General features: G+C 33.7%; 4 protein-coding genes and 2 long non-coding RNA genes across 9 annotated transcripts; 2 read left to right on the top strand and 4 right to left on the bottom strand.

Moving 5' to 3' along the window:
• Nucleotides 1-6,454: 6,454 nt before the first annotated feature.
• LOC134229948 (uncharacterized) lies at nt 6,455-24,121 on the bottom strand. Its single transcript, XR_009984259.1, has 3 exons — nt 24,049-24,121; nt 21,593-21,652; nt 6,455-6,956 (listed from the first exon to the last, which is right to left on the bottom strand). It is a non-coding gene; the product is annotated as an uncharacterized LOC134229948 (long non-coding RNA).
• On the top strand, nt 23,521-41,479 carry LOC134229947 (TNF receptor-associated factor 2-like). Of its 2 annotated transcripts, none has more exons than XM_062711725.1 (10): nt 23,521-23,680; nt 34,336-34,520; nt 35,334-35,415; nt 36,227-36,325; nt 36,694-36,852; nt 38,279-38,353; nt 38,701-38,766; nt 38,907-39,347; nt 39,536-39,788; nt 40,285-41,479. In XM_062711725.1, exons 2-10 carry the CDS (start codon nt 34,357-34,359, stop codon nt 40,551-40,553), a joined length of 1,608 nt encoding a protein of 535 aa, XP_062567709.1. In that variant the 5' UTR covers nt 23,521-23,680; nt 34,336-34,356; the 3' UTR covers nt 40,554-41,479. The 2 variants fall into 2 exon arrangements, with proteins under 2 accessions (XP_062567709.1, XP_062567710.1); XM_062711726.1 differs by lacking the exon at nt 23,521-23,680 and adding an exon at nt 32,370-32,479.
• Nucleotides 41,480-57,220: 15,741 nt separating this feature from the next.
• Nucleotides 57,221-82,349, top strand: LOC134229946 (GTPase-activating protein and VPS9 domain-containing protein 1-like). 3 transcript variants are annotated; one of them, XM_062711724.1, is made up of 22 exons: nt 57,221-57,301; nt 58,514-59,685; nt 60,043-60,177; nt 62,061-62,226; nt 63,893-64,156; nt 64,401-64,706; nt 64,857-64,993; nt 65,310-65,408; nt 66,198-66,270; nt 66,379-66,663; nt 71,518-72,017; nt 75,138-75,219; nt 76,386-76,448; nt 77,136-77,183; nt 77,765-77,848; nt 78,270-78,693; nt 78,812-78,946; nt 79,146-79,269; nt 79,348-79,414; nt 79,535-79,649; nt 79,890-80,028; nt 80,511-82,349. In XM_062711724.1, the coding sequence occupies exons 2-22, from the start codon at nt 58,582-58,584 to the stop codon at nt 80,784-80,786; spliced, it is 4,626 nt and encodes a 1,541-aa protein (XP_062567708.1). In that variant the 5' UTR covers nt 57,221-57,301; nt 58,514-58,581; the 3' UTR covers nt 80,787-82,349. The 3 variants fall into 3 exon arrangements, with proteins under 3 accessions (XP_062567708.1, XP_062567706.1, XP_062567707.1); XM_062711722.1 differs by having other exon boundaries at nt 66,379-67,218; XM_062711723.1 differs by lacking the exon at nt 76,386-76,448 and having other exon boundaries at nt 66,379-67,218.
• Nucleotides 82,350-82,622: 273 nt separating this feature from the next.
• On the bottom strand, nt 82,623-106,947 carry LOC134229936 (uncharacterized). Its single transcript, XM_062711718.1, has 22 exons — nt 106,912-106,947; nt 106,745-106,801; nt 105,229-105,261; nt 105,025-105,054; nt 104,882-104,908; nt 103,505-103,635; nt 102,149-102,229; nt 101,897-101,936; nt 101,355-101,393; nt 88,079-88,279; nt 87,846-87,902; nt 87,688-87,720; nt 87,407-87,436; nt 87,266-87,292; nt 86,928-87,058; nt 86,739-86,813; nt 86,302-86,341; nt 85,636-86,193; nt 85,193-85,336; nt 85,059-85,097; nt 83,321-83,480; nt 82,623-82,855 (listed from the first exon to the last, which is right to left on the bottom strand). The coding sequence occupies exons 1-22, from the start codon at nt 106,940-106,942 to the stop codon at nt 82,675-82,677; spliced, it is 2,145 nt and encodes a 714-aa protein (XP_062567702.1). The 5' UTR covers nt 106,943-106,947; the 3' UTR covers nt 82,623-82,674.
• Nucleotides 101,355-101,804, bottom strand: LOC134229945 (uncharacterized). Its single transcript, XR_009984258.1, has 3 exons — nt 101,731-101,804; nt 101,484-101,630; nt 101,355-101,393 (listed from the first exon to the last, which is right to left on the bottom strand). It is a non-coding gene; the product is annotated as an uncharacterized LOC134229945 (long non-coding RNA).
• Nucleotides 106,948-109,213: 2,266 nt separating the features above from the next.
• Nucleotides 109,214-116,618, bottom strand: LOC134229933 (nuclear receptor subfamily 2 group E member 1-like). Its single transcript, XM_062711716.1, has 7 exons — nt 116,469-116,618; nt 113,383-113,625; nt 111,803-111,929; nt 111,266-111,621; nt 110,785-111,156; nt 110,522-110,692; nt 109,214-109,604 (listed from the first exon to the last, which is right to left on the bottom strand). The coding sequence occupies exons 1-7, from the start codon at nt 116,500-116,502 to the stop codon at nt 109,366-109,368; spliced, it is 1,542 nt and encodes a 513-aa protein (XP_062567700.1). The 5' UTR covers nt 116,503-116,618; the 3' UTR covers nt 109,214-109,365.
• Between the last annotated feature and the right edge of the window lie 4,375 nt (nt 116,619-120,993).

The following is a 120,993-nucleotide window of genomic DNA, read 5'->3' as shown; positions in this document are numbered from 1 at the left end:
ACAAAAGGTCCAGGAATAATTTGTCATTATGGATGACGGATCGCTCGCGTAGATAGAAATCTTGTCACCTGTCCCAATCATAAATGTCAAAAGGGCCACGATCCGGGTGCTCTTTATTATTCTATTTTAGGCTGGAAACAATAGCGATAATGTGGGGAAGTGTCTGCGAATTCGATACAATTTAGTAACGCTTTTAAAAACGTCACTGGAATGGCCATGTGCACTCTATTGCCGGAATCATCCATTAGGGACTTCAAAATTTGAGCCCACTTAAAATCAATCTAATGAAATTAATGGAAATGGAATAATTTCAAAATTGTGTTTTCTCTCAGAAAAACGGTACAAATAAAATTAGGTTCGTTTGCCCTCTCCCAAGTCAGGAAGGGAAATTTTGGTTGGGCTTTTGTAGTAAAAAGTTTTTCCAAGTGTGTTTTTCAAGTTCATTTATTTCACTCACACCAGCATCAGTGGTACATGCGGTACAGTTTGTAAATTAGTCGTCATAATTGTAAAAAAATAATAATAATAATAATAAATATAACTTTGATACAATAGCATAAACGAGAGGCGTATACATATCTACAAAGTATACCAATAAACATACAATGAAAGAAGAAAAAAATGGTATGATAACATTTAAATTATAGAGGACAGCAAGTGTGGTTTATTTTAGATATGAATATACAAAGGTTTTTTAAAGATTTTAAATTTGTCGTTGACATAATTTCAGAAAACTTACGCATATTTGGCGTTTTACAAAATCTGGGATGTAAAAGGTGCTTTCTGAAGCTGTTCAATGTTTTACAATCTAAAATGAAATGAAATTCGTCTACTCTTTGCCCAGGTGCTACACAATTTACAAACTCTTTCATCCAGTGGAATATTTGACCATTACCAGTTTCAGTGGTGGTTTGAAGGTTCTAAATTTTATTAGAATTTTTTGGAGTTTACTACGTATATATATATTTTTATATATTTAGATATTTATATATATATATAAAGTATATTTTAAACTAAACATCCAAAATCACTCTTAAAATATTTGTAAATTTGACCTTTTGGTGAATTATTTATATCACTATGCCATTTTTGAATAAATTGGTCGCTTAATCTTTGCTTCACTGCTGCAAGTACCCAATTCCTGTTCATGGAACTTTGTTCATACCAAATGTTGGAGAACCCACAAGAGGTTCATGTATAGTTTTATTTGCTCCATGCTTTTGTTCACCACAAAAAAGAATAGTTTAACATACCAGGTATGCTTTAAGTATAAGCTTTTCAAAAAATGAGCGAAGACCCATTCATATAAAAATATGAAAGTATATGAAGAATTTTTCATTTTAGCCCTTTTTAGGTTGTGTTTCTTAGATACATGTAATATTTAGAACAACTCTTTGTGAGATTTTGGAAATTGTAGAAACTTAACGTAATAAGTATACTTTATGTTAGATGAAATGTTTTAAAGTACAATTTTGTTTTTAATATTTCATTTTTCACTTTTTTTTTTGGTCGCGCCATAGGCATTTTGCCCTCCTTCTTCGTCCATCTTCTTTATTGAAATTGAATGTGTGCATAAAATAAAAATTGTCCTTGATGGGATGAGAAAATTCCGAAATAAACTTAAATTAAAAAATAATGCGGGAAAAAGTTTAAAACAAATCAGTTTCCATGATTCAGAATTATGATTACGATAACAGACTGTTATAATCTTACTTAGTTTAATATCACTAATTTATTTCATTTAGATGTATTACCTGGCATTTTATTTTTCTTTGGGTCTACTCCAAAAGTATTTTTAAATGAGTCGCGAAGTAAGGAGTGGATCCTTACGTCGCGGGTTCGAATCCTACTGTTGGACGTGGAGACCTGTCCTGGATGAGACCGTATAAACCGAGGACCCGTGTCGCAGGTGTTGGCACGAAAAAGATCCCTCACTGCTCAAGGGCCCTAAGTGTCGAGTATAGGACAAAATTTGCAGCTCTCCTCCGGCAAGTGGTGTCGTCTCCATTTCAGTGAAAATTTCCCGAGAGGGACGTTAAACAACATATAATCAATTAAACTTAATAGTTGCAGAGTATGCGGTAATTTGTGATACCAGCGAGCAAACTTCTGTGAATGCCCCCTGACACTATTTTATTTGGATCTTATTTATTTCTGAATTATTGTATGTACGCTTTCTTATTTTTATAGTTTTGTTTGTGTAGATATATATTTTTTGATGACCGAACGTTTTCAAAGAAATAAACATTGGCACATTTTATATATTTTGTCAATTAATATCTCTTGGATTTTTTATGAAAAAAAGAAAATAAAAACTTATTTCAAAAGAATGGTATTTCTGATTTCTACCGGCTTTGTAAATGATTCCATTCAATTGGCAAAAATAGTTTGAATGCACTGAATTCCAATTATCAGCAGAGCAAGCTGACACTAATTAATAACGTTAAAATAATCTACAATCTCAGAAGGTGTCGGCAAAGTGTCATTGCAAGTAATATCGTACTTGTCACTGGCCATCGCTCATCAACATTCGGCACCCCATTATCGCCATTTTACTGGTCATGCTAATCACCCAAACTAATCAACCTCGACACTTTCTCACGCTGCTGAAACTTGGTGGCGATGAATCTATTGTAAGGAAGTGCAATAAATAGCTTGCAAATAAAGACAACACGAAGAACCCATTATATAATTGATTTACAGATTAAAAAAAAATACACAGAGGATAGTCAACTTCGTAAATTGTGTATATAGTGAAGAAACTGGTAATGTCTTGCAATCATTTTTCAGGCAGTGAGTATATATTATAGAGGGGTACGGTCACTTGGAATGGGCCCACGCAGAAATTAGCTGGTGTTAGAAATGTCACTCAGACTCATAAATCTGTAACAATATTGCTGAGAACATTCGGCGAGAAAAATTAACACGAGAGAGAGCAGCAAACAGGTGTGTGTACATAAAACTGGATTTTATTTTGACATGAAATCTGTTTGATTGCCCCCTATGAGTATACACCAGAAGAAGAGGCAGTAGTGCATAGGGTAAACATTGATAGATTAAAAGGCTTACGAAGACTGCAAGGTCTCGAAAAGTATAAGTTTTTTAAGGTTTGCAGTGTTGTTCCCTGTGTGTTTGAAGGATGGAGACTAAACGTTAAATATGAAAATTTTAAGTATTACTTAATACCAGGTATTGGTTATTAAGCAATAATTGAAAAAAATGTAATTTATCATTTTACTTTGAGAACCCATAAACAATATATATACATGTATATAACATTACAATGTACTTCATTTTGTATGTTTTTATTCAAACCAAAATAATTTTTGATCAGAGAAAATCTAGGGTTAATTGTATATCAATGTCTTAGTTATGTTAATTTTTCTCAAGTCATTTATTGGTTTGTTAATAGTTGTCCGATAAATTGAAAGTGTTTACAAAATATAAATATTATGAACACTGAAAATGAAACGATGAAGTGTGTATTTTTTCCCACTTTTTTATCAGCTGAATCGCAAGCACATAATGAACTGTCATTTTAAAATTAAATTTACCGGGTGCGTGGCAGCTAGTAAGTGCAAAATTTAAAACATGACAAATTTTTGTATTTACTGCCACCCGGTAAAATCAAAATTTACAACATGACAAAGCTATGATTACAAAAGAATACTACCTCGAAACTTTATAACATATGCATGGCTTGCTGTTGCGTAATGATTTTTTAAAAACTTTTTTTTTAAATAAATAATAGCTTTTACACCTACATGGAAATTGTTAATTATATAGATATGGCACTTATATTTGACAGTTTTAACGTTGACAAGAGAATGATGGCTATGAATCTTGTAACCAGTATTACTAAAAATTTCCATAATTGATATAAGGCACAAATACTGGGGATTAAAAGTATTACATCAAATTGTAATAAAGCGATTTTAAAATCTGATAGCATAAAATAACAGCCGATTTGCAGAGTTCACACGGAATGCAGGGCGCCTGCAAGCAGTTGTAAAATCGACCGTTGGGTCTAATTTTAAAATTTCTGGAATTGAATAAAAAATCGCTTCAAGCATGATGAAACTAACACAGATACGTGACAAAGAGCACACGAGGCAGATGTGTATCGTCGACAGGGAATGCTTACTCCTCCATGGCACCTGATCCCGCAACTGATGTTCTTAGAGGTCCGTATCACATTACCGACAATTTAACGGAGTTGCAAAAATGTTTAAGAATGCATAGATATTTTCCAGGAAAAAATAAGTACATTTTAGCAATTGCCTATAACTAGTATGCAGATCCTTGAATATTATCCTGCTTAAAATATTACTATCATGCAATCATGCAATATTACTTTCATGGTGGGAAGGGGACGAAAGACTGAGTCTGGTTAACGGAAATAGAATGAAATTATGAATATATCAAATTTAACTTTCCGCTAAAATTTAAACATACATGTACAATTTTTTATTCCGCTAAAATATCCTAAAATTGATTCCACTTAAATATCCCAGAAACGTCTTCGCTGCATTCCGCTAAAATGACCACAATTTTCCACTAAGTCGCTCATTTTTTTTTTCGCTAAACGACTCAATCGACTAAAACGTCTAGATCTTTTTAGGCATTTTCTATCCTCAAGGTTTTGCAAGATGTTAAAATGATTTTGAAAATCAAATCCAGTGCATTTGTACTAAAATGGATTGTTTAGGTTGTCCTTTAATTATTTTTAAAGAAACGATTTGTACATAGAATAACTTGTAGAAAAACACACGTAATGCGCAAAATATTTAAAACTGATGACATTTCACGACTCATTTGGTCTTGAATTAATAAATCATATTTGACAAATGATGACTGCAGATTAAGACAAAATTTTACACACAACATTTTTAAAGAAAAAAATGTGACATTTCTAAAAGCATACATACGCACTTCAGTGCATTCTAAATCATATTCTGTATTTTTTTATAACGAAGTCGTGATCAATCACCTTTCGGATCTAGAGTATCATTTTCATTTAATGCACTATTGGTATATATCTTTGGGGGTTAAAAAGTTCTTTATTATTTATGCTCAGCGAAATTTGAAATTAATAATAATAAATGGTACATTATATTTTCATCTTATATTGGTAAAAAAAATATTTCAAATTTATACGCAAACGATTGTTGAAAAAAATTAACGGTAAGTATTATAAGAAATCTATACGTGTATATGTAGTATATGTAAATTGCAATGACAGATATTTCAAATATGCAATGATCTCCAAATCAACGTGACAACAATTGTAATCTGGGTGACTTTCATCACTATACATGTGTCATTCATCGACAGATTAACTGAGAAAATTGCCTCTAATGCCATCTATATGTCAAATAATCTCTAAGAACGGAAAAGTTTCCCATACCATCGCTCAGGGGTCATGTTGAATTATCTACATTTTATTTAACTCCTCTCTTAAATATGCCTTTGTATGGAGGAACAACGAACGAGAACAATATTCCCATTTAAATTCATTGGCGAACAAGCCGCACTGTAGCTGGGAAGGCAAAGGATAGCATTTAAATGAATCTATTGGTGGCTTGGGAAATGAAATTCCGTGGGAATCCGCAAAAACTGACAAAAGTATTTAATGATTTCTAAATAAACTAAACAACAGGTAAAGATAGACTTTTTATCCCCATTATATCGCCCTGGTAATCTCGAGGAGTTATTACAAGCAAAAGATACACGGGGTTACCAACCTCTCAGTGTATTAAACAATGATGACTTCATTGAGAGAATAGAACATTATAAGGGAAATCTTGGTGAATTGAGGATCATAATTACACCGAATGCGACAGTTATCTCTGAGACAATACTTCTCCCAGTGATCAGCGGTTAAGGTCGTACACTACTGTTGCACCTCTTTTTTCTGCTCGGCCGCCTGCGATGTATAGAAGGTCCCGGGGTTATCGCCGGGTATCGAGGGTATATCGTACTGTTGTTGCAATTTTCAGTTTGTTCAATTCTTTTCATTCATAAACAAGTTTTTTTTCCTGTGTGAAAAATTCTTCGGGCCACTCCTGGCGATGAGAAGAGATAATTGAAGCAGTGACCAGCCCGTTACAAATGTTTAATAGATAACCATGCGAAAAGCCCACGGATTGGAGACCAAAAAGCCGAAATGCCACTTCAGGGGTCAATTTTACTGTAGCGATTCATCGCTTGACAATTTTATAATAAGCTCACCATAAAAAAAGAATGTCGTTTAGCATATGTGAGAGAATATTTGTTCAGATTTTTTTTTTCAGAAAAAGTTTTAAAATCAGTTTGAATATCCGGCATTTCCAGTTTAAATATGAATGTTTTCCATCTGAAAAATAAATTTGAAACGCAAGCCCAAGTCGTTTAATAGATTTTATCAAATTGAAGTGGGGGGTGAGCGTGGATGCTGGGTTTGAGGAGGCTGGGTTCCGCCTCGTCGTGATTTCTGTTTCAGGGTCCCAGAAACCCTGCAGATGAAAGGCTTATCTTCTGCGCCATCTACCGAGGTACTCTGACAAACAACAACTGCCATGCTGCAATATGCTGCTCCATGTCTTTTGATAAATGTGTCAACAGGTTAAGAACAAAGACTACACTTCAATTTATTTTTTTTTTAATTTCGGTGCAAGAAAATTAAAGTAATTTGAACGCAGACATTTTTCCACGTTTTGAAATGGTAGGCACATTGAACCACACACCCATTTCAAAATCAAGAAATAATGACTTAATTTATTTCTTATCATTGCACTATTTTTCATTTTCTTGGGTGTATATATCATGTACAAAGCACAAATCACGACCATATCTGAGATTTCCAACAGCTTTTTTGTTTGTTTGGTGAGACCAAAGTTTTGGCGGGTTCCCCGTTTCTCGTGGGTCTGGCTTTTCTTCCGAATTCCCAGTATAGCCAAGTGCAGCGACCGTGTTCTCTTCAAAGATAAGAAATAGTGGAACATTTTCAAAACTTTTTTTAGATATCTGATTTCAATCTGTAAATTATCAGCAATTTGTTTGGCGTTAAGCACGGTGGTTAACAGGTGCCCGTTTTGGAGGCGACATCCCACATATGTCACTCTCCGGACGGCTCCTGATGCGACCACTGTAAAACACATGTCTCTCCGTGAAGCCACTGTACAACACATGTCTCCCTGTGACAGCTTGGTCAGGACCCCGCCAATGTATTCCCATAAAAAAATGACAAAATTACAACACAAATCATAAAATTCGGAGATATCGAAAATCTCAAACGTTTTAAAAATTTTCATATAAAAAATACCTCCGTGATAGTGTCTGAAAAAAATTATGGCAATTAGATGATACTTAAACTCTGACACATCTTAAAAAATATTTAACATCATAAAAGGATCATTTTGTAACCTTGAGAAAAAAATAAAATTTTGAAAGCTTTCCTTAAATGATGAAATAAAATAAATTGTCACAAATGCAGGAATGTGTCATAATTTTAAAGAGATTTAGACATGACTGTGTTCTGAAATAAAGTATACCGGTATTTCTTTGACAGATTTCTCTACTTTTGCATTTTATTTTTTAATTCTCTATTTGATTCTATCCTTTTGAAAACTTTATCATTAGAATACTGAGTATTAGAATTTTTAAAAGTAAAAGTAATAATAATTCAGTAATTATAAAAGAGGAAATAACTTCATCTTTGTGTATTCACCATAAGATTTCAATAGTCAAATCGACTAGTTTGTTAAGCCATTAAAATAATCTAATATTCCTTAATTAGGTTTTCCATGATTATCTTATCCTTATGGTAAATGAGCCGATTCCAAATGAGAAGTTATACAAAGTCCCCAGACTGAAAATTTCATGAATCTGTGTCAGGATTAAATCCCGTATCAAGGGTGTCGACTGGGGATATAAACCATGTACATGTTAATCTCTGTAATACATAGATAAGGCCTGAATAATCTCGCGGGGGTCCGTGAACAAGCTATAGTTCTGTAACAGAAAGCCGCGCATCCGTAATAGGAGCTGTGTAGAAATTACACCGAAATACACCGCCTAAATGCCTCAAATTGCTGCTGAAATTCTCATATCCTCGCGTTTCTATTCAACAGCTTAATTCCCGCGCTGGTAGTATAAAAAAGCTCCGAAATCAGATTTTTAGTAATCTAACCGAAATATATGCGATCTTATTTCTTATTGTGTGAAGGATAAAAAAAACTCACCTAAATTACTTTAGCTGTTTAAAAACGTTAATGCACATTCAAAACGATTGTTACATTCAGTTTATCTTATATCTATATTCTCTATAGCGAAAATAAATATTTCCTCTTGCCAAGTAGCTAAGGCACTAGACAATCCTAAACTCTTATCAAATTTTAGTGCAGAAAAAAAGTGAACAATTACTAAAGTCGCTCTAAATTATGCTTAATAAGTTTTTGTATCCAGTGGCATTACACTATCCAATATATTGTATTACATTATTAATATGCAACTTGGTTATCTTTATATTATTTATTAAACAATACGTTAAACAATAACAACAAACATGTTAAAATTACTGGAATCGATTTATTGCATGCAATTAAATGTTGAATTCTCCAGAATTTTCTAAAAACCTTCGTTCTGTGAAACATTCGTGCCTACAGATGATAACTCATATGACCGAAGTGAAAGATTTTAAAAACAGGTTAAACTCAGAGGTAAGGTTTGTGAGGTCAAAACTCAAAAATAATAGTTTCACAAAAAGACAAGTCTCGCCACAAGGAATATATAGGTGCATTATAACAGACTTACTACCAACCATTCAGAAAATATGGCCAATGTTAAAGTTTTTCAAAACGTACAGTGTAGGCCAAATCCATGGTTAAAGTCCTGAGGACAAAATTATGGTACTACCCAAAGAAGATCTTGTCACAAGAAATATTAGGTGTGAAATATGAAAGCCCTTGCACCATTAATTTCAAGCAATTATATCCAATGTTATAAGCTTCTGTTTTCAAAAGACAAACTCTATGGTCAATTGAAAGGTCATGAGGTCAAAAACGTTGCTACACAGAGAAAGATACTGTAACAAGAACTACAAATGTAAAGTATAAAAGCCACTCATACCAATCGCTCATAAGTTACTGCCAAGGTTAAGAAAGGTCAAACTCTGAGGTGAAGGGAAAGAAATAAATGATAATAGTGTAAAAGAAAGGTTCTGTCACAAGGAATAGGGGTGTGAAATATGAAAGCCATAGCACCAACCGTTATACGGTTTTTGGCAAGGTTAAGATTACAAGGATGCAAGAGATTTCAAAATTACGTATTTATAATTATAATAATTAATATCACTAGCAAATATGGCTGAAAATTTATTTCATTCATGATCCACATAAAAGTATACACAATGAACATGGAATGAACAGCAAGGAAAAATAGACTTCATTTATTAGCTCCATTAGAGATCAAGGCACAACTGTACTCAAAATTTAAACATAGATATACATAATTTTCTACCAGAAAGCAATAAATTTTAGACAAAAAATGATAATGAACACCATTTGCAAGAACTTGAGGAAAATAAAGCATACAGGATTCTTCAAAGTTATAGAGCAGTTATATACCGGTATTATGTATACAGAATTCTTTAGGTATAAAGTTCGTACTATCTTTAAATGTCATTAGAAGACTAATTTACAAAAAGAAAAAAAGAAGACGAGAAAATGCTCTGAAACGGATTAGTAGTTCAAGAAATGGACTTAATGTTAGAAGACAAAAAAAGAGTACAAGTTATATAAAAATAATATATAAAGACTTCGTAAGATGAAATATTTGACGCACAGTCAAAGAATTTGAACTTCTGTAATGATAATAAAAAAATAAGTAAAAGATTATCTCAAACAAAAATAATTGAATCAATTAAAATTGTTGATCACCCGGGTCTAATTGAAATTTAGAAATAATACTTAGTATTAGTGAAAGTTTGAGTGAAACTTGGAAGAGTCCATAGAGATCTTGTTCTCCCATCAATGATCTGATAAATTTATTTCAGGATTTTTTTTTTAATTATCTGGTGAAAGTGAAGTGTACCTTATCTTTTTAAAAGCGTGAAATATAAATACTAGTTAACCATATTTATTAGCAATAAAGTTAATGCCAAACCTTTCTTTATGGAGGTCAAGTAGTGTGTCGGTATAAGTTGTCCATTCTCAAAAGCCCCGCCTCTCTACCAAAACCTACTTATAATAATAATAATATGGCATATCGTTAAAGAAAATAACACACCATAGGAAAAAAACTATTTGACCGTACATGAAATATGTTTGAGGTATATAAATTACCGAAAAGAAACGTTTGGATATGATTAATAGTATTTGGTATATTGCTTTCAAGATGGAATTTTTCATGTAAATTTAAATTTACCACGTTGTAGTAAATACAAAATTTACATGAATTGGCATGTTAAATTTTGTATTCACTGCCACCCGTCAAATTCAGAATTTACTACACTACAAAATTAAGTAAGCAAAAATACACTATTATTTTTTTTTATGCATTTAAATTTGAAACAAGTATAAGCTCAAAAGTGAATGCTTGTTTCAAATTTTGATCACTAAAATACAGTATTCTGTAATTTGTTATTTTTTTTTTAAATTTCCTTACATATATAATTTTATGTTAATGAATTTTGGTTGTACAGTGTATTTATATGCTGCTTATTACTTATATGTACTATTAAGATTTTAAATTAAGTTTTTAAAAAATATTGTCAATAAAATATGTTCAAAACAAAAAAAGAAGACATACTCTAGTACTTTGTCAATTGATTTTATTAAATAATTGAAAGCGAAATGAGATTTACTTAGGCATAATTTATCTCAAAATATATACTTATATATATACATTGTTCATTAGTTGACGAATTTCTTACCTTGTAATTTTTTGAAAGACATTTTCGTTCGTATTAAGGCAAAATATCAAACTTCAAGAGAGAAGGGGATTAAAAAAAATTCAATACAAGTTAACTAGTAAAATGACCTCAATAAAGGCAACCAGCACAATTTAATTTAGCACTCATTAGTGAAATATATATTGAACTTTGACAATTTGTTGTTGAAATCGTACACCGTGTTCCCATAGGTATTTTAACACAGAGCTGTGTACTGTAATTCCTGTATCTTAAAATGGGATCAAGGTTATCAGCTGATCACTACAAATTACAGCATGTACATTTCTGATAAGATTTTTATACATGTCAACAATGAAATATACACAGGGGTCATTAATTTATGTGTAGAAGAACCATGCTTACGATACATAATTGCTGCAGGCTAAGTTTTGACGATAACAATAAGCTGGTGATAAAGAAAATTGTAACAATGTCAATATGTTGTTGGAGGGCTGGATCGTCACATGGGAAAATGTTTCACACCGTGGTTCTGTTTAACGTGCGACTTTGAGAAGTCTACCCGAGTCAAGGGAAAACCCAAGCAAATCTGTGTGTAAATAATTACTAGTATAGTAATATTTTTTTAAACCCCATGCATACTTCAATCAACCATTTAGAGCGAAGAAATAGGGTTTCTAATTTTATTTCACTGCAAAAATTTAATAAGATTTTTTTGTAAAAATTTATAATTAATTTATGTAAATTCAAGGGTAATATATTCGTTTGGTGTTTAAAGCTGATGATAAATTATATAATTGACTTCACTTTCATTTCAGGTTTTTATGTTTGTTCCAATGCATAACTCTATAGCAATGAGTAAATAAAAACGTCATATAAATAACAAATTACTTTCATCTACTACATTTGATTGAATTTTAATGATATGCCTCTTAACAGTTGAATTCTTTCAAGCAACTCAAAAGGTATTTTTGACTTTTTCTCTAGCGTCTATAAACAATATCAAAGAGGCGGTATAAAAAATTTATTTCCCAAGTTTATCTGTTTGAAAAGGCGCTTAGTGCATTACATCTCAAAAACTAAACACAATTATCTTTTATGAAACTTCAAATTGTCGAATGATAACAAACAATAGCTACATATTTGACCCATGTTTGCGAGACATAATCCCATTGTTTAATAGATCATCCCCCGTCGTGTCAAAAGAATTACTTAGCAAGTTCTGTAGTAAAATAATCCGCTCCCACGGTTAAGGAAAATCTATCAGCAATTGATCCAGCATTACCTGGTATAGTAAAGGCCACGGAAGGGGCGGATCCCTGGAATTCAGACTCTGTCTATGTACATCTATATAGGACAGCGATCAGAGCCCGTTCCCACGCTAGACTTGTGAATAAACTTCTTCAATAAAGTGCTCCTTTGTATCCACCAATCAAAACATATTTTACATCTGACATCGGGTTGGTCTACCTTCACACAGTATCTGAACAAATCAAATAGGGGCTTTTACGCGAAGGTCTGGAATGTGTGTCAATTTTTTCTCACACTGTAACTCGCCGTCAAAATCACACATTGTGCTCAGCGTTGCCGACATGAACGGGACGGGTATCAAAAGCAACCCATTTCAGAAATATTTTTTGGATGTAGTTCGGAATGGCGATTGTGAAGAGTTACAGAAGATTCTTGAAACACGGGATGAGAAGATAAATATAAACTTATACGACAATGAGGGGCAGACGGCCTTACATCAATCTTGTCTTATTGGGAGTCTTAATAAAGTCAAAATCTTGGTCAAATTCGGTGCAGACATTAAACTGGCTAATAGAGATGGATGGAATGCGTTACATATCGCTTCCTTCGGAGGACACCAAGATATTGCCCTTTACTTAATTTCTACAAAAAGTCGAACTATGACAGTGTCATCGAACTCGGATACCTGAAACGATTTTCTTTCTGCGTGTGAATGTGTTTGTATGTACGTATGGAAATTCAGGACATGGTTGGATTATATCTGTGATTTTCATCTTCATCACATTATTCGAGGACAGAGAAGTGAAATTGATAATAATAGTGTGGCATTCTTCATTCGCTACCTCACCTCCCACATAAATGGGCGTGTCCCTTTCTGTGGTACTACCCCTGTATTTCATGTAAACGCTTTAGTCCTAGGCCAGTACAAAAGCGCAGATTAAAAAATGGCATCCCACCCCGAACTGCTGACGGTCGCATTCGTTACCTTGATCATGCTTGTGATACCTTGTTGTTGCTGACTGTTCAAGTCAACATTTTTTTTATTATTTACAAATTTTTGTTGTTATTATCTAAATCAATTGTTACAAAATATTATATTATTATAGTGTAAGTAACATCACACTTATTAAATATTTTCCAAAAAATTCTTCAGGATCCTGTTATGTGAATATTATGAGTGAGGGAGAATTATAAACCAGAGATCTGTGTATTTAACGGAGCAGGCCTTAATAGCTACGATATCAACCATTTCCTAGATTAAGTAGTTGTATTTCAAACCTTGTACTTAATTTAATTTTAATGAACGTAAAGTTGAGTTACAGAGCATCTAGGAGATAATTTCTACGGCAGCGGAAACTGAAGGAGTCTATGGTATCATCCTCATTAACTTATTGTCCTAGTGCCTTAATTCCTAGTTTTTAGATTTATCATCTTTTCCGTGTTTTTTTTTTTTCATTATTTCTTTTAATTCCATAACAAAATAGTATTTCAGTATGTATAAATTATTTTTTTTTTAAATTATCAACAAATCTATTAGAACTCGACTTACAAAATCATAACCAGAACAAGGTTAAAGAACTCATGAAAAGGAGTTCTGGGTTTATAAGATTTTAATAGAAATCACGGTAATACATTTGCACAGTTCTCTGGTTTTGCTGTGAACGTGTCTTAAGCTGGCACACTGTATGAGAAGAAAATATAGACCTTATTTTTCAGATTTCCTTTAAAACGAATACGCATACGAAATGAACTAATCTGAATGCTGTGGCGGAAAACCATTGAAGAATTTTTTTCTTCAACAACAATGTTATAATCTTCAATGGAAAAGGAGACCTAACTGAAAAACGGAGCCCCGAAACTCGAGAAGCCGATGTATTTTTCAAGCGTCAAAAGTTATACAGGAGTCTGGGGGTAAATCTCCTGTGTCGGCAAAGCGCGCATTCAAGCGCTGTGTATAATTCAACTTTGGAGAGGAAGGTTTTTTTTATGAGAACTTATTGTAGAGATCTGGTATTTGATTTTCACATACGATTGAGAGACTAGAATATATCACAAGGTCATGCGGTGTGGAACCTAAGAACCTTTAAAAACAAGATTTAAAAAACGCCCTTCTAGTCTCTTATTTATTTCATTTTTCATACAAAATTTGTATTAATGATTTATAGAGGTAGATTCAAAGAATTGTAAAGTGTGTTTAAATTTTTCATTTCTGACTGACAAGAATAGGTTGTGTTGGTCTATTCATCCCGGGCGAGCTCCAATCACTTGTATTTACTTTCTCTTTGTACGTCAATATTTGGTAATACTATATATTTTCTTCAAGCTTTCCTTGCCAATATCGGAGATCTACTTTTCAACATTTTAAAACGTGCAAAACAAACACAAGATATTTTACAAGGCTAACGCATTGCTTTATTGCAACAGACTGATAAAAAATATCCGTCGGTGCAGATAATTGGTGTCACATTTACAAAAACTGTGTTTATGTAGGAATGTCTTGTGAAGTTTTGTTTCTACTTCTATTTTCCAAGCTTGCCACTTGCAAGAACACATATAGTAAAGTGAAAGGGGAAAAAAACTACAAAATAATGAAACATGTTTCGTTATGAACAATTTAGTTTTCCACACGTGTAAATGAATCTTAAGAGGAAATAATATCTATAGAATTTATAATTATTTTACACTTATTTCTATTCACTCAGTGTTATAAGTTAAATTTCTTTTATTTGATAGATATCCTATAAACAATTAAAATATAAAATTATTAAGCGTTAAAGCTGAAAAATTATCTCTTGTTATTATATATGCCCAGTGGCGGGATTTATAAGAGTAGGGCATATACACAAAGATGTACATCATCCTCTTTTTCAGTTAAAGTCTTGTTATGGAGGGGAAATGTTATTGAGGTATATTTGAATATTTGCACTACCATATGATGATGTTTTCAGGTGGTATTCAGAATACACTAATTTTCCTCTAAATTAAAGCAAAGATTTACACATTTACATGTATATTTGAATATATAGAATTATATTTGTAATACAATGACGGTACAAAAAATATATAAATTGATAGAGTTCACTAAGATAAACCAGAGAGACACACATGACAACCTCTATCTACCAACATACTGAAAATTGTTTATTTAAACAATCCTTGACACAAAGCCTTGATGTAACACTCAGCAAGAACCATTACACAGCAAAACAGAAATTCTCCCCTTTGTTAATAGAGGGAGCGTGAAGACAGTGCCCAGACAACACACGGAACGAACAGCTGATAAGTTTGTCAGAAAACGAAGTCAATCTCTGTTTGGGATTTTAACATACCGATAGAAACACGACACCCTGTAGGAAACACCCAGACTTTACTTCTCTTTAAACCCGGACATCGCATCCAAACATCTAGGTCCCACCCAAACGTTTTCACAATGTACTTCAGCCTCTGTGTCAAGAGGATGGTTGAACTTTGCAAACAGATAAAAATGATGAGGAACTATGCAACAGATAATATTTCAAAAGTATTGCGTGAGATTATTTTTTCGTTTACTACGAAATTTATGATAATTTTTGAATTGCTATTGATAAACTATAAGCGTACACTTTTGTTATATACAGTGCACAAAAATCGGTAGGTTTTTTTAATATATATATACATGTATCTAACATTATTTATTTTTTCTCACGGGGAAATTAGTCCGACGTGTGAACGAGGTCGAGTCTCTCTCGTAGGTTACGCAAGATGTCAGCGATGTGACACTAAAAATGACATTTTCAGAAGCCAGAATAAATCTGACACAAAAAGGGTCGCCCACCATTAAGAGTAATTGAGCAATACAGATCAGATAAGCGAACATCTTGTATATCTGTAGGTAAAATATCGCTGTTTCTCAGTTAGATTAGGAGGTAATTTTTTTGCTAGATCATTAAGTTTCGAGATAATTTTTTTAATGCATATCATAAAAATAATTGCAAATATTAATCCTTTAAAATGTTCTTTTTAAGGTATAAACTATATAAAGTAATATCTAGTTTTCTAATCATAACCTTTCACGTTGAGATACAATAGCTATAAGTGTCAGTTTAATTTTTTTTTTTTTTAAAGAAACGTTTTGTCTACCTTTGGTTCCTATGTGAAACACCACAAATCAGGGCTAAAGAATTTTACTGAGTACTTCATTCTACTAAAAACTTCTGGAAAAAACAATGCTTTTTATACCCATTTAATGGACGGTTCTGAGGTTCAATTGTATATAATTTTTGCCCTGTCCGTCAGTCTGTCTGTCATAATAGCTGTTTGTCAGCCTGCAAAATCTTTAGCCTCGCCTATAACCTAAGTTTGGATAAAGCTTTCGCTTTCATTTTCACAAGTTAATTCCTTGCGAGGAGATCTATCATTGGGCACTAACATATTTCACCTCTTGAACTAGATCTCACATTATGAGCCACTTTTGCAAAATTTTACTAAATTTTTTTATTGACTTCACGTGCATGTACAAGTATTTTATACCTTTTAATTTAATTTAATTTAATTTAAGAAGTATTTTATTCATAATATACAAAAAAAGTATAATTAACATGGATTGAACAGCAGGCCAACGGCCTATATTAATTAGTTCTCTCCATTTGAAATCAAGTTCAAGTTCAAGTTCAATTTATTCACTCAAACCATATCAATGGTACATGAGGTTCAACAATATATGTACAATATATACAAAAGATAATATACAAGATACACGTGAAATGGCGGAAATACATTCATGAAGTAACAAAAATAATCATGGAGGACAGACTTTTTCATAGACTCTATTTATGTAACTGCATAGTCTAATTAATAGTTTAGAGTCAGCAGATGACAACAGTTCTGATAATTTGAAAAAATTTGGTCTATTACAATATTTATTTGGAAGATATTTTTTTCTACAATCAGAAAAACATTTACATTCTAAAATGTAGTGAAACTCATCAGCTATTTGTCCATTATTGCAAAGATTACATTGTCTATCATTTTTGGGAATTCCAAACCATCTCCCAGTCTCAACTGGAAGACGATGATTTGCTGTTCTTAGTTTAATTAAAATAGTTCTAAATTTTTTTGGTAGTAAAGCTAAATATTTTTCAAACCCAAATTCTGTTTTGAAGGTTCTTTAAAAAAGGCCTTTAGACGAATCGCGCATATTACTTCGCCACTTCTGTATGTACTGATCTTTAAGACGTTGTTCAACTATAACCTTTAGCCATTTCATATTTAAAAAGGTCTGTTCATTCCATACATTTGAAAAGCCACAACTATCAAGTATATTCTTTATGCATAAAATCCAAGGGTTCTTATGACTTCCTGAACAAAACTGTTCAAATAAATGTCTATATGTAACATAAACAATCTTATTTTCAGGGCTTACCAATAATTTTGCCCAATAAGATATCATTCTTGAAAACACTGTTATATACAAAGGGAAGCGACCTGTTTCGCCATAAACCATATAACTAGGAGTACTACTTTTTAGATTAAAAATATATTTCAAAAATTTAAGATGAATACGTTCAATTATTTCAATGTTCTCAAAACCCCATATCTCACATCCATACAAAAGTACTGGAGTGACAACTTTATCGAACAGAGCTGGCAATCTACTGGTAAATTAAATTCTCTAATTTTTCGTATAATTCCATACATGGCTTTTTGAGCTTGCTCACATAAATGTTTTTTAGTTTTACAGAATGAACCTGATCGGGAAAATAGTATACCTAGGTATTTAAATTCGTTCACAATTTCAATAACAGAATTATTGTAGTAAAATACATTTTTAACAGATGGACCTTTCGAAAAAATCATAATTTTTTTCTTGTCTACATTGACATTCAGTTTCCATTGTACACAATACGAATGAAACTCGTTTAGAGCATGTTGTAAACCCTCTGCAGACTCAGACATTATACTGTATCGTCAGCATAGAACAAAATAAATAATTTAAAATTAATCAAAATTTCATTTTCTACAGAGTTTGAACTGCTTACATTATTAAAAGATAACCCATGCACATTTTTACTGGCGAGAAACTCTTCTAGATCATTAATATACATAGAAAACAGGAGAGGTGATAAATTTTCTCCATGGCGGACACCAATGTTATACAATTGTAAAATTCAGATGAAAGACCATTCATAGTCACAAGGGACTTGACTCCATTATACATGTTTTTTATAAAAGTAAAACATTTACCGCTAATGCCATTATTCAACAGTTTGTACCAAAGCCCATTTCTCCACACTCTGTCGAATGCCTGTTTGAAATCAATAAAAGCACAAAAAAGTTTGTTTTTGAGAGATATCACCATGTTTATAAGAAAATGTAAACTAAGTATATTATCCAAGGTAGAATAACTTTTCCGAAAGCCCGTTTGGCTTTCGCTTATAAGATTTGAGCTCTCTACATAACATTCCATGCGTTTACATAAAATGGAGGTAAAAAGCTTACCAAGACAGCTTAAAAGTGTTAGTTATTGGACGATAATTTTCTGGATTTGTTGGGTCACCTTTATTTTTAAAAATCGGTTTGACAATGCCCGTGAGCCATTCGTCTGGAATTATTCCACAATCGAAAATCAAGTTAAACAATTTTTTTATATACAGGCAAAAAAGTAGCTATTGTTGATGAAATATGTTCGTTTAACAACTGGTTAAATCAAGGTACAAATTACTGCACATATTTGAGTTTTACAAAGACAAATATTATAAACTAATATTGAAAGAGTTAAACATTACATAATTGAAGGAAAATTGAGGGAAAACATTTTATACCTTTTGACATGCAAACACCTTTGGATTTGATGTATTTTTGAAAGAAAAAAAATTGAACCTTCGTATATTCTTTGAACAGTTATTGCTAAGTCTTTCATATTTCACGTGCATATTCCTTGTCACAAGACCCATTAAAGTTGACTGGGAGGTTGACCCACCTTTGAACGAAAAATTATACATGTACATTGACCATAACTTTGAACGGCTTGTACTATAGTTTTTTTTTTCAAATATGTATCCTTTGTGACAAGACTTTTCTTTGAGTACCAACATCATAATTAATAAATTAAAGGAGACTTACCTGTAAGGCGAACTTTGATTAAAAATGCAATTCAAACTCCATTGTCAAGATGCATTTGTGAATCACTAATTCACCCGCAGCTAATTATTGCAAAGGTAAAGTTTCACAAGTAAGATAATGATCAGATGGTTAAATTAATGGTGCCCAGTGGAAGATCTTGGTACAAGAAATACACAAGTGAAATATGAAATCCCGAGCACGAACCGTTCAAATGTAATGATATTATTTTTTTTTCAAAAGTAAGTAAACCTCAAAGATCAAGGAGAAAAGATTAAAAATCCTACATGTAGTACCCAAGCTAAGGTCTTTCCAAAAGAAGATCACATGTTAAATATAAAATCCCAAGTACACACTTTTCAAAAGTTATTGAAAATGTTATTTTTTTTTTCAAAATGAAGTCAACCTCTAAGGTCAGGGGATAGGGTCAAAACTGTTGGTATAGAAAAGTAAGGTCTTCCCACACGAAACATACTAGCTGCAATAATGTAGCCCTCTCCGATTTTTTTTTTTTTTGGGGGGGAGAGGGCTACAACTCCTTAGGATCTCTATAATGGCGCAGATGCGGCAGTGGATCACTCCCGCACGGATTTCGGCTCAAATTATCAGTAAACGGCTATTTTATTATTAGCTCTTACCTGGAATCCAAATATGTAATTATGCAAAACATAAATCGATCCAAAAATATTCACAACGACCCATATATCGGTTATTTTTCGTGTGTGTCACCAGCTTAACTTGAATTTATCCGCTATGTTTACTGACCTTGATGGATTGTATTTTGGGACAGCCAATGAGAATTTAGGTTCTATAGGAGCGGATCTACTAGGAATTCCCTTATTTTAAGCATACGTATCGCTGTTTGCGCAAAAATAACACTTGAAATGGTTTTATTTATCGATGTTTTTGTAATATATTAAAGCACAATCGTTTATAAACATCGACATTTGCTTTATTTGGTTGTTCCAAATTTCAAGCTAGAGTCTCACTACGTCGCGCGTGAACTGTCATGGCTGCTGAATATTGCAGCTGGGAAAGACACAGATTTATTTTACATGGTTTTCGAGTTTAACAGGCTATGTTGTTGACAGTGAATAAAAATTCCGTCTTATAAGAAGTAAGTTTAATGTAAAAATAATTTATTTTGCCTCCAATCACCCGTATCAAAAAAATATATTTGCACCATTACGGAGATGCGATGGAATTGTGGCCCTCTCCAGAAAATATCAGATAAAAAAAATCGGAGAGGGCTACATTATTGCAGCTAGAAACATACGTATGAAATATAAAATTCCTAGCGCACACCTTTCAAAAGATATGACCAAGGTTTAAATTTTACTTAAGTGCGTCGAATTCCAAGGTCAAAGTCAAAAGATTAAGAATGTATAATATTTGAAAAGGCCTTCTCATAAGGTATACAAATATGAAGTATGAAATTCCCAGCATCAACTATTCAAAAGTTATCTTCTAGTGTAGAGTTTGCCAAAATTTGCAAAAAGTGGCTCATATTGCAAGGTCAAGATGTCGAATGTAGGATTTCCAACAAGGAATGAACTTGTGCCTGGGCTTTATATTTCATAGGTATATTCATTCAAACAGCTGGAAAGTTCTTTCCTTGGATAACAAATATTTTATATTTTACCTTAGAAATTGACTTGTATTCGGAATTTTAGCCTTGGTCAAAAGCAGGCATACGGGAGCATTAGCGTTTCAGAAACGCATCTTGTTCAAAATAAAGAAGTTGTCAAAAGTTCCTTTTAACGGTACATATCAGACCTCCAGTACTCGACATGAAATGTAGCCGTAAAGAAGATTTGATGGTAGACCAGTAGGCTATATATTTTATTTATTTTTGCTAAATAAGTATATTTGAAGGGAGTTAAAATGAAAACTCTTTTCATAGTCAGGTCCGTAGCAACATTTTTCATGTTACACCTCGGCATATGCCCATAACCATTAAGTTTTAAAGAAGCCAAAAGCTGAAATGTTACAAAACGATTCAAAGAAAGATAATTCTATCTTACTCAATAATAACTATGTATATTTTTTTCTTGCAATATATCTTTTTCATAACTTTGTTTTAACCCAAGGTCATTTTATATGTTGATATTTGATTTAAAATATTTAAACTGCATTGCAAAGTCCCTTCCAATGCATGGATTAAACTAGTTTGAGATACGTTTTTTGGTAAGCGGTGATGGTATAAAAATCTTCGAAGAATGAAATGTGGCGTTGTATGCATTGATTGGTTAGGATTGATTACTTTGATGGGAAACTCTTGAACAGCTTCATCTTTTATTACTTCTACAGAGAGGACAATACTTCCATCATGGGAATGTGCCTTTTTATACAAACCTACCATTGATTCTGTAAACGTTGATTTTTCTGCTAAAGGTCAAAGGATGATATCTGGAACTAAGTAAAGAAAGATATCGTAATATGCTTTTAAAACCAATGTCGGTTGCAAAGTTACATATTGAGTATTTTAACAAAAAGATAAAAAACAAAACTAAGAGCTTTTCTCTATTTTTGTTTCAAAAATTCGATATCTTAAGGTTTGATTGATTGTATTCGCTGCTCTCTGTTAGAATTTGCTGAGCACAGCTACTATATTACGTATTTGGTAACATTTTCCTTCATTGGACGATCCGTTATTATTTAAACAATAAAATGCTTTCTTTGTTTTTTATTACTGGAATTAACGGAAGCAGCTGTTGCAGAAAAAATACATAACCCGCGTAAGCGGGTTATGTAAATTTTTCCTGCAACAGCTTCGACCGTTAATTCCAGTAATAACTAACAAAGACATTTTATTGTTTATATTTATATCTGTTTACATAATCATTTAAAGTAGGATTAAAAAGATTAATTATTGTATTAATGATGCGAACGTCTTTAACATTTCATTGATGGAACCGCCAGTGATCAAGAAAACTGTACAGGCGACATGCCTACTGTTGTTCATGCAGTGATTAACGCAATGGGTTTTCTTAAAAAATAAAGGAGAAAATATTCAGTGGATGTAAATATAAGCAGATACGTCTTCAAAGGTACATCTATACTCGCTGGCAAGTTACAGCAACGAAGATATTTATCCTTTTTGTTTTTTTGTTTTTTTGGAGGGGGTGTTATCAATTCAGTTCACAAATGCATATTTTTAAAATAAAAATCAAACGTCCAGATTTTTCATTTGTATTGACGTATATAGTTTTTGTTGTTGGTTGGCTATTTTACTATTAATGGTAACCTAACAAACAAAGTTTATAATAAACGAAATAACTTCAACTTTTTTATTGTCAATTTCCCTTAATTGTTTAGCAATATAACCCAAAATTACTTATCGCCAGAATATAGGGTTTGTGTCTCGTAGCCAGAGCATGCTTAATTTACGGAAAATATATTTCTATAAGATGAGGGTTGAATATTGTTGTTTTACACCGAGTCGGCAATATTTCAGCCACATTTCCACAAGAGTTGATGAAACAAGAATATCAATCGTTTAAAAAGTCGTCGATTCACAAGTGCTGTAGTGGATGACCTTACAATCTAAAGTCAAACAAATGTTGACTATAACGTTTTCCATACGATTATAGATGTTTAAGTCATGATGAAACACTGACTATTTTTGAATTCGATATAACGATTTTTCAGATTTGTTAAAAAGAATTAAATTTGTACAAACAATTTGGGGGGATTCGTTATAACGAATTTAATCTCTTATTACAGATATCTAAAATTCGTTATTACGAATTCCAGAAATTATAAAATTTTAAATTCGTTCAAATGGATTCTAAAAGTTGTTATAACAAATCAAATTCGTAATGACATTTTTTGAATTCGTTATAACAAATTAAATCTGTTAAAACAAATCTGTTGAATTTGTTATAACAAATTCACAAATCTTTTCTATAGGCCCCTATTGTCGAATTTGATTAAACGGCTTTAATTCGTTATAACAAATAATTGAATTTGTTTAAACGAATTTAATTCGTTATTACAAATTTTAAAAATTCGTTTAAACGAATTTAATCTGTTATAACAAATTTTTGAATTTGTTATAACGAATTCAACAAATTTGTTATAGCAATTTAAATTCGTTATGACGAAAAAAAATTTCTATAACGAATGAAATTCGTTCTAACAAATTCGACAATTCGTTATATCAGAAATATTTTTTGAAAGGTCCTAAATGGGCTTCCCCCCGTAGTATCTAACTGCCAATCTGTCGTGAGAGAAAATAAAAGATATTTTTAGCACAGGGTTTTCCACAATCTATATATATACCAAGGGTAAATATGATTTCCTTCAAATCGTTCAATGTAGAAAATGGAATTTACAAATTATTCGATTTTTGAGAAACTTCAGTTGCATATTATGGAAAACTGGAATTCTGTTGATAAACTTGTGACGCGTGTTATGTTTCCATATGTCGTCAGGAAATGAGTATGTATGAAAAACTTACATAAATATAGTTGTTTTTTAAACCACTAGTATACGTACTAAATTTAATTGACTCTGTGTGGAGGTAAATGCAAAATTTACATGTACTATCTGTTGTAAATTTAACATTTATCTCCAGTTAATTCTTTACCCAGTAAATTCAAAATTAACATAATAGTACTAATGATAGCTCTTTCAGACTTCTGATGAAAAGTATTCCTTTTGAATCATCCAGTTTTTGTTTGTCTGTACTTTTATAGAATGTTTCTCTCCTAATCTCTCTTTTCTACAGTAAATTTATGTAGTAAAAGTGAAATAGTATATAAAAGTCACATTGTACAGACAAGTTTTTAAGCATATTTTATTCTTACCTCAAAGAAATATCAATAGGTGCTACTTAGCTCGTGTTCTGAAGCCCCTTCAAAAACTTGTACGCAATTCTCTGGAGGTAATACTGAAAGTAAATTGTTTCTCTGAATTAAGTTGAATCATACATATATGCATATTTAAAATGCTGTTTTTTAAAAATCTTAGTCGACTTTGTTTCTTTATCGAAGAACTGCTATGGCGATACATGTATTTCATTCTAAACCTCCATCCCACCCCTAACAAATCTCACATTGCTTTCATCGCAAGTTGCAGAGTTATAAGCTGTAAAAAAAACCGTGTATTAACCGTGAGAAAAATTTCCAATATACTGTTATTATGTAAGGTCATTCATTTCTATTTCATGTGTTTAAAACTTTTAAATAAATGTACACTGTATATTGTGCATAAAACACCTAAATTTAATTCCGCAGACAATACTTTCGGTTAATCATTCAGACAACTTCAGAATACTCTTGAAAATTAATTGATGCAAATGGAAAAGATAGAGTACTGTAACGTTTGACATGCCACATCCATGGTCTCAAGCCACGGTCTGGAGTCCATCCAAAGTTCTCTCTGGGAGAAAAATGGTACATTTTGTTCGTGGTTTGGACATGTCGTAACATTTTTACATTCCATATGACTGTCTGCACGTCTTTCCAAATAAAAATGTTAATTAACAAGTGAAAGTCCAAATTGTTTTCTAAATTCATATCTGAATTGTTTCGTTTGATGGGTTTCCTCATATATTGTATGTCACTCGCCCTAAGATTCAGCAACGAAGGTACAAAATAGTAATCTGCTTTAACAAGTATTCCTCCTGTTGTGTTGGCTTTGTAACTTCCAGCAGCACTGAATTGACTTGCGGGATGCAAATCTCTGGACCACTGAATTCGAGGACCATCGAAACGTGTGTCCCTGTCTGTACCATCTGGATATTTGTCTCTTATTTATCTTCCACACATGCATTTGGACTATCGAGAACTGACTGGGCGTGATTTTTCTGGTTTCTCTATACTACTTCTAGATCACCGAGAACTGACTATAAATGTTCATCTGTCTCTGTATACAACATCCGTGGACCACCGCGGAAACTGACAGGATGAGTCCGTGGACCATCGACAACTGATGCGATGTATTTTTCAGGTCTCTACATGCCCCCGTATCACCAAAATTTGACTTGATGTGTTTCTCTATCTTGGGCCACCGAGAACTGACCGGGTGTGTTTTGAGTCTCTATAAACCACATCAAAGCCACCGAGAACTGACCGGGTGTGTTTTTAGACTCTATAAACCACATCAAAGCCACGGAGAACTGACCGGGTTTATTTTTTGGTCTCTATAAACCACATCAGGGCCACCGAGAACTGACCGGGTGTGTATTTGATCTCTATATATACCACATCAGGACCACTTAGAACTGACGGGGTGTGCTTTGGTCTCCTTATATACCACTTCAGGACCACCGAGAACTGACCGGGTGTGTTTTTTGGTCTCTATATACCACATCAGGACCACTGAGAACTGACCGGGTGTGTTTTTGGTCTCTATATCAGGACCACCGAGAACTGGCGGGGCGTACTGGATTACACCGTTCGGGTGTATAGTTACACCCTTTCTGTATACAATTTGTTCTCTATTGATTACAGCGGTCAGGTTGCACATCAAGATGCTGTATGAATATGTAATTGCGAATAAATTATCAGACATTGAGAAGGGAAATAATGGTTTCTCGACATTCCTGTGTATACAAGTGTTTCTTTGGCTTTTTAAGACTAATTTTGCAATCTTTTTACACTTTGTTACTTGAGATGGCAAGTTTGAAGTTCTTCCTATCTTTTCCATCCAGGGGTGACCTTTGACATTGTGTACGCACCCTTGCCATTAATTGAAGTAATCTGATAAGAGACAAGTATCTAGATTTGAAATTTTTATGTCCAATTTATGTGCAGACATAATTTATGTGTCTAGATTCGGGCAAGGTTGAGCGAGATATTTTTATAAAAGAAGAAAGTTTTCTCTAATGCGACGTTCTGCGCAGTTTGCATAATTATTGTATGTCAAAGATTATTTAGTGAGTGTTAAGCAGAAATGGGACACTTCGGAAATTCTTTGGTTATTCAAAAATACTGTTTGAAAAGTATGAATGAAGTTTGTCATTGAAATTTCAACCATAAAAAAGAGAATCTTATGTGTCGATCAGAGCAACTTACTACTATCTACGGATAATTTACACTGTAGATCCAAAAATGATTTCACAAAATGTGTAAATACTTTAATGAATTAAAACATTCAATTATCGCATAATTTTGTAATGACGGCGACTAAAATCGGCGTTGTACATGCTCATATAGCGGATGGACAGGAGGTTTTAGCGAACAAAACACTTGACGTTTTAGTGGTGGAACGTCTGCTCTAATCTCGGAGAAAGTAGTTGATCCTTATACGTCGCTGGTTCGAATCCCACTGTGGACTTTGAGACCGGTCCTTCGGACAAGACCGTTTAAACCGAGGTTTCGTGTGTCGCAGTGGGTGTTTATGGAACGCCAAATTAACATATATTCAAATATTTGTACCTATCTTCAAATAATTGTACCTATCTTCAATTCAATTGTACCTATCTTAAATTCAATTGTACATATCTTTAAATCAATTGTACCTATCTTCAAATGAATTAGAGATAGTCCTAACCAATTATACAGAAGCATACCTATCTTTAATTCATTTAAAGATAGGTACAATTGATTTGAAGATAGGTACAAATGCTATGAATTGAAGATAGGTATAAATACATTTAAACACACAAGAGAGACAATTGAATTGAACCTATCTTTAATTACTAAGATATTGACAATAACAACTACTCCCTTTATCATACGTCATTTCCGATACGTCACAGCTGGCGCGAAACATTTATCGGATTCTTCATCTGGCTGCAATACGAGATATACCTACATGATATACATGTGTATTTTTATAAGTATATGATGCTTTTTGCACATTTTGAATTAACCTGTATTTCTCCTTTCATCCTTGTTGTCGTCGCTGTGTAGGTTCTGTGCGTTTCCCTCCATACTCAATATTGTCTCCAAGGGAGCGTTCATTAGTTACCAACAACATAAAACGAATTGAACATAGGTATAATTGAATTGTACCTATCTTCAATTCCTTTATGGATATGTCTTAATTGAACCTATCTTCAAATCAATTGTACAGGTCTATCTTTAAATCAATTATACCTATCTTCAAATGAATTAGAGATAGGTATAATTCAGTTGAACCTATCTTTAATTGAATACAGGTCTATCTTTAAATCAATTATACCTATCTTCAAATGAATTAGAGATAGGTATAATTCAGTTGAACCTATCTTTAATTGAATTGAAGATAGGTGTAATTCCATTAAAGATAGGTATAATTCATTTGTACCTAGGTATAATTATTTAGAGATAGGTATAATTATTTATACCTATCTTCAATTCAATTGTACCTATCTTTAATTCAATTGTACCTATCTTTAATTCAATTGTACCTATCTTCAATTCATTTGAAGATAGGTACAATTATTTGAAGATAGGTACAAATATTTGAATATATGTTAATTTGGCGTTCCATAGGTGTTGACACAAAAACGATCCCTCATTGCTCATTGGCTCTGATTGCCGAGTATAGGTCAAAAATTGCAGATACAAAAGATTGTACTTCGAAGGTGGCGAAATCATTGTGTTAACTTAAAAAAAAATGTTTTATAACTTTTATTATATGATTCAATGATTAAATAATACAAGTCATCACTTGTTTGAATTTGATGAAGTCCTAACCAATTATAAAAAACAGAAGCAGAGTTACAATGTAAATATATTCAATTCAATTAGTTGACTGAGCAATTAAGGGTCATTGCGTGGGGCAAAGAGAATGTTTACTTGGTACTTGTATATCATGGATATAGTCATATACATGAAATACAATATACATACACACAAGAGAGAAAGGGTTGCTTGATTGATAGGAAAGACATACAAACAGGGTCTACCTATAGTTCTGAAAGAGAACCATGGTTCCAGTCTAATTAACCGTCATTACGCATGCATTCACATCCGCTACCGCTTCTCAAAATTTAGAAGAACTGTAGCTTTCTGCTAAATGTTGTTAAAATTCGGACAGATGAAGCAGAGAGTTACAGATCCAAGCGTTGTAAAAACCTTCGATTTACTCCGACGATTTTTTGTCACTACTTTAGGTACTTATTTAGTGTAGTCTAAGCTTTTTCTGGCTTTTAGAATGGTATCATATAATAATTCATATATTTAACTCATATTTGATACTTTATTTACCTTTTAACGTATCCGAAACAGTCCTGTATATATAGTTTTGTAATGTTCCCTTTAGACCGTAACCACAAACATGCAGCCATTTGTTAGCGTTTAGAGGTAAGTAAATTACATGTATCAGGAATTAAAGTTTAATGTATGATTAACTGTTAAATACCTTTTAAAATTAATTTCAAAGCTGGGAAAGTATAAAATACAAGAAAAAATACCCGTAGTGAGCGACAAAAAATCGTCGGCGTAAATCGAAGATTTTTACAACGCTTGGATCTGTAGCTCTCTGCTTTATCTGTCCGAATTTTCTCAAGCAGAGAGCTACAGTTCTGCAGCTACAAACATCTAACAACTGAAGCGATAGCGGATTCGGAATATCTACAATGTAATTATAATTATATTGACTTGTTTCCTACTTTTCCTATTCAGTTATAGTTTTACGGAACTTGATGTGTAAATTTTCACCTATAATTAATGTTTTTGTAGTACAGTTGCATTGATCGATACATCATTAGATTGCTTTATTTTTTAATTGCCATTAAAGTTATACATGCTATAACTTGCGTCAGCTTAAATACGGCTGGAAATTTATATACATGTATTTTGTTTACCAATAAAAGTTAAGAACATAATATAAATTGCATCATTAAAATTGAACGCGTTATGAGGATATCAACTTATAATTATCTATAGTCCTGCAAGGAAAGAAATGCCTTTATTTAAATAGATCCATCACGTGATGCCGTCGCTACTTTTAGATTGACAAACAAAAACGTGGTAGGCCGTTTGGGATACAACTAACTTTTGACATAAATGGCAAACGTCTTACTCTTTAAGATACTTATCTTTTAATGTAATCAGTATCAACCATCTACTCTGTACATGTAATGACACATATTAACCTTTTTTAACAACCATACTCAAAATGCAGCATATCCCTTTGTCTCAATCGCATCATCTCGGGTCTTTCCGTCAGAGGTCGGAAAAACAACCTCGAATGTATTAACATCACCGGATGTTAAAAATTTATACATTTCCTGTTTATTCAAATATAGGATACACGGAGTTAGAAGTCCCTTGTATATTATATTTTATAGGTAATATCATTACATTGAATAAAGTTAAACTCCATATTCCACAGATAAAAGGTCCCCATGCATTTATTTCAAAGATCGTGAAAAGGGGGAGTTGTCATGGCGGCTTCCATATATACATTCGAGGTCGTTTTTCCGCTAGTCGGAAAGGCCCGAGAAGTTGCGATTGCCCTTTGTCTCTGATTTCCCGCGGGCATGCGTGTCAATATACTGTTTACGCACTTCTTTATCAATATTCATGAAAAGATTGAATTCTAAATCAGGCACGTAGCAACCGGGGGGGGATGCCCCAGCTACAGTGCCAACCATAGAAAAAAAATGTATATTTATTGGGCACAAAAATTTACGCTTGGTTCTGGATTAATTCTTCAAAATTCTTACCTCAATTTCAAAAAAGCTAATTTGAATTTTAAAAAATTCCTTACTTTTCTATCAACTACTCTCATAGTTATAACATCTTCACGAAGCGTGTTCGACCGAATTATCTTGCAAACAAAAATGGCAGTATAAATGGACGAAATTTTCGATCAATTTCAGGGCTAGGAGGGCTATTAATACCAATTATAAGGAACGTTTTGTTGTGGGAAACAGTTAAAGATTATGTGATGATCACACGGTTAGTAATGTTTTGATGTGACAGTTTGAAAAACATGGAGAAATAAATCGAGAAACAGCGCACTTTTTTGTGCGCAATAAATATACAGTTTTTTCAATGGGTGGCACTGTAGCTCTCCGGTCTGTCAGTCTATATTTTTTCGGAGAGCTACAGTTCTGCAACTAGGTCAAGTAAGGGCCAAATATGGGAAATGTAGAGTATTTGGGGGGAAAATGGCACTGAAAGAAGTTGAATCTAACCCCCCCCCCTCCCCCTTACAAATAAGATTTTCGAGTTTGGGCAATTTTTTTCCTCTATATTTCTCAATGTTTTGTGATTACAATGAATACAAATTAATCATAAACATTTTGAATAAAGTAAGGCTCAAGTTATCTCCCTGACGTACACCCAATTTGATAGGGAATGAAGAAGTAAGGAGAATTTTACACTTAAAACATCCTTCACTTTTCATGTACATATCGTCATCTTAGTAATGTTTTAAAATTTATTACCAATCGCGTATTAATTGATTTTTTAGCTAATTTTTAATAGTTACCGTGAAAAAAAAAGATATCATTTCAGTCTCCTTTATATGATAGATTCTGAAAGGAAGACGGATTAACTGGGAAAATGACAGCTAAAAAAAAAAGTAAAAATCTACGTGCAGACACTTTGCTTAAAAATTAATAAAGGAAAAAGTAGTGGTGCCTGTGATTTGACCAGTGAGTGAGATATTGGACCCGTTGATGGGATGTTGGAACGCTTACGTTACACAATGGGCGGGGTCAGCTAAATCTCATTTGCAGTCACTGGTGTTCGACCATGACGGAATTGACCGAGTTCAACCTCAAATTAAATTTAGATATACAGCTCAAGATACATTGCATGCCCTTTTTTCGGTAATAAAAGGTATTACAAATTGAAAACATTTGGTTCGAGGGTTACGTATATGAATTTTCATAAGCGCTTGGTTTCAGGATGGTGTATTTTGTGTATTATGTGTTTTTCTAGGTGTGTCTGAATACCCTCATCAAAATAAAACAAGGCCGTAACTAAGCTGAAATATTTAGTGAGGCAAGAGTGCTGGGCATTCCTAGTCTCAGACGGGGCAAGGGTAGTACCTGATGGCCAGTGATGCAGTTTTCAAGTTGATGGGGGTCCTGAAACCTGGGTATTAGAAAATAAAAAATTAATCTTATAAAAATTTTACGTTTTGAGTTGTCGCCTGCATGACACAGTAATCAGAGCGTTTAGAATTGCAGACTTATGAGTTGATTCTTACATCGCGGGTTCGAATCCGACTGCGGGATGTAGATATAGTTCATCCGATATACAGTAAAAACCCAGGTCCTATGTCACAGTAAGTGATGGCACATAAAGATCTCTCACTGTTCAATCATCTTCAGTGACCTTAAAGCCCAGTACAGTGTGTCATTTAAAATAAAAGCCCTCCACCGGCAAGTAGCGGTGTCTATTATGATATAAGAAATTCTTAGAAGGGACATTAAACAATCAAACAATTTACAAAACGAACATTTTGAATTATAGTTTACATGCGTTCTACATGAAAATGAGGCACCTGTGAGATGAACGATTTACAGAAATTGAAACAAAATTTTAAAATATTTTAAATATAGCACGAAGACACATATAATTCATATGTTCAATGTTAAACTTTTTTTCACTTTTCAGTATAAACTCTAAAAATTTAGTGAGGCATTTGCCTCACTTGCCTCAATGGTAGTTACGGCCTTGAAAAATAAAAACTCGCTGAAATTAGCACGTTGTAAAAATGTCATATTTACTGTATATAAAAAGAGTACAAAGAAAACACATATTACACAAAATACACCATCCTGAAACCAAGCGTCTATGTGAATTTTGTCGACCCTCAAACTAATCTGTATGCCTTCGTCCTAAAACGTTTGGTTCTCGGGTCATGCGAAACGCATGTTACTCTCGAACCTGATCATTAAATGCTTAAAAGTTGTAAAATAACATTTTACCCTTGGCAAAGAACTTTTTTATTTTTACTGATTCTTCCCTTTAATTTTAAGTCCAAAGTACACCTAAAAAATTATACCTTGTAATTTTGGGGAAGGGGGGTGTCTCCCGGCCGATTCGCAGGCACCTTTTTCTAATTATTCTTCTTTTTTTTAAATCTGGGATGCAATCCTTTTACTTTTACAGTTTTATTATTCTCACACATGAGATTGATTTAAATGAGTGGATCGTTAAAATATCAACATTAAAGAAAGTCTTAACAAAGTATTTATTTATCATGAATAAACACAGAATATTTTGCCGCGGATGATGTTAGAATCGAAATATTTTTGTTACGGCTTAACACTACCCATTCCGGAAGTAGAAGAGAACAACATGATTTGAGTTTTTCTATTTTTGGTGCAAGATAATTATATAGGTATTTCAATTTCAGATCATTTTTTCATGTAGAAAGGCTTAAAATATATTGCTAACAAAAACTTATCAACTATTCCAATAAAGTATAAAAAGAGTTAATTAATGTCCCTCTTTTTGGTATATCGAAATCGAAAGTAACTAAAAGTATTTTTTTGAACTGAAACCACCCAAAAGGTCTTAAAGGATGTGATTGGAATGTATTTAATTATTTCATTTTATATATTATAGTTTTGGGTCTAGTAAAGCCATGTTTATGTTGCTTGTTCATTATTGAGTTTTAACTGTGGTCAGGGTTGTTTTAAAGGGTTCGTATGGGGCTTTTACACATGGTATAACTAGTATAAGGCCCCATTCTCATTGGTAAGTAGTTTGTGTGTTTCCCAATTTCATAAAAGGGAATTCCCAAAAGAGAATCGAAACAAATGAATATGGTTAAAATGGCCAAACTTAAAAATATGTAAACTAAAAAATGTTCTTTAAAAAAAATCTAAAAGGCATTCTCCATGTTCTCCAAAAACTGATTGACTGAATGTAAAATGAGTCAATGAACCTTTGAAAATGAAAAAAAAATTAAAACCAGAGGTAGTTATTTTTCCCAAATGGAAAGTCCCAGGGCCTTGATTGAATGATTTAAAGACCTTAAAAAAACCTTGTGGCACTGTCTGATTGACCTTCCAAGTAGACAGATTCAGGACAATCCATACATTAAGCCACATTGCTTGATTTACCAACCAAGCTTTATTTAGCTATTTCAATGCAAGTGTTCACGACTTCGCTTCTTATTTAAAATGGTCAAAAATCTCATGCCAAGTGACAACTAATATTTATAGTAAGTACAAGTCCATTCCCCCATAGTAGGTTAGCAGGTTAATTTTTCTAATTTCCTTTGATTATTTTGAATTTAAAGACTTTATTTGAATTATCATTTACTACACAGAAATATTTACCAGAGTAGAGGTGAAGAAAAAAAAGTAGTACATGTATAGTGTGTTACTACATGTAGTTATAAGTAAGTATATGTTATACATAAAGTTAGTTAGTACTCTTCGTGCTGGTCAGCACATAAGGCTGTAACCAGAGACTTCCCTGTTGGACTATCTTGTGTCCATCTCTGGACATGTCCCCATGACCATTTGTTCTCTTTTATTTCTCTCTCTACCGATCTTCTTACCCCATACTTTATATGTTTTATATAACATTAAATTAAGTTGAGAATAAAAGATTCTTAAAAAAATAAACCCTTAATTTGCTCATAGGCTGTTCATCCCCAATAAAATGGCCTACTAACACTACTGAGTAATACTGAGTACCCCCAATTTTAATAATTATATTTAGGAAACATTATTGATATACAAACCTTTGAAGAAAAAGAAGGTTCCCTAATTTAAAGTATAAGTACTTGATTAACAGAAATTAAACTGAGTAAGTCTTTAAAAAACATTAAAATTGTAAATAAAGTTGAAACTGATGGAAATAGAATATATATATTAGATTTTTTTAAAATTAAGAAATAAAAAAGAAATATGACGTATAATTCATCGATAATGTTAGCAAACAATATTAACAACAGGATGACAGAAATATATGCATCGAACAGGGTATAGGGCAAACAGATCCTGGGGGAAGGGACTCATATGAACAGATAAATACATGTAGGCTAGAGTGAACTGACCTGATACGTACCTTATATGCTGAACTATAATGTCAGAAACTTATGGTCTTACCATGCAGGTTTGTCAGATGTGGATTCCAATTTTAAACTGGATCTTCTGGAAGATATGTTTTAAAAAAAAATCAAATATTTTATCTCCATCTAAAATATACTTTCCAAACTCTCATTGTCTACATATTTTTCAGAAGTTTACCAAGGGTACTAAGATGGCATCTCCACAAGTAATAGGAGGCTACCCAGTAGAAATCTTTACCAATGAAAACTTTGACAGAAAATTTTTATGCAACCATTGTTCATTAATTTTGAGAGACCCTGTACAGAGCTACTGTGGTCACAGATTTTGTCGCTCTTGTATGGAAAGCATCATCAGGTATATTTCTTTAATTTTAACAAACCAATATTAAACATGTTAAACATTTTATTTTCTGAAAGTTCTAATGTGATACCGGTATTTGAATTTTCCCCAAAATACGTGTGTAATTTGTATTGTAATTTTATACTTTTGTCTTTCTCCCAATGATGCCAATTTTTGTGTTTTTGTTAAAATCATAAAAATTGAAAATGACCAGATAAATATACTGCATATACATATATATTTTTTTAAAAGTTTATCTGTTTATAAATAGAATACTGTAGACATCTTTTTTCCACGGGTCATAATTCCCCGGAATCTCAAATTTTGTTTACCGGTAATCCACGGGTTGTAAATTATGTGGATTTCTTAGACTGTCACTATGTCTTACATTTACATTAAATACGCTTGGACAAATTTCCACGGAAAATTTGTGACCGCGTACATAGCGTAAATTAATACCACGCGGAAAAAAGTACTTCTACAGTAATTCAAATTATTTGCAAATAAGTATGATACTTAAAACCACTGTGTAACAAATCTTTAACATTTTATTATTTTGTTTTAATTGTATAAATTAAGGATTGTTACAGTACTGTCAGTACATACTAAAAATACTTATAATTTTGATTTATGTAATTAGTTAAACATGTTGCATATTTAGAGATTGATTTTGAAATTGATTTTGGTAAGTAATGAAATGTACATGGAATAAAAGATGCTTGATACAGTTATTTATATTGAAAAAATCTTTGTTACAAATTTATTATATTATTGTATAGTATTTTGTGACATTTTTAAGATTTAAATTTTTTTTTAATTCCAAATCAGATCTAATGAGCAAGTAAGATGTCAGTCCTGTATAGAAGAAGGAACAATGGATGAAGAATATAGTATACTGAAAATGGATCAGGTCAGTTGTTAGGGCCGGTACACACAGTAAGGCTTAATTGCCATATTAGTCATGGAAGTACTAGTGTTCTAGCCTTACTGTGTCAGTGTGTAAACCCTTAATACACGTTTTTTCAAGCCTTACAAGTCTGACTTAGGAATAGAACGCTGCTCTATTTCTTAATTTAAGACTTACCTGACATTTAATTCTCAACCAATGAAAACCATTCACCCAAAGTTCAATCTATTTTTATAAAACCATACAAGTGGGTAGATTGAAGAGAACACAAATTATATTCAAATAAGCTAATAAAATCATCTGAAAATGCTTCTGTAAACCTCCTCCTCTTTGTTAAGAAGTGTGAATGCACTGGTCAGTAAAATTATTTCAAAATCCTAGCCAGTAATCTATTATTCTGTTTTAATAATGCGCACTGATTATGGCTAAAAAAAACATGGAGTTTATGGAAATGTTGTTTATATAATCTTGAAAGTCCTGCCTTAGCATGTGGACATGGGAGCCTTGCGTCCTGCAAAATGTAGACTTTTAAGACAAGCCTTACCGTGTGTAACTGCCCTTAGTTACAAGTATTGAATTACAGGTATACCAAGAACAAATGAAAGAAAAATTGGTTATAAGTATTAATTGTAAAATACTCTGAATGTATTTATTTTAGCACCTTTCACACTCCTTCAGATATGCTTATTTATGAGCATGCTAATGCATAATTCAAACTCAATTTAATTTTTGAATATGCTAATTAAGCCGCTAATATATCGTAAAAATACAGTATTCATGTAGCAAGACTAAACTGAAGTTTTTATTTTTACAGATGTTTCCTGACAATGCTGTACGAAGAGAAATGGGAGCCATGCCAGCTAAATGCATCAACCCAAAATGTACCTGGAAAGGGACTTTCAAGCAGTATGAGGTCAGAAATGTGTGCCATAATGTGAAATCACTTATTTTTGGGGAGTAAAATTTATGCGGTTAAAGGAAAAAAATATTGGTTCTTGCAGGTTTAATTAAATGGTTAAAGAAGAAATGGGAAACTGTAGTTAAGGATTTTAACATTTTGAATTCATGGATCTCTTTTTACCACAAAAATCAAGGATTTTACAGTAATCTAGATGCTTATGTTTGAAAAATGTGTTTGATATCCCAATCATGATGGTATTCTTTTATTCTTGATAAGTACATGTAAATGTGCTCTTAGACAGATAGCCACACAGCCACCAGTTTTCCTAATAGTGAATACAAAGTAAAAAAAAAATAAAATTTAAACTGGTTTGCTTTCAGGGTCATATGGCAGAATGTAAATTTAAGCCAGTTCCCTGTCAGCAGTGTGGAATGCCTATAGAACCCCAGGCTCTGCAGGATCACATGACTAAGGAGTGTCCAAAACGGAGGGTGCCCTGTAAATACTGTCAGACCGAGATCACAATGGAGGACATGGAGGTTTGTTAAATCAGATGATAGCTTTGTTCTACAGTATTAGGCCATAGGGCTGTATCAATGTATCGATATATCGATACGTATCGATATTCAAGAATAATATCGTATCGAAAAATAACTTCCAATACGTATTGGACAGACAGTTTTTCTTCTAAATCTGTTAAAAAGATGGGAATTTCAATCACCAAAGATTATACTTCACTTTAAAAGTCTTTTTTGAATTAAAACTGTTCAATAATTATATAATTTGTAAGGAAATAACACAGTTTTTATAACTATTACAAAACACAAAGAGGATTTTATTTGAACATGTTGATTTCACTGTCATTAAAAGTTTTAATTTGAAGTGTTATTTGTAATGACAGTGAGTCAAGAACTTTAAAATTGGGAATAAAACACTTGATTGTTATGAAATTCATGCTTTAAAGTGAATTAGAAGCCTTTTCTGATGGACTTGTTTTAGAATCCAATATATCGCATATCGCTTTAAAAAATATTGTATCGTATCGAAATTTTTGGCTCAATACACAGCCCTAATAGGCCATAATAAAAATATTCCTAGATTCTCATCACCGCCCTCCCCGATTTTATACCCCCGCCTCAATTTTTTTTATTTCTGTTTTTCTTCGTCTTAATTCTGATCGGGGTTGGTATTCATCTACCATTCTACTTTTGTTTTAAATCCTGCTAAAGTCGACATGATTTTGACAGCTGAAAAGATGGTAATTGCAGTAATACATGCGTATATATTTTAAACAAGGGTCATTGGTTGAAAAAGATTGGTGATGATGTGAAGTAAGAGATAATTGAACCTTTACTATGACTTTTATTCGGGTTTTGTAGATAAAATTACACCGACTGACCAGGTCAATAAAAAATCTGCAAAATTGAAAAAATATAAAATAAAAGCCGCCCGCCCGCCTCGATTTTTAAAATAATTCGGATGAGAATCTAGCAATTTATTTATTATGGCCTTAAAGAAAAATAACATGTCTTGATACATGAACAGACAGAGTATAGAATAGAGAGAAGAACAGGCAGCATATATTTCTCTTTTTTTAAGAATAACCCCCCCCCCACCCCCACCCCCCCTTAAAAGAAGAGTATATGAATTTGGTCTGTCATTCTGTTTGTCTGAAACACTTAGTTTCTGTATGAAATCTGGAGAAATCTGTGGGTTTTTTTAAATGAAATTTTATAACTTCTGACTCTATGACATAAAGAAGACCTATATTGATTTTGAGTTCAAATTAATCTATCTCAAAAGTCAGTGTAAGGAAAGCTTATATAATATTCAAAATTCTTTCAGATAATAATTTAAACTTCTTGTCCAAATGTGGGAGACATAAATTCTTAGATTTGATTGTTGCAATTCCTGTAGATTGTTTGACTTGTTAAATAATTGTGTTTCCTTATCATTCTCTTACAGAAACATAATTTGGAATGTCCAAAATTCCCAATCAAATGTGACTCTTGTGGCAAGAAAAAAATACAAAGGGACAAGGTATTCTAAGAGCTTATGATATAAAATATTATATACATGTATGTTTACAGTAAAACACACTTTAAATATCAAAGTGCCAGATATGGATGATTTTGCTTCATTTTAAATTTAATTCACTATATATGTTAAGTTCTCAATATATTTTAAAGCCATGGGGAATGAAAATCACTTTGCTATAAGCTTCAATTCATTCCAAGGGTGTTCTCTATAAGCATGTTTTACAGTTTATACCGGTATTTAAGTGAAAATATTCAGAATTTCTAAATTTGGCTTCATATTGTATACTGGTAGTTTGTTTGGAAGAAAATCTGTATAATTTACATTTTACGTATATGTTATTTGTGCAGATGCAGCATCACATAGATAAAGAGTGCTCAAATCAGAAAGTTCCCTGCCTTCAGGAGTGTGGTGATGTAAGTACCATGTAGTGAGAAAAAACAAGATTCTAGGTGAATTTGGTGGTCAGATACAGCAGGCATAGAGTGCAGGACTTTATGTGAGTTCTTTGTAATGAGCAAGAACGCTTTTCTATAAGTAATCATTCTCTCTTTAGATCAGCAGAGACAAGTTTGTTGAACATCTGGATAGGAAGCCTGGAATACACATACAGGCCCTGATAGATGGACTGCGGGATTGTACGACAAGACTGCAGTCTGTGGTGGTCCAGGGGGACCTGGGTCAATTTGTTTCACACATAACTGAACTCAAACAGAAAGTACAACAACAGGATCAGCAGATTCAGGCCATACAGACCTCAGGTCCAGCAGGTGGGGGGATCGCTGGGGACGGGGAATCCAATGTGGTGAGGTCAAAAGTTCAGGCTCTCGAGTTAAAAACAGGGACATTTGAAGGCATTGTCACAACTCTACATAGAGAAATTGAACGTTGCATAACAGCAATAGAAAATGTTGAGAGGAACAGACAAGGAGACAAACAAATGATAGAGAATCAAGAAAAGAAAATAAGGGCCTTGGAAAGGAACATTTCACTCAAGGTAGGTTCAAATTTTGAACAGCAATACGTGAGCATTATAGATTTTACTGCAATAAAAATGCCAGTGAAAGTTGTGGAATTTCATCAAGTTTACACTTATTTTTAAGCAAGTAATATCTATATATATATATATATATATATGAGTAATTTTGTGGAATTTATATTTAAATCTTTGATTTCCCTATAAAGGATGTTGCTCTAGCAGAACAGGAACTAAGAATTAAAACATTAGAATTGACAACATATGATGGGACACTAATCTGGAAGATCTCTGAGTGGGGAAAGCGTCGATCTGAGGCCCAGAGTAACCAGGTCACGAGTTTATACTCCCCCATCTTCTACACCAACAAGAATGGCTACAAGATGTGTGCCAGACTGTATCCCAATGGAGACGGAATGGGGAAGAACACACACATGTCCATCTTCTTTGTTGTCATGAGAGGTAAGCTGTCTTTTATACATTTACATTTCAGTTGTTAATTTCTTACTGGAAAATCAGCACTGTGTAATTGAAATATAAAAAAATTACCTGAAATGGGGTTTACAACTAATAAACAATTCTTAATTGACAAAATTTCATAAGAAAAGGGAATCTTATGTAGAGATATGTTACATAATACCTCTGTTCAGTGTATTCTTACATGGGAGACAAACTTACATACTAGTATATACTGTAAACGTATTACATTTGGCTGTGTATTCTTTTTAGCGCCTTTCGCGGAAAGCAGCCTCAGCTAAATCAAGTACATTGTTAATGCTTTGTGTATAAAGGTTTATGTAATGCACATTCAAAAAGTGCTAAATCAAATCTATGCCAACTTGTTGAAAATTCAATTTCCGCCAAATATCGTACACGCCAAATATAATACATTTACAGTATGTGGAGTTATGAAGAATTGGTTTTATGGATATGTAAAATCTCTTTCTACTCTTTTCAGGTAACTTTGATGCCCTGCTAATGTGGCCATTCTCTTACCGTGTGACTTTCATGCTCTTGGATCAAAACAACAAGGAGCATCAAGTGGACTCTTTTCGTCCTGATCCCAACAGCAGTTCCTTTAAACGACCCACGACAGAAATGAACATCGCTAGTGGCTGCCCCCTCTTTATTCCCCTCTCAAAATTGGACGATCCAAGTCTAGCTTATGTCAAGGATGACACTATGTTTATCAAACTGGTAGTAGACGTCCAAGAACCACGCAGATAATCCATTAGTATAAAAAATTTTAAAATTGCTTCAAGATCACAGCAACACTAGCCAGCTCAGAGCTCATCCCAAGCTCTGAGACCAACTGGCATTAGGGCTGGCCATGAACTGAGAGATTGATAATACACTACCCACCATAAATAATTTTCCCCATTATTCTTGAAAGAAAAATATCTGTAGATATGCCTGTCAGAAAAAAAATTATCTGTATATAGTCTAATCCTTTGCTTAAAATATTTACTGCTTGATCAAGATACTGTGATGATGAAAGAAAGACCAATCATCAGTACAAAGTGTCCCCTTAGTATACAAAACACTAATTTAGAGAATCTATGTACTGTCCCCTACTTAATGAAGACAGAACATGCACAGATCTAGTGGAGGAAGTTGGTGGGAGGGGACTTTTAACCCCTTACATAGCATATACGCATTTCTATGCATCTGACTTGAAAAACGTGTATAGTGTGAAAAAACATTCATAACTTTGTTAATACTGCAAATATCAGAATAACTTTGTACTGTTGGAAAGAGAAAATAATTACAATGAAAAAATACGCGGAATTTTTGTTATTGAATGTACCAGTTTTTTTGCTAGCTTGAGTTAAACTTTGCGCACAATTTGAGCGATTTTGTCATTATCGAAATCAATGCAGGGGTAACACATTATATGTAAAAATCCTAACTTCTGATGATTACGTCCCAACCCCGCCCAATCCCCCCAAAATACTTAAAATTGGTTTGTAAAAAAAAAATGTACAACATGCTCATAATTTTCAACACAACAATAAAATATTTTCTAATATATTTAACTAAGCAAAAAAACTAGAATGAAACTCATTCCTGAATAAATGGAACTTCAAGCATGATTATGGTGTATTTAGTTGCCATGGCAATTGAAATGATATTTTTATAACCATTTTTAGAAACTACAGAATACCTGCTTTCAGAACATATATACATTGGTATATACAAAATTACAAGAAATACTTAAAAATATGCATTGAAATTTTAATCTCAATTTATCAAAAAATACTTAAAATCTTTGCCATGGAAGGGGTTAAAAGGGCAGACGGGGCCATATGGAATTTTGGTGAAAAAAATATTGCAAAAACTCCAAAGCTTCTTGACATAATGTCCAGAAATGAATGTATGAATTTACAACCTAGATCTTTGACTTCAAAATAAATAGTGGTATTTTTTTAGGCCATGTGGTATAAAATTTTACTGGAACTGGAAATCAAGTTTTCTTGAAATCTTGTGCAAAAATGAAACTGTTACAGACAGACCGAAGTACAGACAGACCAAAATTAATATCCCCCACTTTCTGTGAAAGCGGTCCACAATATGGAAAAAATATACAGGTATAATCTACTGGGTAGTTGAAAGTCTGTATACATGAGTTCTGTTTATGGTGGGTAGTGTATTGGGTTCTTTTGTGGAATACAGAAGGAAAGAAGGAAGAAGAAATGCAATGAGCCAGCTCATGTTGGAGTGACTGCTTTTGTTTTAAGGTTTTTTTTTAAGTTAAGTAATTATAGCCTATCTTGAATGACTTCAGATATAAACTTGTTCAAATAAATAGAATATTGCTTGTAATTGAAAATCATAAGACATGGCCTTTTTAGAAGCAAGTTCCTTGTACAATTTCTATTCACAATTTAAAAGATCATAAATGTGATATCATTTGTAATGATTGAAATCGATGGCACTGCAGTTACTGGGGTTACCCTTCAAATTTTGAGAAAATGAGGAATGTAAGACTTACTGAATGTATATTCAGTTTTTGAAGCTGAGGAATTGCCATCTTGAAACCATTCAAGATAAACTATATTTATTCATTGCATTATATGTAAATAAAGATTGGTGTACGCAGTCTCTTTTGATTGTGGTTATTGCTTTGCTAAGTTCATCAGCAGTTTAAATCTGCTACGTGTATTTATTCTGACTACAATGTCTCCTTTGAATTGTAATATAAAGAGAAAAAGAGTTTGTGCAAGATAATTATCTTGACACTGTAAATATTTTATGTAAAAGAAATTCTAAAAATATAAGTCTTGCTCATATTATTCATTTCACGCGTAAATATATCACTTTGAGGTAGTACTCATTATAAATATTTCATTTAGAGGTGTGATCTTATTATGCATACATATTTGTATTTAATATACAGACAGTCCTTATCATATGAATATTTTACTTTAGACTTGTAAATAAATGTACTATAAATGATAATATAATAGTAATATTTAAAGTAAATCCTAAATTCCCTATCCATGTCACTACTCGCTAAACTTGTTTCATTTTCTTTTAAAAAATTTATGTTTAATTTTTGTTCTTTTAAAATTTGTTGTATCTTATAGGCTTAATAGAGGAAATTATCAATACCATTTCTAATCTGTATATAGTGTTTCAAATTGCTTTTTGTTTATTTGACTGCAAGAGTGCATAAAAATAATTTAGTCAAAAATAAATATATATTGTTTAAAGGTAAATGTGAACTTTTTCCATGACAAACAGCTCTCTTAATTAGCTCTTCTGAACCAAAGGCACAGGGTATCCTTGGCCCTATAGGGCTACCATTTATATCAAAATAGGGTTTGGACCCTTAAACAAGGGGAGACAATCAGGAAAAAAAGACCAAAGTACTGGTTGCTAAAAAATCTTCTCCAGAAGCACCTGGCAGATTTTCACCAAACTTACGTACAAGGATCAGGATATGTCGAATAGGGGAATTACCCTGAGGCAAAGGTGCGGTCTCAAGGTCACTTCAAAGTTGATCTAAATTTACACTTAATAAAAACGTTTATTATGCCCCGCCATGAATATGGCCGGGGTATATAGTGTTTGTCATGTCCGTCTTCCGTCCTTCCGTCACACTTTGCGTTTAGCTCTGTTCAAAGCTAAGTTTCAAAGAAATATCCAAGATATTTTCATCAAACTTCATATGCTGATAGATATTGATGAGAACTATGCAACTGCATCAACATTTTATGACCTTGACCTTGACCTCACTTTTCTTAAATTAGTGTTTAGCTCAGTTTTAAACATACCATTCAAGATGGTGTTATCAAACTTCACATGTTGATACAAACTTGCACGGATGATGCATCTCTGGATGAACACTACCAGACTTGCTTCGGATGCTGGATCTGACCTACCGGTGCATTTTCCAGATGAATGACCAGGCTAAAGTTTTTGGAACAGGTCCATTTCCAAGGAACTATAAGCCCTACCCAAACCAAACTTGCACGGATGATGCATCTAGGGATGAACACTACCAGACTTGCTTCGGATGCTGGATCTGACCTACATTTTCCAGATGAGTGACCAGGTTAAAGTTTTTGGAGCAGGTTCATTCCTAAGGAACTATAAGCCCTACTTGGACCAAACTTGCATGGATGATGCATCTAGAGATGGACACTACCAGACTTGCTTCAGATGCTGGATCTATCCTATATTTTCATTCCCAAGTAACTATAAGCCCTACCTGAACCAAACTTGCATGGATGATGCATCTAGGGATGGACACAACCAGACTTGCTTTGGATGCTGGATCTGACCTACATTTTCATTCCTAGTAATTATAAGCCCTACCTGAACCAAACTTGCATGGATGATGCATCTAGGGATGGACACTACCAGACTTGCTTCGGATGCTGGATCTGACCTATATTTTCATTCCCAAGTAATTATAAGTCCTACCTGAACCAAACTTGCATGGATGATGCATCTAGGGATGGACACTACCAGACTTGCTTCGGATGCTGGATCTGACCTACATTTTCATTCCCAAGTAACTATTAGTCCTACCTAAACCAATCTTGCATGGATGATGCATCTAGGGATGGACACTACCAGACTTGCTTCAGATGCTGGATCTGACCTATATTTTCATTCCCAAGCAACTATAAGCCCTACCTGAACCAAACTTGCATGGATGATGCATCTAGGGATGGACACTACCAGACTTGCTTCGGATGCTGGATCTGACCTATATAATCATTCCCAAGTAACTATAAGCCCTGCTTGAACCAAACTTGCATTGATGATGCATCTAGGGATGGACACTACCAGACTTGCTTCGGATGCTGGATCTGACCTATATTTTTCAAACAAGCAATTCAGCTGCATCACTATTCAAGATATTCTAATCAAATTTTATACACATACAAATTTTCATGTTGCTTTACTAATATATCCTTGGCGGGGCATTCATGTCCTATGGACATATTTCTAGTATTTTGTTTACTATAAGGACTAGGATCATCAAATCTTGTAAGTTGATGCATCTTAGGACTTCACATCATGATAACTCAAAAGTAGGTCACCTACTTTTTAGCTCACCTGAGCCGAAGGCTCAAGTGAGCTTTTCTGATCAAAATTTGTCCGTTGTCTGTCGTCGTTGTCGTTGTTGTCGTTGTCGTCGTAAACTTTTCACATTTTCATCTTCTTCTCAAGAACCACTGGGCCAATTTCAACCAAACTTGCTACAAAGTATCCTTGGGTAAAGGGGATTCAAGTTTGTTCAAATGAAGGGCCACACCCTTTTCCAAGGGGAGATAATTATGAATTTGAGAAAAATTAATGCCATTTTTAAAAAATCTTCTTCTCAAGAACGACTGGACCAGGAAAGATGAAACTCATATGGAATCATCCTCAGGTAGTGTAGATTCAAATTTGTTCATATCATGACCCCCGGGGGTAGGGTGGGGCCAAAATGGCCGATCAAAGTTTTACATAGGAAATGTAGGAAAAATCTTTAAAAATCTGCTTTTCAAGAACCACAGGTACAGGAAAGATGAAACTCATGTGGAATCATCCTCAGATAGTGTAGATTCAGGTTTGTTCAAATTATGACCCCCGGGGATAGGGTGGGGCCAAAATGGCCGATCAAAGTTTTACATAGGAGTATATAGGAAAAATCTTTAAAAATCTTCTTCTCAAGAACCACAGGGCCAGGAAAGATGAAACTCATGTGGAATCATCCTCATATAGTGTAGATTCAAGATTGTTCAAACCATGACCCCCTGGGGTAGGGTGGGGCCAAAATGGCCGATCAAAGTTTTACCTAGGAGTATATAGGAAAAATCTTTTTAAAAAAATCTTCTCTAGAACCATTGAGACGTACAGGAAAAATGAAACTCATGTGAAATTAACCTCAGGTAGTGTAGATTTAAGTTTGTTCAAATCATGGCCCCCGGGGTAGGGTGGGGCCAAAATGGATGACCAAAAATTAAATTCTCATAGGAATATGTAGGGAAACCTTTTAAAATCTTCTTTTCAAGTACTTCAAAGCTATGATTAGTAATATTTATGTAGAATTATCCTCAGGTAGTGTAGATTCTAGTTCGTCCAAATCATGATATGTCCTTTTTCCTAGCTGATGTGCTTAGGTGAGCGCTGTGGCCCCTGGGCCTCTTGTTAAATTTTGCAGCCATTTGTTTTCAAATTGATTTGAAGGCATATGTTGGACACTTTAAGGCCTATATAGGATCATCAAACTTTGTCAGTTGATGCATCTTGGGTCTTTGAACAACGTCAACTTAAATGTAGGTCACCATGACCTACTTTTTAAATTGTCAAATTGATTTGAAGGCATATTTTGGACACTTTAAGGCCTATGATCATCAAACTTTGTCAGTTGATGCATCTTGGGTCTTTGAACAACGTCAACTTAAATGTAGGTCACCATGACCTACTTTTTAGCTCACCTGAGCCAAAGGCTCAAGTGAGCTTTTCTGATCAAAATTTGTCCGTCGTCTGTCGTTGTCGTTGTTGGCGTTGTCGTTGTTGGCGTTGTCGTTGTCGTTGTCGTAAACTTTTCACATTTTCATCTTCTTCTCAAGAACCACTGGGCCAATTTCAAATAAACTTGGCACAAAGTATCCCTGGGTGAAGGGGATTCAAGATTGTTCAAATGAAGGGCCACGTCCTCTTCTAAGGGGAGATAATTATGAATTAGTGAAAAATTATTAGCATTTTTAAAAAATCTTCTTCTGAAGAACCACTGGGCCAGGAAAGATGAAACTCATGTGGAATCATCCTCAGGTAGTGTAGATTCAAGTTTGTTCAAATCATGACCCCCGGGGGTAGGGTGGGGCCAAAATGGCCGACCAAAGTTTTACATAGGAATATATAGGAAAAATCTTTTAAAATCTTCTTCTTAAGAACCACTGGGCCAGGAAAGATGAAACTCATGTGGAATCATCCTCAGGTATTGTAGATTCAAATTTGTTCAAATCATGACCCCCGGGGGTAGGGTGGGGCCAAAATGGCCGACCAAAGTTTTACATAGGAATATATAGGAAAAATCTTTAAAAATCTACTTCTTAAGAACCACTGGGCCAGGAAAGATGAAACTCATGTGGAATCATCCTCAGGTAGTGTAGATTCAAGTTTGTTCAAATCATGACCCCCGGGGCTAGGGTGGAGCCAAAATGGCCGACCAAAGTTTTACATAGGAATATATATGAAAAATCTTTTAAAAATCTTCTTCTCAAGAACCACTGGAATTGGAAAAATGAAACTCATGTGGAATCATCCTCAGGTAGTGTAGATTCAAGTTTGTTCAAATCATGACCCCCGGGGCTAGGGTGGGGCCAAAATGGCTGACCAAAATTTTACATAGGAATATATAGGAAAAATCTTTAAAAATCTTCTTCTCCAGAACCACTAGGCCAGGAAAGATGAAACTCATGTGGAATCATCCTCAGGTAGTGTAGATTCAAGCTTGTTCAAATCATGACCCCCGGGGGTAGGGTGGGGCCAAAATGGCCGACCAAAGTTTTACATAGGAATATATAGGAAAAATCTTTAAAAAGCTTCTTCTTAAGAACCACTGGGCCAGGAAAGATGAAACTCATGTGGAATCATCCTCAGGTAGTGTAGATTCAAATTTGTTCAAATCATGACCCCCGGGGCTAGGGTGGGGCCAAAATGGCCAACCAAAGTTTTACATAGGAATATATAGGAAAAATCTTTTAAAAATCTTCTTCTTAACAATCATTGAGAAGGGAAATAGGAAACTTAAATGAAATTATCCTTAGGTAGTGTAGATTCAAGTTTGTTCAAATCATGACCCCTGGGGCTAGGGTGGGGCCAAAATGGCTGACCAAAGTTTTACATAGGAATATATAGAAAAAATCTTTAAAAATCTTCTTCTCAAGAACCACCATGCCAGGAAAGATGGAACTCATGTGGAATCATCCTCAGGTATCGTAGATTCAAGTTTGTTTAAACTTTTAAAATCTTCTTCTCAAGAACCTTTGGGCCAGGAAAGACGAAACTTATGTTGAATCATCCTCAGTTAGTGAAGATTCAAGCTTGTTCAAATCATGACCTCTGGGGCTAGTTTTGGGCCCAAAATGGCTGACCAAATTTGTACATAAGGATATATAAGGAAACCTTTTAAAATCTTCTTTTCAAGTACTTCAAAGCCATGATTAGTGATATTTTTCTATTTATATGGAATCATCCTCAGGTAGTGTAGATTGTACATTGTTCAAATCATGACACCCAGGAGGGTTAAAATTCAAGCCCCCCCCCCCCCCCCCCCCCCCCCCCGGGTAACTTTCAGTTTTGATCTGATATGTGCTTTTTCCTAGTAGATGTGCTCAGGTGAGCGATGTGGCCCTTGGGCCTCTTGTTAAATTTATGACTAATCCTTTCTAAATCATTTAATCCCATTATTTCAGACACTGAGAGGTTTAGAATCATCAAATCTTGTAAGTTGGTGCATCTTGGGACCTTAAAACATATTTATGAAAAAGTAGGTCACTGTGACCTACTTTTTGAATTTTGCAGGCATTTGTTTTCAAATTGTTTAATAGGCATATTTTGATTACCTTCAGACCTAGGATCATCAAACTTTTTCAGTAGAAGCATCTTGGGACTTCAAAAAAGGTAGACCAAAATATAGGTCACTATGACCTACTTTCGACATTTTATAGCTGTATTTAATCTAAGGTATTTATTGGCTTAGAATCATCAAACTTTGTGAGTTGATACATCTTGGTTTTTCGAGAATGACGACCAAAAAGTGGGTCACTGTGACCTACTTTTGACATTTTATGGCTTTATTTAAGTATCTAAGGTACTTATTGGCTAAGAATCATCAAATTTTGTCAGTTGATGCATCTTGGGTTTTCGAAGAATGACGTCCAAAAAGTAGGTCACAGTGACCTACTTTTGACATTAAGTATCTCCGGTACTTATTGGTTTAGAATCATCAAAACTTTGTCAGTTGATGCATCTTGTGTTTTCGGAGAAGGTCGACTGAAAAGTAGGTCACGATGACCTACTTTTGAATATCTCAGATACTTATTGGCTTAGAATCATCAAACTTTGTCAGTTAATGTATCTTGGGTTTTCGAAAATCGTCTACTTAAAAGTAGGTCATCATGACCTACTTTTGACATTTTATGGCTATATTTTTAAGTATCTTGAGTACTTTTTGGCTTAGAACAATCAAACTTTGTCAGTTGATGCATTTTTGGTTTTCCAAGAATGTAGACAAAAAAGTAGGTCAAGGTGACCTATTTTTGACATTTTATGGCTATATTTAAGTATCTATCAGGTACTTATTGGCTTAGAATCATCAAACTCTGTCAGTTGATACATCTTGGGTTTTCGGGGAACGCAAACCAAAAATTACATCACCTTGACCTACTTTTGACATTTTATGGCTATATTTCTTTATCTCAAGTACTGATTGATTTAGAATTGTTTAACTTTGTCAGGTGGGGCATCTTTGTTTTTCGGAGAATGTTGATCAAAAAGAAATTCATGGTGACCTACTTTTGAATATCTCAGGTACTTATTGGCTTAGAATCATTAAACTTTGTCAGTTGATGTATCTTGGGTTTTTGAAAATCGTCTACTAAAAATTAGGTCACAGTGACCTACCTGTGACATTTAATGGCTACTGTAAACGTATTAGATTTGGCTGTGTATTCTTTTTAGCGGCTTTGGCGGTATGCAGCAACCGCTAAATCAAGTACAACACTAAATATGTTGCAATATACACATAAAGAGGAAAATGAAGAAATGTGTTAAATCAAATCTACACTAACTAATTTAAAAGTCAATTTCTGCCAAATATCGTACACACTAAATATAATACATTTACAGTATATTTAAGTATCTTGGGTACTTATTGGCTTAGAATCAGCAAACTTTGTCAGTTGATGCATCTTGGGTTTTCGGAGAAAGTAGACAAAAAATTAGGTCATGGTCACCTACTTTTAAATATCTCAAATACTTATTGGCTTAGAATCTTCAATCTTTGTCTATTAATGCACTTGAGTCCTCCTCAAAACTTCAATCTTAAAGTAGGTCACTGTGACCTACTTATGGTGTTTATAGCTTGATTAAAATATCTTCAGCCCTAATTGGCTAAGAATCATCAAACTTTGTCAGTTGATGCAACTTGGGTCTTAGGATACTTAGGGTTAGAGGCTTCAAATAGAAGTGATAGATTGTACAATTTATCAGAAGAGCGATTCAAGGCCCTTGGGCTTTTTGTTAATTCTCATGTGACAGTCATCTATTTGTTTTTTAACTTTAGTGTGGTGTGTGGCTGCAGAACATGAATTCATGTGTTTTAAAATTTATATAACTGCTAGAATTTGAAAAATATGTGTTTCTAGCATCATTGATTTCATAGAGATCAAAGTGATTTTTACACTCTTCAATCTTATGAAGTTAATGGGATATTCATGAATAAGCTCTTTACATGTTCATACCATGTATTGTATTTATAAATATTTTTTTAATTAGTGGTACATGTATTCATGAATTAGTGCATCAATGTACTCGCTAAAGCCGCTAAAATATGAACCTGCTTTTTAGCTCATCTGAGCTGAAAGCTCAGTTGAGCTGAAAGTACATTTTTTTTAATTTCCATTACCAGTGTTTTAATGGTTACTGAAAGTAGAAATTCTTGTGAATTAATTACTTTCAAAACACTTCTTCTATATCTGCTAGTTTTGTTCTGATTATACAAACAAGTAGAGCTACAGTCTTGTCTAAGACTTCTGATTAAAATTTATCAGATGCGATTTGAATAGGTATGAGTGTGTTTGCTTGTTATTTCAGTGTGTAGATTTTCAAGTGCAGAAGTGACCATAGTTCAAGTGTCTTAAGCTTGGTCTGATCAAATTAGTTATTATTAGTGAAACTAGATTGTCCTTATTATTTGAGTGATTTATGATAGTCAAGGTTCACTTGCCAAGTTGGCATATAATTATGAATAAGGTTTTGATTCTTAAATCTCAGTCACTTTAAATCTATGGCTAGTTTCAACCAAACATGTGATCAAGTCTTTGGGTGATGGAGTAATGGAGGAGTACCAGTAGTGATAGAATATGGGGTCATAGAATCAGAAATTGCATATTAACATGCATGATAAGGGTGAAAATAACATGGGACTTCTCATTAAAAAGCTGCTTCGGGTCTGTATCCTTGGAAGGGGTAACATTTTTTGGTTATAGACTTATAGTTAAAGAACTGCATGTAATGAAATGAAAAGTATGTGGTTTGGAATTTCCCCTTGCCTTGGCTGGTTCTATTATGTATGGAATATGGAGATGGCCACTGAGTTCAATATTGCATCATTGAGCATTGACTATGGGATTGATGATGTGGTAATGCCATGATGGTGAAGCTATGGTGCTATAAATGATGACTCAATTCTGCAGTGATATGATAATGCTATAATGATGATGCATTTAGAACAAGAAGCCAAAGTGAGTCGCACTATTGCTCCATCATAATTGTACAATTGTAATTGCATCTTCATTATTGCATTTGTCTACGGCTTTTCCCGTTTATCCAATCATGAAAAGGAGCACACAGCGGGGTGTGACTGATCGATAGGAGATGCTCACTCCTCAATGGCACCTGACCCCACTCTGATGGTTTAAAATGTCCGATTTTGCTCTAGCTGCTCTCGATTCAGATTTCAAATAGACTTTTGAGTTTGAAAATTGTTCCTTGTTCTCATTTTATGCACTACATGTAGTCACAATTAAGTAAATAAGAATGATCCTATTTAATATTCAAGCCAAGTAAAAGGATGGTCGAAATTCTGTTTAATATCCGAATTTCCACTATTTTTGAATATGGAAGTTTCGTCAATATTTTGAAGCATATCTTGTTGCAGAAAACAGATACTACTATTGGCCAAATTACGCTGATTAAACATGATTTTGCATCGGTGTCATAAACACATCTAAATATATTTTTTTAAGGGTTAGCAAAACTTATTTAGAGACAAAAAGCGTTTGTTTAGAAAGAAAAAGAAGAACAAGATGTGTTTGTGAAACACTGGTGCCCCCGTATGGCAACATAGCAAAGATTATGCTTTTCATAAATGCAAATTTAATTAATTTGTACCAAAAGTAGGGTATTCTCACTGGAAAACAATTGTGAAATTTGAAAGTAAGCCAATGTTAAAGTTTTTAAATAAGTACAAAAATCTCCAAGGTCAAGGTTAAAAGGTCAATGTAATTAGTATCAAATGAAAGGTCTTGCCACATAGAATACTTAAGTAGAGCATGAAAGCCCTAGCCCTAACCGTTCAGAAGTTATGGCCAATGTTCAATTTTTTTAAAAAGTAGGTCAAACTCCAAGGTCAAGGTCGAAGGGTCAAAGTTCTTGTTATCAAATGAAAGGTCTTGTCATAAGGATCAAATATGTAAAGTATGAAAGCACTGGCCCTAACTCTATAAAAATTATGTTAAAGGTTTGCTTTTTTAAAGTAGGTCAATCTCAAAGGTCAGGGTCAAGGGGTCAAAGTTCTTGGTATCCAATGAAGGGTCTTCTCACAAGGATTACGTATATGAAGAATGAAAGCCCTATCCCTTACCGTTCAAAAGTTATGGCCAAGGTTAAAGTTTTTTTCACAAGTACGAAAATCGACAAGGTCAAGGTCAAAGGGTCAAGGTTGTTGGTATCCAATGAAAGGTCTTTTAACAAACATTGCATATGTGAAGTATAGATGTCCTAGTATCTATTGTTCAAAAGATATGGCAAAGTAAAAGTTTAAAATTTTCATGTTTAAGTGGGTCAAACTCCAAGGTCAAGGTCGAAAGGTCAAATTTGGTGGTACCCAAAGAAAGGTCTTGTCACAAGGAATACACATATGAAATATGAAAGTTATTCCTCCACTAAATCAAAAGTTATGGGCAAGGTTAAAGTTTTTGCGGACAAACAGAGAGACAGACAGACAGACGGACACGACAAAACTATATACCCCCGAAACTTCGTTTACGGGGGCATAAAAAAGAAACAAAAATTCGGAAAATTGTTTTTATCGGTGCAGGTTTTTTTCCAGGGACCTTGCGTAAGTATATCAACATTGGTATTAACGTAATTTCTAATTTATAATTAAGAACTATAAGATTAAAATTCTTTTACAATTTGAACTATGATTTGAATTTTGAATTTGAAGTGTGCAACCGTCAGATTAGGCCCCATAAATATTTCTATCTATTCATCTGTCAATGAATTGATGTCATGTGGCCCCTACGTTATATGACACACTATAGAAAACAATTAGGTACTATGTTCTCGTGCCCCCTCAATAAAAACGTCTGGGGACCTTTTTCAAGGAATTTTCGGTAGCTGATAGCTGCAGAACTGTAGTTCTCTGCTTGAGAATATTCGGACAGATAAAGCAGAGAGCTACAGATCAAAGCATTGTAAAAACCTTCGATTTACGCCGACGATTTTTTGTCGCTCACTTCGGGTATTTTTTCTTTTAGTTTTTTACTTTCCCCAGCTTTAAAAATGGTATTTAATAAGTAATCATACATTTAACTTCAACACCTGATAATTTACTTACCTGTCAACGCTAACAATTGGCTGCTTGTGGTACGGACGTTGAAATGGAACTCTTAAACCGACATTACAAATAAACTATATATACATGACTGTTTCAGACTGTTAAAAGGTTAAACAGTAAGAGTTAAATATATGATAAATAATAGGATACCGTTTCAAAAGCCAGAGAAAGCTTAAACTACAAGAAATAAATACCTAAAGTAGCGACAAAAAATCATCGGCGTAAATCGAAGGTTTTTACAACGTATGGATCTGTAGCTCTCAGCTTTATCTGTCCGAATTTTCTCAAGCAGAGAGCTACAGTTCAGCAGCTAGGTAGCTGATAGTGCAAATACTGAAAATATATGACTGACATCCCCCCCCCCCTCCCTGAAACTCGTAAGGAAGAATTAAATTGTTGAAATTAAAAGTTTTACATAAATTTTTATACAGTGTATTTAGAAAATTCTTCATACAGAACAGAACATTTTATTTCTAATTTAGAGCCCATAACAGACAAGTATGAGATTGTTACAATAATAAGGAAAAGATAAGCCAATGAATAGCAAAACAATTATACAATTAATAATTGACATAAATCATTTCAACAATAATCCTGTCTAAAAGGAATACATCAAATATGCATGTATGTGTAAAAGACTAATACTACTATAACATGTTATCATTTATAAATTTGCCCACAAAATTAAGAGTTTCCTTATCTTCTGTATTGAGTAACCAATAAAGTTTTTGTTCATCATCTAAGGCTGAAAATAGTGGAAATTTATGATTAATTAACTGAAATATTTAATTCTTTTCTTTAATGATCAAATTTTTTACATGTTATTTAAAAATGAGTTTCATCATCTATGTTGTTAGAATTACATCTATTACATAATCGATCTTCTCGAGGAATATTGGTAAATCTTCCCACTTCAATTTGTAGTCTGTGACAGGAAATTTTTAATTTACATAGAGATTTTCTGTGATGAAAATTTTTAACAACTGATAAATAATTCTCATAACCCCAATTTTGTTTGAGTTTCACATATGTGGATAATTTGCCATCAGCATAACTTTTATGACTTGTATACCATTTCTTCACATTAAGAATTAAATATGTGCAATTTAAAGACTAGGTAGGATATAGTTAGAGAAGTAACTGATTGTCTTTCATACCCCATCATTTTTTGTTTAAGAAGTACAAAAAATCCATAATGATTGAGTTCATTTTTGAACGTTTAAAAATATTTTTTTCGCGTTATAACGCGAAAGTTTCACGTTTATTTGCGAAAGCAATGCGTTATAACGCGAAAGTTACGCTTTTATTTGCAAACGTTGTACACGTCATTATTGTTAGTGATTTTTTTTTATATGTAAATTAGTCGAATGAGCTTTATAATTCTTAAAAAAGGATATTAGATCGTAAGAAAGAATAATGGTAAAATCAAGTTATCATAATGGGCAATTTCAACAAGAGTAAGGTTTTAAAGACTGGGTCTGACCATGTTTAGTTAGTTAAACCGACGTAAGACACCCCTCTCTAATCCCCTTCTCCCGAATTGATCGTAGGCGCTCCCCATGTAATTCTGTAAATGACGTATGATAAGTAGGGGAGGAACAGCTAAAGTCGGACAGCATCGAATGTCGGACAGTTTTCTCTTTCAGAATAAAATCGTTTCTAAATTTAGTGTCATGTGTATTTTTCTTGCAGTGTCTCCATCTACAGGACGTTTATGGTTGTTTCGTACATATATAGTCGTGAAAACGTTTGAAATAATGTCTAAAATTTGGAGGATACATACGCATCTCACGGATCCGGATACAATTCGCATGCGCACCGAGCGCGCACCTGTCGACAGTGACCTAGTTATCCTTGGCGAAATCTTCAGTTTGCCGTCGGTACTCTGTGATTGCCTTTTGTAATTAAATCATATACTTTTACATGATTTATATTAATTATTCCCATAATTATAACTTTATGGTGGATATTTATTTATAAAACCATGAAAATTAAACTGTCCGACTTTACATACTCGGTCATTTAAAGTCGGACAGAGGAGAATTTAACGTCGGACAGCACATTATATTGAATAAATTGTATTTTAATTGTCATATTTTTAAAAACTAAAACGATTTATTATAATGTTATTAAACTTAATTACTGGCAATTTAAGAGTATTTAAGCTTTTGTAAATAAAATTCTGCCGATTCGCTACAACTTTTTGGAAGGAAGAAATTAAAAAAAAAAGTTTTATCACTTACCTTATAGAAATTGTTTCATTTCAGAAGAAACAATGAAAAACACGTAAAGCAACAACGATCTCGTTGAATTTTAACAGCAACAAACTGATATAATATTGCAGAGAAATGAAATACTGTATACATAAACCGAGGAAAATAAAAGAAGGAAGGGGAAAGAAAGAGAAGAAAAGAAAATCTATTAAAAAATCAAGTCAATTTTTTTTGTGGCTTTATTTGAGTTTCATTTATAACTCATCACTCATTCAGGAAAAAAGAAAGGTTTCTTTCTTGAAAATTAAATAAGTTACAGATTACTGATTTTAATGTAAAGATAGTTGGGTATATAATTTTCTGTCTATAACCATTTATGTAAAATGGGATTAATTTTGGGGACAATTTAAACCCAAAAAAATTATTCATGCGAAAACCCATGAATTTATAGATTATAGATCGCAAAATACATGTACTATAAAAATTATGTTAATTTAAATTTCTTGGTATATAAATGGAAAAAATCAAAATAATGATAAATCCACACGATTACTAAGTATATTATACGTAAAAATAACTTTAAATGTTCATGAATTTTTTCCCGGGCACTTGGTATCATTTTTGTAAGCTTGGGAGGGGCTAGAAAATTAAATTTAAAAAAATCAACTTACCTGAGTGAAGAAAGAAAACGACAAGAAAGAAGGAGTGGTTAATGGTCCAAACTCAAAGAAAATTCTATTTTGGAGGTTGATGGGAGGATACGTTCCATTTGATTACATCTTTCAAAACCGAATTTTATTCATACATATTGCCAGAATACCCTGATTTGACGGTAATAAAAAGGTAGAGGTGGGACAAACAGCCTTTCAATGAACTTGAATTTTCAATAGTGTAAAGTAAGTGTTTGGGGGGAAAGTAGGGGTATATAGAACCCCCTGATACTTTGTGCCTGCTCCACTACGATTTAACACCTAAAAAATGAAGTACATTGGACTTTAAATGCCGAAACTAGTAAGTGTCCGACTTTAAATTCTACATGTCCGACTTTCACTGTCGCTGTCCGACTTTATCAGCCTTTGCCTTTCCGTGTATGGTTTTGATTTATAGCATTACAAAGCTTTTAACCAATGAAAATTAAGAATAGAAAGAGGGTGAAAACATCATTTTATGTGACGTATAACTTTCCGGTTATGTGTTACGAGTTTGGAGCGCGTACCGAAGGTGCATACGAGAGGGTCCGAAAAAGCGTCCGACTTTCGATAGGTCTACCCCTCTATACTATAAAATATCGTATAGAGGGGTAGACCTATACATACTTATCATACGTCATTTACAGAATTACATGGGGAGCGCCTATGGATAATTTGTTTAAAAATATATTTTTTTGAAAGCAAAGATCGGAGGGTGGGGTACCAGATATTAATTTGCACAACCGTTATCATTTTTCCGTCTTAGTTGATTGTAGTACAAGATAAAACAAAAACAATGATAATAATTTGTTTATTCTTTCTAAGAAGTACAGTTAATTTTCTTTGAACAATTCTCCCGGAAATAATTTAGCCGTATGTAGGAAAACACATGGCTCCAAATATAGTCTCTCGCTGCGCAAGCGCAATGTATCGTAAACATGGCAGAAGTGACTTCTGAGTGGGAGGTAGACCAGTTACTAGGTTTACGGATGTTTCCCTCAGGTAAACACCTGTATTTCCCCAAAAAGCTTTATTTATTCATATTTGGCATTGAATTTCAGATGATTTCGCGTTGAAAACAAAGTTGATATTCGTTTGTAAATATGCTGTCCTGGACGTGATTGTATCGAGTCATCATCATTGCCAAGTACTCGATCACTTGTCCTCGAGTGACTCGCATCTTGGGTCACATATTATACATTACAGTTCACTAAGTTCATGATTCTGCATTTAAACATTGAGAAATCAAACTGTCTGTTTTGAAATCATATGATACGTTTACATTTAACTTTTGCTAAAGTAGTGTAATAGATGACGGACCCTCCCCCTTTTCCACAGAGCATGATGGATCCATTCGTGTGGGACATGAGTCAAACCACTCCTTCAGTCTATCAAAGTACTTTATTTGGTCAGAGACCACCATTAAGTCAGCTGTGAAACTAAATTTCGTGCACTGAATGAAATAGCTGTGCACATGTTATGAGATGTGAATTTGAGATAGGAAATATTAAGGCATTTAAGCACATGCTTCAATAATATCATTGAAGAAGCACCATGTGATTTGAATAAAGTAATAATTAAAATGTGTAATTTAAATTTAACTGAAGTATCGATACTTTTTGAGAAAATATTAATGATCATTTAATTTAGAAAACATCATAAGTGAAAATCATAATTATCCAAAAGTAAAAACTTAGTCAAGGACTCGCAACAGTACCAAAATATAACTCTTTCAAAAGATTACTTGAAAATGTGTATTTTGAGGATAACAATTTTTTTTGTAATTAAATTACATATACATTTTACAGTCAAACCTCATTATATCAACTCTTTGAGACCATGTAAAAATTTTAAGATATCCAAGGATTTGAGATGTCTGGCGTAAAATCCTTGGAGAATAAGTGGTTTGGACTGCAAGATCACTTTGATTTATCCATGGTGTTTGAGATAAAAGTGTTCTAGATATCGAAGTTCAACTGTAGTTGAAATGATTCATATTGATGTATGTATCTTGAAATTGTACAAATGCTGATGTATATTAGAAACTGCTATGCTAAATGCACTGTTTTTATGTACCACATCAACCTTTATTTTACGTTCATCATAAATGATACTGAGTCACAAGGTACTAGGCTATTAAGTCTATGCTTTTTATCTGACATGGAATATGTTAACAATGATTGCATGTGGATTTTATTTTTTGATAATTTTCAGGAGAGCCACAAGATATGGATCCTAACAGAAAGTAAACCATTTTGCTTGTTACAGTAGGGTGATATAAGATGGAACTGCTAGAGCTGGCAAGGCAGTTGAAGCAGGAGCAGCTCTTTGTTAATGCAGAGAAGACACAAATCCACAATCTGTATGAAGAAGCCAAGAGAGTGGCGGAGGATCTTTATCATGAATCGTGGATTGTCCGACAGCAGAGAGTATGTCTGGAGCAGCTACAGGCCTCCGCCACCAACATGACTCCCAAGGAATGCTACTCTCAAACAAACAATCTAGAATTTACCAATTTTGTGGACAGTTACAAACATCTAAGCTACCATGAATCAAAATATGGAGAGTTTTTGAAATTCTTGAAAGATAATCATTTTCTTATAGCAACTCTCATTGACAGTGCTGAAAAGGTTTCACAGGAAAGCTTGAGAAAGTTTATTTCTTTGTCAGTGACATCCATTTTTGGGAATGTAGTTTTTCCAGAGGATGAGGTCTCTATGATTCAGACAGTGAAATGTCTCGCAGAACTTCAGTTAGCTACAAATGACAGTCCTAGACTCTTGTTGCGGAAAAAGAACTGTGGGTTTAGTGTGGCAGTTAAGCTGCTATTCGACTCTCTCTATTCAGCCAAACTCTTTCTAACGGCAGCTCTTCATGACCCAGTTATGAGATTATTGATGGAAGACGAATGGTTTTATGATATAGATCCACAGAAGGCATTGCATCGCTTTCCTCCACAGGAGCGAATCAAACGCTTTGGGGAGCCCTCCTCCGCAGATTACGACAAGAAATGCAATGAATATAGGAAATTTATAGTAGACAAATTAGTAGTTTTATCTAATAGATTTATAATTTCAATTAAAAACAACATGCATTGCTTTCCTTCAAACCTAGCATGGCTGGTATCTCAAATATATCTAGCCCTGATGAAAACGGGGAGGCATGACGAGGAAAGAGCCCGAGCTGTTTGTGCTGATTTAGTATTTTCTCTGTTCATATGTCCAGCCATTGTGGACCCAGAGCCATATGGAATCACATCCGACATTCAGATCAGTCACATAGCTCGCCATAATCTGATGCAGATTGCACAAATAATACAGGTCCTTGCTGTTTCTCAGTGGGAAGCCGAGTCAAAGGAGAAAGATCTCTATGAGAGGTTTGAGAAGGTATAACATGTCACTGGTTGCCGCTATCTTTCAATAAGAATTCATTTCATTCAGTAGATTTATTACTTAAGTGGATAATTTCCTTCTTTAGGTAAATTAAAAAGTTTAGCGCAAAAAATTGTGTAATATTACTTTTTGTTTCCTCATTCACAACATAAGTACATGTTTATTTGCGAAAATGAAAATAAAATGTCTTTAAGCTTAATGATATCATTATTCATACCTTTCATTATTTTCAGCAAAAGAAAAAAATCATTTATGACAAAGTTCTTTTATTGAAATTATTCTGAAAGAAAATTTTATTAGAAAAGTAATGAGATATGTGGAGCCCTAAGTTGATTTTTCCTCACATTATAGGGTTGTATAACCTCCCTGCTTGATGTTTTACTTGATGGGGTGAGGACAGACATTGTATCTCCTTCTGCTGTCAACCAAATGATCAGTGTAGCAAGGTCATCTGTACTCATCACCCTCCAAGATCTAAATTTTTTGGTAAGTCTTAAAACCATAGATATATAACCATTGCCTACATTAAAAAATTGTTTACAAAAAAAAAAAAAAAAACATTGACTATGTATTCACAATGATTTGTGTTCAATAAAGTGATGTGTGTCCAATAAACATCTCTTCTGAAAATTATGGCAACCAGCTTGATATTTTTTTTTTTTTGGAAGCTCTGCATAGCAGTCTGGCTATATACATTAGTAAATGCAAAAATGGAACAATCATTATTTAGTATGTAGGACACAACTGTTAAAGCATTAAGTGAAAGCTGTCTTAGCACCTATAACCCCCCCTCCCTCCTTCACCATCATATTGGTATTGAGGGATCTGGCAGATGTGTCGAAGAAATCCTAAAGAAATATATGAGTTCATAAATTAAAAAAAATTCTTATTATACAGTAATAGCACCTAAATAAAGTTTCTGACATTTCAGATACTAAAAAAAAAAACTCATTTGCCTTCATTGTTAGCTAAAAAAAACATTTTTTTTCAGTGATAATTTTTGGGCAGATACAATTTATACATATATTTTGATAGTAAATTATTGTTTGTTGCCAGACTGAAGACTGAAGAAAATAATTTTTAAAACAATGATTTTGTGTTTAAATAGGATTTGAAATATGTGCTGAACTAGTTATAAGATTTAGTAGAGTAGTTCTTCCTTCCTGAATTGTGAATGGAGTCCTATTGAATTCACTTTTTATGTGGAAAAGGAAATGAATTCAATTAAGTTTAAATCTCAAATAATCCTTATCTTGATAATGTTCAGAAAGGTCTGGTGGTTAAAATGAGAACTGGTAAATTCTGGTTGTATTCATTATTGTCTCTTCTGGTCGGAGACCAATAGAACTTTTACAATAGTAAGGTGTCTGTCTGTCTAGCTGTTTGTGTCTCTGCTTGTCTGTAAACTATTTTTTAAGAAATGCTACTGAGAAATCCAGGCCAATGTCCACAATCCAAACCATTCCATTTGAATTAGAAATAAATCCCAAAAGTTGAAAACCGTTACTCAGATTTTTCGAATTGGTTCCATTTCTATTTTACAAAAGTGAGAGCTAGTTTCACACACATAATAAGAGTACTTAATGGGAATTCATTAAAGCAATAATCACATCACATAAATGTAGTCATTGACATTGGTTTACACCAGAATTGCAGGAAAATCTTAAAACCTTTCAAGTATTTGTGCATTAGTTGAAGCATGTTTGATTTGGTTATTTTAGTTTTATATATATATATATATATATATATATATATATATATATATATATATATATATATATATATATATATAATTTATATGTCGAGAGTCAGGAAGATAAATTTTGAACAAAACATTGAAGGACAGTTTTATTTTAGAAATGTTTACAATAGACTAAAGTACAAATTTATACCGTAAATCTGGAAATTTTTACGTCGATTTTATTTTGCGAATTCGGGTCAAAATGGTGTTGATTAATTTTTACGTTTCAAAATTTTGCGAATTACCACTGCTTTGTTTACATTTTCTTATTGGTAATTTATTTTTAAGAAAAATATTTTTGCGAATGAACTGAACTCGCAAATTTGCTAAAAATTTATCTACAGCAAATATTTCCAGATTTACGGTATTGCAAAATAATATTTTTGGTCTTTTATCAAAGTAAAGTACATGTACTAGTATACTTTAGATAAGAGTACATGTTCTATATATTCATAAATAAAAATTGTTTTTGATGCTGATGTCCTTGATTTTGTACAAGTCTGTGATAGAACTATGATATACAACACACATGGAGTGACATTTGCCTTTTTTTTCACTCTACCTTGCCTGGTACATGTACCTTTAACTTGTTTTTGCTGAAGTTCTTTGCTCTATATTGGTTTTGTAGATAACCCTGATACGGTCCTTGTCGTCTAACCTCGGTGAGAGCGCAGAGAAAAAACAGCTGGAGGAGCTCCTCTCGAGAATCCCCACCCTGCTGAACTGTCTCCCACCCTCCTCCTCACAGGTCAACAGAACACCCCCAGGGACACCTAAAGAAAGAAAGACTCGAGGTAACAGAATGTTTATTTTAATGTGTAGTCTGTACATGGATGCACAGAGGGTATAGCTGTGTGTTGGTTGAGGGTCACATTCTGTCACCTACATGAGGAAAACACCTTTCCTTTGAAAATGTCATACATTTTAATAGGAAAATTCTACACTTAATAAACAGACATTTGGACAATCAGCAAATTAATGTATTTATAGAAAATGCTACATGGACTGATTAAATTGAGTGACATTTACTCTATTTCCTCTATACTAACCTTCTCTGATGAGAAATGTTGAATTATGTTGGATGAAATTTTTATAAGAGTTCAATTCATTTATATATAGGGATCTTTATAAATTGCCACTTCTTAGTGCTTTGTGCAAACAAGGGCATGTCAAAGCCAAGTCATAAACAATCAAATAAAATTCTTTAAGTGCATTTTGACAATTCATTTTACTGACATCTTCAATGTTGCAAATTTATCAATCTAAATCAAAGTAGAATAAAGTGCAAGAACTGTTTGTAGAATCCTGAGTCCTAGCCTCCATGCTTAACAATAAGATAATGAAGTGAATATTAGGTATGAGGAACTAGGAATTCGTGATTAATTTGTGTCCAGTTTCTTTTGATGTTCCTTTAGTAACAGCTGAGTAAGCTTGAATTAGAATTCCATTGCCATGGACAAGGAAATTCTGTGACAAACTTTCTGTTTAAAGTGCATAATATTTACCACTTCCTGAATTACTGCGATCAGAAGAGGTCATAATTAGGGAAAAAAAACATTCTTTAAGTTATATAAATATTATTATTTCGTAAAGATTTATTTGTCTGATTGTGACAGGAAATAAGAAGCAAGTTCTAGTTGATATTATATAAGATTAACGTGCCTAGTTGAATTTTAAAATTAAAAAAGAAGGGAAAAATGAGGAAGTGAAGTTTTCTGTTTCAAAAGAACAGAAATTTGGCATTGAAAATATGGGAAATGATAGATATTGATAATAAGAGAATGTGGGAAGTCTTTGTAGGAAAGTCCTTGATAATTCATTCCTTAGAAATTCATGTACTGTGAATTCACTTACTACTATTTTCACTTATGATACCCTTTTCTTGAAAAAAAGGTCATATAGTAATGGGATAGTTTGTTTACACATCTATTATGCTTGTGGGATACCATCTCTTACCCACAATTAATACACCACGAAATAAAAACAGAATTTTTATCATAGAGTACCATTGTGCACCTTCTATTTTGATCAGAGACATAATACAGTTTTTCCATAGGAAAAACATGGACATTCCCTTCTCTCTATAATATCAGGGCTACCATCTCTTATTCATAACTCCTCTTATCAGTAAAATTTAATGAAACTTTCACATTCTATATTACATTATTTTTCTGCTCCTCCTATGTGAAATTTTTATCTGACAAATATTTAGAGTTTTCTATGGCATTTTTCCTATTTTGTATAAAAAGTGAAGAATTTCATAGTTATTAATAGCAGTCTTTTCAAATTGGTATACAGTGTATAAGCAATACTATGTCTGTTCAACTAGGCAAAAAATTGGATGAAAAAATTATGAATAATGAGAAAGAATGACAAGAATTTATCAAATTGCTTTTCTTAATATAGACAAGCCCATATATATATATTTTTTATAAACTCAGTGATTCTGTATATTTTCAGATAAGAAGCGAGGCCTGCCAGAGGTCTTCAATGTGCCATCGCCACAGGATGAATCAGTGAAGGAAATTCTGGTGGTGCCATTAAATATGGACTCGGAGTGTCCAGGAATGATGTCTGAACAGAAAGTGTTATCCATGGAACAGGATAACAAACCCAGGCGGGTCAAGTACCATGATGTTCCAAATTACGAGGTAGCTGAGGGAGGGGGAATGTTTACCTCCAAAAGAACCAGGTTTTCTCTCTCTCAGGACCAAGAATCTATTGGTAAATAATCTTTCTTTTTTCTGACTGAAAGAACCATCGATTTTGATAAGAGAATAAAAAAAATATAAAGAAAAATTATCAAATGTAATTTATGTTTTATTAGGATTTGGGTGTTTTCAGGTTCTTTTCTGATATATAACACCCCCTCCCTTTTTCAATGTCGTTGCTAATCTGTGGAGCATGTGGGGAATGCTCTCCTAACACATGTACTGGGGATGGTTATTTTCAGACCTGTCACTTACAGGAAACACCAGTGAGATCCAGGAGGCCTTTTCTGAGGCTGCTTCCAGTCACTCTGTTGGCTCTGTTGAAGAAGATGATGACAATGACAACATGTCCGACATGATTTCTGCAAATGTTAGTGGGCGTGGCACACCTAATATCAGTGGCAGAGATACACCCCTCTCGCAGGCAGGGAGTGTTGAGGAGGCCCCACCCCCTCAGATGCCACTTCCCGAAATTCCTCCCCTGCCACACACAGTTCCAAAACCCAACCGAGAAGATGTCACAGACCGATTTGGAAAGTTTGAAATTAGAGCTGACATTGAAAGTAAGAATAAATGATATTAGAAAATTTAAAAATCAAGCAAATTTTAAAGAATCTATACTTATTTTCAAAATTCAAAGCTGTGCTACAATAGATAACCCAGAACAACATTTAAAGAAAATATATTTTGATACTTTACTGAACCATTTATAGGAGTGGAAACCAAGTCGACAGTAAGTGATACATGGAGTACAGATGTACTGGCCAGTGACTCGGAACCTCCCCCAGAGGCTAATCAGTATGACAGGCTGGAGGAACTGATACGCAGCAGCTTCCTCCCTCGACAAGATGTAAGGGTCATTACAAACAAATTGTCTTCACATTGTATTTATAAACATTTATCACTGTAAAGTATATGAGCTTTCACACTGGCTATTACTTTATCTCTTTAATTTATAGCAATTATGGGACAAAAGTCGAAGTTATACTTCTTTGAATAATAAGACTTTCACCTAATACTAAATTCACAAAATAAAAATAAGTGTTACACATTTGAAGCTATAGGCATTTTGCATGCTCTCTTCACCCATCTTTTATTTCAAGATAATGCTAACATCTCATCATATCAGTAGGAAGTACAGATGATATTATTGTTTCTAATTTCAGCATGTGTCTGAGGTATCTGAGACAGCCAGTGATGCCTGGAGTACAGATGTCCTGGCCAGCGACACAGAGGACAAACAAGCTCTCTCCGAGTTTGATCAGGTTTGTAGAAATGGATAGTATCTCACATTGATTCACCAGCATATTAATGTATATAAATAATATGATTTCAGTAATAAAAAAATCACAAAATTGTTAAATTGGTGAATGTAGAGTTACATGATTGTTAACGTTGAATGTCAAGTATTGAAGTAATGAATGGTACTAAAATTTATCAGGGTTCGACATTAACGTTAGTCCGTTAGTCTCAGACTAATACATTTTCATTCGGGCCAATAAAAATTGTAGCTAATTAGTCCAAACGGACTAATAAAGTTTTCTGGGGGGAAAAAAAAAGAATTTACAGATGTTCAAGTTTTCGACAACTTTCACTGGAAAATCCGGTATTTATTTTCAGCTTTCTAGCTTTTTGGCGGGAAGTTAGGTAATTCTGAGTCAATTTGGCGCTTAATTTTAGGACTCATTGGTATGAAATTAAACATTTTAGCAATCATGATTTAGTATGACACATAAAGAAAGATGTCGGATGTTTAGATGATGTAATCATGTATAGAGAAAAACGAATGAGATCGGGAATACGATCGTAGTTCCTGATTGTGCGATTTCAACAAATTCTTGGTATAAACATTTCATGTAAATGCTTTGTTTATTTCAAAAAAGTATAAAAAGTACATTGCAACATTAATTCTATTTATTTATTTTTATTTTTGACGGACTCATAAAATTGACCGTGGATTAGTAAAAGTAAAGAAGCACTAGTCCGGCTGGACCAAAGCCTAAAAATGTTAGTGTCGAACCCTGTTTATTTACATATGCCATGCTATAATTTAGGATGATGTGGGCAGTGTCACAGATTTGGCATCAATAATGTCGGGGGATGCAGGGAACTTAGAAAATGCTGAAGGTTTGTTCCCTGATATATTAAAGCAGTTACATCTCCAAGTGTGTTATAGTGCTTTGTCCAAGAAATACATGTACATGTAGACTGATTCTGCTTTTTATTGTTACTTAGGTCGACGGAGCCCGAGTGAGGATCTACCCATTGGACAAGGCCTAGAAGCTGCAGGTGGTGCAGAGGCCACTCCACCACCACTCCCAAACAAGCTTAAGGTCAACAGAAAATCAGGGAAACCATCCCCCCACAATGATGTGTTTATGGAGGATGACCCATTTCACCTCAGTGAAACTAACAGACTGTCTTTACCTCCCCCGAAGCCTGCCCCAAGGATACACTCAGCCAGGAATAAGTCCAGTAATCTTCTAGCTGTGCCAGAACACAGCTCTAGTCAAAAACAAGGTACACACTCCTCCATACAAACATTCAAACCTCTGCTACAACCAGAAAAATTCCCTCCCTCATCTCAACAGCAGGACAGGTTACCACTCACTCTACCAGCCGAGCAAACCCAGTCAGACAAAGCACCAAAACCCATGTCCTCAGCACCACCCCTTGACCTGGATAAACTCCCTCACCCTGTGCCCTTTCCAGTACAGAGAGACCGCCTTTCTCATCCCCTACCTAGTGTGCCACCAACTCAACCAGACCGCTTATCCCTTCCCTCACAGCTCGATGATAATGGCCGTCAGCAAGAATCCTTACTCACTTTTGAACAATCAGGCTTTCTTCCTCCTGAGAAAACACATGAACAATTTAAAGCACCAGTGCCAACCAGTCATTCCTCTCCAAAAGTCAATCACCAGAATCAGGCAGCATTTGTTCCTGTATCTGCACCAAGTAATACAGGTTTTCTGGCATTTGAAAACCCAGTATTTAATGGTCCAAAACCAACAGAGAGAGTAAGCTGTCCAACTATAAGTAATACAAAAAAGGAATATGATGAAAGAAATCAAGGTAAATAATGTCGTCTCTATTTTGTAGGCATTCAAAATGCCATATACTTACAGTGTAGTTAAAAAATGTAGAGAATGAAGATGTGAACTGTATATAAAAGGTTTTAATTGTGTATTTTTGTCTTGATTTGTACTAAATGTTAAATTCTATCCTAATGTTACTCTTTCTTTGGTCTGATTTGATTTCAGTAGAATGATATTCAGGTATACTGCTACTCTATCAAACATTTGATTTTGATTTATGGTTTTGTCATGATTAAGTAAAGAATAGCAAGCTTTTGATTCTGATTTCGCTCAAAGAATTCGACCCACAAAATGCCTTATTTGGCCTAGCAAATATGTAGATTTTGAAAAGGGCATTAGAAAATATGTTTTGGGTTATTATCATCCTAGAACATCGACACATTTCACATGTGCAACAATTTCGTCCAAACCGGATATTATGATGTCAAACTAAATCCTAAACCGCAGCATGGTTCAAGGTTTTCGGGAAAAATGCTCAAATTTTACATAATCAATCGTGGTTTTCACATAGAGCACACTCGTTACCGCAAAATATTGAAACAGAAAAATAATCATAACTGTTCGATAAGTAATTTGCAATGAAAATATTTTGTGGTAACGAGTGTGCTCATGTTGAAAAAAAATAAAATAAAATGTCAACGCGTGTAAAAAGGCTATGATCAAGAACCACCATATTTGTCTTTGTCTATTACGCAAAGTTTAAAGGATCAATTAGAAAGGTGTATAATATTGATTATGAGATTGGATAGACACTCATATCCCACAAGTAAGAAAATGTTAACTGAGGCACCCACAGACACGTTCGACTGCTGGAATAAATATGATGGATTCAGTCTAAAAAGATGCTTGATTTAAAAGATGCCGATTTATCGCTTTTTTTCAAAGTAAGATTGATTTGCAGGCAAGTACAACTGTCAAACTTATTATATGTATGAATACCGCAAATACAAACTTTCATGATAATTATTATTGTTGTTTATGGCTTTGACGAGCAAGGAATTAAGAGTTAAATTTACACTTTTTTGTTATCAAGAATCTTAATTTTTTTAGAGTCAGTCACTAATTGATGGGTCATAAGACATCGAATAAATAGATAACACGCAAGGTGATAGAAAAAGCAGTCAATTGTTCGCTGAAGACAATAAATGTATTAAAGAATTTAAAAATTACATTTTCTGAAATCAAAGGGGAAAAAAACTGATGGGTAATCACAGTAACGTTGTACATGACGTTACTCGGTGTACGTCATTTATGACGTCATAATAGATGCAAACATTAGGAATCAGTGTCAGGGAGAAATGGGATTTATTTTTTAATACAGATCTCTAGTTTTCTGTCGCTTTAATTTGTTAAATTCATTTTATTGAAACGGGAAATTATTTAATTAATAAAAAAAATTAGCACCTCTGTAAAATGGATTCAAAGAAGAACTCGCGTGTTTGCACATCAAATGCACATGTCCGCTTTAACAAATCCCCACGTCGATGCATACAATACATGTAATTGTATTATATAGTATCACATATAGCAACAATCGGTTTTTATTTCTATACCTAAATAACATTCATTTCACTTTATAAAATCCGCGTAGATAATTTTCATGCACTTGCATAAAACGTGAAAAGTAATTTTCAACTTTCTTTAAAGAAGTGGTTTCAAATTTATTTGCAGAAACAAGAGCTAAATTTAAAATTTACATAGGCGTCGGAAGAAAACTAAAAGGGGGAGGCTAATTGAAAGTGTGTGTGTGGGGGGGGGGGGGACTGACACAAAGAGGTAAGCCCCAATTTTTAATGCCTATATTATCTATATATCTTTGTCAAAGAAATGGGGGGGCTTATCAAATGTAAGCCTTTGACCCTAGATAATGTTCATTATTATTATTATGGCTTGTGGTGGGGTGTTGTTCACAAATATCCAGAGTTTAAAATTTACAAAAATCCCGAGTATACATCGTGTAAATTCTGTATATGTAAATTACTTGTGCATGACGCAGAGTTGTTTTCTTTCAACCAACACTTTCCTTGTAGTAAATAATTGTATACTGGTAATTGACTTATTTTAGATCTGTACAACGTAAGGCGGGGAAGGGGGGGGGCTTTAACTTCATTGGAATGTCGGTTTTTTACTCTCATGATTGAATAACTTTAAAGAATTCTTTTTAGCCATAAAACCTTGAATACTCACTCCAAGAACCTGAATCAAATATATTTTGAGAATGAAAATAAACCAGTTCCATTCGAATAGTGTGAATTTTGCTATTTTTGTTCTGCATAAATATACACACTTCTTTCCAACAACTTCAGAAAACTATAAAGTGTACTTTGGGGAAGGTATAGGGAAAATTTGGGGTAGGGGACTACGTCTTCCTCTGCATTTAATATCGGAATGTCGCTGGATCCGCTACTACTAAGATATAGTTCTAATGTGAACTACAGGACTTGTCTAAAACTAGACTTCAAAATTATATAATTTACTTTTACATTTTCTTGAAAAAAATATTTTTAAAAGATAGAACTTTGTATATGTTCGTCCTTTGTATTACACCCCCCCCCCCCCCCCCCCCCTCAATCTTTTTTATGAAACTGCTTACTACGATAATACACGTGTTTTTCGATTTCAAGAACAACATACAGAGATCATTTTTCACTGTCCTCTTATGCTGTCTTTAGTAAAGCCTTTTTAAGGGGACGTTGATTTTCGGGTAAATCAATTTTTCCCTATAAATATTAGTAAAACGTTAAATAAATGTCTGTACTTGTATTTCACTTTTTATCTTGACGCGTGTATTTATAAGAATTACATACGCAATTCTACACATGGAAATTATAATGTGAAAATGAAATGGAAAGTGAAAAACGACAAGCAATGTACAAAATAAAAAAAAACAAACTAAATTTATTACATTTAAGTCAATCGATAATGATGTATTAACAACATACTACAAATACTGCCCTGCATACATTAATTATATTACTGGATTCAACATGATCCAGCGATTGGCTGGTTCGCGAAGATAAATATCTGCGATGTTAAGGTGTGCGCGAATCTCGCGGATATTTCTCGCTCGCCTATGAAAATTGGTTACCAGCTGAGGCCTGTACAATAGACCGAACGTTCGCGAGCGCTCGCCAAGTTCTTAAAAATGTGTAGTAAGAAGGTCCTTTCAACTATCGTGTACTTCTTTTCAAGTAATGTACCGGTAATTAGATCTATATTTTTAAAAGGCTCCAAAATCAACTATTTTATGGATCTAATACTAAGTAATTTCCAATATTTTTTATTCTATTCAGTCAGAATTATCAATTGATTATGAAGTTGATAAGATTAATATCTGATACTAATTATTGCATTTAAAGCCCTATATTCGTATATGTCTGTAATATCAAGGTCATTCTATCGCTAATTGACGTGACGTTACATTACAGTGAAACTCGTTTAGTACGAACACGGATATAGCGAATTCACGGATATAGCGAATTTTTTTGGGGGTCCCCGGTAAAATTCTTAACAAATCTTTGTAAAATTTTACGGTTATAACGAACTCTGATATAACGAATTTACGGATATAGCGAACCCATTTTGAGTCCCGATGAGGTTAAATATAATGAAATTTACATTTTCATAACGAACTTTCAAAGATCTTAAAATTTGCTAAATTGAACTGACTTTATTTTCTTGTAGCATTTGTATATAAAATGCAATACATAATAAAACCTTATTTATCGACGGTATGTTTTGTAATATTTGCTTCCCTTACATATTTTGTAGTAATACTTGAAGGAAAACATTCATATTGCGAACTCGCTATAAATGTTTATACGAATTCGTTATACGGATATAACGAATTACGGATATAGCGAATTAAATTTACAGGTCCCCAGGACTTCGCTATAACCGAGTTCTACTGTACAAACAATGACGTTCCAAATGCATTTTTCTAAGAAAACATTGCCATATTGCAAGACCTCGTTTTTAAAAAGTATAATAGATATTGAAAAAAGAAAAACGGTTATGAAAAGCTTAAAGTCTATACTTTCTATGATAAAAATCGTGTTAATATTTTGCAAGAGGCATTTTTTGGTGGTTCGTGGACTTTGCTCTTTGGTGGAAGCTTAAAAAAAAAACAAATGGGAGAATTAATGACCTATAAAGATTGAAATTGAAATGCAGATATTTCTTAAGTGTTGTAAGTTTAAAATCTAAAAGCTAATATCTCAACAAACATAAATGTAAATACATTTCGAGTGTGCATTAATTCTATTGATCATTGTAGGAAACAAGAAGTCGCGATCAGCTGTTGTATATGGTGCTACCTACAGTTCCTCAGACTCCGGTTTTGGAGGGACTCCTCAGTCCTTGGAGTCCCAGTCCTTGGACTCGTTAATTGACACCTCCTGTAATGTCAAGTTCTCTGAGCAGCAAAACACCACATTTAACACCAAGCGTCTTTCAGCAGCCCTGGCCATGTTTGACCCAGTTGCCACAGAAACAGTGGGCAGTTCAAGCAACACCTTGATTGACCTTGAGGACAACAAGGAAGACAGTGAGCAATCAGCAGTCAAGACTTGGGCAGATTCAGCTGCTAGTTTACAAAAGACATTCCAAGTAGATACTCTGATTGACCTGAAAGAGGAGGAGTCTAAAGACACACCTCCCAATCGATCGAGACAGAACAGCCTGACCAGTGACTCGAGTGGCTCAGATGGGGTTCCTTTCGCAAAGTCTTCCAGATCAGCCAGCTTTGACAATGTGTCAGAAAAGTCTGAAGAAAAGGTGCTGTATAAATACATGACTGTACATCACTGAAACAATGTAGATTTATTGTTAGCTCTTCTGAGCCAAAGGCTCAAAGAGCTAATGCTATGGCCATTTGTGCGGTGTGCGTAAACTTTTTAGAATATGGGCCATAACTCAAGAACCCCTTGGCCAATCAGTACCAAATTTGTCACAGGGTATCCTTGGCCCAAGGGCTACCATTTATACTAAAAAGAAGGGTTGGGACCCTTAAACAAGGGGAGATAATCAGGAAAACAAAACCAAAAGTACTGGTTGCTAAAAAATCTTCTTCTCCATAACCACCAGGCAGATTTTCACCAAACTTACATACAAGGATTAGGATAAGTCGAAGATTAAAATTTGCACGGGGAATTACCCTGTTGCAAAGTGTGTGGTCTCAAGGTCACTTCAAAGTTGACCTAAATTTACAATTAATAAAAACGTGTATATTTTGCCTACTATAAGGACTAGGATCATCAAATCTTGTAAGTTGATGCATCTTACAATTTCAGATCATGTTAATTCAAAAGTAGGTCACGGTGACCTACTTTTTAAATTTTGCGGGGATTTGTTTTCAAATTGATTTGAAGGCATATTTTGGCCACTTTAAGTCCTATGATCATCAAACTTTGTCAGTTGATGCATTTTGGGTCCTCGCACAATGTCAACTTAAAATTAGGTCACCATGACCTACGTTTTGAACTTTATGACTTACCTTTTTATTAAAAACATTAAATCCCGTTATTTCAGACACTGGGAGGATTAGAATCATCAAATCTTGTACTTTGATGCATCATGGGACCTTAAAACATATTTATGAAAAAGTAGGTCACTGTGACCTACTTTTTGAATTTTGCTGACATTTGTTTTCAAATTGTTTAAAACGCATATTTTGATTACCTTCAGACCTACGATCATCAAACTTGGTCAGTATGCATCTTGAAAAATGTCTTGAGTAGGTCACGATGACCTACTTTCAACATTTTATGGAGATATTTAAGTATCTTAGGTATTTATTGGCTTAGAATCATCAAACTTTGTGAGTATATGCATATTTGGTTTGGGCAGATTAGGTCACGGTGACCTACTTTTGACATTTTATGGCTTTATTTAAGTATCTCCAGTACTTATTGACTTAGAATCATCAAACTTTGTGAGTTGATGCATCTTGGGCGTTTGGAGAGTGACGACCAAAAAGTAGGTCATGGTGAGTATCTCTGGTACTTATTGACCTAAAATCATCGTCAGTTAATGCATCTTGGGTTTTCGGAGATTGTCGACCAAAAGTAGGTCACAGTGACCTACTTTTGGCATTTTATGGCAATATTTAAGTATTTCAGGCACTTATTGGCTAAGAAATATCAAACTTTGTCAGTTAAGGCATCTTGGGTTTTCGGAGAATGTCGACCAAGAAGTAGGTCACGGTGACCTACTTTTGACATTTTATGGCTATATTTAATTATATCTGGTACTTATTGGCTCGGAATCATCAAACTTTGTCAGTTGATGCATCTTGGGTTTTCAGAGAATGTTGACCAAAAATTAGGTCATGGTGACCTACTTTTGAATATCTCAGGCACTTATTTAATTAGAATCATCAGTCTTTGTCAATTAATGTATCTTGAATCCTCAGAAAATTTCAATCAAAAGGTAGGTCACTGTGACCTACTTATGGTATTTCATAATTATATTATAATATCTTCAGTCTTAACTGGCTAAATATTATCAAACTTTGTAAGTTGATGCATTTTGGGTCTTATGATACTACTAGAGTTGGAGGCTTCTAATAGAAGAAATAGATTGTACAATTTATCAGAAGAGCGATTCAAGGCCCTTGGGCCTCTTGTTTGATGATAAAGGTAACATTTTAATGACTGCTTTTGATGAGTTGCCTATGTCCATACTTCTTTCACAAAATCAGGTGTAGGATATACCTCTGTAATATTAGACTGGATAGATTCAAATTTTAGAATGTTGTTCCTTTATATTATAATTTTGAACCAAGGTTATATCTAAAAGGTCAAGGGTCACAATCAAGGAAGCACTGACTTTATGTGAACAGGTTTTTGTTGGATTTAGATTTCAACTGAAATGTTTTGTTGTCATTCAAAGACTTTCAAGAGTTCTTGATTTTTAAAAAGTCCAGGTCATATTTCAAAGGTCAAGGCCACTAATCAAAGAGTTTTAATTCTTAAAATGAATTGGGGTCATATCTCCAGCACTTTTGATTGAAATGAATTCAAACTCAATATTTTGTTGTATATATCTTAAGTTTAAATCTTGAATCAAGGTAAATGTCACTGGGCAGCTAGATACCGAAATCATGTTCCAACTACAATGTATAACTTGAGATTTCGATCTCTTCGTATCTATATTCAGTAAATTTTGCGGAGTAGTTACCTAACTGCTTTGAAAGACACATGTTATACTATAATGATAAGCTGTTTGTTAAGGGGTAAAAAAAAACTAATTAAGTACATTATGTGTAATTATAGAGGTTGATAGATATAAGGGTTATACACTTTTAATGCACTTTTGTGTTATAAATGCTAGCACGTGCATCATTTACATTGTAGTACAAAAAACAAGGCATTTATAGTGTTAACAAGAGCACAATATTTTTCCAAATTATTAGGATCAACAATTTATAACAAGTTATGGAAAAGTGTTGGCTGAAATTTGAAAAATTATTTTAGACTGTTGTTACAAAGAGGATGTTGAAAATTATTTCTAAAGCTATATTTCTTTGTTTTCAATGTTTCAAAGCTATACAACACTTCAAAGGCATCTTAATAGTATGAAATACATTGGATTTATCATTATTGATCCAAGTGTCCAACAAATTAAATTAATTGTGAAAAGAATACTTATAGATAATCAACAGCATACTCAGACTCTCTCAGTTTAAAAGCTTTGTCTAGAATAATAATAGTATACTCAGACATTCATAATGAGGCATAGCACATGTAACTTGATGGAGAAACAACTCTATAGAAAAAGCAATAATAGAATATCAGCACCTTTAGCAGTGAGGACCTTTAAATTTTTGTTAAGGATATTGGCAGTGAATTTTGTTTTGGTAGCATCATAAATGTTTTTATTCATCTTCAATTACAGGAAGTGGCCAGCTCCAAGGATAAGAGTCAGAGAGATGGAAACAAGAGCTTCTTCAGAAACCTGAAGGTCAAACTGAATAAAGGTAACAGTGCTTTTCACTTTACCGATGGTCAGTTTTTGGTTGCAGACTGGTTGTCTCGCTTTCTTTTTGTTTTTTGCTTTGTTTTAATCTCTCTAAAAGCAGCGTGATGTACTTATTGACTTGTATCATCAGGAAGATTTGTTTATGGGGAAGCAATATCAAAATATTAATGTTTATGGCTAGTTTGAGGACTTCTATAATGAGAAAATGTGGAAAGTGTTTCCCTGATAAAAAAGCTCTTTTAGCATTAATTGATTAAACTTAGATGAGCTAAATGTAAAGGTGAACTGAATGAAGTTGGCAACCATCAATTCATCAGTCTTAACATTTTTAACCCCATACTATGAATATTCACATTTCATCCATCTAATCTGAAACAGCTACAATTAATTGACTGAATCCATGAACCCATTTTACAAAAGAACTTATGAGTTTTAGTTGATTGTGATGACTTGCAAAATTAATGCTTTTGTTAAAAACTGCTTGCATATAAATATTTTTTGTAGGTTTGTTTAAAAAAAAATTCATATTCATGTAAAAAAGAGAGTTACCAGTACTGCACATTTCCAAATTACACTATGATCTATCTTTTTAGTCACAAATTCTTTTGAAAAAGTGTCTCGAGTTTGTTCAAGTTTGGGGTCAAACTCTTTTACCACATTAAATAATACAAAACAAAATCAGTATTAAAGCATTGTCATGTAAAGTAGATACATAATGATGTACATGTACCTATACATTCAGCCACAGTGGTTTTGATGTCAGATAGTTGTAAAAAAAAAAAAGTGCAAGCATCTTCATATTGTTATGGTCAGATTGAAAAATATTAATTACTGTAGAAGCACAAATTTTCGTGGGAATAAAATTTCGTTGATTTGTCATCAAAAATAGTTTCGTGAGCAATTAATTTCGTTGTTTTGAGAGTAACCCTATTCAATATATAGTCATGTAAAATTTTGTGTGGGATTTAATTTCGTTGATAATTGTTAACAACGAAATAAACAAAATTTAATCCCCCACGAATATTTCTGCTTTTTCAGTAGTTAAATATTATCTAAAAAGTCATGTAGCTTAAAAGATTAGATTACAGGTAAAAAAAAAATGCATTTAGCAAGAATATGAGCTGTGTATTAGGAATTAGGACTGATAACCTATATATTCTGTAGGTTCCCATCATTACATGTCCTCCATTATACGAACAAGTACCAGATTAACTCATCACCATATTGGTAAAATTTTATCCACACTCGTGTTTCTTGATGTACATGTACGTGCTGCTTGTCTGCATTTCTTGTTTATCTGTGAACAAGTTTCATATGCTTCAAAAGGAAGCTTCTTTGTACACATGCAGTTTTCATATTTGCAGAATTATATGAATGCTGTGTTTGAAATGTGTTTTTACGAAAGAGCATTTCTCTGTCTTTTCCTGTGTGCATGACCATGTTTAATTTGTGGGATTGAATATTTCAGGTATTATAGATGCATGTTACTGCTGAATCAGTGGTGGAAATGTGCACAAGTTTTCTGTATAATTTAATTTAGCATACATATATTTCTACTGAGTCCTGTACACATGAATTGAATGTTGTACTCTGAATCAAATTTTCCTTTCTCATCATTATATGACGTCATACTGTTTTTTGCTATTGTATAATTGTGAGAAGTATTCTAAGCTTCTTTGTATGATCTTGCAATTCTATTCAATAGTAGTACAATGTATATACTTTCCAAAAAAGCGCCAAAAAAAAAAAAGGCAGTTAATGTGACTTTTTATCCTCAAAATACAATTGTATATCAGAATAATGTACTGTAGAAATTAACTACAGCAGGGTTTTCAATATATTTGTACAAGAAAATTTTTTAAATGTCAGTATTAAAATGTTAGTCTTACAAATTGGCTGTGTTTGAAATTTCAGGAATGAAGAAGAAGACTTTGAAGTCCGGCGGAGAAGATAGTGCACCTGGTCAGTGAAAATCTAATTTGACCTATTTGTATCTGAATACTGTGGGTCACCAATTTTTCTTGATTCCTTTAGCATGTTTAGGCTTATATTTTCCCAAGTCAGTTAATATTTATAGGCAAGATAACAGTTTCACCAATTTCTCCTGAATATAAAGTGATTTACAATATTCAGATCCCAACAGGACTATATTATTATAACTCATTGAAACATTTGGGAAGATAGGATAAGGCGTATTTGAATTACCATGTCTGTCTAGCTATCTGTAGATATTTCATGCTAAAGATTATCTGAAACTGTTAAATACTGTACGTCTTAAATTTTCAGTTTTCAACTTTTATGTCACATTCCTTAATATCAACGTCATCAAAGATTCCACTCTACTTTATGTCATTTCTAAGTTACATATTTAGGCATTGGTCACAATAAGAGAGTTATAGTTTGATATGTTGTGATTTTAATAACAGATCTGCATTATAAAAGCCAATCTGTTGTTAAGAGAGACTTACGATGAGGAGGAAGTAATGTAAGGATTTATGATAACCCTTGAATGTAATTATGTAAGGTAAATGATTATTTTGTAGACACCCCAAATACATCAGTTGTAGACCCTGTACTAGTGGACACTTCTGTAGAGGGGGCCGAGGGAGGGGAACCAGGAGCTAGAGGTAAATGAAAGGGGGGGGGGGGAGGTGTATTAAAGGTGGATAGCAGAATTGACACATTCACATACCTGTATAAAAAACAGTAATAGCCAGCTCTTATAGTCAGATTGGGGAACAAAGAGAAATTGAATTTTGAATGATGCTGGTATGCTTCTTTACATTGATTATATTTTTTTCTCCGTAAATTATTTGTATATCTTTATTTTAGTCAGTTTGTCTACAGATGCTCAACTTCAATCTTGACTTATGCATACAATTTTGAATTTCATGAGATAAAGACTTAATATTCTAAATGTGAAAGCATCCTGTCAGGTGAACATTTTACAGAAAGTTGAAATATCAATTATGAATTCACCATCATCAGTGTCTGTCAAGGATATGGGATAGTGATTAATTGTATTAAAGTTTATGATATTGTTAACAGAATCGACAGAGGATATTCTGGAGAAGTATCGCCCGAAGCCCTCCACTAGTGCCACGTCATCTCAGGAGATATCAGGACTCCCCAGTATAGATGTGACAGCCATGAAAGAGAAGAGAATGTCAGTGAAGGACGAGGACATTCAGGGCCCCCCTCTGTATGACCCAGATAATCTGGAGACGTGCTTTGCTTTCACGGACACAAAACGAAAACTGAGGCTTGTTCTCAGTAACACTGACATACAGCTGGGTTATAACCTCTTGGAATTCTCCCCTCAAGTAAGGCAGGAAGGCGGAAAGACGGATTCCTCCGAACTCTTCAAGATGTTGAGGGGACAGCTTGCCGAGGCCATAAACCTACAAGACAAGGACACTATAGCCCAGCTTCACGAAGCCATCCGATGTGTTAGGCTCTTTGATGGAGAAGGGTGAATAAAGAAAACGTTTTACTTCTAAACCTTATTAAGAAATTTCATTTGTTAAATACATTTATAGTCTTGCATCTAATCAGAGAAGCATTAATATTTTACTTTGTTTGACTTTCAGCTGTGGAAAATTAGTACGTTCTTTACAAGAGGATTATCAGAGTAGAGCTGCTTATATTTCATATTTGATTCGGTGTCGACAAGGCCTCCTGGGAACCCATTCACATCTCCAGCGTCTTCTGAGCAGAATCAAGAGGTAAAAAAAAAGTGTTTGTATTGAAAGTATAATGATCTCGTTGAGAAATTGAAAAAAAAGTATTTTGTTGGAAAGAAGTGAAAGAGAGATTAATAGAGATCTATTTGCCTTGGATTTGCAGTATATTCCATCAATTTACTGGATCTGAAAACTTCAGTGATGTATAACAATATATGGTTATTTTTCTTCATCATTTCAGGGATAAAGAAGTTTGTGGGAATCACATAACCAGGATCTGTGTCAAGCTTTTCATTGAGAGGAAAGAAAGCAGTGTTGTTAGGTTTATGTCAGACTTCCAGAAACTCACTGTCGCAGATGAAAAGGTAAATTTTATTTTCAAATTGAGGAAACATAAAAACAATTGAAATACATCTTGGCATGATATGGTTCCTATTTTTCAGACTGATCATGTGGAACAATTTCTACAATACTTGTATCAAGCCATGAACCAGGACCAGGTGTGGCAAGGTAGGGCATTATTTATGCTAGAATTGACTAAAACAATAAAAACACATTTCAAACCCTGATTTTGTGATTTGCTTGAGTGATAATTTATTTTTAATCTTTTTATACTGACTTTTTAATCAGCTGCTAATGAGAGTCAGATGGAGGATGCCCAGCTGGCTATAGAGAGATACATTATGAGTCGTATCTACACACACGCCATGTTTCCTAACGGAGATGGAGACATCATGAGGGACCAGTATGTCAGAGATTTCTTTATTCAAATTAGAACACTTGTTTATAGTTGTTTCCTAGTCATTGTATTATCAATAGTAATCTTGAATTCTACCTTGGAACAAATTTTTTGCAAAAAATATTTTGGGTAAATTTTTTTTAAAAATGCATGTCTTACATGTATGGTACTCCGGTATGTTGCATAGTCTTATAAAAAAAAAAAGGTAAGAAAAGAAGAAAAACGTCACTTGTATTTTGCTTTCAGATTATTTCATGAGCACATTAAGAAACTCAGCCAGGTGATTACTCCTTCCCACAAGGACCTGAGGATTCCACGTATGTACCAGTTTGAGTGTCCATGGACTGCCGCTCAGAAGGAAATCTACATGATCAATGCTTACAAGGTCTGTTATTCATGTAGTTTTACATTAAAAAAATTTGATAGTGCAGTATGTCTTTGTTGAGATCAATCAAATTGAATGTAAAATCTTTAGATTTGTCTTATTTTTATTCATTCATTTCCATTGAGGTGCCTTAACTATTTCAGCATTTTTGACTTAAATTCTAAATCAATTGCAACCAATTTTGATATGTGCAAAAAATTCCTGGATAAAGAGAAACAAAAACTGTGAATTTCATTGGTCTTTTTCCCGACAGAAGGGCACAACCATAATTTTCTTCAAAACTGTTCCTCTTTACATTAGAATATCTAGCAGATAATATGTTTGCATTATGATTATGAACACATAGTGCACTACCAGATATTTTTTAAATTCATGATATAAACATAATTTTGACACAGCACTACAAGGCAGGATAATTTTTGTCATCACTATGTATTTTGATACACCAAACTTTTAAACTTAATTATTTTTTTTTTCGACAGACCCCTAAGGACAAGGTCAAATGTGTGTTCCGCTGTGCCACCACCATCATGAACCTCCTCAGTATGGCTAACGAGAAAGCGGTCCCTGCGGCCGATGATTTCATCCCTGTTCTCATCTACGTCATTATCAAGGCCAATCCCCCCTGTATGTTATCCACCATCCAGTACGTACAGAGCTTCTACGGGAACAGAATAGGGGGAGAGGAACAATACTGGTGGATTCAATTCTGTTCAGCTGCCGAGTTTATCAAAAACATGGAATACACAAATGAATGATGAATGTATATTAGTATATCTTGTACAGTATGAAGTTTTATTTAATATTGGAGTGATGGTTGTAGATTTTGATTTTATCAGTCACATTTTTTGTATTGATACAAACTGTATTACAAAACTGTGATACAAACTAGAAATTCAGAAAAAAAACCTGTTAAGTGAAAGCTGTATTTTTTCCTTGACACCTTTAAATTGAATTAATCTGATCTTTAAAAAGTGTATGTTTTTACTGTTAAAATTTTATTCCATAATATTTTTGCATTGGTCCATTTCTTTTCCTTTATTTCTTTTGAAAAGCCGTATTGCATAAGATATGGTTATTTGAGCCATATGTAACATATGTCATCAAAATTATGGTACATCCATATAGTGATTGCAATTAATGTAGAAAGAAATGACATACAAAACTATTTCTTCAATATTGCAACCAATCTCCCATATCTAAAACAAAGAAAGCATTTACTTTTAATGGAACTGTATTCATTTATCTGTTAAATAGAATTGCATTTGTTACATCAGTTGAAACCATAATCATAGTCAATGAGTTCTTCTCTTATGATGTTGATGAATTTAATCATGCCTCTTCTTTGTTTTCTACATTTACATCATAATTAAAACGAAGTAATTCACTTCAAAAACTGTTACCGATGGACAATGTTCTGGAACTTTTTAGCCTGTCTATCTTTGTTATTGTTGGGGCTCTTTAATCAATGCAGATTTGTTAAATTTATGTGTTAGTGATGTTGTATAGAGTTTGCAGATAGTCAGTGCTTGTGATTAAGTTTTGCTGCTTTATTTTCTGCTTTAAATATTAATACATGTAGTAGTATTCTCTAGCTCTGTTTTGGTGTTATTCCCACAAGGAATTTTTTGTAAAGTCAGATTTTCGTCATTTGATTAATACCTGTTTAGTGCTATGCTGATTTATCCCTACTCAGGATCCTCCAAGACAAATCTACAACATTCAAAGTGTTCATTTTGTCCTTGTACATATCACTGTCTTGGATCTCCAAACACAGAGATATCAGCTGAAGTTATTAAAAAAAGTATGTGTCTGTTTTATGCCAAGAGCTACATGTACTTTTATTGTTGTTGTAGAAGCTTTAAGTTTGTATAAAAACTGGCAGTTTACTAAGTTTATTTGTTTACTGCTGTAGTTATATACTTTTTTTGTTTACCTTGTAGATATCAAGCTGTGATCATTGATTTTCTGTGTAAATATATTGTACAAATCTACAACTCCTTATAATGTTATGGTGTCTATGTTTTTGATGGCACATTTGTTAAATAAGACACCTAAAAATCAAGTACATCTGAACATTTTTCATGTTTCTATTACATTGGCAGAAAGTGATTGAGCTGTTTCTTAATCAGTATTTTTGAGTTCTGCCAAATTTGCAGTGCTATGCATGCTTCATAATAAATGGAGAGACTCATTGTTTATATCTTCATGACATTGTTTTATACATACAGAATGTACCAGCTAGTTCAGGTGTGGAGTAAACATTGTAAAAAGACAGACAAAATCATATTAAATAAATATAAATCTTGAAAAGTCAAAAAGGCTTTCATTTATTTACGTTTGAGTATCTAAATTTTCTACAATTCTATCATGGTAAATATGGAAGTGTATTTTTGGAGGAATTTTACATTTTAGTAAATTAATATAGACTGATTTGTTCAGAAAAGTGAAACAGGTTTGATTTTGAGTGTTCATTGTGGAATTGAGGAAGTATTTTCTCTTCCAACAACTGCATAAAGAAGAATGCTGATTGAAGCTTTCCAGAGGCTGGAGAGAGAATCTAATGGCTGTAAAAAACAAAATAATTATCCCTCTATGTAGTATTTTATTTAAACTTGGAACATAATTTCCTTAGGAGACTATGCGTTATGTTTTGGTGAAAAGAGTACTGTGGTCAGGGAGAACCCTTGCATTACACCCATCCTTTGTACAGCAGTAGTGACAAGTATACTCTCCACTGACTGGAACTTGACCGAAGTTAATACAGTGATCCTGATCAGAAGTCTGAGACAACCATAGGGTTTCACACTCCTGTCTGCTCACACACCTGTGTGTAATCAAAAGTAGGTGACAAGGTGACATTTACATATGTATCTTTAAAAAAAATTATATAATAGCAAGTCAAGAATCTGGATGAAAACAATACAAACGTTTAAATTCAATTATATAGAAAATTGATGATATCATGGCATATAGAATCATTTGCTAAGTATCCTCAATAATAGATTATCTGTTACAGTTCACGAAAACTATAGTTTACAACTCTTAACTATAGTTAACTCTGATAAATATAGTTTCACGATTTGTGAAACTATGAACATAAATAAGTTTTCATTTGTCATTTATTTGGGAAAAACCTATCTGTTATTCTATTATGTTCACTTTACCTGATTACAACTGCGTACTGTAAAGCATTAAGTTTGCTCAGAATAATTTCTTTGTTAATAAAGTACAAAATGTACGAAATACTACACATACATTGCCTTTGAAGACCCTGTTTCTTTTTACCTACCTCTTGAGGATGTTGTCATTACCATGGAGATCATGGTGTATGTCTGTCATACAGAAGTCCAGTCCCGAGGGACAGGCTGTCGAGGGTCCGGTGTAAACCTCCAGGGTGGAGCAGGGGGTAGAGGTACGGGGGTCCCCGCACTGGTGACAATGCCGGGTCACTGCAGAGAACAAGGATGTCGTTAGTATGTTTCTTTTGGAAGTTGGGGAGAGGGAAGTTTCGCTAATATATAGGAAATTGTTTTTTAATGTGCAATTCTCAAATGATTATTGAGTATGCTGTTGCTGAGTATGTGTTTTATGCATTGATATTGAAATTTCTTCCAAAGTTGCATTGGAATAAATTTCAACAAGTCTATCAAGTCTATTAACTGGTTACTGGCTTATATTTCCGATCGAGTACATGGTTACAGGATGAATTTTCATAAGATCTTTGAAAATTTTTGCTCTTGGAATATAATGAATAATTTTCGTATTTTGATTAACATCGTAGTAATTTTCATTCCCAGCATTTTTAAATGCACAATTGTGCTGAATTTGAACGTTAAATACGTATAAAACATAGAACTTCATCTAAAAATGTTCTCGACTAGTTAAACTCAAAAACAGAGGTACTGTGAACTCTTCACTCACAAAATGATACCTCCACTTCCATAAGAGTATAATACAAAGAACAATATTCGTCCAAACAGAAGACACAAGAGCACTGTGTTTTAAAAAAAGTTAGAATATAGTAAAAGAGGAGTTGTTCGTAAGAGATGGGCAGTGTTCAGGATTTCTTTGGGAAACCCCAAATATCTGTCTGGTTGAAGCGAAACACAGTAGGTGCACAATATGACAATTGTAATAAAGATTCTGAGAAAGTTTCGTAAATTTTTCTTCAGTGGTAGAGAAGAGGTTGGGGAAAAGAAGTGGATAATCTCCATATTATAGAGAGAATGACATTGTCCATGTTTTGCTATGTTAAATCACAAATATCTGTCTGTGCTATGTTTTGCTATAGGAAACTCCAAATATTTATGGAGTTAATGATGTAGAGTAGCTTAATCACCAGGACCAAACAGAATTCTAAACAACGTATCTTTACTGTCACTATCAAAGCAAGATGGACACTGTAGAATATTTAAGACAATTTCAGTTAGGCCCACACGAAGATCAAGCAATAGCTTCTTTAAGGAGCACTTTAAAATCGCTAAAATTACTTCTTGCTAAAAATAAAATACCATATTTTAAGGACATATCACTAGAATTGCGTCTCGCTAAAATTTCCACTTATACGGTATAGTTGCACCCTGGTAAGATGTTATGCTTCGAAGTGTATTATTTAATTATGAAGAGAAAGAAAATCCCAATAAACAAATTCTGAAACTGTTCAACTATCAAAATTCTTATATTTTTTTCAAATTCATATACAAGTAGTAACTAACTTTAAAATTTAAGATATTGATTATTCATTGTCATTTTATCGCCAAACTTTATCGCTATAAGATAAAGATATTAAACGCAACTTCTATGCTTTTTTCTCCTACATATACATATATTTTGCTAATGTAAATCGTACATCAAAATTAACCCAATAAATTCAATTGATACTTATGCCTACTGATATTTTCTACATAGCAACGATTTTTTAAAAAGTGTTTTGAAAGAAGTATGCTTTTATTTTACTTTTATTTTAGTTACTGGAAAAAAATATCAAAACATAAAATTACAATTGCCATTTTGCAAGTATATCTCACCTGGTGGTTGGGTCGTTTTGGCAGAAAGGTACTGACAATCTGAAAAGAAGGCACCATTCTTTAAAGCTATCATTGATTGTAATTATGTGAATTTGAAATTCTACAATTTTACAACTTTCCAACACTAAACTTACACTCTGAGCATCTTTTACAGAAAAGCGAACATCTGTTGAAGAAGTCCTCTGAGGTCTTATCGATAGGTCTACTGCAGGCACCAGTCAGTGAATTATAATATGAACAGAACGATAAGTCATCCCGACACACATGCTGAGGGCTATCTGAAACAAGAGACACATGGGCCACAATAGTCACCCAGTCAACTTGGCCCTGTTTTTAACCCACTCCATTGCATTCAAAGGTTATTTCAGTGACAACGTCCTATTCAAATTATATTACACAATGCACCAATCAGGAAATAACTTGAGATATAATATTTATATATCTATTTTCTTTCAAGATATGCTTGTTATAAGAATATATTAAGGAAAAGGAAATAAAAAAGAAACTGCAGGACGTAGGTTTTTACATAAGCTCTATGTTTGAAAGAGAAAGAGAATTATTAAATAAAGTGACATACTAGGGCAGCTCACAACTGTTTGTGCTGTAGTGTTTGTAACTGTCGAAGGTTTAGCAGTTGTAGCTGTGCTAGGTTTTGTTGTGCTAGAAGCTTTTGTTGTGGAAGGTGTACTTGTTGTAGTAGGAGCTGTTGTGCTGGTGGTTGTTGGTTCAGGTGTTGTTGTCATTGGTGTTGTTGTTGTTGTTGGCATTGTTGTAGTTGTTGGCATTGGTGTTGTTGTTGTTGGCATTGGTGTTGTTGTTGTTGGCATTGGTGTTGTTGTTGTTGGCATTGGTGTTGTTGTTGACTGTGTTGTTGTTGGTGGTTTTGGTGTTGTTGTTGGCTTTGGTGTTGTTGTTGTTGACTGTGTTGTTGTTGTTGGCATTGGTGTTGTTGTTGGCATTGGTGTTGTTGTTGGCTTTGGTGTTGTTGTTGTCGTTGACTGTGTTGTTGTTGTTGGTTTTGGTGTTGTTGTGGTGGTTGTCGGCTTTGGTGTTGTTGTTGTGGTGGTGGTGGTTGTTGTTGTGGTAGTGGTGGTTGTCGGTAAATAGCTAAGAATATTATTCACCAAAACCATTTCTGTTAAAGTGAATAATCAATTAATTATTCAGAAAAATAACAGCAAAATATTTTTTTGATTAAGCTCAAGAGCATGATTCGTTAAAAATTCCATATGAAATTAATCACCTGTCGAAGTCATGTTGTTACAGAAATCTCTTCCGCAGGTCTGAAATAACGATAAAATACTTCAACTTAGTTGTATTGATAATAGCATTTTAATTAGTAGAGAAATACAAAATTTAAAGATTGTTTTCTCATTCCGTCATAATCCATTTCCATCTCAAACACACTGTATTTTTGCTGGAAGAGCCCTTTAGGCAAAATAGTTATTCGTACATTAGTTTTTTTTAATTTACAATTTAACCACATATCCAGTTATCTAAAATAAACATAGTACTTTTTGATGAGTCAATTAAACGACCTATTTCTCTGAATGGAAGTTATGAACGCGATGGATGCAGCAACAGTCTGGATTTAAGTTGACAAGTTCATGAAGATGTGTTGATTAAGGTAAAAATAATTATAAGGTTTAAGGTGCATCTTTTTTCTTTTCAACTGAATACCTGGTGATGTGCATGATTTTTGGAGTTGTAGCAGCCTCTTTCATAGGCGTCCGTGTGTCGTACGTTAGAGCACATCTGAAAAGATTGAATGACCAGTTTATCTCCTTTTATTTCTTGTAAAATCCTCGCTTATGAATTCGTTTATGAATTCTGATAAAAAAGTCGTCTTCTACAGCAAAATTAACCTACCGTTCCAGGTTTACAAATAGCGATGACGTGAGATGTTTTGTTGAAATAGTCTTCACCATAGTGTTTGGTATACTCAGAATAGAAACAAGCCACTAGAGACGTTGTTCGCAAGATGTCCAAGTATCTTGCAACTGTGGCCAAAACAAGCATATGTATAAGTCATTGTGTTCTTTTTAATATGTTTTCATTCAAAGACAACATTAAAGTTATAAAACTAGAACAAATTAACTCAAAACACGAGGAAGTTTGCTTGTGCAATTTTTGAAACAAAACTACTAGATTCTAAGATTACCACTTGATACTAAAGTATAACTTTCGTTATTTTGGCAAATACATACGGTGATGTGGTTCTATGTGCTGCATATCTTCAAAAAATAAAATGTATTTCAATGTAATTTTTTTTACAATACTAGTTATTGAGGGAATTATTCAAATTTAAAAGGTCAGAACAATAAAAATTATTTAGCGTGCTTACTCACTTATCCGGCATGCTGGGTTTATCTCGGGAGCTGAAAGAAAATTTAGAAACTTAAACCATTAGAAGAAATTCATGAAAAATGACAAGTTTTATATTTTGAGATATTTATATCATTCTATTATCTACAGCTAATGCTTAAGAATCTCTGAAAACTAGAAGGTACCTTTGGTTTTTTCCAAAATATTCTTCATTTATGGTAGGTAAGTACCATCAATACTACAGTAATGTAAATAATATGTAGATAATACTAAAGTGTATAATACAATAAAATAATATTCATACCGCAGTGTGAACAATCCAGTGTATTGGTTTTAGCTAAAACAACAAAACAAAAGACTATTTAAAAATAGACAAAGTACATGAAACCCAATGATAACACAATTTACCTTACTAACTCAGAAAACCATGAAATGTCGTTTTGAAAATAGTTTTCTCGTTACCTTTTTCAAATATATCATTGCATGAAATGGCGCCCAACACAGGACTTGCTATTGAGGCTAGGTTTAAAACAAAATCAAGTCATCATTATAGTGAAAATATTATCACATAAAAAGATAGATAACAAAAAGCATGACATAAGAACATTTACTAATTTTAATGTATCATTTCATCTTACATATTTTAAGAAATTATTAAATTTATTAAAATGTACATACATCTACATGTATCTTACCTATAGAAATCAAGGACACAACAAGGAACATCATTATCGGATTGAAATACAGGGTTCTATGGTTTCTGGCATTGGCATACCTTGATATTGTAACTGTACGTACGTTAATCCTTATCTCATGATCTGCGATAAGGCATTTTACTGTATATGTATACAAAATTAAAGTAAGGCATCTTAAGATATGTTGAATTTTAGTGTGTCACCAAGGATTTTCACTTTAAGTTATCATAAATTGCTTATATAAATAATGGTATTTCATAATCAGATGTCTCGAATGAGAATGTAGCTCCTCTACTGGTTAACAATCATTATAAAGGAAAAGTAGCACTAACTCTTGAAACTATGAAGCAGCAATAAATAGAATGATGTCTTAGGTTGGGTCTCTTTGTGGCATGATTTATTGCAATCAAGTAAAAACAAAACTGTTTCAGAAGTGGCCACTTGAAAGAACTTTACAGAAATTTCTATTTTTAGTAACCATGACATCACCATTCATCGAAATCAAAACTTAATGCACTAAATTATGTATTTTAATGTAGCTTACTTGTGCGTCATGTTATATTAAAATCAGAGCAAAACTGTATGAGGAGTAGCATTTTAAAGGCATTTTACCGAAAAGTCCATTTTTAGTACCCATAGCAACACCGTCCAGCAAAATCAAAACCGATGCACTAAGTTTTGTATTTAGTGTAGTCTACTTGTGTGCCAGATATGAGGGTTGTTCAATAAATAATGTCCTCAGCTCTATGACATACAACACAAAAATCATATGACATTAGGTTAGACTTAATTTTTCTCATGATTCTTAATTAATTGATAACAGTTTATGTGACCACTTTTCATCACATAGTTTCATTGTGAGAAGCTGGAAAACAAGGGCTTTTCGAGACACTGCATTAAAAGTGAATGGTAAAGAATCAGTAAACTAAAGTGAAACTAGTGCTAATTGTAACGGGAATCGTTACAGATGTTCCCCAAACGCTGCCCAACTCCCTTCTGGTGCCATATTCCCTGTAAGCTTCATAAAATAAGACAAACTCTGTGCATTTTTGACTTTAACAACATTTTCCCAGAAGGATACCAATTATATTCAAATTTTAGCATTGCACCCAAACGCATGTGAATGCTTGTGCGTTATGACCATATCATCTTGTCTACACTATCTATATATTTTAATACACTATATATTAAAGCATTCAGTCCAAAAGTAAACAAAATCACTCATTCAAGTATATTGTTAATTATACTGGTTCCAAATGCACGCACGTGCGTGCACGTGCATGATGACCATACCTTCTTGTAGGAGTCCCTTAAATCTATCTATGTTCTAAATCCCATCTTGTTTGGTTGAAAAACAAGGGAGTTATAGCCATTTCAAGTTTCAGCCAATCAGATTGCAGCACACGTGCATGCGCGTGATTTCGTGAATTTTTCTATATCATATTGTAGGATATCCTGATGCATGACTATGTTTCAAATTTCAAAGAATTTCGTCAAAAAAGAAAGGACATATAGCCATTTAAATTTTCAGCCAATCAGATTGCAGCACGCGGGCATGCGCATGCTTTCATGAAAATTCTTATATATCATGCTGTAGATCTTCATAATGTAGGACTATGTTCAAAATTTCAAAGGATTATGACAAGAAACAAGAAAGATATTGAGACTTTAGTTTCAGCCAATCAGAGCGAAGCGCACGTGCGTGCGCGTGAGATCTTGCTATTTTGACCATGCTATCTTGTCTATACTACTAATGTATCCTTACATTATGAGTTTCAAAAAATTTCATCAAAAAATAGAAAAGTTACGGCAATATCCATAATATTGGTCATTTCACGTGTTGCACGTGCGCGCTCTTGCAAGCACGTGCGCGCCCTTCGTTTGGCAACTCTACATAACATGCCTACTGACGCTAAAAAGGTTTCACCTAAGTCGGATGTGTCGTTTACAAGATCACTCGTGGACAAAATTTTCCCAGGAAGAAGAAAAATAATAATAATAATAACTAGATGCGTTCTTGTTGCTGGTGCAACAAGCAGGTCTTCCGACCGACTTCTCTTTTGCAATCTTGTCTGCGTCATCCCATGAAATAAATTTCATAATGTATTTTTTCGTTTACGTTCATTTACAGTAGTTTCTCAACACAGATCGTGATTGTTCCAGGTATTTTATAAAATATCTCCAATTATAGCTTTTAAAAATCGGCAAAATCTTCCACACGTGTTATAAAAGAGTGAAAAGTAATTTGCAACTGAAAAAAGACAAAAACAAAGAAAAAATTTGGGGAACGCCCCGAGCGGGATTCGAACCCCCGACAGTAAGACAAAGTTTGGTTCGGTCATATCTTTGCAATAAACGCACGCATGAAAAAAATGAAAACATATATAGATATCTTTGAAGACGCTCTATATACCCTGTAAATCCGAAAGAAAAATATTGAAAAACAAAAAAGTTGAAAAATGAGATTTTTTGAATTCACTTCCGTTTGCGACCGGAAGTAGGAACGACAAAAAATGAAGGACGTTCTGCACATCTACATGTGATGGTCTTTCATGTCCATGAGTTTCAATGTCATATCTTTGGCCGTTTTCGAGAAAAATTGTGTACAAAAATCCTTTTAAAAAATACAAATTTCCCCAAAAATCGCGAACGGAAGAAAATTTTGAAAAAATGAAAAACACGTCTGGAGATATTAACCTGGTGCATCTTTCCTGTAAAAATCTTTGAAATCCGTACAGTCACAGCTGAGATATCGCCCTAGAAATGAAAAAAAGAATAAGAATAATAATAATAGGAAACCGACGGAAAACAATAAGGTCTTCCGAAGGAAGTCGGAAGACCTTAATAAGAAACAGAGTAAAAACAATATGTTCCCCAACTTCGTTTGGGGAACATAATTAAACGCTTCATTTAAGCTGCTGTAATACTTGTTAAGCATCCCACAGAAATATTCACTGAAATACGTTAAATTTACAGCAACCAATATGTTTGTTTTATTGACACATGAGCAGATGGATTTCAATGAACAACAAGAGGCCCATGGGCCACATCGCTCACTGATAAACTTTGGCTATGCTGTTCTTAAACAGATTTCCCCCCTTTGTAATACGAATTGTGACCCCGCCCTACCCCCAGGGGGTCATGATTTGGACAGTTTAGAATCTACACAACCCTCAGATGCTTTCACATAAGTTTCAGCTTTTCTGGCCCAATGGTTCTTGAGAAGAAGATTTTCAAGGATTTTTCCATATACATTTCAATGTAAAACTTGGATTCCCCATTGTGTCCCGCCCGACCCCCAGGGGTCAGGATTTCGACAATTTAGAATCTACATTAATCCAGGATACTTCCACATAAGTTTAAGCTTTTTTTGCCCAGTGGTTCTTGAGAAGAAGATCTTTAAAGTTTTGTCCTATATATTTCTATGTAAAACTTGGATTCCCTATTGTGGCCCCGACCTACCCCCGGGGGTCATGATTTGAATAATTTAGAATCTACACTTTTCCAGAATGTTTCCACATAAGTTTCAGCTTTTCTGGCCCAGTGGTTTTTGAAAATAAGATTTTTAAAGATTTTTAAAGTTTTTAAAGGGTATGATATATTTTTTTGCAAAAATTGGATTCCCTATTGTCGCCCCGCCCTACTCACGGGGGTCATGATTTGAATAATTCAGAATCTACACTACCCCAGGATGCTTCCACATAAGTTTCAGCATTTCTGACCCAGTGGTTCTTGAAAAGAAGGTTTTTAAATTTTTTTCCGATATATTCCTATGTAAAACTTTCATCAGCCATTGTGGCCCCACCCTACCCCCGAGGGTCATGATTTGAACAAATTTGAATGAACCTGAGGATGATTCAACATAAGTTTCATCTTTCCTGTCCCTTTGGTTCTTGAGAAGAAGATTTTTAAAGATTTTTCCTATATATTCCTTTGTAAAACTTTGATCGGCCATTGTGGCCCCACCCTTCCCCCTGAGGTCATGATTTGAACAAACTTGAATGAACACTACATGAGGATGATTCCATATGAGTTTCATCTTTCCTGTCCCTTTGGATCTTAAGAAGAAGATTTTTCCGATATATTCCTATGTAAAACTTTAATCGGCCATTTTGGCCCCACCCTTGCCCCGTGGGTCATGATTTTAACAAATTTGAATCTACACTACCTGAGGATGATTCCACATGAGTTTCATTTTTTCTGACCCAGTGGTTCATGAGAAGAAGATTTTTTAAAAATGCCATTAATTTTTCACAAATTCATAATTATCTCCCCTTGGAAGAGGGCGTGGCCCTTCATTTGAATAAATTTGAATCCCCTTTACCCAAGGAAACTTTGTAGCAAGTTTGGTTGAAATTGGTCCAGTGGTTCTTGAGAAGAAGATGAAAATGTGAAAAGTTTACGACAACGACACCAACGACAACAACAACGACGACGACAGACAACGGACAAATTTTGATCAGAAAAGCTCACTTGAGCCTTCGGCTCAGGTGAGCTAAAAATGATATAATGGGCATCAAAAATCGGCACAGTCCGTGGTGACAAGGACTGATAACATCCAATGTACTGTTTGCCAAAATTCAACAAATTATCACTGATGGTGTTTGATTGACTTTAAGACACATAGCAAATTTGATAGGCATCATTTTGGGGGTAGTTCACAACGTCTAAAAAACATTTGACAGTATGACAGTAAAAAAAAAACAAAAAACTTAGTACTCAGTGGTTACCCCCCTGTTTTGAAAAATGAATTAAAACGAGAGCATGTAGGAATATCTGAACAATTATTTTAAAAAAATCAAAAATTGTAATTATCCACGTTTGTCTGAAGTTCAAACAGATAATGAAACTTGAATCCATTGGTTGTTAACCCTCAAATCAAATTTACAATAAGATGCACTTGACAAAAACTGCAAAGGTCTGAGAATATCAAAGAATTGCAAGATCACAAAAACAGTTTTATATGACATTTTCTTAAATATTAGTGGTCTTGTTATTAAAATTCTTATTCGGGGAGGCAGTTCAATTTCTGGAGGAGTCTAGAAAGAAAATTTTCTACAAAGAATTCGAAAGGTTTTTAAGAGGAAGGAACCAAAATCAGGAATCCATTACATTAAATTTCTTCATGACAGCGTCCAAACTCCAAACCCACACGCCCTGAAGAGTAAATGAGTTTTGGGGATACTAGTAAAAAGAAAGTTAATGTTTTGTCACACCAATAATATTCGCCAGTTCTCTCACTCTTTGACTTGCTTCATTTTCCAAACTTGAAAAAACGCCTTTCAGAAAGGAGAAACAAGTCCAGGAAATCATAGGATCTGCAATATTCCAGTATATGATGGGTCATACTAAAATGTGTTCTAAAAACAAAATGAAATTGGATAAAAATGTTACGGACATGTTTAAGTGAAATCATTAAGACTAAATCATTAAAAAGCGTTTTTTTTTTCTTGTTCTTTCCCAGCACCGCGGACATTATTTATTGAACAGCCCTCTTAAAATTGAAATCATACCAAAACTTGATGAGGAATAGTATTTGAAAACAAGGCAGACCGACGAATGGACGGCGGACACCTTATTTTTACATAAGATCTTCTGGTCGTTGACGTTCTTTTGCGTTTATATAAATTAATTTACAATGTAGAATATTTTACGTACAAAATAATAAATTGAATTGCTCTACAGTCGGTGGATTATTTTCAGAAGCAGTAAATTTCATTTTCACCACGTTTACCCCCAAATGCGGACATGGGAGATATTTTTGGCATGAATAATATGTGTAGACAAAAAGTAAGAAACAATTCTTTAAAGAATTTATTTCAATTTTTTAACATCTTGTAAAAATCCTCTTAGATTAGTTGTAAACATGTGCATCAACGCCGACCGATCAAATGACCTTTAAATTAAAAATAATCAGTACTTTTGAGAACTTTCGCAAATACCGAGATTCTACTTAATTTTTTTCCCTCGTTACTATTTTTATTGTAACTTATAAAATTATGAGAAATATGACATGATAAATAAAAAAGCAGTTTTTTAGTCTCTTATCTAAATTAGAAAGTAGATTCCTTCTAGCAAATAATATGTTCAAAAGAAATTATAATATCTCTTAATTATATTGAGGGTATTACAGGTTGCTTTACATTATTTACCTTCAATAGGAGCTGCAGTATCTGTAACAAAGTGACAATAAATACATAATATGTAATGATATAAAGGTCCAAAGGCCACATACATTGTAACTCACTTCCCTTAATTATGGAGTGACCACCTGACTACGGGAATAACATCTCTCAGTTGATTCGATAAGCAAACGCTTGCAATATGTATGAACAATTTCTAAAATGAGGTACGTTTTTGACACATAACAATACACATGTACTTGGTATTATACCGAAAATTGTTAGTGAAGAAGGTCGTAATTTCCTTTCAATATTGAAAGTCAACTCAAATGAAACTAGGGCTAATTGTAACGGGAACCGTTACAGATGTTCCCCAAACGCTCCCCAACTCCCTTTTGGTGCCTTATTCCCTGTAAGCTTCATTAAATAAGACACACTTTATGCAATAAATTTTAGCATTGCACGCGTGCTCATCTGAATGCATGTGCGTAATGACCATATCGTTTTGTCTACACTATTTATATATTTTAATATACTTAATATCAAATCAATTAATCCAGAAGTATTAAGAAATACACTCATTTAAGCGTATTTTTAATTTTATTCATTTCACTTGCACGCACGTGCATGCACGTGCATGAGGACTATACATTCTTGTAGGAGTCTATTATGTCTGTCTATGTTCTAAATCCCATCCTGTTTGGTTGAAAAACAAGGGAGTTATAGCCATTTACATTTTTAGCCAATAAGATTGCAGCGCACGTGCATGCGCGTGTTTTCACGATAATTGTTATACATAATATTGTAGTACATCCTAAAGTATATATATATATTAGATTTCATAGCATTTCGTCAAAAAACAGAAAAAATATTGAGATTTTTGTTTCAGCCAATCAGAACGAAGCGCACGTGCACGCACGTGCCTTTATGTGCATGATGACCATACCTTCTTGTAGGAGTCCATTATATGTGTCTATGTTCTAAATCCCATCCTGTTTGGTTGAAAACCAAGGGAGTTATAGCCATTTAAAGTTTAAGCCAATCAGATTGCAGCGCACGTGCATGCGCGTGTTTTCAAGACAATTGTTATATATCACATTGTAGAACATCCTAAAGTATGCCTACATTTTAAATTTCATATCATTTCGTCAAAAAACAGAAAGGATATTGAGATTTTTGTTTCAGCCAATCAGAGCGAAGCTCACGTGCATGCGCGTGAGTTCGTGCTAATTTGACAGTGTCTTATTATCTACACTATTAATATATCTTTATAGAATGAGTTTCAAATCATTTCATTAAAAAATGTAAAAGTTATAGCTATATTAAGTATATCGGTCATTTCACTCATATCACGCGCACGCACGTGCATGCGTATGCGCGCAAAATGACCTTCGTTCCGCACACCTACACTACACACCTATTAACCCTAAAAAGGTTTTAGCTTAGTTGGGTGAACAGTTTCTGAGAACACTCGCGGACAAAAAAGTACCGGAGAACAAAGAAGAAAAAAAAGAATAATAATAATAACTAGAAAGTCTGCTATTGCAAGCAATAGCATATGTCGCCCCGTATTAGACAAGACTTTCATTTTTATCATCACTAAAACAAAAGTCCATAAGCTAAGTTTGAAAACCTTTGAGTTATATCAGTCCTTTCCATTGGAAACGGAAGAAAGTAGTGCAGGAAAATTACAAGTTCCTCAATTTGCAGACTTGCATAAACGAAATCTGGCAGATGTACTGAACTGAGCCTCATACCTGTTAATTGGCAGAATCTTTCCTATCATAAAAGCTTGGGAAATGTAATTTATGAAGAAGATCAGCCGAATTATTTTGTGTATTGTAACGCCAGTGGGAACTCTGAAATTTCCCTCTTTCACTTTCATTTTAGAGGTTCTACCGAAAAACGAATCTGACATGCCACCATCAATTCGAGCATTTCTGCATTGCAGAGAGCTGATGTGTGTTATGAGATGATAAATCATGTGTGAACTTTCTCAGTTTAGCGGAATCATGAACATTTTCGGCGAGATGAATGTTTTGTATACAGTGGTGATCAAGGCTTTGCGAACCATCAGGAGCGGATCAAAGAATTTATGAATGAATAAAAACTATGGAAATGACGTACCAATTTTTTAATTTATACTTGCACTATCTAATGAAATGAATAATATACAAGTGATAGATATACAAGAAAACGCGAAATGATAATAAATGCAGCTGACAATCGTTATTTTTTTTTATATAGATAAAATAAAATATTTATAAATTCAAGAGACAAAACAGAAGGAGAATGAATGATGGCAAAATATCACATGACGGGAACTGAATTTTATGAATGAAGATTTTAAAAAGTTACTTGTAAGTTGTATATGTTATATCTGTGTATTCTACTTGGCTGTGTGCTTCAAAAAAAGGGGGGGGGGGGGTTCGTCTTGAACATAGTAAATAGCCATAACGTTTGAACGGTAAGTACTAGGGCTTTCGTATTTCAAATATGTAATCCTTGTGAAAAGAACTTTTATTGGATACGACGAACTTTGACCCTTCCATGGCAATAATCGATTATTTGAAAATTTTAAATGCAAGGCGCACAACTACAGATACTAATCATTAAAATAAAAAGAGTTTCATGACGAACGTTTAAGGGACCAGAGAGAACACTCTCGGACAAAATTCGTCGCTTTTTACAGGTTTCCATGGCAACGGTAGACATATTGGAACTGAACGACCTCACTGCACAACTACAACCAGTGATCGTCCTTTGAGGAAAGTTTCAGGAAGATTGCCCCAGCCATCTCCGAGAAACAGCCTGGATAAAAAAAACATGCGTACAATATCAATATGTCGTCCCCGACTTCGTTCGGGGCGACATAATAACTCCTGAATTTTTCACATCAATAACTCCTGAGTTTTCCCCTTCAGTTCGAGCATTTCTGCATTGTACAGGGCTGATGTTTCTTATGAGATGATATATCATGTGTAAACTTTCTCAGTTTAGCGGAATCGTGAACATTTTCGGCGAGATGAATGTTTTGTTTACAGTAGTGATCAAGGCTTAGCGCACCTATAGGAGCGGATCCTAGGATTTATGAATGAATAAAAACTATGGAAATAACGTACCAATTTTCTAATTTATACTTGCACTATCTAATGAAATTAATAATATACAAGTAATAGATATACAAAAAAAATGCGAAATGCTAATAAATGCAGTTGACAATCGTTATTTTATATATAGATAAAATAAAATAATTATAAAATCTAGAGACAAGACAGAAGAAGAATGAAGGTTGGCAAACTATGAAATCACATCAGGAGAACTGAATTTTATGAATGAAACTTTTAAAACGTTACTTTTAAGTTGTATATGTTAGATATGTGTATTCTAACTGGCAGTGCGCTTCAAAAGGGGGGGGGGTCGTCTTGAACATAGTGCCTTACGTTTGAACGGTAAGGGCTAGGGCTTTCGTATTTCAAATATGTAATCCTTGTGAAAAGAACTTTTATTGGACACGAAGAACTTTGACCCTTTGACCTAGACCTTGGAGAACACATGTGTACATCTTAACCTTTTTTTCTGTTTCGTTTCTATGACAACTGTGAGCGACTCATTACAATTATTTTAAAAGTAAAAATCACTTTGACACATTGCAAGGAATTAACATTGAAAGTTTCAAAACGATTGCTTGAGTAGTTATTGAGAAAATCGAAATTAAAGAATTTTAACATTCCCCTGGTTTCCATGGCAATAATCGATTATTTGAAAATTTTAAATGCAAGGCGCACAACTACAGATACTAATCATTAAAATAAAAAGAGTTTCATGACGAACGTTTAAGGGACCAGAGAGAACACTCTCGGACAAAATTCGTCGCTTTTTACAGGTTTCCATGGCAACGGTAGACATATTGGAACTGAACGACCTCACTGCACAACTACAACCAGTGATCGTCCTTTGAGGAAAGTTTCAGGAAGATTGCCCCAGCCATCTCCGAGAAACAGCCTGGATAAAAAAAACATGCGTACAATATCAATATGTCGTCCCCGACTTCGTTCGGGGCGACATAACTAGATGCGATCTCGTTGCAAGCAACGAGTAGGTCTTCCGTTCGATTTTTGATACGATCATAAAAAAATGAAAAAAAAAAGTTCATATCAATTCCTCTAAATACGTGAGAACACATTTAAGAGTGAAATCTGTAAATTTCAGACAACTTCCGGTCTTTATGATTCACTTCCGGTGTGACCAGAAGTACTAAAAATGACCTATAACTCCTCTCTGAGTGTGAAGGAATCATCCCTGATAATTTTGATGAAAAATGCTCATTTTTTGGACTACTTCCGGTTTTGAAAAAATAACTTCCGGTGGACATTATAATACTCGAGACACTCTATTTGCCTATATAAGAAACATTTAAAAAAGAAAAAAATAAAATTTTGCATATTTTTAAACTACTTCCGGTGGACAACGGACGTGACGGCAACAAAAACTTTATACAAAATTCAAGAGAGCCTGTCACAATCTATCATCCCTGAAAGTTTCAAGACTCAATCTCAAACCGTTTTTGAGAACACTTCCGGACAAAATGACATTTTAAAAAAAGAAAATTGGCCGTATCTCGCGACCGGAAGTGACGACGGCAAAATAAAAAAAAACGCCCTAAGTTCATATGATTTGCCATCATTGCTGAAAGTTTCATAAAGATCTGTCGAGGCATTCTCGAGAAATCGCCTGCACAAAATCGGTAAGAAAAAAAATAATAATAACTAGAAAGGAAACTCGTTGCGAGCAACGAGAGGTCTTCCGTCCGATTCTGACCCCCCCTCCCCCCCCTTTCGCAAAATCGAGCTGAAAAAGTGATAAAACTTTTTATGGAAACAAAGGAGATTGAACCCGGGTCGCCAGCATGGAAATATAAAGCGCTTACTGTTACGCTATTGGGACCACATCTCTTAATCTACTTGTATATTACTTCTGAAACAATTCATCTGTCTTAGAATAATGAAAGGCGGTCACTATTCATAATTTTGCGTTAAACGCCACGAGTTAATCTTCGCGCCAAACTTGCTCAAGATGATCACATCGGAACTTGTTACTTGAGTTTTAACAGTAATTTTTAGGATAGATAATCTATTAGTGATGAACAGATGATACTGTTTTCTTTACTTTATTCGATATGTGTTCAACTTTTTATTCCATGCAAAACCATATACAGGCATGCCAATGTTATATATTTCTGCACTATTGTCGCCATTTGTCTACTACTGAAGTCGGCCATGATACATTATTTCGTGCCAAACGTCACAAGTAGTTCTTCGCGCTATTCCTTTGAAATGTTTGATCTATTTAATGGATCTGATAGCTTCAATGAAAATTAGAAATGTATGTCCTTATAACCGGAATTTCGAGCGTAAGAAAGTATATTTATCACATGGTACATATATAATATCGTATACGGCCAAGTAACACTAAAGCTGTGAATTCGGTGAGATTTTCCACGAATTTTGTATCCTGTTTACCCCCAAAGTGGAGATGAGTTACACGTTCATAAAAAGACTGGAATGTTTCACTGAAAAAAGAATTCACTCGCCCTCCGACGGTCAAGGAATCTGATACTCTTCATGTTCAATAACTTGCATTTATTACAAGAATATTTATATAACCTTTAATAAACAATCTTTTTAAAAAAATGTTTTTTCTTATTTTTGTCTTTTCTATTCATTTAATATGTCATAAGACTGCGAGGTAAAATAAACAGAAGTCAAGTAATACTTCAGAAACATAGTGAATATTAAGTCAGGCAAGTTTCTTGAAAAGCTATTACTTATAACCATGGTTTAGGATAAGTTTTCCCTGGTGCAAAACAAAAGACTGTATTCATCGTATTTCCACTTGTAGTCATGTTGTATTCTACTATGAGATGCAGACAAAAGCAATTTCAATAGAAGTTTGAGGAAACCTCATATAAAAACTATACTCAATGCAACGTAATTGCGATGTAGCAATCTAAAGAATCCTTTACATTTCATAAATCTTTTTTGTAGAAGTTTCGTTCATCTAAACGCTCAGCTGACCTTCTAGAACCCGACTTGCTTAATGGCGGACTTTACGGAGACCGCCGCCATCTTGGACACGCTTCAGATTTTTAAATGCGAATATCTAGTGTGTGGATTGATCAATTCTAAAATAAATTATATATTTGGCCTTTCCAGTAGGATCTTAATTACCATTAATTATATCAAAGAAAAATATTGAAAAACAAAAAAAGTTGAAAAAGTGCTCATTTTGAATTCATTTCCTGTAGCGACCGGAAGTACTGACGACGCAAACGAAGGCAAAATTGCACATCTATAACTCATGGTCTATCATCTCTAACAAGTCTCCAGTTAATATCTTGAGCCGTTTTCGAGAACATTCGAAGACAAAATTGCATTTTAAAATCAGGAAATTGCCCATAACTTGGCACTGGTAGCGAATTTTCCAACAAACGGAATTTTATATAAAATTCATATAATGACCTATAATTCCTGAAATTATCATTGAAATCCACCGAAGAGTTTACGAGAAATCGTCTGCACAAAATTTTGTCTAAAAAAAAAGAATAATAATAAGAAACAATAGAATAACTATAAGGTCTTCCGTGAAGACGGAAGACCTTAATAATAATAGTGGAAAAGAAACAAACGAATCAGTAGAAGGTCTTCCGTTGGAAACGGAAGACCTTAATAATAATAATAATAATAAGAAACCGAGTAAAAACAATATGTTCCCAAACTCCGTTTGGGGAACATAATAAAAAGAAAATACGTGGTAATGTACATACAAATTGCTCATGATCCCATCATGTTACTAACAAGAGTTCTTGTAATCCAGAGGTTATATTTTCCAAAATTTTGCCTATAACGATGGTTTTTTTGCATCTCAGTGACTTATTATTGAACTAGTGGTGTCAGATTTAGAAAAAATGTTATTTTATTTAAAGACTATATGAGTCATCTGAGAATATATCAAATATTACAGAAATGCTCCAAATGGCTTTCCATTTTTTTAAATGTATATTTGAAACGTATCATCAATTAAAAAACGGTCTTATTATCATGTGTGCTGTATTATACGTAAATATAAACAGATATCAAATCCGTTACTGTTACCTGTAGCTTGGATGATTTTAGTGGAAATATATTGACAATCTGAAAAACAGAAAAAGACAATATTATTTCAGTCAAAGTGGTGAATTTGAAATTCAGTATAATATTACAACTTTCAAACATAAAACATACAGTCCAAACATCTTTTACAGAATAGGGAACATCTACTGAAGAAATCTTCCGAAGTTTTATCGATTGGTTTATGACAAGCACCGGTCATCGAATGGTAATATGAACAAAACAACAAGTCATCATCCCTACATACATGCTGGAGGATATCTGAAGAAACGAATAAATGGCAGGTACCAGACTCAGTTAATTTCAATTTAAATAATCAATTAGTTAATTTTAATTCAATTTAATTAGTGAAACGACGTACTTGAACAATTTACAGCTGGTGTTTCGGATGTTGTTGGCGTATATCTTAAAATGTTTTCCACCAACTCCATTTCTATCGAAGTCAGGTATGGATAATGTATTTCAAATTATTGATTAGAATTCAAGAGACAAGAAAAGTAAGAAAAATAGCTTATCAATATAAATACCTGTTGAAGTCATGTTGTTACAGAAGTCATTACTGCAGGTCTATAATTAAAATATAAACACTCAAATCATTAGTTATAAGCATCATCTGATTGTCAAGAATTATTGTAAATGTCTTTGATGAGTAATTGAATGACTATTAATTTATTTCTAAATGAACGCTAGAAAACGAAATGCAGATATTTGATGGATTTAAGTTTTGAGGAAATGCTGTTTTGAGTTTTTCGAGGCAAAAAATGTGACATTTTTTATACCTGGTGGTGAGCAGTATCATTTGAGATGTAGCTGTAGCAGCCTCTTTCATAGCTGTCCATGTGACGTAAATTAGAGCACATCTACAAATGTTTCAATAATTAAAAGAACTTAGACCTATTTCTTTATAATACTAGTAATCTGTAAATGATTTTTTGAAAAATCATGTATGAAGGAAGAATTCTTTTGCTGTGGCCTATAATTTGATATTTAGTTTTATCGACAACATTTTGTGATGAAACAAGAATTTCAGCTGTCTCCATTTCGTACGTTCTATGGTCGAGTACAATGACCTTGTCAGTGAAATGAATACAATATATCATTGAGTCAAATGCTGTCTGACGTTTTTCATACTAATTGTACATGTTAGTCCATTATTTATAAAATGAATTTACGACGGATTCTACCGTTATTTCCCGATAATGACAAGGAGCAAACGGCGGGTGTGACCGGTCGGCAGGGGATGCTTATTCCTCCATGGCACTTGATCCCACCACGTTTTGGAGGTCCGTGTTTGCTCTGCTCCTATTTTGTATTGTTTGAAGGACTTATGATCTTGAATACTGTTCGTTATCTCCATATGTTTCATATCTATAAACAGTGAAAGATTGACACTGACACTTCTTTTTCATATTTGGGTAATAGATTTTAAAAAAAGACATTTTGGGTCATCCAACAACGAAACTTTTTAATAAACGTGATGATTTCAACTTTTGAACTTCAACTTCCCTTATGTTAAGTTATTTATGTAGCTAGATGCCCTTATTTTATCATCTGCATTTTCTGTCTACCAGTTGATTTGTACGCAAGAGATGTTCTGAGTACAAAATATTTCGAAATCGATACAAACGAGAATATCAAGTCTGTTTTAAGTCAACACCTGGCAAATTCTCTTGTCGATAGAATGACCTTGCTAGCAAGTACAATATATCAATAAGCAAAATGCTGACTTTCTCAAACTGTTATGGTAGGCCGTATACGGAATTTTCCTTTAGCCCGATCAATATAAGGAGGAAGGCAGTTGTGACAGGTCGACAAAGGAATCTTACTCCTCCGTGGCACCTTATTGCGCCTCTTATGGTTTTAGGTATATGTTCTATGCTTTTACTATTGTTTATTAAGTACGAAACAAACATTAAAAAACTTTTGATGCTCTTTTTCCCCAGAATGAAGTGCTCGAAAATCCAGAAAACTGAAAGGCTTGCATTATAAAAAGACACCCCCCCCAAAAAAAAGAGTACTTGTCTGTTCAAAGAACAAAGAGTACTTGTCTGTTCAAAGAACATTTTATTGGTCAAGATTTCATGACCTTTGATCTGAAGTTTACATCTATGCAACTTACAGGAAAATAAACCTACCGTTCCAGGTTTACAAATGGCGATGACGTGAGATGTTTTGTTGAAATAGTCTTCGCCATAGTGTTTGGTATACTCGGAATAGAAACAACCTATTAGAGACGTTGTCTGCAAGATGTTTAGGTATGGAGCAACTGTGGCAAAAAAAAGAGCAGAGGCTGACTATACTATAAAGGAAGTAAAATATCAATATCTAGTACTAAACAAAACAAATATTAACCAGTTGCTGCCACAAGACAGTGATACCTACACTTAGGTGTTTATGTCTTAGTGTACTCCTATTTGGGTAACAAGGTAAGGATCCACAATAATTATAGAATTCAAAATAAAAGTTCAAATCCTAAATGAACAACTAAATGACACATCCGGACTTCTTTCAAAACTTGATTGGGCTTTTGAAAATTGTAAGTATTAGAGTTCAAGTAAATGTTTTTAATGTTTTAAAAACACACAGAAATAATTCTTGACCGGCTCCAGCGTGGAAATCCAAATTCTGAGAACCACGTTTGCTTCATAAACATAATTTTCCAATCGCTAGTCGTTCCCAAGGGTGAAAATTAACATTTTAAAAATCTTACTGCACAACCTAAAGAAACGCCCGAGCATAGTACAAAAAAAATGAATGGACTACCACGAAAAATGTGAGGAGTTCAGGGAGCCAGATTTTATGTAAACAAAGAAATCGATGACCCTTGGTCGCCCTCAGGATGAAATTTGAAATTCTGGTACTTGTTGCATATCTACAGGACACCATCAATGACATTCCAAAAGATGAGTTGACTAAAAGGGCCAGGAAGGTTATTGTAGAGAAAAACACATTTTGGCCCCCAATCTCACGCCAGGTTAAAACTGGAATTAAAATTTAAAACCTTATTGCACATCTACAGGACACCAATCATATTTCTAAAGATGAGATGGCTACTTCAAAAAATTGTACGTAATATGTTCAAAGAACCACATTTTTGTAGGTAAAACAACTGCTTTGGACAGCAATAGGGCCCCAATGTTATTCCAAAGCCTTGTTGTACTTCATAAAATACCATCAATCATATTCCAAAAGATGAGTTGGCTACAACCTACAAAGATGTAAAAGAAATTTGGGGAACCAACCCTTGGGTTGAAAGTTTTAATTTTCACACCTTGATGTCCATCATATGGATATCACAACCATGTTATTAAAAATAAGAAGAGTACGCACTGCTTAAATTGTAAGAGAAGATTAAGGACAGACAGGACTAACAACAATTCCCGAATATTCTTAAGAAAAAACAAATATATTAATTTAAAGAAATTTGTGAAGATCTAGAAAAATTGAAATTTTTATCACTTGTATCATTATCAATTGTAAAATACTTAGTGTATTCCTTGTTTTGTACATACGGTGATGTGGTTCTATGTGCTGCAAATCTATAAAATACAATGTAATTGAAGTTTTAAAAAAAGTCAGGCATTATTACTTATTCAAAAAATACCGATGGAAGTTCAGAAGTTAAATTTTATTTACTAGTATCATATTTACTTACTTATCCGGCATGCTGGGTTTATTTCAGGCGCTGTAAGAAAATTATAGAAAATAAATTTTTAAAAGAAATCGTTAAAGTGTGCTTAAAAAACATTTCAACAAAATATATATATATATTTGCAATTTTATAAATCAAATTAAATGATCTCTATATAAATAAATTTATTCGATTATACAGTATATATCAGTGCTTTAAAATTCTCACCGCAGTGTGAACAATCCAGTGTGTTGGTTTTAGCTAAAACAAAAGGCAAAATAATGTAGATGTACAGAGGTAGATCTTTTGGGGAACATAATCTAGATTGGGCCTATGAAGTTTTCATAGGAAGTTTATTTCAATTTGTAAGAATAACCACATTAAAATGCTTCTTGTGAAGGCTACTACACGAAGTACAAGGTATATGGTAACGGCAGAATCTGGTCCCTAATTTGTTGTAAAAACTAAAAATTGTGTTAGTTTGTAGTTAAAAACTTAAAATGATGCTTGCTTTAAAACCAGCACTAATTTTGATTCAAAGCTTACACAGAGGCCCCAAGAGGGCACGGAAGTTGTTCAATTCTGTTCAAATTTGAGATAGTTTTCTCTTCGGAAAACATAGAACACACGCTTGCCTATCTGAGATTTATACACATGTACATGAAATGCATCTGGTATAAGTGTTTGATATACATGAAGAACTACGAACGATAGTATTGTTCTCCCGCCTAACTCCAAGTCAGTTTTCAAAAGCAGAGATATTCGAATTATTTTTAATATCTATATCGATATCTATAGGGATTTTCATAAAACGTGGTTTATTTGGGAAAACAACGAGAGATACTAGTGATTCTAAAATTTTGTTAAAACTCGTGTTTTTCACTATAGAAATCAACGGAAAAATGGAAAATATTTTTAAAACATATTTCCCCCCGTGAAACAAAAATTCCTTTTAACGGCTAATATGGACTGTCATTTCACAAATTCATACGAAAGCTTTTTGTGTTTCACGATGGGGGACGTATGTTTATAGACAAAAAACGACAAAAATGCTAATTTTTTCAGCAATTTCTAGGTGCTTTATAAGGCGCTTGTATTATATTAATCTATGTGCTTAATTTTATATGCAGAAAACATAAGAAAAGATTTAAGAAACATTTATTTATATCCATTACTATTTCAGAATATCGTGATGCTTTATAGCCCGATTTCAGTGGACAATATCGTCTACCCCCTTTTTTTTCAAAAGCTGGAATTAGGAATATATTTTACAATTCGCACTGGTATTTAAATAATTAATCAATTACCATTAAACTATTCTTTGTATTTAACAAGTAAACGAGGTTTAATGGCCAAATTGTCATCAATATTGAATTGAATGGTTGTAAAATGTAGGCGGGAATCGAGCGTTAGCGTGCGTAGTTCTTTGGCAGATAGGCAAGCTTGTGCTCTATGTTTTCTGAAACAAAATGTACTGAAAATCAATGAAAATTTCGATAAAAATTAAAAAATTGACAGCTTTTCTTACCTCTCTATGACCTCTGTATATCCCATAACTAAGAATCAATACTAATTTTGTGTCAGTGGCGACAATAGGTTTTTGTTGATAAACTGTTGTATCATGAAAAAGACAGCCCAAATCAAGGACCAAAAAGGGGTCTTAGCCTTTCTTGTCCTTTAGATAATCGTACACTGTATGTTATCACAATTTTCATTTTTTTAAAATAAGTTTTTCTTTATATACCTTTTTCAAATATATCATTGCATGAAATGGCACCCAGCACAGGACGTGTTATGGAGACTAGGAGAGAAGCACAGACAATCAGACATGCCATCGTTATATCAAAGAACATTCTTGTACAACTCTACCAAAAAGAAGACAAGTTTGAGCCAGGAGATGAAATTACTTACCAGTTGTAATGAGGAATCCAACAACATTCATTGTTATCAGGCTGAAACACAACAAGGTTCTTTGGTATGTCATATTATAATGTGCACGTACTTGAATCTTTATCTCGTGGTCGGCGACAGAGCATTTTTTTTTTTTGCAAGATAATATAATTTTAATATATGTTAACAGTATTAATGTATTACAAACTTTAAGACTCTGACATTCACGTTAGAGGTTAGTATGAACTTGCCGTGTGAGGTTCTTATGATGGTCAATCATATAAGAACTAGATCACAGTTTCAGTTAGCTGCAGATCTGTAGCTCTCCGAAAAATATATATTGACAGACCGGAGAGCTATGCCACCCATTGAAAAAACTGTATATTTATTGCGCACAAAAAAGTGCGCTGTTTCTAGATTTATTTCGCCATGTTTTTAAAACTGCCATCTCAAAATATTACTAACCATGTGTTCCTAACATATTCTTTCACTATTTCCACAACAAAACATACCTTATAATTGCTGTTAATAGCCCTCCTGGCCCTGAAATTGAGAACATCGAAAATTTCGCTTATTTATAATGCCATTTTGGTTTGCAAGATAATTCGGTCCAACGCGCTTCGTACAGATGTAAACTAAGAAAGTACTTGACAGAGAAGTAAGGAATCTTTTAAAATCTAGCTTTTTTGCAATTGAGGTAAGAATTTGGAAGAATTAATCCAAAACCGTGCGCACTTTTTTGTGCGCAATAGATATACAGTTTTTTCAATGGGTGGCACTGTAGCTCTCCGGTCTGTCAATATATATTTTTCGGAGAGCTACAGATCTGCAGCTACTGTACAGCAGGAAATTAACTCGCGGAGTTAATTTTCGCTATATTCGCGGAAGAAGAAATTCCGCGAATATGTTATCTGTGATTCGATTCGTTAAATCTATTTGTGTTTCCGTACAAATTCAAAGGCAGTAATTTTAATACATCCGAGATGTAGACTGTCTTAATAATTATGCGGGTGTATGGATCAATTACGGATGTTTTAAAGCTTATTAATTGTTTAATTAATTTCTACAGCTAACGATTAATTTTTTCATCTAATAGACGTGCGATGTAATTATTTAATAAAACATGCTTGTTTTAATTTCACCCGTGCGTATCATTTAGTCATTGCATTTAATCAAGGCACTTAAGTTGTAAACAGAGTAAAGACAATTAATTTTAATTATGTGATTAGAAATATGATATTTTGACTACGGTACATTTTTAACTGATTTGGACTCGGAAATAGAAATTAAATCTGCGTAGCATTGTTTTGACTTCAAATCGGGATCAATGCGGCGTTTCATTATAATTCAATCGGGCTCAAAATTGACACAATATATAGACTTGCCTTGCTGTCTGATATGTGCGATATACATATACAGACTTTCTTGAGATAGAGACAAGAAATATCAGTTTACACAATATATACCTAAAGAAAAATGCTTACAAGTACTGATTAAAAACTATGAATTTTCCTTTCCGCGAATTCAAACGACCGCGATTTGCTGGAAATTGAACAAATCGCGATCTTTTCCGACCGCGATTTTAACCTGCTATACAGTATGTCATATGCAAATTTTAATTGAAAAATTCATATGTGTATGTCATATGCAAATTTTAATTGAAAAATTCATATGTGTATGTCATATGCAAATTTTAATTGAAAAATTCAAATTCTTGTAGAGGACAGTACCCTTAGGCATTCTCTAACTTGGTCCATCTGTATGATAGTCTGAAAGGAAGAGATTGCACTCTCTTTCTAACTTCTGACGAAGTTAATGCTATCTAGAGGCTAGAAATGACACTCAGAAGCAGAAACAACAATATTCTGTAAATTATTGTGAGTTTTGATGATCAATACTTTTATGGAATAAAATAAAGTTACTATGCCCCTGTTTGACAGTCTTCAATCTTTGAAAATCTTCAAGTTCAAATCAAGATTGGGTCACTTTACAGCTTTTTTGAAGGGAACAGTGTGTGTTCTCTAACGAAATGCAATAATTAATTCCTTGAGAAATGTTCAAGATCTTAGAAAAGTTATAAATTGGAATATGAATCTTTCTCTACATAAACAAGTACTATTGAACATATTAGCATGCAGGAATACCTGTATAGTAGTTGTTAATATTCACCCCCTTTGTGATAAGCTAGACACCAAATGAATGCGGATTTTGAGTACACTCAAAATGTTTGGATTTTTACGACTTACAATGTAATTATAAGTACCGGTACTTAGACTGACATATAAGCTTCGATAGGTTAAAGAAACAAATAAAAAAGAATTAATCTTTTTACGACAGAAGTCAGAACAAAACTTTATTTAAGCCAAAACATGGAATAACACACGCTTTTCTAAAGCGTATCCAAAAAATAATAACACAGACATAAATACTACAGAGCAAACATGGTAACAAGAAAATAACAAATACACTCATGATTTAACTGGATTTAAACATGTCACAAAGAATTCTCTCAATTGGAATGTTGCCAATTGTTCTCCGGAAAAAGATGTCCTCTATTGCCCGCGAACTCACATTGCACATCGCCGGAAGTTGTAAAAGTAGTCTGCCAAACCGTGTTTTAAGGAGCCTCTGGTTGATGACGTAATCATGAAGCATCATTTGGGCTTGGTCCTGCAGTGCTTCCACTTGTAGCGAATCACGAAGCCCCTTAACATCTAAAATAAAAATAAATAACATTGAATTAATGATTGAATCAAAAAACAAAGTACTAGTATACGTTCGTAATTTACCAGGCGTATAAAGAAAAAAATGTCTAAACATGTTCAAGCTTGGGAAACTGGTATACAAACATGACCGGGTTTAAGGTCGATACAAATCGATGATTTAACCACCCAAAGATTACAAGAATATCGAGTTGAATACTGAACTTCAAGAGCAATACCATCTTCCATGTTTACAACTGTTCAAGTCCTAGCCAAACACAGTGAGAGAAGTGGGGTTTAAAATAAACATAACTCGTTGTATTAAAAAAAAATCAACTAGAGAAAAAAAAATGATGACCCCCCCACCAAAAAAAGGAAAAAAATATATCGCTCCAAAGTTTTAAACTCCGTATCTCATTTCGGGGGTAGGATTAGTTCACTGAGTAAAAGGAAGTTTTTTAACTATAACGTATCAAAAAGTTAGAATGGGGGCAACAAGCTTTTCAATGCACATTAATTTTTAAACTCATTGGGGGAGGGAGGCACAACTCCCACTCAAATCCCCTACCTCAGCCTTAGTTGTTACATTGACCTATAGGTGGTAGTTGAGTGAAGGAGAAATAATTTCTCAGAACTGTATCCGTTTTGAAGTTCTCAATCTAACAGTTCAATTTTGACAAAAAAATATTGGAAGGTAAGGTGAACAAAAAGATTGAAGTGTTTTTTTTCCCTTCCATGCTGTATCTCGGCCAATTGGAGAGCTACATGTGGGAATAATACAATTAATATCAAATATTTAATGATGTTAGAATGTTGGATTTCAGCCATTCAAACATACCCGGTAACCTTTTAGTTTAGTTTTGGATGATGTAAAGCAGTCCTTTAATATAATATTGTTGCATTTGGTATAAATCAAACTAAGCACATACCAGGTTTAAACAGAAGGATAGCTTTGAGACAGGCATACTCGGTGGAGTCGACCCTGATGCTGTTGAGTCGGTAGATGATATCCTGGACCTGCCTTAACTGTACAGACATCAATGATGTCTTCTCCATGTTGGGGCCATCTAACGTGTACCCGTTAGCACTTAACAGGTAACCTGTAACATATAGAAAAGTTTTTATTTCACGTAAGAATAATGAAATTGTAATTCTTGACAGACTGACAAACTTTTGAGGCAATGTGGCTTACCAACATCTATGTTGAGGGACCATTGTGCAGCACTGAGAACAAACAGTTCACACCAAGACTCCTCCAGAAGAATAGCTTGGTCTCTGAAAGGGAGCTGGAGGAAAGATGGAATATTTCTTGCCCACTTGACAGACATAAACAAGAGTTTAGCAGCAGTCTCAAAAGTACACTCATTAGTAGAGGGACTGGTATAGAGAGCATTGTCTGTTGGTCTGTCGGTGGACTGAGGTGGCACTATCGCTGTGTTCTGATCCATAGGGCTTTTAGCTGGTGTTGCCATTTTGGGTGGGGTAAGCTGATTCTTTTCATCTACCAGAGATGTACTGGAACTCACTGGGGATGGCAAATCCATGCCTGGTCTTATATCTGTATCTATAAAACAAAATTTTTAAAAATTCATTAGCTATTGAAAAAGAAAGATTTTTAGGGGGAAAAAACTATTTCAAATAGTCTAAAAAGAATAGAATATGGTTCTACATACCCTTTTCAGGTTTGATGTCAAGCGGAAGAGGACTTGCGTCACACTGCAGTGATCTGGTATCCTGAGTGGAGTCCACTGAGGGAGAGGGTGAACGGCTGATACTTTTATCTCCTCCGTTAATAGAAGAGTTTGTGGACGACACGCTGCTGCTTCCTCCATCACTGACATCCTGGTGCGGGCGGAGACCGATATCGATGTTGCCGTTAGTGATGCTGGCAGACAGGAAGTAGTTCCTCTTTTGGTCCGGTATGGGTACCGGAAGTGTAGGGATGTATGGAGCATATCTTGGTACAGTATATTCTGGGCGATATCCGATATTCATACCGTAATTTGGAATCTGGTTGTATGTGAAGCATCTGAAAAGTAATACAAGTACACATAATTGTGAAGAGACAAAATATTTTACAGGATTACTTTTTTACCATTTCTTTAATTGTAGCACCTTTATTCATTTTTTTGGAATCTCAAAATTCAGCGGTTGATATATCATATGGTAATACATAAAAGTACATATCCAGTTCTTTTCAAAAGTTATACCTCTGTCGCTCAAACATATCTCCAATATGATGGGGGAAAGGAGTTGGGTTTTTCATGGAATCGCTGTAATGATCAGAATTATCTCTCTTGTATTGGTAACAGCGTGGGGCTCTCTCATGCTGAACAGCTGAAAAAGACATTGCTTTATCTTTGAGAACTTCTCGGTTATATGAGGCTATTTTGGAGACAAGAAGTCGAACTAAGCAAAAGCAGAAGAGAACTAAACCGTGTTAAGTTTGTACTCTTTTAATAAAAAATAAATACCAGACGGTTTCGTGTAGGGCCATATTTGGACAATAAAAATTTCATGCTGTAACTAAAAACACCTAATGAAGAGAATCCGGCGATACCGACCCTACAATCTGTAAACTGTTGAACTGGGTATGCATTCAAGTGATTGAGTGGGTATCTGGGGGTATCGAATTACTTTTTATTTACAAATTAGCTCTATTTAACACCAGGAGCTGACGTTCATTAAATATTTCTCTAATACTTCATTCCCTAATCTGTATACAAAACCTCTCGAGTAGTCGCGTGCGCTCGCGAGAGTTCGCCTGCGCAGTGAGAGTAGACAGGTGAGACGAGAATGGTTTTGTCAACAGAGTGTCACTCCCAGTAAGGGTCTTTGTCATCCGTTAGTGTATGGTCTAATTAACCGAACCTAAGCAAACTGGGCATTGAAATATGTTTATTGTACAACAACTGAATCTCAGGAACAAAGAAACTATCGTTACAAACTTCCCATCTTTTGACAAACAGTATGCTGATACTTGATCACCTAACACTCTATAAAGACCCTATACAATAAAATGTAAAATAATATGTTCTTAATTTGGTCATTTATTTTCAATGCAGTTTGGCTTTAGTTGGCGAAACCTGTATTGAATGAAACAAAATATGTTCCCCCCTTCTTTCCATTTCTCTAACTCATACTCTGCTGCGAATCCAATTTACATTAATTTTTTGAAGAAGCTTGACTGTATTTCTGCAAAACTCCAACTAATGTAGAAATATAGTTATACATGTATTAAATACTAAAGACGATTGGCAAGATCGATCTGAATTTAATATAATCAACTTCTGTATTTGTTCAACTTCTGCTGCAGACCCACTTGAAGCAATACATATTAGCATGGTTTAGAAATCGCATAGAAGACACGATTTCACTTCATCATTACACAAAGTTTATGTTGACCCAAACCCTAGAACCGGCAATTGCTATGGATCAGCGCAGATTTTTTCCGGTATATCCGATCCCGACTGATTGATCACTCCGGAGAAAGGTGCACTCGATATGACGGATTGGGAAGCATTCTGAGAAAGCACAGGTGAAGTCAACATGATTACCTGAAGTTTGGCAGACAAATATTTTAAGACCAATTGGAGAAAAAGCTACATCCAGAAGCCAAACCTCAAGCACTTGTCCAACCATCCATCAATTAACTTTCAAAGCCTCGTTATCGTACAAAAAGAAATCACTTGTCATTTTCCAGTTCCAAACAACCTTTTTAGAAACCGAAAGAAATAAGTATATTTGGTTTTATGCATACTTGGCATTAGAAGATAAGAAATTAACTTACCGTCTCGGTTCATCTTCATTTCTAGACATTTCCGGAACCTACAGGCCTGGCATTGGTTTCTTCGAGCTACATCTACAATGCAATTTCCATTCTCTTTGCAGACGTATTCCAAACTTCGGCGAATGCTGCGCTTGAAAAATCCCCGGCAACCATCACAACTTTGGACACCATAATGCTTTCCGGAGGCCTTGTCACCACAGACAAGACATAGCACTTCCGGTTTTCTATCTTGCTGACCAGCGTCTTCAAGATAAAACAGAATAAAAGATTCATTTTATTATTTCTTTTTCTATTTTTTTTTTATTTCAAAAGATTAAAAAGCAATACGTTCAGGTTCAACCACTAATACTTATAGGAAGCAACATTCCGTTCATTTGGGCCAATTAAATGTATATGTATATACATATATATTAAATATGTATATACAGGTACTCTTTTATTGTTGAATTACATAATAAATTTACCTAAATTTAGGCAAAGATTTTATTTAATTAACTGTGTAAGAACATGATATCAAATAAATATCAAATACATGTTTTCTTATTGTTTCCCCTTTTCTTTTTTTTCCAGAAAAAAAGCGGACGCATCTGACAATTACACGTAAAATTAAATAATTCATAATTAAAAATCTATCATTACCACTTTTATAAGAGCGAGACATACCGGGCATCACATAATTCAAGGCTTTTACTGTATACTGGGATATTTTCGCCCCGTGTTATTTTCGCCCTTTGCACTTGCAAACAATTTTGCCCCGTTTTAAAATCGCCCTGTCATAGTTCTGTTTAAGAAATTCTACTGTGTGATTACCACTTTTATAAGAGCGAAAAGAAAATAAAACAAAATTTCCCTGTATACAGTATTTTATTTAGACATATACAGGCATCACATAATTCAAGGCTTTTATTTTATTTAGACATATAGCTAGTTTCGGTCTTTGATTTCTATTTATGTCATTTTCCCCCACCGATCATTTTGTCCAAGGCAAAAGCTTTGAAATAATTTTTACCAAAAACTCCTAAACTTTGAACTTACAAGATAAATTAACATGTATCATGATAATCCAAAAACTTTTCCGTTTCCTTAAAATCTGAAATAAATAACTTTTAATAATTTGAAATCAGAATGTAAGAATTTAAATGAAAAATATGCAAAGATCGTCATTTTTAACTACTAGTAATCATTTCCATTTCTAAATAAAACAATTTATACACAAAATGCTTGTGTCAATTTCTTGTTTATCCTAGAAAAGCAAAATAAACACATAATTTGTGAAATAAAAAACAAAAACAAACTTGTGATGACTGCCAACACACGAAACCCCCGTGAGGTCGGGGTCATATGCAGATTAACCGTGTCCCGCTGCGATTGAGCGTGTCTTTTGACTGATATTTCTCATGACAGTGGGTGGTAACCGTTTATGTTTTTACTCTGCTAAATTTGTAAAACAACAAACAACTCTCCAATATTCTATCATCTGTGACAATTGAATAACTGAACTTACAAAATTCTATATTACCTAATTTGTTTATGCAAAACTTTTCCGAAATTAAGGAGGCTGGGGGGTCAACAATTTAACCACAAAGTAACCACCAGATTTAACTTATTTTTTAGATATGGTATTAATGTCAACATTCATTTGAATATTCATAAATTTTTTTTGAATTTTGATCATTTTAATCTTTAAAATCATCTTTTATAAAATAGTGAAAATGGCTCCTTTTCAGATACTTTTTTTTAAGAATTTTAAAAAAATGTTTAAATTGAAAATATCTTTGTCATACTTTTTGATGAGCAATAACTATGATTTTTTTCATTTATAATAAATCTAAGTTAATACATGCTCGCAGATCATGCTGTTAGCCCACCGTGTATTACCCCTTTTGACGTTATTCTACGCAACACCATGTAACACGACTCTAAATAATATTATCAATATATTGACTAATTTATAATAAATTTTTGCATTCTATTAAACAAAAGGATAGAATTAAACAGTTATGATTTTAGTTGGTCTTTCATACATGTATCAGTTACACAATATTACGACGATATTCCATGTCCCTACGAGTTCACATTCAGATAGGGAGAGCTTTATGAGGTATTATGTCACCTTCTTAAATTCTTGCGTAATATTGCTAATATTTGGTATTCCTTTTTAATCTCGATGCCTTTAAAAATGATATAAAGACGATGATTTATGGTTAATTAAATGGTTTTATGGATTAATGTAAAAATCGCAAACAAGTTACAAAAATACCTAACTTTTTTATATAATATTTTACAGCAATGTAAAATCGCAAAAAAGTTGCAAAAACACCTACCTTTTACATGTTGTTTTACAGCAAAGTAAAACCGCAAACAAGTTGCAAAAACACTTAAGTTTTTACATGTTATTTTAGTATTTTACAACAGGAAAAAGAAAGCGTAACTTCCATTGTTTTATTAAATTTGTTTCATTTAATTTTCATTTTAATAACGATTACTTAGTCATAAACTTTAAAATCCACCAAAGAAATTTTAATTTTCAGGTAGTCTTTTTTTTTTTTTGAATACGCTACAGTAAATTTCGTTTGTAAATGAATATAAAACATTTATATACTGGCTATAAGTGTAAATGAAATCATATTTAAACGTTTAGATACATATGCAACTGCAAGTTCTTTTCAAAAATACTGAAATTTCGCCAGATCACTTCTTAGGAATTATTTGAACTTGACAAACGGGTTTAGAAATCAAACAAAACATTTTTTGTCGCTGCGAATTAAAACTCAGTTTTACCTAGCATTACAACATTAGTTTCCTATTTTTTTCAAACATAAATAATGAATTTTCCTATTTTAGTTACCAAAATATTCATGTACATATATTTATTTATGAACTCCTTAATGCATTTACCAATCGTTCAAATATCGAGAATGTCTTTCGAACGCGACAAATTTCGCCCGATGTCAACATGATGAAAATATGAAACGGGTTTCGCATGGGGATAAAAATAAATCGTCATCTTCTTAAAAAATAAAATAAAAACTTTTAAAAGTTCTTTTAGAAATAAGAAAAAAAAGTCGTTTGTATAAAATATGTACCTCTGATAATGTCAGGAGACAGGACAGGATTCATTCTTCCCAAGGGCCTGAAGAATTGTCGGTATATGTCGGCTGCTGGTGGAATGTCGTAATACACAACGGATAGCACTGATTTCTCCTCACCCCTAACCCGACGATGATCGCGTCAATCTCGTGCAAGTTGAGCGCTGAATGACATTCCAATCTGACTTCTGATTGGTCGATTGTTTACGCCGTCATCTCATTGACGATTCTTCGTTGGGTGGGTGATACAACGTTGATATTTTAATAACTTTTACATAATCAGGCAATCTTCTTTTAATTAGCCATCATTGACGACTGTTTTTAACCATGTAATATTTTGGTCATAAGAGCTTTATATTTTTGGTAAAGTTGGCTAAGATTATCACAGGATTATGTGACATTGCAGGTTTGAATGCTCATCTAGTATCCAGTGGGGAGAATAAGGGGTTTTGAGAGGGATTAATGCGAAGATTAACTGATCAGAAAATTGGGGATTTATTTTTGGCGTTACCTGAGCTGTTCGGGGCACAGGTGAAAGCTGGTCCCGACCCCCCGCTGGTCATGTTGACGTAGCTGGACAACTTTTAAATCTATGACAACCCTGTAGTTATGTACCATCGTCGTATTTTTACTGTGATCATAAATCGTGCAAGATTTTCTAAATACAAGTTTCCTTTAAAAAAAATTAAGAATTAATAACATAAATATTTGCATTTTCGCATTTTAAACTACTTTAAAAATTATTTGTGTATTATTTTCCCCTAGAAAATCCCAATAATCACAGAGGTACACCGTACAGTTTTAGGTTCAACTTTCTTTAAATTTTTTTGAAAAATACTACATGCAGTAAAAGATTTTTTAATTGCTAAAACGTGAAAAGAGAGAGATATTAACTTTAGGGACTTCAATCAGTTATCGTGAGAGTTTGAAATTATAATTGCTGACACAACCCTTCCAAAATATATCCACAATTAATGAAAAACATATAGCTAAATGACTTTGTGTTTAAGATATATAACTTAAACCTGTCTTCATAAATTCGCGAATTAAAAAATAATAAAAACCCAAACTGAATTTTTCTTCCAAAAAAAAAAACTTTGAGTATAAGATATTTTTCACATAAATCATCATACTGTATATGCATTCCAGTAAATATTCATGTAGTGGCAATTTGATAGACAACTTCATAAAAAAAAGTACTCAGTATATCGAGAATTATATTTTTAGTAAAACTTTATTTGAATAAAGAAAATATTACTTTTAATTTTTAAATACTAGTATTCTTTACTGAAACTTTTTCACAATGTTACGTTTTTCAGTATCAAAGGAAACCGAATATTTCTTTATATTTTAGTAATTCATTATATATAAAATTTCGAATCAAAATCAGTCAAAAAATATGGGAATCCATATATCTAAACTTGTGTTTGTGTTACGAACCTTGGTAAATTGCACACAGAGATTTTAAACTTTCGTGGTATTTTTATGCATTAGTGTGATGTATAACAATGTGCCCTTGCATTTTAAAGTAAATAAATTGAAATCTGAAGTTTACTACTATTTTGTAATAAATTCAAGCTTTATATATATATTATTATCGATCTTTTTTTTTTGCAGGTACTACCATACCTTTTTCGTTTAAGTATGCAGCAGAGATTTCTATTCGCAAACAGTTTATTGTCTTGGAGAATTTGTCCTAGGAGTAAAAGGCAGGCTCCCAGTGTTACAAATTTATAAGATATCAAAGCTTTGTATTTACATTAAAGATTCATATTTACATTTCGATACCCTATTTTTTGCATTACACTGGTTAACCAATACCATTACATGTAAAAATTTTTGGGCATTACACATTACTAGCATTACTATTATAAACATACAAAACAGAACATATTTTAATATCTTTGGGACTTTAGAACTATCAACAAGATCTAAAACATATGAAATATCAGCTGTGTGTCAACTTTATAATATGTGAAGGCAAAAGTAGCTGGACTATATTTTATTCATTAGCATTTTCAAAGTAAGAGATTCATGTATTTCTATACAAGAAAAAAAATAATAAAAATAACTGTGCTGTAGCCTCATTTGATCATTTCCGGATACTCAAGTGTGATGATGCTCACACGCTCTTCATCTTAAAGGAAAAAGAGAGACGTCTTCAGTATTTATTCAAATTTTTATAACAAACGTAGTAATATTAATGGAAAATAAAATATTTTCTTTATAGTATTAAAATACAAAATCTGCCTTGTAACCTTTTGGAAAACTATTCTACAAGCCTAACCATTATTTGCTTTAACAAGTTTATGATAGTAAGGAGAGCGCATGCTCAAGCATCCGACAGGGACAGGAGTAGGACTATGTAAACGACAAATAATTCAAAGATAATTGATGTTGCTTTCTCCTCCATCAGAAACCAAACGTCGACATGAACAGGAATCACGGAGCAAACGTCTGCTTCTCTTCATCCAGAGAAGTGTCATTGTAACGCAGACGACATCAACAATGGTAAGTATGGCCGTCCATGCTAAATCACATATCTAGTCATCAAGGGTCGGAATTCCTCCCTAATTGGGAACCATTGGATAATAACGGGAACGGCTCGGCTGCCATTAGCGCGTGCTCAACACTGTTCTCCTTGATAATACTCTTAGTGTATCAACGAAGAACCAAGTCTCAAATTCAGTTTCATTCATTGACTAACTCATCCCATTTCTGATTTTTATAACCCTTTATTTTTTGTCTCCAATCAAAGAAATCATACGTAGATATTTCAATTGCATGTAGCCCTAACGTTATATGAATATAGAAGAGATAAATTTTTTGTTTACGTATTTTTAGTTTATCGCTTGTGGACTTAATTATTATTAAATATACATGTAATTTTATCACAGGCACGTAGTATTATGTTTGAAAGGGATGTGTGTGTTTGGGGGGGGGGGGAAGGGGGAGAAAAGAATTCAACTTACAGGAAAATATCCGGCAAGTTACCGGTAATTAAGAAATATGTCGACCCAAACTCTTGAAAATTCTATTTTTGGGGGATGAGGTGGGGTGGGGATAGGTTCAAACTTTTTTCTTAATCAAATTTTCTTCACATTACCATCTGATCTGAATATTCTGCTACAAAAAAGGGAGTCTAACAGCCTTTAAATGAACACAGATTTCAATAGTCAAAACGCACAGTTTTCAGCAATAAAATGAAATGTAATTTAATTTTTTTTAACAGAACCTTTCTTTTTCAAAGGGGGTATAAATCGTTAAAGATTAGCCATGACCACAGCACCCTTTTTAATCTTTCCATACTAGATAATCGTCTCACACTTCTTGGTTTATAGGTAAGTTCATTTCCTTCAATACTGAGACATTTTTCTATATCAATATAATAATATTACTTTGATAAAAACTTATAAAGAACTATTTTGATTTGCTAATCTTTTTCATTGAAAAACTAACATTAATAAAACGATAATAAAATCATTTTAAGTATTTATATATAGACGTACATATACCTATACTTAGATCTGCATTTTTGAAGACAGGTCCGCGTTTTTTAGGGGAGACAAGGTCACATTTACTTGGTTTAGTATATCGTACATTTAATAACTCTGTAAATTCCAAGGGGTGGGTGGGGGGGGGGGGGGGGTGCGGGTCACCCACCCTCCTACTAAATCCGCGCGGTAGCTAAACCATAGTAGGGTAAGTCGGGGTAATTTCGACCACCGTTTAATTTCGACCACACAAACACAACACTTCACAATGACTTACGGCATTATTGAAACAAGTTTCACGTAATCGGTAATAAAGAAAACTATTTCTAAAATCGGGTTTCCTAGTATAATTACTCATCGCAAAAATGGTTTGATGAGAGGTATAACTACATGTTTTACTATTTTTTATCCGTCTTCAGTGCGCTTGATGCGATCAACGAAAAGCAAGAGAGATAACTCGTACAACCTCTTCTTGAGTTAGACCATGCTCAACATTGTAACAGTTCGAATTAAAATTGAAATTATTTTATTATTTTCTTGGAGTGTAATAAGTAGCCGAATTTCACATTTTTATCTTGGATTTTTCACAAAAAGCACAAGAAACGTCCGTTTGAATTTGGTTGAAATTACCCCTACTGTTTTTAAGGACGCGGGGTAATTTCGACGGTAACGGGATGTTTCGCACCGATGCATGGTTCGCACCCCGATGTTTCGCGCCTATTCTGTTTCGCGCTGAGATGGTTCGCCCCACGATGTTTCGCTCCTAGAACATTAAATGTATGCTATTTATTTCGTTCGTTTTGAAAAAATAAATAAATAAAAATTTATCATGTCTGTGAATATTGATGTAAGTATCGAAATTTTGTAGAATATTTATTGATAATTTGATTGTAGAGGTTAATTTGAAGTACGTAGTCTAATTGTTTATTATTTTTACACTGATAATTATGTTCATAGTATAGTTACTTTAGCATACCGCCATCTAATTAAGTAATTCCGTAATTATTGTCGGCTTGGGGAACCTATCA

Source organism: Saccostrea cucullata, unplaced genomic scaffold (assembly GCF_032062105.1).
Source record: "Saccostrea cucullata isolate Sc308-1 unplaced genomic scaffold, CSIRO_AGI_Scuc_v1 ctg423, whole genome shotgun sequence".
NCBI classification, from domain to species: Eukaryota; Metazoa; Mollusca; class Bivalvia; order Ostreida; family Ostreidae; genus Saccostrea; species Saccostrea cuccullata.
The sequence above is the reverse complement of the archived record's forward strand: the minus strand, read 5'-3'. Positions and strand labels throughout refer to the sequence as shown.

Excerpts from the sequence above, each read along its gene's own strand:
- LOC134229947 (XM_062711725.1), top strand. The coding sequence starts at position 34,357 with ATGGCATCTCCACAAGTAATAGGAGGCTACCCAGTAGAAATCTTTACC. Across the intron at positions 39,348-39,535 it reads AAAGGAACATTTCACTCAAG|GATGTTGCTCTAGCAGAACA; the intron begins GTAGGTTCAAAT and ends TTCCCTATAAAG. Across the intron at positions 39,789-40,284 it reads CTTCTTTGTTGTCATGAGAG|GTAACTTTGATGCCCTGCTA; the intron begins GTAAGCTGTCTT and ends TACTCTTTTCAG.
- LOC134229946 (XM_062711722.1), top strand. The coding sequence starts at position 58,582 with ATGGAACTGCTAGAGCTGGCAAGGCAGTTGAAGCAGGAGCAGCTCTTT. Across the intron at positions 75,220-76,385 it reads GAAGGTCAAACTGAATAAAG|GTTCCCATCATTACATGTCC; the intron begins GTAACAGTGCTT and ends TATATTCTGTAG. Across the intron at positions 77,184-77,764 it reads CGGAGAAGATAGTGCACCTG|ACACCCCAAATACATCAGTT; the intron begins GTCAGTGAAAAT and ends ATTATTTTGTAG.
- LOC134229936 (XM_062711718.1), bottom strand. The coding sequence starts at position 106,942 with ATGAATGTTGTTGGATTCCTCATTACAACTG. Across the intron at positions 105,262-106,744 it reads CAATGATATATTTGAAAAAG|CTAAAACCAACACACTGGAT; the intron begins GTATATAAAGAA and ends CTTTTGTTTTAG. Across the intron at positions 101,394-101,896 it reads TAACAACATGACTTCAACAG|ATTGTCAATATATTTCCACT; the intron begins GTATTTATATTG and ends TCTGTTTTTCAG.
- LOC134229933 (XM_062711716.1), bottom strand. The coding sequence starts at position 116,502 with ATGAATCCTGTCCTGTCTCCTGACATTATCAGAG. Across the intron at positions 111,930-113,382 it reads AATGAAGATGAACCGAGACG|CTGTTCAGCATGAGAGAGCC; the intron begins GTAAGTTAATTT and ends TGTCTTTTTCAG. Across the intron at positions 111,157-111,265 it reads TGACATCAAACCTGAAAAGG|ATACAGATATAAGACCAGGC; the intron begins GTATGTAGAACC and ends TTTGTTTTATAG.